Source organism: Hyperoodon ampullatus (assembly GCF_949752795.1).
Source record: "Hyperoodon ampullatus genome assembly, chromosome: 4".
NCBI classification, from domain to species: domain Eukaryota; kingdom Metazoa; phylum Chordata; class Mammalia; order Artiodactyla; family Ziphiidae; genus Hyperoodon; species Hyperoodon ampullatus.
This window is the reverse complement of record NC_136917.1, coordinates 32,187,466-32,294,343: the sequence shown is the minus strand read 5'-3', so window position 1 is coordinate 32,294,343 and position 106,878 is coordinate 32,187,466. Positions and strand designations below refer to the sequence as shown.

Genomic DNA, 106,878 nt, shown 5'->3' with positions numbered 1-106,878 from the left:
CTTAGTTGCTCCGCAGCATGTGGGATCTTCCTGGACCAGGGCTCGAACCCGTGCCCCCTGCATTGGCAGGTGGATTCTTAACCACGGCACCACCAGGGAAGTCCCATCGGCATGCGAAGTCTTAGTTGCAGGGAACTGTGAACCCTGTGAACATGTCGAACCCTGGCCCCCTGCATTGGGAGCATGTTGTCTTAGCCAGGACCACCAGGGAAGACCCAGAATTTCACTTTTTTTTTTTTACATACCCCCCCGCCACTTTCCCCTCTTGGTGTCCATACGTTTGTTCTCTACATCTGTGTCTCAATTTCTGCCCTGCAAACCGGTTCGTCTGTACCATTTTTCTAGGTTACACATATATGTGCTAATATACGATATTTGTTTTTCTCTTTCTGACTTACTTCACTCTGTATGATGGTCTCTAGACCCATCCACATCTCTACAAATGACCCAATTTCATTCCTTTTTATGGTTGAGGAATATTCCATTGTATATACGTACCACATCTTTATCCATTCGTCTGTCGATGGGCATTTAGGTTGCTTCCATGTCCTGGCTATTGTAAATAGTGCTGCAATGAACATTGGGGTACATGTGTCTTGTTGAATTATGGTTTTCTCTGGGTATATGCCCAGTAGTGGGATTGCTGGGTCATATGGCAATTCTATTTTTAGTTTTTTAAGGAACCTCCATACTGTTCTCCATAGTGGCTGTATCAATTTACATTCCCACAAACAGTGCAAGAGGGTTCCCTTTTCTCCACACCCTCTCCAGCATTTGTTGTTTGTAGATTTTCTGATGATGCCCATTCTAACTGGTGTGAGGTGATACCTCATTGTAGTTTTGATTTGCATTTCTCTAATAATTAGTGGTGTTGAGCAGCTTTTCATGTGCTTCTTGGCCATCTGTATGTCTTCTTTGAAGAAATGTCTATTTAGGTCTTCTGCCCATTTTTGGAATGGGTTGTTTGTTTTTTAATATTGAGCTGCATGAGCGTTTATATATTTTGGAATTAATCCTTTGTCCGTTGATTCATTTGCAAATATTTTCTCCCATTCTGAGGGTTGTCTTTTCGTCTTCTTTGTAGTTTCCTTTGCTTTTCAAAAGCTTTGAAGTTTCATTAGGTCCCATTTGTTTATTTTTGTTTTTATTTCCATTACTCTAAGAGGTGGATCAAAAACGATCTTGCTGTGATTTATGTCAAAGAGTGTTCTTCCTATGTTTTCCTCTAAGAGTTTTATAGTGTCTGGTCTTACATTTAGGTCTCTAATCCATTTTGAGTTTATTTTTGTGTATGGTGTTAGGGAGTGTTCTAATTTCATTCTCTTACATGTAGCTGTCCAGTTTTCCCAGCACCACTTATTGAAGAGACTGTCTTCTCTCCATTGTATATCGTTGCCTCCTTTGTCATAGATTAGCTGACCATAGGTGCGTGGGTTTATCTCTGGGCTTTCTATCCTGTTCCATTGATCCATATTTCTCTTTTTGTGCCAGTACCATATTGTCTTGATTACTGTAGCTTTGTAGTATAGTCTGAAGTCAGGGAGTCTGATTCCTCCAGCTCCATTTTTTTCCCTCAAGACCGCTTTGGCTATTCGGGGTCTTTTGTGTCTCCATACAAATTTTAGGATTTTTTGTTCTAGTTCCATAAAAATTGCCATTGGTAATTTGATAGGGATTGCATTGAATCTGTAGATTGCTTTGGGTAGTATAGTCATTTTCACAGTACTGCTTCTTCCAGTCCAAGAGCATGGTATATCTCTCCATCTGCTTGTGTCATCTTCAATTTCTTTCAACAGTGTCATAGTTTTCTGAATACAGGTCTTTTGTCTCCCTAGGTAGGTTTATTCTTAGGTATTTTATTCTTTTTGTTGCAATGGTAAATGGGAGTGTTTCCTTAATTTCTCTTTCAGATTTTTCATCATTAGTGTTTAGGAATGCAAGAGATTTCTGTGCATTAATTTTGTATCCTGCAACTTTACCAAATTCATTGATTAGCTCTAGTAGTTTTCTGGTAGCATCTTTAGGATTCTCTCTGTATAGTATCATGTCATCTGCAAACAGTGACAGTTTTACTTCTTCTTTTCCAATTTGGATTCCTTTTATTTCTTTTTCTTCTCTGATTGCCATGGCTAGGACTTCCAAAACTATGTTGAATAATAGTGGTGAGAGTGGACATCCTTGTCTTGTTCCTGATCTTAGAGGAAATGCTTTCAGTTTTTCACCATTGAGAATGATGTTTGCTGTGGGTTTGTCGTATATGGCCTCTATTATGTTGAGGTAGGTTCCCTCTATGCCCACGTTCTGGAGAGTTTTTATCATAAATGGGTGTTGAATTTTGTCAAAAGCTTTTTCTGCATCTATTGAGATGATCATATGGTTTTTCTTCTTCAATTTGTTAATATGGTGTATCACATTGATTGATTTGCATATATTGAAAAATCCTTGCATCTCTGGGATAAATCCCCCTTGATCATGGTGGGATTTTAATATGTTGTTGGATTCTGTTTGCGAGTATTTTGTTGAGGATTTTTGCATCTATATTCATCAGTGTTATCGGTCTGTAATTTTCTTTTTTGTAGTATCTTTGTCTGGTTTTGGTATCAGGGTGATGGTGGCCTCATAGAATGAGTTTGGGAGTGTTCCTTCCTCTGCAGTTTTTAGGAAGAGTTTGAGAAGGATGGGTGTTAGCTCTTCTCTAAATATTTGAAAGAATTCACCTCTGAAGCCATCTGGTCCTGGACTTCAGTTTGTTGGAAGATTTTTAATCACAGCTTCAATTTCATTAGTTGTGATTGGTCTGTTCATATTTTCTATTTCTTCCTGGTTCAGTCTTGGAAGGTTGTACGTTTCTAAGAATTTGTCCATTTCTTCCAGGTTGTCCATTTTATTGGCATAGAGTTGCTTGTAGTAGTCTCCTAGGATGCTTTGTATTTCTGCAGTGTCTGTTGTAACTTCTTTTTCATTTCTAATTTTATTGATTTGAGTCCTCTCCCTCTTTTTCTTGATGAGTCTGGCTAATGGTTTATCAATTTTATCTTCTCAAAGAACCAGCTTTTAGTTTTATTGATCTTTGCTATTGTGTTCTTTGTTTCTATTTCATTTATTTCTGCTCTCATCTTTATGATTTCTTTCCTTCTACTAACTTTGGGTTTTGTTTGTTCTTCTTTCTCTAGGTCCTTTAGGTGTAAGCTTAGGTTGTTTATTTGAGATGTTTGTTGTTTCTTGAGGTAGGATTGTATTGCTATAAACTTCCCTCTTAGAACTGCTTTTGCTGCATCCCATAGGTTTTGGATTGTCCTGTTTTCATTGTCAATTGTCTCTAGGTATTTTTTAATTTCCCCTTTGATTTCTTCAGTGATCTCTTGGCTATTTAGTAATGTATTGTTTGGCCTCCATGTGTTTGTGTTGTTTACGTTTTTTCCCCTGTAATTGATTTCTAGTCTCATAGCATTGTGGTCAGAAAAGATGCTTGATATGATTTCAATTTTCTTAAATTTACTGAGGCTTGATTTGTGACACAAGATGTGATCTATCCTGGAGAATGTTTTGTGCGCACTTGAGAAGAAAGTGTAATCTGCTGTTTTTGGATGGAATATCTTATAAATAACAATTAAATCTATCTGGTCTATTGTGTCATTTAAAGCTTGTGTTTCTTTATTAATTTTCTGTTTGGATGATCTGTCCATTGATGTAAGTGAGGTGTTAAATTCCCCCACTATTATTGTGTTACTGTCGATTTCCTCTTTTATAGCTGTTAGCAGTTGCCTTATGTATTGAGGTGCTCCTATGTTGGGTGCATATATATATTTATAATTGTTATATCTTCTTCTTGGATTGATCCCTTTATCATTATGTAGTGTCCTTCCTTGTCTCTTGTAACATTCTTTATTTTAACGTCTATTTTACCTGATGTGAGTATTGCTACTCCAGCTTTCTTTTGATTTCCATTTGCATGGAATATCTTTTTCCATCCCCTCACTTTCAGTCTGTATGTGTCCCTAGGTCTGAAGTGGGTCTCTTGTAGACAGCATATATATGGGTCTTGTTTTTGTATCCATTCAGCGAGCCTGTGTCTTTTGGTTGGAGCATTTAATCCATTCACGTTTAAGGTAATCATCGATATGTATGTTCCTATTACCATTTTCTTAATTGTTCTGGGTTTGTTTTTGTAGGTCCTTTTCTTCTCTTGTGTTTCCCACTTAGAGAAGTTCCTTTAGCATTTGTTGTAGAGCTGGTTTGGTGGTGCTGAATTCTCTTAACTTTTGCCTATCTGTAAAGCTTTTGATTTCTCCATCAAATCTGAATGAGATCCTTGCCAGGTAGAGTAATCTTGGTTGTAGGTTCTTCCCTTTCATCACTTTAAATATGTCATGCCACTCCCTTCTGGCTTATAGAGTTTCTGCTGAGAAATCAGCTGTCAACCTTATGGGAGTTCCCTTGTATGTTATTTGTCATTTTTCCCTTGTTGTTTTCAATAATTTTTCTTTGTCTTTAATTTTTGCCAATTTGATTACTATGTGTCTTGGCGTATTCTCCTTGGGTTTATCCTGTATGGGACTCTCTGTGCTTCCTGGACTTGGACTATTTCTTTTCCCATGTTAGGGAAGTTTTCAACTATAATCTCTTCAAATATTTTCTCTGGTCTTTTCTCTCTCTCTTCTTCTTCTGGGACCCCTATAATGCGAATGTTGTTGCGTTTAATGTTGTCCCAGAGGTCTCTTAGGCTGTCTTCATTTCTTCTCATTCTTTTTTCTTTATTCTGTTCCACAGCAGTGAATTCCACCATTCTGCCTTCCAGGTCACTTATCCATTCTTCTGCCTCAGTTATTCTGCTACTGATTCCTTCTAGTGTATTTTTCATTTCAGTTATTGTATTGTTCATCTCTGTTTGTTCTTTAATTCTTCTAGGTCTTTGTTAAACATTTCTTGCATCTTCTCGATCTTTGCCTCCATTGTTTTTCCGAGGTCCTGGATCATCTTCACTATCGTTATTCTGAATTATTTTTCTGGAAGGTTGCCTATCTCCACTTCATTTAGTTGTTTTTCTGGGGTTTTATCTTGTTCCTTCATAGTTCCTGGTACATAGCCCTCTGCCTTTTCATCTTGTCTATCTTTCTGTGAATGTGGTTTTTGCTCCACAGGCTGCAGGATTGTAGTTCTTCTTGCTTCTGCTGTCTGCCCTCTGGTGGATCTTCACTTATTTTTAGTGAATAGGCTGCATAATATTCCACTGTGTGGATACACCACATTTTGTTTACCCATTCTTCTGTCGATGGACATCATTTAGTTTGCTTCCACATTTTGGCTAGTATGAATAATGCTGCTGTGAACATTGGTGTGCAAGTATCTGTTTGAATCCTCACTTTCAGTTCTTGTGGTTATATATCTAGGAGTGGAACTGTTGAATCATTTAATTCTATGTTTAACTTTTTGAGGAACCACCAAACTCTTTTTCCACAGTGTTGGCATCGTTTTGTATTCCTGACAGCAGTGTATGAGGGTTCCAGTTTCATCACATCCTCGCCAATACTTGCTATTTTCTGTTTTGTTTTGTGTTTTTGATAGTAGCCAACCTAATAGGTGTAAGTGCTATGTCGTGGTGGTTTTTAAAAAATATTTATTTCGTTTTATTTATCTATTTGGTTGCACGGGGTCTTAGTTGCGGCAGGCAGGCTCCTTTAGTTAGTTATGGCACACGGGCTCCTTAGTTGTGGCATGTGAACTCTGGGTTGTGGCATGCATGCATGTGGGATATAGTTCCCTGACCAGGGATCGAACCCAGGCCCCCTGCATTGGGAGCACGGAGTCTTAACCCCTGGACCACCAGGGAAGACTCTTGCTGTGGCATTGACTTGCATTTCCCTAGTGGTTCATGATGTTGAACTTCTTTTCATTTGTTTATTGGCCATTTGTATAGCTTCTTTGGAGAAATGTCTACTTCAGTCCTTTGCCCATTTTTGAATTGGGTTTGTTCTTGAGTTGTAGGAATTCTTTATAATCTGGGTATTAATACCTTATCTGATATATTATTTACAAATACTTTTGATTTGGGTTTTAGTTGCTCTTTGGGCACCATGTGCGAAACGGATTTTTGGGAGGCGGGGCAGGCGAGGAGAGACCTCATTGGGAAGGGTACTCCAGGTGAGAGAGGAGGGGGTGTGGCCTTAGGGATGGGGAGAGTGGATGAATGCTGAGTGCCATCAAGATCTTCAACAAAGTCCCTCTCTAGAGCTCAGATCAGAGGCACAGGAGGCAGGTCAGAGGCCTGAGAGATGGAACTGATGGAGGTGGGAGTCCCCACCTGAAACCCTTCCCCGCCCCGCCAAGTCCCTGCGCTTGGGATAAAGTGACCAGCCACCTGGAGAAGAAGGGCAAGGGGGGAGGGGGACAGGGGTCAGAGCCGGTTACAAGTAGCACCTTGGCAGACGGTGGCTCAGCATCTAGCTGTCCCCCAAACACTCCACCTCCGCACTGCACACAGGGAACGGGGGACCCCACCCACAAGGTCTTCAAAGATAAGGGGCCCTATAAAAGCCACCCAGGCAGCCAACACAAGTCCCCAATAAATGTGGGCTCTGTTCATTTACATGGCTTCACTCATCTTAGGAGTCCCTCAATATCACCCCCCAAATCTCTTATTTGCCCCCCAGGAATGTTGGGATCTCGCGCTAACTGCACGAAGCCCTGCCTAGAAGTCCACCCATTGTTGTTGCCTCCTTGAAATGTTGCCTTGAAATCCCACCCTATCCCTTCAAGGAAAGCGTCTGAATATCCCCCGTTAACTTCCTCTCTGGGGACAGAACACCCCCCCTTCACCTAAGTTCAACAGGAAGGAGGTATCTCACCACCTCCACACCCTCCCCCCTGCAGGCTTTCCCGTGCTAAAAACAAAGGAAGAAGACTGCATTAGTACTTCCTGTGGGTTCATCTGGGGGCCGGGGGTGTGGGGAGGGGCGGTGACTGAGGTCGGCCCTACCTGAGACTCCCTGGAGACTGGCCAGCGCCCTCCACCTCCCTGGGCCCCCCACTCTGGAGCCCTGGGGCCGTGCAATATCCCCCTGCCCCTCCCTAGGCCTGGGCAAGGTGTAGCCCTTGGACTTCTGCATTCTTAACTGCGGTGGCTGTGCTTCCTTCCCCTGGGTGGCCCGCCTGCTCTCTGGCGCCCAGCGCCTCATTAAGGCAACTTCCTCCTACAGGCTGGCCACCATGATGCCCTCAGGGCCGCTGCCCAGGGCCTGCTGGACTTCGTTCATCTCTCTGCTTCTAGTCTGCTGTCTGCTGCCCCCAGGTGAGGCCCGGCAAGCTGGGGAGGGCTGGAGTTGCGGGATTGGTGGCGGAGGGGAAGGAGAACAGAGCGCCTCACACCCTGCTGCCCGGGCTGTGCCAATAACACTTCTTAAACTCAGATTGGCCAGGGGGCTCCCCAGTGTCCTCGGGAGAAAGTGGTGGCCTCTTAACACAGCCATCAGGGCTCCCGGAGAGACACAGTCCCTGCATTTGACTTGTTCTTCGCCCCCTGCACAACACACGCACACACACCCGCACACTTAAGCACACACACACACCCAAGCACACATGCATGCACACATTCCCTCCCTGGTCCATCTGGACCCTCGACCTCTGCGTATGCTCTTCAGTCTGCCAGGATCACTCTTCCCTTTCACTTGGCTAATGCCTCCTTGACACTTTAAAACTGACCATAGTGGTCCCCTCCTCCAGGAAGCCTTCCCTGACTCACTTCCTCCTAGAGGCTTGATCAGGGCTTCCCCTGGCCTCCCTCCCAGCTCTCCTTGGTTCCTGATCCATCATCTGTCTTCCTCACTAAACTGAAGCACCATGAAGGCAGAGACCATCATATGGTCATATGAGGAAGTTTTGAATGGTGGAGCCTGCAAATGGGTGAGTTGCGGGGGGCACTGGAACCCCCAGGAGAGCTTCCTTCTGTTCCCGCAGGTACCCAAGGGCAGGAGTTCCAGCTGCGAGTGGAGCCACAGAACCCAGTGGTGCCTGCCGGAGAGTCCCTCTTGGTAAATTGCAGTATAGATTGTCCCAGCGCTGAACTCATCTCCCTGGAGACGTCCCTACTCAAGGAGTCGGTGGGCAGTGGCCTGGGCTGGGCAGCCTTCCGTCTCAGCAATGTGACTGGTGACACCCAGCTCCTCTGCTCTAGCTTCTGCAATGGCTCCCAGATGATCGGCTTCTCTAACGTCACAGTGTACCGTGAGTGGCTGTGCCTGGAGGTGGAGCTGGCTTCGGGCAGCAGTGGGGCTAGATAACCAGTGGTGCAGGGGAGCGGGGCGGGCATGGGGGCCCTGAGTTTGCAGGAATCGACCTGGGCTCTGACCCAGAGCTCAGACCTGAATGTGTGTGTGTGGGTGTGTGGGACAGAGACAGAGACAGAGAGATGCATCTCGACCACATGCCAGGGCAGCAGTTGTGAATTAATTTATTTGGGTCCCAATAAGCATTTTAAAAATATCTGAGGAATTCCCTGGCAGTGCAGTGGTTAAGACTCCGTGCTTTCACTGCCGAGGGCCTGAATTCAATCCGTGGTCAGGGAACTAAGATCCCACAAGCCATGCAGTGTGGCCAAAAAAAAAAAAAAAAAAAAAATACAATAGACTAGAAAGTAGCAGAGTACATCACTCATGGTGCCTACTGTTTTGTGAAGCCATAGAAAAGTGTAGTGTACATGTGTAACTGTGTGTATGCTCCTCCTGTGTGCACCAGTGTCTGTATTCGTGTTTGTGTACGTTTGTGTGTGTCTGTGAGCTTCTGTATCTGTCATTATCTCTGTGAGACAGTGTGAATGTACTTGTGTGTCTATATATGTCTGTCTGTATGTTTGTGTGTGCCTGTGTCTCTGGATTTGTGTATATCTCTATGTGTGAATGTCTGTATATGTCTGTATGTCGGTATCTGTGTCTGTGTATCTGTGTATCTCTGTGTGTCAGCATGTGTGGATGTGTGTCAGTACATGTCTGTGTATGTCTTTGTGCGTATTTCTGTTGTAACATGTACATCTGCGTGCGTATATCTGTTTGCCTATGTGTGTATCTGGGTGTCCCCATCTGTGTGACCGTGAGATGCTTCTGTCCAGTGCTGTGCAGGAGTCTGTTGGTCCTGGCTCATGAGAGCCCATGGCGCTCGTCTCTTCCCAGCTCATTGAGTAGCTGATTTCAAGCTACTCAATGTGTCATGCTGAGTAGCTTGAAATCAGCCAAAGTATTTACACCACAGAAATTGGCAAATGCTCCATGTTGGGGCTCCCTCATCTCACCCCAGAGAGCCCAAGCATAATCAGCATTGGCCAGCATACCACTGTCCCTTAACCAGAGGTTAAGATGGGGGCCTCCTTGTTAAATATTCTAAAATTATAGTTAGATGTTAAATATTTTCCATAGCAGCCAGTCCGTAGGCCTGTGTGTGACAGCTTGAGATCCAGGCTTGAGAGATGCTCCCCCAAAGGAGGCCCAGGGTTTGGTATGTGTACCTGTGAGGGCCACTGCAGCTGCAGCTGGGAGAGGACCCAGCCTGGGGCTGTTGAGTCCCCCAGGACTGTGCAGAGCACCCTCAGAGGCTGCCCTAGGCCTTGAGCCGCTGGGACTGACTGGGGAGGGCTGGACCAAGCTCTGGGAAAGGCCAAGGCCAGAGTCCAGGCCAGAAGCTGGGAGGAGGGGTCAGGGGAGTTCCTAGACCTGATATCAAGGAGGCAGGTGGACACACAGGTCTGGAGTTTGGGAAAACCCCTGTCTAACCCTGGCTCTGCCCTTTCCTGGCTGTGCGTCCTTGGGCAGATCACCTCATCCTCACCTCTCTGGGCCTCAGTTTCTCTATCCATAAAAGGGAAGAATAATAGAAGAGATTTCACTTGGTTGTTGTGTGAATGAAGGTGGATGACATCTGGAAAGTCTAAGGAAAACTCAAAATAAACAGGAAATTTTATGATTACTATTAACATCATAAGTGGCCATAAACTTTAGTCCCCTTCCTTCCTTTTTTTTCCCCTTAACGGTGAGGTCCTTGGGAACAGAAAATCTGACTTTTATTTCAATGCCTAGCAAGTGTCCGACAAAACAGGAAATAATCATGATGCTAATGATAATAGCAAACACTTATACTAGCACATTTCTAAGCCCTGGAGGTTTATTAACTCAAAGTTCACAGTTCTGCACTGGGCCACCCTTGACTCCTCGCCACTCCCTAGTGTGGAGGCTGCCAGGCTGGCTGATAAGTTCTACTCTCCCCTTCATACCCCCCACTCAGGGTTCCCGGAACGCGTGGAGCTGGCCCCCCTGCCCCGCTGGCAGCCCGTGGGCAAGCACTTCATCCTGCGCTGCATGGTGTCCGGTGGGGCCCCCCGGGACCACCTCACCGTGGTGCTGCTTCGTGAGGAGAAGGTGCTGGGCTGGCAGCCAGCGGGAAAGGGGGAGACTGCCGAGGTCACGGTCACGGTGCTGGCGTGCAGAGATGACCATGGCGCCAATTTCTCTTGCCGCACGGAGCTGGACCTGCGGTCCCAAGGGCTGGGACTGTTCCAGAACAACTCGGCCCCCAGGAAGCTCCGAACCTTTGGTGAGGGAAGGGACTGCAGACGGTGGGCGATGAGCGGAGCCAGAGTAAGGGTGCCCTGGCCGCGGGATTCCTGAAAAGGGGGTGGCCTGGACCTCAAGGGCTTTTGGGAAAACATGCCTTTAGCCATGGGTAGCCTCATATGGGAGGCTCGCAGCCATGGGACCTTTGGAGAAGGCTGTGAGTGTGTGTCCTGGGAAGGGGGTGACCCAGGCCGCAAGGTATCCTGGGAAAGAAGGACCCTGGTTTGTGGGGATGAGTGTCATGGGAAAAGGGGCCTCCACGGCTGTGAGACCTCCTCCCGCTCACTCCCACCCTTCTTTCAAGCCATGCCTATGACCCCCCCGCGCCTCGTTGTCCCCCGGTTCTCGGAGGTGGAAACGTCGTGGCCCGTTAACTGCACCCTGGATGGGCTGTTCCCAGCATCGGAGGCCCAGGTGCAACTGGCGCTGGGGGACCAGATGCTGAATGCCACAGTCGTGAGCCACGGTGACACACTCACGGCCACAGCCACAGCGAAAGCAGAGCAGGAGAGCACTCAGGAGATCGTCTGCAACGTGACCTTGGGGGGCGAGAGCCGCGAGACGCGGGAGAACGTGAAGGCCTATAGTAAGAGGGGGTGGAGCCAAAATAGCTCAGGAGGCAAGGGGCGGGGCCTCCATAGCCCAAGTGGGCGTGGCATTGGGCGGAGACTAAACCGGAGAGGAGCGGGACCTAAGTGACCCGAGAAGAAGAGCCTGAGCGCCCCAAACTGGGCGGAGGCTGCAGAGTAGATGAAGGCGTAGCCTGGATACCCCGAGGGGAAGGAAGCGGGTGGGGGCGGGGCTTGACCCAAGGGAGGTGTGTAGTCATCAAACTCCTGGGCAATGCTCCGCCTTTAGGCTTCCAGGGGCCCAACCTGACCCTGAGAGAGCCTAACGCCACCGAGGGGGCCACAGTAACTGTGACTTGCGCGGCCGGACCCCGAGTCCTGGTCACGCTGGACGGAGTTCCAGCCGCGGCACCGGGACAGCCTGCCCACCTTCAGCTAAACGCCACTGCGAAGGACGACAGGCGCACCTTCTTCTGCAATGCCACCCTCGAGGTGCATGGGGTGATCTTGCACCGTAACAAGAGCGTCCAGTTGCGTGTCCTGTGTGCGTAGGTCATTCTGACCTTTAATCCCTTGCTTCCTTGATTTGGGAAGACTTGTCTCTCCCTTGTCCCATTGTGCCTCGGGTGTGTCGGGTGTATCTGATCATTTGGTGGTCCCACAGACGGCCCCAAGATTGACCGAGCTAAATGTCCCCAGCGCTTGACGTGGAAAGACAGGACTATGCATATCCTGCAGTGCCAGGCCCGGGGCAACCCGAACCCCAAACTACAGTGTCTGCAGGAAGGCTCCATGTTCAAGGTGCCCGTCGGCACCCCATTCCTCGTCAGGTTAAACTATAGTGGCACCTACTATTGCCAAGCGGCAAGCTCACGGGGCACGGACATTCTGGCAGTGATGATGGACGTTCAGGGTGAGCCTAGGCGGGGCGTATTTATTCTAGACGGGCAAGCTTAGGAGGGGCCGAGACGCATGTATTTATTCCTCGCTTTTCTGCACAGGTCGGAACCCCATCGCCATCACCATTGTCCTGGGGGTGTTAACGATCTTGGGCGTGGTGATCCTCCTTGCGGCCTTAGTGTACGTCTTTGGGGTGCAGAAGCGGCGTGACATCTACCATGTGAGGCAAAGCAGCACCCAGTTGCCCCTCGCGCCTGAACAGCCCGACGAGGCTGTGGAAGTGTAGTTATCCTGAGCATCAGAGTGCCATGATACGGAGGTTTGGCTGCATCCCCGAATTCCGCACTAATAAAGGCTTTAAAATCCGCACACTGTGGCTTGCCATCCCACTGCTCCGCGCGTCCTTTGAGTGACACCTTGATAGCGGAAAAGGGCGGAGCCTGTAGCGCCCAGACGCGGCTTGAACTCTGAGAGGAGGGCGGGGCCTTACCCAATGGGCTGAGGAGTCGGGAAGGAGGCGGGGCTTCTCTCGGCCAATCGGCGGACGCGCCCTCGTTGCCGCTCTATGCCGCTCCGCCTCGGCTCGCTGGTCCCAGAAGGCGCCGGGTTTCCCAAGATGGCGGCCGACGTGTCCGTTACTCACCGGCCCCCGCTGAGCCCGGAGGCTGGGGCCGAGGTTGAGGCTGATGATGTCGCGGAGCGCCGGGCGCCTGAAGAACTGCCGCCGCTAGATCCCGAGGAGATCCGGAAACGCCTGGAACACACCGAGCGCCAGTTCCGTAACCGCCGCAAGATACTGATCCGGGGCCTCCCGGGGGACGTGACCAACCAGGTGTGGGGGGGGCCCTGTGGGAGCGTGGCGGGAAATACCACCGTGCGCGTGCGCGGGGGGCACCGGGCGACACCAACGCTCTGGCCGGGGGGCGTAGGCAGAGTCCAAGCGCGGGATCCACGCGGGGTCGGGAGAGACCAAGAGCGGGATGTGGGGGGTCGGAGATGGAGGGTGAAACCAACTTGATTGAGGGGACGTTGCTAGGGGCGACCACAGGCTTGGACGAAACCAAGTGATTGAAGGGGGCGGTGAGTGGAAGGGGGCGGGCAGCTTTGGCCACGTTGGGGGATTGTGAATGGGCAGCCAGATTGGGACTGTGGAAACTGGGACGCCAGTTGCTTCCTGCTCTACCATGGAGTGGTGGGACCTCATATCCATAAGTTTCATGGTTGACTAGACTATGCCTGTTCCTAGCAAGCGTTTATTAACTCCTTTTAGAGGTAGATCCGGAAGTTGTAGCAGCTTCTGGGGTCTTTTTTCCCCAATAGCCTCGGGATTAATTTGGAAAAATGGAGTCTCCCCCTGTCCCCATGCCACAGACCTGCAGAAAAGTGGGGGGGGGGGGGCGTTGTTCCACGTAGCCCCACCTTGGCTGATCTGGCCAAGGGTGCTCTTCTGTTGGGGCCAAATGGGGCAGGACTTCCCAGTGCTCTTTGAACCCAGGAAGATTGCATCTGGTCTGCCCTGCCCATCAGCGATGGAATGGGTTCTTTGTCCCTGCTGTGGAGAATCTCTGGTCTCTGGCCCACCAACACACCTGCCATTGGCTCTCTCTGCCCATGGGTGGTCACATGGCTGGTGGGGCCCTAGGAATGTCGGGAGGAGTGTGACTTGGGGACAGGCCTGGGGCAGGCGCCCCTAAGCATAGTCTGGTTTGTTTCTAGAGTCAGCCATCCTTCTAGTGCCCACCATCTCTCAGCTGGAACACGCTGTCTCTCCTGCAGGGTGCACAGCATGTCTGGCACAAGCAGGCCCCAGAGCCTCGCCCCCATAGCTGGCTTTCAAGAAGGCAGCCTTGCCAGTAGGAGGGAACGGGGAGGCACGTGAAGCCACACAATGTGGGCTTATTAAGTACACAGGGTCCCCAGTCAGGTACCCATGGGTGGCATTCCCACTGCTGCCCTGACCAACTGCATGACCTGTGACAATTTTCTTCACCTTTCTGAGCCTCAGTTTCCACATGTACAAAATGGATTTGTTAATACTTGATTTGCAAGGTTGTTGGAAAGAGTCAGTCTTGAAAGCCGAGGTTCAGATGGGTTAAACAACTTCCCTGTGGGTGTATGCAGAGCTGGGACTTGAACTCAGACACACCTGACTCTCTAATAAGAGTGTATTGTGTTGGTTAAAAGCATGGGATCTGCAGCTAAGCTCTGAATCCCAGCTCTGCCAGGTATGGCCTCAATGGCCTTGGGCAAGTAGCTGCTCTGAGACTCAGTTTCCTCCTTTGTAAAATGGGGATAGTAATTGACCTGCCCTCATAGCTGGTCCACGTGAAGGTGGCACTGGGTTGCTCCCTTCAGCCTTTGGTGATTCCCTGTCCTTTGGCTTCTGTCTCCACAGGAGGTGCATGACCTGCTCGGCGACTATGAACTCAAGTATTGCTTTGTGGACAAATACAAAGGGACAGGTTTGTGGGACTGTGGGGTGGGCTAGGGGTGGGGGATGACAGCCCCTGAAGCTGGGAGAATATTGGCCCAGTGTCTCATGAACTTCAGGCCCAACATTCAGCAGCGATGGAGGGGATGTGGACCAGAAGGAAGCCAAGAGAATGGAGGGGCACCAGTTGTTCTGGAGGAGTTGAAGGAGAACACCAGACAGGCGTGGGTGACTGGCCGGCTGGGGGGATGGCTTGGGAATGGGTACCCAGTGCCCAGGTATCTGCTGGGTAGCCTGGAAGAGGAACATCAAGGATGCCCCACGATGGGCGCCCAAGATGAGGGACAGATTGGGGCAACAGTCTGTCCTGCGCTGGACCTAGGGTACATCTCTGCCAAAATGGCAGCCTCCCTCTGGCCTCTCTGCCTCCACGATTTTACTCCCCTGCTTGCCTTCCCCCAGACCTCCAGCTCTGATCTGACTGCAAATCTGATCATACCTGGTCCTAACCCTGATCATTCTTCTCTCTCCTCAAAACCTGTCTGAGGCTTCTCCTGATACTACCTTGCAAGGATGTGCCTCAGCCTCACCATCTCCTCAGGTGCCTAAGCTTCCAGGCTGTTCCCTCTGCCACTGTTCTTAGCTGTCTCCTCTTCCGTCCAGCTGGCATCAGGCAGCTCCTCACAATGCCCTAAGCGCACCCTCCCCCACCCATCATAGCACCGACCACCCTAGGCTGTCGCTGCCAGCCTACTCACCTGCCTCCTGCATGGGGTGGTCAGTTCTATGAGAACAGGGACAGGTCTTGTCAGCCGTGGCCCCCTACATGGGAGGCTCTCGGTGGGTGTCTGTGCCCACAAGGCATTGTGCCAGGTGTTAAAGCAGCCAGGGCCTTTGCCTGTGAACTATAACATGGGTGAGAAGGAACTGAGGACTGGTGACCCCTCGAGACCTAGCTGGTGGGCTGGAGTACTGCTTAAGGTCTTGGGCCCTGGAGGCAAATGGACCTGGGTTCTAGTCCTGGTCTGTCCTCACTCTATGGCCGTAGGCAAATGATTTACCCTCCTCAGCTTCGGTTTTCTTACCAGCAAATTGGACATGAGCTGTTGGAGTTGGCCGTGAAGCCAAACGTATTAAAACACCTGAAAAACTGGGTGCCTGGGAGCCGGCCTGCCTGGGTTCAAGTCCAGGCACTTGGGCAGGGCACTGCTCTGGGCCCATTTCATTGCTGGAAAAATAGTGTTTGTGAGGAGTAAGTTACTCCCGTTTGACAGACGAGGAAATAGACCTCAAAGCCACTCGGGGGCTAGAGTTGAAACCCAGGCTCCAGTGACCACATGCTTAACCACTACCCTGTGTGTCACCCGAGTTACACATGTAGTTCTTAGGACGGGGCCAGACTCCCAGTAGGTGAGTGTCACCGTGGGTTGCAAGGAGGCGCTGGCTATTGTTGCTCAAGGCTGGCGACTGTTGCGTTCAGCTGGTGCCTGCGATGTCCTGGCTGTTCGGTGTTCTGAGGTCACATGTGGTTTGGAGGGGGGTCGGTGCGGGCGACCATGGGGTGGAGGGGCAGGCCCTCCGGGGCCCCACTGACCCACACTCCCTCCCGCCGCAGCTTTCGTGACCCTGCTGAACGGGGAGCAGGCCGAGGCCGCCATCAGCGCCTTCCACCAGAGCCGCCTGCGGGAGCGCGAGCTGTCAGTGCAGCTGCAGCCCACGGACGCCCTGCTGTGCGTGGCCAACCTGCCCCCCAGCCTCACGCAGCAGCAGTTCGAGGAGCTGGTGCGGCCCTTTGGCAGCCTGGAGCGCTGCTTCCTGGTCTACAGCGAGCGCACCGGCCACTCCAAGGGCTATGGCTTCGCCGAGTACATGAAGAAGGACTCGGCCGCCCGCGCCAAGTCGGACCTGCTGGGCAAGCCACTGGGCCCACGCACCCTCTACGTGCACTGGACAGACGCCGGGCAGCTGACGCCCTCCCTGCTCCACTCCCGCTGCCTCTGTGTCGACCGCCTGCCACCCGGCTTCAGTGATGTGGATGCCCTGCGCCGGGCGCTCTCGGCCGTCCACACACCCACCTTCTGCCAGGTGAGCCCTGTGCCCAGTGCGGGGATCTCGGGGAGCAGATGCGAAGCCCAGAGCACCTCAGGGAGCCCTTTGAGTCACGTGTTCTCTCCAGTCTCCTGGGTCCCATTTCAGTAAGGCAGCAGCGATGCCACTTTGAAGGGGCTTCTTGTTAGGAAGGCCACGTGGTGCAGTGCATGACAGCCCACCTAGGAGCCAGGTGGCTGGGCTTCAAAAAAAATGGCTGTGAGGCCTGCTCACTCTGTGTTCACATCCACTTCTGTGCTCACGCCTCCTGGGTCCCAGGCCCCGGGCCCAGCATCAAGGAGGCTACTCTGGAGGAGCCCATAGTCCATTTAAGCCTTGAGGTCAGGAAGTTGGACGTGGCCAGATCCCAGCCCTGCTCTGTGGCAACTCACTCACTCTCTGAGTCTTGGTTTCCCTCCTCTGTAAGAAGGGGTTCAATACTCATGCGTTGGTTTAGCAAAACAATCCCTGGTTCATTCCAGTCTCACTTTTTGGGCCCTTCTGTGAGGGTGTCTAGCCCCGTGACAGGCACGGTGGGGCGAGAACAGGCCAGACCCAGCTCTCGGAGAGCTCCCAGGTGGTCGTGCCCACAGACCCCCAGGGTGGACATTCCTTCAGCACTCACTGGGCTTACCTGCAATCCCTCCATCCTGTAACAGCCTGGAGAGGCAGGTGTCATCCGCGTCTTCAGGTGGGGACACTGAGGCATGGAAAGGTCAGTTGACATGCCTCAGGACATACAGCCAGGGTGTGGCAGAGCCAGCATTGGAACCCCAGGCCACCCTGGAGGAGGCTGGTACTGGGCTCAGACCCCAGCTCTGTGGCCTTGGGTGTTGGTGCTGGGGAATTGGCGTTGGTAGGAGCCCCTCTCTTTGCTCAATGCTGCCTCTGCCGCACACCTACTGTGTGCCAGGCCCTGTTTGGGACTCAGGACACAGATGACATATACATATAGCTTAGCAGCCACCTCCTCTCGTGTGGAGATTGTAGGGCTGTGGCCAACTACAGGTTCTCTCTCTGGGCCTTGCTTTCCCCATCTCAAAATGGGTCTGGCCGTGCTCTGTGACTAGGTTATTGCAAACGGCTACTCACGCATTCCTCTACTTACGCATTCACCAGATGTCTACTGAGCACCTGCTGAGTCCCAGGCCTTGAGGTGACCGCCTCTGAGGAGCCCAGTCATGCTGGGCATCCTGGTTGAATGGAGGTTGGGCTTGGGAGTCAGGCAGGTTGAAGTGTGAGCCTCGGTCCCCCTATTTAGGAGCCTTGTGGCCTTGGTTGCTCTTTGACCCCTTTCTCTATTTGTCTGATGAGACGAGCGTGACTGTGAGAAGAAGTACATCCAGGCCTTGGTGCCGGGCCTGGCCAGAGGCGAAGGTGAAGTGCTCTCTAGAGGTGGGCTGAAGGCCCGAGCCTGCTCTTCCTGGGTACTCAGAGTGGGCGCTGGGCCCATGCCCACAGCCTCCCCGCCCCTGCTGAGCACACTGTTGAATCCCCACCGCTACCTTGCCAGGTGGGTCTAGTGGCTGGGCCCATCTTACAGATGAGGAAACTGAGGGCCATGGACGGGCGGGCACGTGCAGTGGCCTCCGCAGGCTGGCCTGCCAGTAAGCGGTGGGCTGGGAGCCAAGATCAGGCAGCTGACCCTGGGGCCCCTGCTCTCAACTGGGTGCCCCTGCCTCCCACGATGGGAGTTTGCTGCCCATGTGGGGGGTGTTTTATTTTTGACATAATCAAGAGGAGATCGTGAAGGAAAGCCCACAGCGACCCAGTCCAGTTCACTTTGCCAGTTATCCACAGCCCAATTGATATATCTTTTTTTATATGTATATATAATTTTTATTTATGTATTTACTGCCGTGCGGCATGTGGGATCCTAGTTCCCTGACCAGGGATCAAATCTGTGCCCCCTGGAGAGGAAGCACGGAGCCGCAACTGTTGGACCACAGGGAAGTCCCTATGTATCTTAATTGCTTCATTTTATTGCGAAGTTGCTTTAAAATGTTTGAATGCTATGGATGTGTATAAAGCAGGTGTCCCAAGACCCTGGGGTGTTATAAAAAGCCTTTTCAACTTGATTCGTTTTTATGAATGGGCAGTCCAGGCCCATTTCGAAATTTAGCATGTCCACAAGGGCCCTGCGGTGAAGACTCCCTCCTGGCTCCTCAGGGTCTTTTCCTACAGCCCCTTCTCAGGGCAGTTTGTGTGTGTCCTTCCAGTGAGATTTTATTACGCATTTCAAATGGATACGTATATATGTTCCTGCATTCCCCTTTTCTTGACTCAAATATTGCCATGCCTGCATTGGTTTGACTTTATCTTGGGCGTCTTTCCATGTTCAGAAATGAGAGCTTTCTCATTTCTCCTGTAGCTGCGCCATATTCCATTTTATGAACTCTGTGCTATGTCCTACTGGCGGGCAGTGCATTGCTCCAAACCACACTGCAGTCATCCATGCGACATTCTGGACCCAAGAGGAACAGCACTGGTTCTCAGGACAGCCATTGCCACGCCAAGGTGCCCAGTCCTGTTGAGGGCTTCTGCCTGGCCTTGTCTGATCCCAGCTCCAGCTCTGTGGCCTGGGCAAGGGACTGCCCCTCTCTGAGCCTCAGTTACTTCACCTGCAAAGTGGGTGTGCTGAAGTAGCGCCTGTGGCATCTGGCCCATGGGCGCGCAGGGCCCAGCTGAGTGCTCTCACAGTATCTGCTCGCCCTGGGACAGCCCCGGCCCACAATTCCAGCACCTACAACACCCTGAAAACCAAGAGTTTTGTTCCGAGTTGGGCAGGCTCACTGGGCAGCAAAGCCTGAGTTGAACTGATGTGGGGGTGTCTGTGGCCTTTGTCTTTGCATCTTGCTGCTGGGCTATTCACGAGCTTGATTTCCAGGGCGCCTCAGAACCCACTGGGAGTGACTGATACATAATACAGGGTGTGTGCGGCACCCTCCTTTCTCATCTCCCAAACAGCCTCAATCCTGGAACATATCTGGCCCCAGGGTCTGGAGAGGGGGCTGTGGGCCGAAAGTATCAAATGACTGCATCAAGGGGGGTGAAGGGGCCTCTCTGGCCTGCTCGTGACCACATCCCTGTTCCCACCACTCACTGGCTGTGTGACTCCACCCTCCAGCCCAGCACCACCAGCCTCAAACCCGAGCTTGGTGGCCACCTGCCTCACCACCAGGCTGTGTGCCCTTCCCAGCCCCACCTGCATCCTCGGGCTGAGGTTTGTGGCAGGGCTGCACTTCCAAACCTGCTTCTCCCGCTGGCCCCTCCTCTTTGAGCCCTGCAGCATGTACTCGGGAATCCCAGGCAAAGTCCCAAAGTGGCACTGGTGCAAGGCCTGGGGGAGTTGACTCGTGTGGAATGGGTCCTGTCTCTGCCCTCCCACCAACCAGTGTGACCTTGGGCATGCTGACCTCTCTGAGCCTCAGTTGCCCCCTCTGAAAAATGGGCAGAATGTAGCATCCTGGGGCCATTCAGAAGATTCGACGAGCTAACACTGAAACCAGGCACAGGACAGTGCAGGGCCCTGAGTCCATTCTCTCTGGGGGTCACTGTCATCAGGATCCTCATCTGGTCACCGTTGTCACTTCATGTGATGGTGGTCACTGCCACCCAGGTGCTTATGACTGCCTCTGCCCCCACCCCCAGCTGGCGTACGGCCAGGACGGGCAGCTGAAGGGCTTCGCCGTGCTGGAGTACGAGACGGCGGAGATGGCGGAAGAGGCACAGCAGCGGGCAGACGGCCTGGCCCTGGGGGGCAGCCACCTGCGCGTCTCCTTCTGCGCTCCTGGGCCCCCAGGCCGCAGCATGCTGGCTGCGCTCATTGCTGCCCAGGCCACGGTGAGCACGTGCCAGAGGGAGGGTGCCCCAGAGGGTGGAGATGGGGGGGCCAGGGGACCGGGCGGGCACCCTCTGTGGCCAGGCAGGGCCCTGAGCTGCTTCTCTATTCCTTTCTGCAGGCACTCAATCGGGGCAAAGGGCTCCTGCCTGAGCCCAACATCCTGCAGCTGCTCAACAACCTGGGGCCCTCCGCTTCCCTCCAGCTGCTGCTCAACCCTCTGCTCCACGGTGGCGCGGGTGGCAAGCAGGGTAAGGCAAGCAGGGGCCAAGCGCTCTCAGAACCAGGCACCTCCCGCAACCATTCCCACCTGAGCTTCAAGTGACATGAGCCCATGAGCAGGGGCTGGGATGAGAGTGATGCTCCCCCGAGGGAGCTGGTGCCCTGAGCCCCTTGCAGGGGGAGCAGGGCAGCCTGCAGGGAGGCAGGGTGGTGGGGGGAGGGACCGTCCCCTCCTGGGGGGACTCAACTCCCAGGCCCTTTTCTTTGGTTGTCAGTTACCCTCTGGCAGCTTCAGTTTCCTGCTCTCCACAGGCCTGGACTGTGTTTAATTGATGGGGGGTTCCACCCAGGGCCTGCCTCCCATTTTCTGGGTCTCCCCCTAGGCCTCCTGGGGGCACCCCCGGCCATGCCGCTGCTCAATGGGCCCGCCCTGTCCACAGCGCTGCTGCAGCTCGCCCTGCAGACCCAGAGTCAGAAGGTAACAGCAGGCCGTGGGCCACGGGCTCCCTCCCCACTCACATCCCACAGCCCCTCGTCATTCCGTTTCCAACACCACTTGTACCCACCAACGGGTGGTTCACCATCAGTGGGGTTGCGGACCATCAGGCTGTGTCCCTGGGGCCCATTATGGGGCCTGGCCTGTCGCAGGTGCTCAGGACTCAGGAAGTGACTCAGTCAAAGCTGAGGCCGCACAGGGGAGTAGAGGGGCCCCTCATCCCCGCCCCCTCAACACACACACACACACACACACACACACTCACTCACTCACTCACTCACTCACTCACTCACTCCCCTGTCTGGTTTGATTCACTGGGGCCAAGTCAGTGGTGCAGATGTGTCTGATGGTAACTGACAGAAGGTAACGTTGTGGGCTTGGGCCCTGTGTGGCTAAGAGTGACTGAATCCATATGTGGCTGTCACATGCTGTGTGCCTGAAGTCCATGTGGTGTTGTGCGTGTTAAGACGCTGTGCTTCCGAGATAATCAGCAAGGGGGCTGGGTGTGAGATGGTGGGTGCCAAAGGAGGACTGTCACAGTGTGGATGTTTCACAGTAATTGACAGTGTGGGTGACAGGCTCTGACCCGCTGCGCATGGTCCGTGTTCCCTGGGTCTCCCCAGCACCTCGGGCAGGCCCTGGCATGCAGGAGGCCTCGGTCACTATCGGCTGGGTGGGTGATGGCCAGGCTATCACAGACATTGGGAGACACCCTGTGTGTCTGTCTGTGATTGGCCGTGGGCTGGAGTCTCGGTGTGCTGGGCGTTGTGACCCACTGCCCTCGTCTCCAGCTGATTGTGCTCTGTCCCTAGAAACCCGGGATCCTGGGAGACTCTCCCCTAGGCACCCTCCAGCCCGGGGCCCAGCCGGCCAGCCCCCTCCTCGGGGAGCTGTCTGCAGGTAATGCAGACCCTGCTCCTCCCCATCTCTGTGGGCCCCACTCCACTTCCCCTTCCTGGGCCCCTTTCCTCACTGGGCGTGGTAAATTCCCAGCTGTGCAGCTTTGGGCAAGTGACCTAAGCCCTCTGGGTCTCAGTGTCCTCACCTGTCAGTTGAGTGCGTGGGTGCGCACCTCCCTGGGGAGCCATGAACATCTGGGAGTTGATGCACTTTGAGGGCCCTGCTCAGTGTCCAGCACATAGTTGCCCCCCGGCTGCTGGCCCTGGTCCAAGCGGAGGCTGTAGGGCCCTGTGAGGAGGGGGCCTGTGTGGTCGGGCTGCTGACACCCACCTCCTCTCTGTAGGAGGGGGCCTGCCCCCGGAGCTGCCGCCCCGGCGAGGGAAGCCACCACCCCTGCTGCCGCCACTGCTTGGCCCCTCTGGGGGTGACCGGGAACCCATGGGCCTGGGTCCCCCAGCACCCCAACTCACTCCACCCCCTGCTCCTGTGGGGCTTCGAGGCACTGGTCTCAGAGGCCTGCAGAAGGACAGTGGGCCTTTGCCAACGCCCACTGGGGTAAGGCCCCGCCTGCACCCAGCACCATTCCAGCCCCCTGCCTTGTGAGGGTCCCCCTGCCAGGGGCCCTCGTGAGCCTGGTCCTCCTGCCACAGGTCTCGCTGCTGGGGGAGCCTCCCAAGGACTTCCGGATCCCCCTGAATCCCTACCTGAACCTACACAGCCTGCTCCCAGCCAGCAATCTGGCGGGTAAGGAGGCCCGGGGCTGGGGAGGCGCTGGGAGAAGCCGCCGCCCAGCTGAGGGCCCCCTGCCTAACCCCCCAGCCCCTGGAGGTGGTGGCAGCAGCAAAGCTTTCCAGCTCAAGTCTCGCCTGCTCAGCCCCCTCACCAGCGCCCGCCTGCCCCCCGATCCAGGGCTGCCTGACAGCTATGGCTTCGACTACCCCTCAGTAAGTACCTGGCTGCCCTGTGGGCAGCCCTCCCAAAGGCCGGCTGCTGTGGCCCTTTGTCCCTTGGGAGCAAGTCACTCTCCAAACCGACATTTCCCTAGTACCGATTGTGCCAGGCCAAGCGTTAGGGAGACAGCGGGGAACGTGCTGGACACAGTCCCTGCCCTTAAGTCTCTTGTCTGTTTGTCTCTGCACATCATCAAACCCTGCTTCCTGTCAGTCAGTTTTTCTCTCCCGAGAGGCCTGCAGCCACACTTCTGCTTCTCCTTAGAGACAGGGCTCAGCCTCCTCTCTGTCTCTCTGTCCTTCTCCCCTTCCTCCCCTCTGCGATTCATGTCTCTGTCCCTGGAGAGCTGCTCCTTCTATGATTCCAACTTCCTCTAGGCCAGACGTTGCAGGCTGGCCACCTGTGTTGTGTTTGGCCCACGGTGGGTTTTTAAAAAAATAACTGAAATAAATGCCAGTGCCAACATAAAAAAACCACAGGAGTTCACACAACCTGGATGCCCTGCTTGCCTTGAAAACTCCAAACCCCTGGCCCCACTGGGGCCACACACTCTCACAGCCCTCTGGGGTCCAGGTACAGTCACCCCCCTGGAACTGGGTACCTATTCTGTCTCATTGCCCCACCCTTCTGGCTGAGTTTGCCCTCATACACTAGAGTTTGCCCTCTCCTGGAGGGGGCTGACTTCCCCGGTGACAGCTGTGCCATGGAATTGAATCAAGGGTGAGGTTGGTTACAGACCCCAACCCAATGTGCTTCTCCCACTTTCATTCAGGATGTGGGACCCCGGCGGCTCTTCTCCCACCCACGGGAGCCAACCCTCGGGCCTCATGGACCCAGCCGACACAAAGTAAGAGCTGCCTTGTCCACCCTACCTCCTGGGTGTATCAGTTAGCTTTTGCTGCATAACAAGCAATTCCACCACTTTGTGACTTAGAACAGCAAATATTTTATTATTTCTCACCATTCTGTGGGGTGGTGGGTGGGCAGTTCTTTGCAGTCAGTAGGCTGGGGAAGAGCCTCAGCTGTAGTGATTTATCTGCTCCACATGGAGCTTATCCTCCAGCAGGCCCCCCTGTGCTCATGCATGTGGTTCCCTGGAGGAGGGTTCCCCGGAGGAGGAAGGGAGGGCAGGCCCCTCTGATGGCATTGTCACACCACTGTCGTATTGGCCAAAGCCCAGAGTTGTTTGGGGGACAGAAGGGGTGATACTGCACTGATGCGTCTTACTCAGCCAGCCCCCTCTCTGCAGATGTCCCCCCCACCCAGTGGCTTTGGCGAGCGGGGTGGCGGAGGTGGCGGTGGGCCCCTCTCCCACTTCTATTCGGGCTCACCCACTTCCTACTTCACCAGCGGCCTGCAGGCTGGTCTCAAGCAGAGCCACCTTAACAAGGTGAGGAGCCTCCCTGACCGAGCACAGGTCCCCAGGGACAGCCAGGATGCACGGGGCCCTGTGACCTTCAGCGCCAAGGCCAGGGTGGTGGCAGGGGTCAGTTTTGCTCAGGGCCGAACTGAAACAAGCCATTCTCCCTGAGCCTGTGTGTCTTATACCCAGTATTGCCCAGGCTTCTTGGCCTCTCACTTCCTCCCCCGGCAGCCCAGGGTGTGGGTGGTATAGCCTCAATCCACAGATGAAGAAACTGAGGCCCAGAGAGATGAAGTAATCTGACCCCAGTCTCATAGCTAGTAAGTGGCAGCAGCAAGATTTGAACCTGACACCCTTGCCTCTGCTCTGGGGGCTGCTTGCTTTCCCATCCCACATCTCTCCCATTTCTCCCAGGTGGTCGGCTCCTCCCCACTGGGCTCTGGAGAAGGGCTCCTGGGCCTCGGCCCTGGGCCCAATGGCCACAGCCACTTGCTGAAGGTACGGGCAAGGGGTGGGGACACTCGGCTGGGGATTGGTGGCCCCTGGGTGGCCCCTGACCCGCTACCCCTTCCCCTCTGTCTCCAGACCCCACTGGGTGGCCAGAAACGCAGCTTCGCCCACCTGCTGCCCTCGCCCGAGCCTAGCCCAGAAGGCAGCTACGTGGGCCAGCACTCCCAGGGCCTTGGAGGCCACTACGCAGATTCCTACCTGAAGCGCAAGAGGATTTTCTAAGGGGCCAGTGCTGGAGATGCTCAAGGGCCTGCACCAAATCGCTTTTGGGTTTTCTGGTGTTTTGTCTTGTGTTATTTTTCTTTTTTTTTTTTTCCTTTCGGTAATAGAAATATTTCTGAAAGACTTTGCTGACCAACCAGCAGGAGCCCAAGGAATGTAGGGGCGTCTGGGAGCCACTTTGCACCTCTGGCCTGCTCCCAGTGTGGAAACCCTGCAGCCTTAAGAGGGAGAGGCCATGGCCTGCTCTCTCTCCCCACCCCTGTGTCCGCCTGTGTTCGTCTCTCTGGGAGTTCTCTCCTGCCTCGTCGCTTCTGTATCTTGGCCTTTCGAGTGCCTTGGAGGTTTCCCTGACCTCCCGTGAGGATCAGAGACTGTCCCCCTTTTTTAACTTTGACAGCTGACTTTGGTTTCCTTTTCTAATTTTTATTATTTTTTAAACAATCCAGGACGACCCCCCAGCTCTGATTCCTTCATGGCCCAGCGTGTCTGGGCCTCCATTCCACACTTTTCGGTTTGAAATGGCTCAGCCCTTTTTTCTGTTTCTCACAACTGCTGCAGGCATGGCTGTCTCCTGCCCCTGCCTGCCCTCTCTGAGCTGTACTCCAGGTCCGGGTCCCCCACCCCCTACCACAGCCCCCTCGCCTTCTGATGCCTTAAAAGCCAGGCTCCAGGCCCCAGGCCCCGCTGGCCAGAGCCTCTCAGATGCTGAGCTCCGGAAGCTTGACTCAGGACCAAATGGCTCTGGCCTGGGGATTGGGCCTCTCTACCCGCGGTCCCCCATCGTGGGGACAGCAGAAGGCCAAAGCCTTGGTCTTGGCAAACCAGTCCCACCAGTCCTCCTGCTCAGGCTTAGGTGCAGGGATGGGCTTTCTCTGCCAGCTTAAATTGGTCCCCCTGCTGTCTGTCTGTCAGGCATTGTGCATCTCACTGAGCCTCTGCTGTCTCCTCCATGTTGAAGATAGCTCCGCCTCTTCATCCCCAGGCCAGATCACCCGGAGCTGGCCTCCCTTTGGCCCAGTGCTAGAAAATTCAACAACATGCCAATAAGCTCTGCCCCTGCCCACCAGCAGGACATGTCAGCCTGAGGTGACCCTGGGCCCTGGTCCTGGCCGGCTGGGCCACCAGCTTCCCTCCCCTGACTCTGGGGGTCCACATCCACTCCGGGCGGGGGGGGGATGTCCTCTCCCCAGTCTTCTCACACAGACCTTTGCTGAATTAAAGTTTGTAAGTAAATGGTTTTAAAGAAAGCAGACCCGTCTGGTTCTTGGGATAACAGTGGGCCTGGTGGGAGGTCTGGGAAAGCCCTGCAGGTCTTGGTGCAGCCGAGCCTGCCCGGCTCCTCACTCTGGCAGCCTCCTCCTGGACTCACCTCTGTCGCACGCCCCCACGCAAAAATGTCAGCGCTTATATTCGGGCAATTAGGGGCCCTTCCCTCTCGTGTGAGCCACGGCGCATGCTTAGTCTCCGCGTCACATGATGCCTGTCATGGCCGCCTCCGTGGCCTGGGGAGGCGTGAATGCTGGGTTCCTGCTGCGGGCTGCCAGGGGTGCCTGGTGGTGCCGACCCGGGGGCTTTTGGGGGTCCTGGGAGGCGGCGGCGCCTGCGATAGCCAAGAAGTTCCGGGCGACAGGTACCTGGGGCGCTTCGGGCGGGCAGCGTTAACCCATTGGACGCCGGCCGGGCGCGGCATGGCTGCTCACCCAACCGTGTTTTCTAGGCTCGCGCCCGGCGGGGGAGGAAGAAGCTGGCGGCCCCGAGCGGCCCGGGGACGTGTGAGTGTGGGAGCCAGGTCCCCTATTACTAATTTCACGAGGTTTCTCCGGTCCCCACCTTGCCCTACAGCCTCATCCCTGGGTCCCCCTTCTGTATCACCCTATTCCCCTGTCCATCGAGCCCCAAACTCGACTCCCTAATCCTAGATTCCACCTGGTCCCTGTGCCCATCATCCAGTTCGTCATCTGCACCCCGATCTGTCCCCAGGGTGAACGTGGTGTTCGTAGACCGGTCAGGCCAACGGATTCCGGTGAGCGGCAGAGTCGGGGACAATGTTCTCTACCTGGCCCAGCGCCATGGGGTGGATCTGGAAGGTGGGAGCCGGGCACAGGGAACTGGGGAGGCCCTTATTCATTCGTTTAAAAAAAACCATAAGTCAGATATGATTCTCCACTACTTAACCCTGCATGGCTTCCCACCAAACATGGTAAACTTCAGACTCCTCACCACAGTCTCACTCCCTGCCTTTTAACCTTCATTCATTCAGCAGTTATTTATTGAGCATTTGCTAAAGGTTACTAAAACTCCTGCCCTCCAGGAGCTTGTATTCTCTTCCTTTTTCCTCCCTCTCTTCTAGCCACACTGGCTTCTTGCTCTTCTTCAAACAGCCCAGTTCATGCCTGCCTCAAGGCCTTCGCATTTGCCGTTCCATCAGAAGTGCTTTCCCACCAGATCTTCTGGCTCCTTCTCATCCTTCAGGTCCTGATGTAAATGTCATCTTCCTGACAGTCTTATCCCCCTCGGTCCAACTAAAGTCCCCATGCCCCGATAACTGTCATCTCAGTGTGTTTTATTCTCTGCATAGCACTTCTCATTGTTTTGTTTCCTTCTTTGCCATCTCTCCCCAGAATCAGATCAGAAACCCTGTTTGCCTTGTTCACACTTATCTGTTGCCTGTCATTGTATTTAGATGTAACAGGTATTAAATCAGTATTTGTTAGAGGAAATACAATAATAGCAGACATTACTTTAAGCCTGTTAACACATATTAACTGATTGAATCTATTCCATGAAAACTTTATGCAGTAGGGGAGAATATTATCCTATCTTATAGGTGAGGAAACTGAGCCCCAGGTTGAGCAGACCTGGTCCAAGTTCAGGTAAGTGGCAAAACTAGATTCAAGCAAACCCAGACTATTTTAGCCACTAATCTGTGCTGCTCTTCTATGAATATTGAACACTTACTGTGTGCCAGGTAGCAATGTAAAAAACAGATAAGGCCCGTGTCATTTCACACCAGTTTCAACCTGATAGGGACAATAATCCCATGCATAAACATGTAATTATATCATGAGCAACTGGGAAGAGCAGTCTTTTAAAAAGTGTACAGAGCTAGCTGTTGGGTGTATGTAAGAAGGAGCTGATTTAATCATTAGACGGGGAGAGTTGTAGGAATGTGGGGGGGTGGCGTGGGGGTCATAGCAAACCTACCTCAAGTTCTGTTCTGGAATCCAGTGATTGGCAGTTCATGACAGAGATTAGAACATGAATTTTCAAGGCAAGTGGCCTGTGTTCAGATTTTGCTGTTGCCAACTGTGTGACCCTGAGCAAGGTCCTTAGCATCTCTCGGCCTCATCTATAAAATTGGATAATTTAGTTCCTATCTCACCAGGTTGCTGTGAGGATTAAACAGATCTCATGTGTAGTTTGTAGTACCTGGCATATAGTTGGTGTGCAGTGAGTAGTTGAGACGATTACATTAGACAATCTCTGTCTCATGGGGTAAGGACGTTAATGAGTTGGGAAAGAGGGCTGAGGAAGAGATGCCTGGGAAATACTGGCAGTTTCGAGGCCCAGACAGTTTCTTCCCCAGAGACTGGAAGGGTGGGCAAATTAGTCGCCATAGCCCACAGGGATGGTCTGCTGGCTCAGGAGGCTGCCTTGCAGCACCACCCTTATTGTCCGACATGTCTGGAAGAGAAAAGAGAATTCTGTCCCGTTCACTTATAACAAGTATCTCTCGAGCATCTACAACCTGCCAGGCTCAGTGCTGAGTACAGAGAGAAGAGGACAGGTTGGCAGAGCACAGGTAAACCCAGAAATTATGATGGTAATTTCACACTGTGATAAATACTGTCCAGAAATTATTAAAGAGATAACAAGGGTCAGGGGAAGGACAAGAAATGGGGCACTTGGAGGACAGTTCAGTCCCCAAAGACAACAAGGACGTAGCCATGGAAAGAGTGGAGAGAAGAGCATTCCAGATCAAGAGTATGGAAGATGCAGAGGTCCTGTGGTAGGGATGAGCTTGGCATGGAGGAGTTGAGTGAGGGGGCCGGTGTGGCTGAAGTGGGTGAGTGCGGGGGTGGAAGCAGCTCAAGGACTGAGTGGAGGAGTTTGGATTTTATTCTAGCTATAAAAACCCTTTAGAAGGCTTTAGGCCAGGAGGAACATTATTCCAGAGCACAGTTCCCAGTGATCAATCAGAAGGTTGGGAATGTGTCCAGGGGCAAGCAGGAAATCCCAGACTCTCCATCTTCCAACCCTTATTCCCTAACCCCTTCCCCTGCTGCAGCATTAGATGCTGAGTGAGCCGGTCCCTCCTTCAGCAGCAGCAGGGAAGCCCAGCACAGTGGCAGGGTCGCAGCAAGGTCCCACAGGCTACAGGAAACCTGCCTGGCCTGTCCCCTCTCAGCTACACTGAAGTCAGGTCCACGCTCACTAACGGTTCCAGGTATCCAGCCTGGTCCTCAGCCTGCTGGAGAGTTTGGGGGAAACCCCGGGCATCCTTTTGCAAAAACTATGTGCAGGTCGGGAACAGCCAGCTAAGTCAATGACAGGGTGGAGGGTGCCCACAGTGGGCCTGCAGGCCCGGGAGGGAGAAATGAGGGTCGAGTGGTAAAACGAAGGGATTCTTGGGAATTCCCTGGTGATCCAGCGGTTTAGACTTGGCTCTCACTGCCGTGGACCTGGGTTTGATCCCTGGTCGGGGAAATAAGATTCCCAAGCCATGTGGTGTGGCCAAAAATAATAATAATAATAATAATAATAAAGAAACAAGGGGATTCTCCTTTATGTCCTTCACTGAATGGCACCTGCCTGACCACTCCCCTTACCAATGCTCCCTCACTTGCTGCCCCCAGGGGCCTGTGAAGCCTCCCTGGCGTGCTCCACCTGCCACGTGTATGTGAGCGAGGACCACCTGGACCTTCTGCCTCCTCCTGACGAGAGGTGAGCAGGGTGGCCCCTCCCAGCTCTGAGCTGCAGGGCTTGGTTGCTGAGCCTTTGCATTCCGGGTGTCCAGAGTTCCACCCCGGCAGCAGCAGAGGGCAGCCCCAGCTTTTCTCCCTGCTGCTGGCAGGAGAGCTTCCTTTCTGGCCACTACCCCGGACCCATTAATAATCGCTGCCCCCCTTTGCCCCAGGGAGGACGACATGCTGGACATGGCCCCCCTCCTCCAAGAGAACTCCCGGCTGGGCTGCCAGATTGTGCTGACACCTGAGCTGGAAGGGGCTGAATTCACCCTGCCCAAGATCACCAGGAACTTCTACGTGGATGGCCACGTCCCCAAGCCCCACTGACACAGGCAGCTGGATGGTCCCAGACACTCACGGCCCCAGGGCCAGGACTGGAGGAATAGCCAAGTTGCCAGCCCCGCCCAGAGCACGGGACGGGCCCGGGAAAGATGGCGGAAGCAACCGGAAGGCCAGAACCCCCGCTTCAGAGAGATCCCACGTCCAGGCTCTGGTGGGGACAGGGCCCCTGTTGGGGCAGCCTCCCCCAAACCCCTGAGAATGGGGGTGTGGATAGGGGTGGAATCTAACCGGAGAGATAATAAAACCGTCTCACAGACTTCTAGCATCTTGAGTGTCCTTGCCGGGGGGTGCGGGTGGGAGTACAGGCCCTGGGGTCTACAACTGCAACTTCCAGGCCTCCAGCTTTCCGTTCCCACGATGGTGATGAGCCAGCGGGAAACTGAGAAAGAGGCCTCATAGTGAGGGTCCGCGAGCCTGAGGATCAGCGTGGCAAGGCCCCGCCCCTCAGCCGCGGATTGATTTGGAGGGGTCCAGGCTGCTCTTGGCCGCAAGGGGTGATCAGGCCACCTGAGCAGAGTCGGAAGGGAGAGAGGGACGGAGGCTGGCCTGAGGGTGGAGGCTTCGAAGCCGGTACCCAATATTGCCGGCCAGAGGCGCCGGATCCCACGGCCCCGCCCTCCTCAGGTGGAGCTCCTTGCACCCAGGGCCAGAAGCGCCCCCGCCCCAAGCAGGTGGGGCTCATCGGGTGGGCCTGGCGTGGGCGGGGCCGGGCGAGATTTGGGAAGTGGGTAAGGGCTGGGGAATGGAGGCCGAGCCAGACCCGGACTTGACGCTGCTTCGAGAGCTGCTGGCGCCGCCCTGTCTGGACCCCGAACCGCCCCCGGAACTCGCCACCCAGCAGGCACCAAGGACCCCAGGATGCCTCAGACCCAGTGGCAGGTGCGTTAAGGAGCGGCCCTTCCCCCAACCTGGCCCAGTGGTCAAGGGATCATGACCTCTGGTTCCTGGGGTTACTCAGGGGTCAAAATGTTAGTTACTGGTACTTACAAGGAAGAGGTCCTGGTCCCCAGGGATACTTGGAGTCATATGGGGGCCAGAGGCTATACAGTTCTCCTTGCCCCCTGTGCCTGAGACTCATGTAGGTGCCGCCCAGGGAGTGGGGTGACCACACTGCCCCTTGTCCCCAGGTCCTTCTGGCCTGCACGCCAGGACTCGGTCACCGCCCTGCACTTCCCCCAGGAGACAGCAGAGGGGCTGGCCCAGCCCGTCACCTGGGACACCCAGGCCCTAGGGCCCTGCTGGGAGCCGAAGGCCCTGGAGACTCTGGGAGCCCTACCTCTGGCCAAGGATGCCAAGAACATGCTGACCCCAATCAGCCAGCAGAGCCCCAGCCTGTGGCCCCGAGTGGCTCCCCCGGCCTCTTCAGCCCAGCCACAGAGGAGACCCCGGAAGCAGTCGAACCCCCAGCGGGGCGCCGAGAAAGTGGACCCCCGGTTCGAGGGGGTGACCCTGAAGTTTCAGATAAAGCCAGATTCCAGCCTACAGATCATACCCACCTACAGGTAGGGGCTGGCCTGGGCAAGGGCACCCTTTATGCAAGTAATAGTGGTAACAGTGCAGAGGCCCGGGGGCAGGTGCTCCCAGGAATGCCGTCATGGACTCCCACCTCAGCCCTGTCTTACAAATGGCCCCATCTCTGAGCGAGACCTCAGGCTGGTGTCAGTCCCTGTCCCTGCTGCTATGAGCCGGTCACATCCAGGTCTGAGCCCGGGTCTCCTCTTAAGAGGCCTGACCATGCCCGGGGCTGCTGCTTCTGTTAGTTTTCCAAGCAATGATAGTAGCTACCGTTTGTCAGACATGACAACAGTAATAGAGGTAACAGGTAGCACTTGGTGTGTATGGGCTTGCTGAACCCTGTGAGGCACACTTTACAGATGCAGAAACTGAGGCACAGAGGATGAGATCTCTTGTCCTTGGTCACACGGCAAGGATGTGGGAGAGCTGAGCTTTCAACCTGGCAGGCTGGGGAATTCCCTGGCGGTCCAGTGGTTAAGACGTGGACTTTCACTGCCATGGGCCCGGGTTCAATCCATGGTCGGGGAACTAAATTCCCACAAGCCGCTTGTGGCAGCCAAAAAAAAAAAAGAGCAAAACAAAACAAAAACAAACCTGGCAGCCTGGCCCCAGGCTTACTGTCTTTTCAAATGATTATGTCTGTGATATTAATGAGGTGCAAGGCCAGGCCTTTCAGACATCAGATGCCTCCCCTTGGGGGTTGCCTGATCGTAAATCTTCAATTGGGGGCTGTCTGGTACAGCATACAGACAGACCCTCGGTGCTAACACCTTGTCTACTCCCCAGCCTGGCCTGCAGCACCCGCTCTCAGGGTCCCCCGCCAGGCCCTGCCAGAGGCCCAGAGGCCAACGCAGGCGGCAGCGAGGCTCTGGGTGAGTCCTGGAGACTTGAGAGCTATAAATACTTGGGGGTTTCATTTCTTCCTTGTCTTTCTCCCCATCCCGCTTCCCTATTTAGACCCATCCAGGAGGAGTCTCAGCATCCCCCTCCACTCAGGCTGAGTCACCCACACCCCCGGCTTCTTCCTCTGCTGAGCTTTGCCATCTGTCTCCCTTCTTGGCTTTCCCTCTGTCTTAGATCTGGCAACACCGGGGCTGGCCCGGAGCTGGGTGGGGCCTTCACAGAGACCCCACCTACCCCCAAAATGCTCACCCCACACAGGCCTCCTGAGCTCGGACTCTTGGCCTCTGACCCTTGCCCTTTGGCCTCTTCCCTTTCAGGGCCCCGACGCTGTGCTTCCTGTAGGACCCAGAGGACCCCGCTCTGGAGAGATGCCGAAGATGGGACCCCCCTCTGCAATGCCTGTGGTATCAGGTCCTCAAAATGGAGGAGGGATTTGGGGTGGGGTCCTCACATCAGTCCATGCTTAGCCAGTGTGGGGTTTTGGGAAGAGAAAACACCCACCCCTTGGGGAACGTGGCTCACTCGTGGTGATTTCTGGGCCCCTGCTGCCTGCTGAATGTTGGTTTCTTGCACCCCCATCCCAGGTACAAGAAATATGGCACCCGGTGCTCCAGCTGCTGGCTGGTGCCCAGGAAAAGTGTCCAGCCCAAGAGGTTGTGTGGCAGATGTGGGGTGTCGCTGGGTCCCCACCCAGTCCCAACTCAGGAAGGGTAAGCCCTTCCTCACCCAGCCGAGCCTGTCCTGCCTCAGTTTCTCCAGGGGAAGAATGGGCTGAAGGCCTCCTAGGGGAAAGAGCTTGAGTCTTGAGGGGTCCAGCCTGCCTCCTCTCTGCCCCCTCCCCATTCAGAGACCCCAGGTGGAAGACCCAGGCCTCAGGCCCCAGAGCTCCTGGCTCAGGGGGTCACTGGCCCCCTCCTTGGCCCCTGCTTCAGCCAGGCTTGTCTGAGCACCTCACCCCCTCCGGAAATGCTCATGGCTGTGAAACTCATACTGTGAATAGCAGTGAAAATAAAGAGCAGAACTACTCAGATAAGGGGCCCTGTGACTTCCAGATCCCACCTTGCGCACCGTCACCCGCCTCTCCCCGCCCCCCCCGCCCCCGGCCCAGGAATGTGGGGGAGGAGTTTTCTCAGTGGGGTTCTGAGGGACACACACAGTCATGTACACAGGCACCACCTGGGAATTAGCCACATTCATTACAGCACCCCATACAGGGCGACAGCCACCACATGCAGAGACAGACCACACGTTCAGAAAGATACACACAGTGGGCCTTCCCCGGGGGTCCAGTGGTTAAGACTCCGCGCTTCCACTGCAGGGGGCACAGGTTCAATCCCTGGTCAGGGAACTAAGATCCCACATGCCTCGCGGCACAGCCAGAGATGCATCAGCAGACACATATGTGCCGACAATCACGAGACACACAGACCACACACAAGACAGCAAGACATTGACAGACGCACATCCACCGATAGACACACGAGTTGATATACACACAGGACACATACACATGCACGATACAGACACACATGCAAGACACATAGGTGGCACAAGTTGGCCCATGGTGATACACACACAAGTGGGCCCTTCATCTGGCAGCTCCACCCTTGCCTACAGAATGTCCCCGTCCTGCATCCTTCCACACACCAGTCCCTACTGTGTCCCCCCTCTAACCCCACCAAAGTGTGTCCCCAACCTGAAGCCAAAAGCCACATGGGAGACGCTGAGCTCTACCCCTGTTGCTGGGACACAGAGGCTACCACTACTCACTGTTGGGGGGGGGCATCAAGGATGGGTGAGATGCAGAGTGGGCAGGGGTGGTCCCTGCTGTGAGGGGTGAGTGAGGCCTGCAGGTCCACTGGCCCTGGGAAGGCGAGCCCCTCTGAGACCCCCTTTGACTCTCCTGAGTGAGCCTGTGGGGAAGGCTTGGGTCCAGATTCCTCAGCCCTTGGATCCCTGACACATTCAGTTCCCCCCCTTGCTTGGCCTCAGAACACCCTCCCCCAGGTCTCCTGTAGCTGCTGCCTTTGCATCACTGGAGTGGGGATGGGCTCTGCCCCAACACCACATCTTCAGAGACCCCTTCCTTGACCACCCAGCCTAAAATGGACACCCCCCCTCCCACCCCACGTCAGGCTCTAGTTCAGCTCTTTGCTCATCTCTCTCTTAGAACCTACCAGAAGTTTCACCTCTGTACTGGTCCAGGGTTATTTCATTCACATTCATATCCCCTACTGGACCATGACTTCAGAGGTCCAAGGTCACCACCTCTCTGTTCTTGACCGTGATACGCCCTGTCCCCCCCACACCACCACAAGTGCCCAGCATGGAGAAGCTCTTTGGGGAGAGACACAGCACACGAGGATCTCAGACTGTGTGTCTACAAACCCCTGGCTGTTTTTATTGACGTGGTCAACATTTATTGAGCAACTACTATGTGCCAGGTCCCAATGAGGCACTCAGTTATGAATAGAACAAAGATCCCTAGCAAAGCCAATATTCGAGAGTGACAGTAAACAGATATTCAATAAGTATCTAATAGAATGTCAAGTAGTGATCATGCTACAGAGAAAATAAAGTATGTTAGGAGGTGAGGAGTTGGGCTGCTACCATGTTCTCAGGGAAAGCCTCTCTGAGCAGGTGTGACCTTTGTGTAGAGACCTGACAATAAGGAACTAGCTGGGAATTCCCTGGCGGTCCAGGGGTTAGGAATCCGCGCTTCCACTGCAGGGGGCACGGGTTCCGATCCCTGGTCAGGGAACTAAGATCCCACATGCTGGCAGTGCGGCCAGAAAAAAAAAAAAGGAACTAGCTATGGGACTATTTGAAGTGAGGACACCTGGGGCAGAGGTAACGGCAAGAGCAAAGGCCCTGTGGCAGGCGGGACTTTGGGATTCACGGAACCTCAAGGATGCGGTGGGCAAGGAGAGAGGTGATGGGGGCTGGACAGCGGGGGCTGCACCACGTTTGGGCCTTGTGGCCTTTTGTACCTGGCACCCGGCACTGGCTTAGCCTCTAGTGCCCCAGTTTCCTGCTCTCACTTTTGCTCCCGAAATGTTTGTGGGGGGCAGCCGGTGGAGCTGGAGCAGTCCAGGCCCGCTTCCTTCTGGCAGCTCTGTGTTCCTGCTTTTGAGGGAGGAGGAAACGGGGGGTGGAGGAGGCCCAGCTGTTCTCTCCTTCTGCTGTGGGGGGTGAGGGGGATGACTGGTGGTGGGCAGGGGGCGGGGATGCGGCTGATACCCTATGTGTCTCTTCTGAATCGTGATGGGCTAAGTCGAAAGGCAGCTTGCGGGTAAACTGAGGCCCCGCGGATGGACACAGGATGGAGGAGGCCTTGAGGGTGGGGCAGGGGTGCACCCTGTAATAGGAAGGGCAACGCAGCGGCTGACACTCGGAGCTGCAGCTTCGTTTACCCATCCCTGCAAGGCCTCAGGGCTGGGGCGATGCCCAGACCCCTGGGAAAGGGCCTCCACCCATCCAGGGAAGGCAGCCTCAGCTCCTCCTGGAAGCAGGCCTGGGGGAAGCACCCAGCTCCCACCCCCAACATTAGCCGGATTAGAGGGCAGCGCTGGGCGGAAGAGATAAGCATTAGAGAGGGAGGAAGGAGCCAGGTCCCCACCCCCGCCCAAGGGTCCAGGGAGAGCACAAAACAGGTCACGGAGAGCGCAAACTCCCGGTCACATCGCGAAATGGCGGCCTGGACCGTGCCTGACACATAGTAGGCCCTCAAAAGCAAAAAGGGTTTTTTGAATAAATAACCCACAGGGTTGGGATACGAGCCCTGCGTTGCTTCTGCATCGCAGACTGAAACAGATGGAGCCGAAGTCCTTTATAAAAACTTTATTGGGTAAGGGGGTTAGAAAATGGGGGGTGACGCCCCTGGAATTGAATAGAATAAAATAAATAAATAAATAAAACAATAAAACAATAAATAAGCCCCCGTGTGAGTCTGGGGGGCGTCCCCCGGCCCGCGGGGAGAGGGGAGCGGGCTCACGCTGACGTCAGCTGGATGGCAAAGACCTCGCCCCCCGCCGGCGCCTCTGCGGTGCCCGAAGCTTCAGTTGCACCTTCGGCGCCCCCGCCCCCACTGGCGCCGGCACCCGCGCCGTTGAGACACACGGCCTCACCCGAGCTCTCGGCCTCCTGCACATTATATTCGCCCTTCTTGCAGGCGGTGGACTGCACGTAGAAGGCCAGGCCGGCCCCCGCGGCCAGCAGCGCCGCGCCCCCAGCCGCGCCGCTCACAGCGACCCATAGCCACGGACCTGCGGGGTGCAGACGCTCAAAGAAGGTGGTCGAGCTCCCCCCACCCGTCCAACACGCCAAGCCCGGGCCACTTCTGCCCCTCCCCACAGGCATGAGGTCAGTTCTCACGCGCCTGGCAGGGAGCCCCAGGGAACCCAGACTTGGAGGAAAGGAGAGACCCCAGTAAGGCCACCCCCAGCTCGGGTGAGACCCTAGACCCATTTTATGGGCCACCCCATCACAGGGAGGATTTAAGACCCTAGCCCCAGAGATACCCAGGAAGTCAAGCAACTCTCCCCACCCTCAAAAGGATGGTGGGGCAGGGGGAACCCAGTCATTCATCCACCCCAGAAAGACCCCGGCCCCAGAGATACGCGAAGCAGCAGCAGGATCCTGCTGGGCCCCCACCACTATCCTCTGCCTCTGTCCCTCTCCAGACCCCCTTCTCCACAGCCGCACGCTGGAAGGTGAATTGGATCAAGCCTTCACCACGCAGAACCCACCCCAAGTTAAGTCCCTCCTCACAGACCCGAAGGTTCCCTTCCCTTGGGCTCCAGTCAGCTCCCTCTCCTTCCACTTGCCACCCCCACTGCGCCATCAAAGCCCCACCCACCAGGGCGCCCCTAATTTCCACCCTGGCTCACTTCTGTCTCATCTGTGGGGACTGAGAGGGAGGCAGGGACGGGTTCAAGAGTCCCAAGGCGCAGGTCGCAGCCCCCTGTAGATCCCTCGCCCAGGCCCCCCCCACCCAGCTGCTACTTACCAGCCACGCGCACGGTGATGCGCCGGGTGTGGCGCCCATGCGCGTTGGTGGCTGCGCACTCATACTCGCCGCCGTGGCTGCCCATAGCGCCCGCCACGCTCAGCGTGCTGTTGTTGCTTGACAGACCGATATTGAGCGCCCCCGGGGGCGCACGCCAGCTGATCTGGGCTGGGGGCCAAGCCTCGGCTCGGCAGGTCAGCGTGAAGTTCCCGCCTGGCCGCACGCCTCCTGGAGGCGAGGCAGCCAGCTCGGCCACGACGGGGCGGTCTACAGGGGACAGGAGGTTGAAGGGGCCAGCCGCTGACCGAGCGCCCCCTTCTGAGACCGCCCCTCCTGAGATGAGCAGGCGAAGATCCTGCCTCGCTTCAGGGCCCCCTCCCACTACAACTGGACTGCTGTCGGGACTAAAATCCTGAGCCCTGCTTCACTGAATGGAAGGAGGTGGGGACCCACGCCAGGGCCCTTCAGACCCAGAACTTGAGGGGGCGGGGGCGGGCTCGAGCTCTTGTTCCCTAGAGTTTTCATTACCCTTAACATTTCACGTTAAGGCCAGGATTCCTTGTCCCCAGAAATGGGACTGGGGAGGTGCCCTTGAACTCCCCCGGGGAATCCCACCTCTTTTAGTCGCTGTTCTAGAGACCGGATGCCCTCTATCTGGTGCTGCCCGCAACTCACATTCCACGCCCACGGTGACGATCCGGGCGTCAGTGCCGTGCGCGTTGGTGGCCAGGCAGCGGTAGATGCCTGCATCCTGTCGGGACACGCGCAGCCGCTGCGGCCGGGGCGCGCCCTCCCGGGAGCAATGCACTTGTGGGGAGGGGCGACCCCGGGCGGAGCAGGCCAGCGCAGCAGCGTCGGCACCTTCCAGCCACGTCTGGTGACTTGGGCAGGTAGATTCATCCATTTGCGGTGGCGCTGCAAAACAGCCATGGGGTGGGGGCGGGGGGGCTCGTTGTTCAGGGAGAAGCCGGGACCTGGAACACCCCCTACTCCCCGCCCGCCTGGGCCTCGCTCACACTCAGCGCTCACGGTGACCATCTTGACCATGGAACCGTGCTGATTGGTGGCGTTGCAGATGTAGGTTCCGGGTGCCAGTTCTCTAGGGATTTGAGGGGCTCTGGGACCAGGGTCTGGGGGTGCCAGCGGCAGCAGCACCCCCTCACTGGTGCCTCCGGAGCCAACGCACTCCACGCTTGGCTCTGGCTTCCCATCCACCTCACAGGAAAACAGTCGCCCAGATCCTTCCACCCATGTCCAATTGCTAGGGCAGCTCACCTCCTCAAAACTGGGGCCATCTGGGGGGCAGAGGGACTGGAAGTCAGGACAGGGTTATTCTGACGTACCCCATCTTGCCCTGTGTTGTCCCCACTCACATTCCACTGTGACAGCTACATTTTTGGCTGCAGACCCTCGAGCATTAGTGGCTTCGCAGCGGTAGGTGCCCGCGTGCTCCCGGACCACACGCAGTAGGCCCTCGACGACCCTGGCTTCCCCAGAGCGCACACAGTTCACGTTGGGTGGCGGGACCCCATGGGCCACACAGCTCAGGGAGGCCTCTGTTCCTTCCAGCCAGGTAATGCGTTCAGGGCAGCCCACACTGTCCAGCGCTGGTGCGTCTAGAGAGGAGAGTGTTGTTGAGTTTTGGGGTTTAGGGACTGGTCTAATATCCCTAGACCCTTTTTCCCATCCCAGGCGGGTAGGCTACGCTCTGCAAAGGGACACCAAAGCAAAGGAGTTTCTCTCCAGTCAAGCCGTGCACTGTTTTGGGACTTCCTGAGCCCTGAAGTGTGCTTTTTTCCTGATTCCTACAAAGTGCCCACAGGACCCTCCCCAGTCTTTAGCTTAAAAATTGTTAGCCAGTTTGGAGCACCGACGTTTCCAAGACTCAGCTCAAACGCCAGGCCCCAGGCCCCAGGCCCCTGTGGACATGTCCACCCCTTCCCCTCCATCCTTCTCTAAGATCTTCCCCCAATCCGGCTCACCAGCCTCTTGCCTTTCTCAAAATCCTGCTCAAAGGCACGCCTCAGACCCTGTTTCCACCTTCCTCTGTAGTCAGGCCACCCCTTGACCCTGAGAACCAGACAGAGGTGCGCCCTATGCACCTCCACTCACACTCCACCGTCAGAGTCACGTCCTTGACCGCCTGGCCCTGGACGTTGGTCGCGGTGCAGTGGTAAGTTCCAGCGAGCGCGCGAGTGACCGGACCCAGCAGGCCCAGGGCCAGCACCGCCCCGCCGTCGGGCCGCACACAGTGCACCGAGGGCTCTGGGTTTCCACGGGCCTCGCAGCGCAGCGTCTGCTCTGGTCCCTCCGGCCACGTCCAGCTCCTGGGACAGTCCGAATCATCCAGCCGGGGGGCGTCTGCGGGCAGGGGCATGGGATACAAGAGGCTAGACGTGGACCGTGGGGAAATCCTCCACTTCCATGACACGGCCAGAGACCAGGCAGGCGGAGGTAGGCGAGAGGTTAAAGGCCAACTCACATAGGACGCGCAGCTCGGCGCTCTCGTTCTTGCTCAGGGTCTCCCCGTCAACTTCGAGGGTGGCATCGCAGAAGAAGCCACGCCCGTCGTCGTTCTCGGTGGCGTTTAGCTGGAGCTGGGCAGGCTGTCCCGGGACCGCGGCTGGAATTCCGTCTAGTGTGACTAGGGCTCGGGCCCCGGCTGCGCAGGTTACTGTCACCATCTTCCCCTCGGGGGCGTTGGGCTCGCTCAGGGTCAGGAGGGGTTCCGGGAAGCCTGGGGGCGGGGCATTGGCCGGGAGACCACTGACCATGCCCCTCCTGCGGTTCAAGGCTGCCCCTTATCAGCCCGAACCTTCCCCACTTCAGCCAAACCGTGGGTACCGTGCCCTGCCCCTCGGGCTGTTCAGGCTCCTCTCCCTTCTCACCCCGCCCCCTTGAGGTGGTCAGGCCACATCTCTAGGGATCCTCGTCGGGTTTGCGAGCTTCCCCTTTGGGCAGCTCAGACTCCGCCTCTCCAGCTACTACTGAGTCTTCCATCTGCCCCGCCCCTTCGGGACTCTCGGGCCACGCCTATTCCGATACCAGGGGCCCCACCCACTATTTGCCCCGCCTTCACCTTCCTCTGGCTCCACCCCCGAGCCGCCGAAGCCCCACTTCACTCGCTCTTACTGTAGACAGTCACGTTCTCTTGGGTCTCTCGACTCTCGCCCCCCAGGGTCACGTTGCAGACCAGCTGCCTGGCGCCCTCCTGCTCTGCGCTAGCTGTAGCTGTGGCAGTGGCCATGAGGGCGTCCCCCTCGAGGGTGACATCGGGACTCAGCCTCTGGTCCCCCAGCGCCAGGTAGACCTCAGCCTCCGAGGCTGGAAACAGCCCGTCCATGGCGCAGCTTACAGGTCCTTCTGAGCCCACTTCCAAGAGCCGGGGGGCAGCGAGGCGAGGGGGTTCCGGAGGCAGAGCTGGGAGTAGAAGAACAGAGCTTGAACTTATGTATTGAACGCTCAATATGTTCTAAGCACTTTACAGGCACTCTATTATGGTATTATCCTCAAGGCACAGAGGGGAAAATAACTTTCAGCTGGTGAGTGTTAGAGTAAGAATTAGAATTCAGATTTCTCTGCCTCCAAGCCTCTTAAACATCGGCCCGACCCCCCTTGGTCCCCTTCTCACACCCACTCACCGAAGGTTCGGAGCTCTCTGGGGGCTGAGCTGTTTTCAAACAGCCCCAGGCCATGCGGCCGAAGGTCCAGCTCCGCACGGCACGAGAAATTGGCCCCATAGTCCTCCCTCCGAGCCAGTACCGTGGCTGTGAGCACCGCACCCCGCGCTCGGGGTGGCTCCCCGGAGAAGCTGCGGCGGATCAGCTCCTGGGCGCCCCGCAACAGGGTCAATGTGAGACTCCCACGAGGCCCAGCGCCGGGGACCCTACAGCTCAGGGTGAAGTTCTCGCCCACTGGCTGCCAGGCAGGCAGCGGCACCAGTTCTACACGATCCGGCCGTTCTGCAACGGGGAACCACGGCTGTTGGAAATGCCAGGGCTCAGCACGACGTGGCTTGGAACCCAGGGGCCAAGAGGGGGAGGGCGTGCTGATCCAGAGGGTGGGGCCTGTAGGAGAGGACCCCATGACCCAGGGGGCGGGGCCTGGAAGGGGGGGAAAGTAGCTTGGCCTCTGAGAACTCACGAAAAGTGCGAATGAGCCCACGCGCCTGCAGTGTGCGTCGCGCGCAGCGGAAGAAGCAGACGGGCTGGGTCTCCGGCTCTCGGATGTCCACCAACTGCCGCGCCAGCCAACGCAAACCCCTCTGGGTCCCATTCCGGCGCAGCGAGGTCTCCAGGCCACCGCGCTCGGGCCGTGGGCAGTTGGTGCTGCAATTCAGCCACAGCGATCCCCCGCGCTCCACGAGCGCCACGCGGGGCTGTAGGTCCGCCCAGAAAGGCTCTTGCGCGACCACTGTCCGGAGAAACGCGAGCTCAGCCTGGGAGCCACCTCCCTGGGATCTAAGAGCCCCTATGCAGACCCAGGATTCCCAGGGAATGAGCAGAGGCCACAGCCAGGAGTCCCAAGTCCTGCCCAGGTCTCAGGTTTACAAGCGCGCTCCCACGGTCCAGACCTCGAGGGTGTCTCTGGTACATTGCAACGGAGAGCCCTTCTCTCCAAGGTGCGGATGGAGTGACGGGGAAGAATGGGGGGGAGGGGGAGATGAGAGGAAACATGGGGTTTTCAACGCACACAGCAATGCTGGGAAGAGGGGACCCCGGGTGGGGGAAGGGAAGCGGACTGGTTCTCACGGTTCTCGGCAGGAGAGGGGGAGACTGGTTGAAGCGAGGGCAAAAGAGAGATGAGGCTGAGTCAAGCAAGGCTAAGGGAGGAATCCAAACCCGGGTGAAGAGTACGGAAAGAGGACGCGGGGCTGGACTCATGAAAGGAACCGCGGGAACAGCCGATGGACTCTGTTGCCAGGGCTCCGGGTGGAGCGGGAACAGCGCCTCGGAGTCACGGCAGTTGGTGAGATTGGGTCTTCGTGGATTTCGAGTGGTGAAGATGCCAGTCCGTGGACCATGGTGCATAACAGAGCGTGAGGAGGTACCCCGGGAGGGGACAGAGGAGATAATGGAGTCTCCAGAGCTCGAGGCTGGGTGCAGAAGAGCACCCAGGATCTCGAAGAAGGTAGGGTAGAGACCTGAGTGAGCGAGGAGTCCGGAAGCTTGGTCTCCAGTGTGTGTTGGGGGGAAAGAGGGATAGAGAAGAAGGCCCTGGGCTCAAGGTGGGGTCAGAAGCCTGGGAGCGAGGCGAGGGAGGAGCGGGGAGGGGCTTGTGGCCACTTCTCAGGTCCAGAAACTACGACCCCGCCCTGTCCATCCTGAGCCGGACCGGGTCTTACCTGAGAGACCGAAGAGCCCCAGGCCCAGGGCAGCCCAGAGGCCGAGCAGCGCCCGGTGCAGCCCTGGCGAGGGTCCTGGCATCGCCGCCGCGGGGGAAGCGCAGGAGGCGAGGGGAGCGCGAGCGCTGAGCTGGGCTAGAGGACTGCGCGGCGCGGCGGGTGGGGTGTGGAGGAGGCTGAGTTGCGCTTGGGGATTGGTTTAACGTTGGTAACTTGGTTTCCAAGGAGGGGGCGGCAGCAGAGGCGGCGCGGGGAGGACGGGAAGGCGAGCGTGCACCAGGCTACCGGCCTTGATGAAGGCGTGCTGGCAGGAGCGAGCGACCCCCAGGGTCTACATGGAGGCCGGCCCCATTGCCCGGAGCCTTCTGGGGGCGGCTGCGCACTCCAGCGTCGTCCCCGGCGGAGACGCTGAGGTGGTGGGGATGCAGGGTTGCCCTTCTCAAACCCCCACCCCACCCCTTGCTTAGATGCTATGATAATGAGCTGGACTCCGAGCTCCGCCTCCACATTTAGCCCCTCCCACCAGCCCCCCCTTGGAGCGGAGATGGGTTGGGGGCTAGGAGAGATTTGAGACGCGCAGGCTGGGGATGAGAAGGCTCTAGGGGAGGATGTGGGGATGCCTCCCTCACTGATCCTTCCCCTTTTAACCCCTGGGAACTGAGGGTTACAGCTACGCCTCTAGTCTTTCTCTGGCTCCGCCCCCGCACGCGACAGAAGGGGCGGGCACGAAAGTGACAGCGAGTTGGGAACACGTGTGCTTGCGCGCAGCGTTCTCGGGCGTCTAAATTAGGGTCGGCTCGGCTCTGGGTCTGTATTTACCCAGAGTGCAGCGGGCACGTGTCTACGCGACTTGTGTGAGCAGGAGCTGCCAAAGAGCACTTCTGAATCCGCTTTCTGCTCGGCGGGCGGGGCCCTGGACCACGCGGGCCTTGCCAGGCATCCACTGCAGGCCCCGATTCTGCGTCCACGCGAGATCAAGAGACCAACTGTGATACTTTTGACCCCGCATCTGGGTTCCAGGTTTGGACACCCTCCATTTGCTCACCAGGCCCGGTGACTATCAGGACGTTTCCAGGATGCGAATCTGTGACATACACCACCACGCCCCCCACCCCACCATCTGGTTGCTCCTTCCCCGCAGTCAACACATGGGTATCTTTTCTGCGTATCCACGTCCCTCACAAAGTACATTTGACCCAGCCCACCTGTGCTCTCACTCCCAGAGCTAATGGTGAACTATGGGGATTAGTTCTCTCCCCACCCCTGCCCTCCAGGAAAATGCAGGGTCTAAAGGGCGGGGGGGCGGGGGTAGGAAACTTAACATCCAATCAGAGCTGCTACGTGGCAGCGCTGGAGCCAATCAGGAGAAGCCATACCATGAACCAGCCTTCCCACAGCCTAAAGCCCCCCTGGGCCCATGCCTTGCCCCTCTGCACCGCACTGATAATGCCTGCGAGAGAAGTTTTTACTACATCGGCTGGGAATGCAGAGGGAATGGGGCTCCGGTATGGGAGCCCAGAGTGAAAAACCTCAGGTGCCCTCAGGGAGACAGGAATTTGGAGAAAATGCTAGAGGCAAGGCCAAAAAAGAAGACCACTTCAGTCAGAGGAGGTGCACTAATGGGGGACCTTTATGCCCAGGGGCAGAAGCTGGCTGAGGAAGGCTTTATTGATCCAGGCAAGCTTCCCCCAAATGTTCCAGATTCCTTTTTCCTCCAGCTCAGCCAGCATGGACCACTGCCTCTATGCCCGAGACTTCATCGAGAGGTACTTTCTCAGGCAGAGGGCCCCCACTACAAGAAGGATCCCCACAAGGGCTGCGATGGAGGTGGAGGCCAAGGCTTTGGACGCAGGGCTCCAAGCTGGAGACAAGAGGGGAGAATTAGGAACAGAGCCCTTGGAGGGGTGACAACCTGCATGGACATGCTCTGGCTTGGCCCACATAACCCTTCCCCACTCTTCCCAGCGTTATAAGGGTGCCTTACCGAGGACTGGCAGCGTCATGGGTGCCGAGCTACTGAGGACCACTAGGCCATCGAGATTGAGGCGGGCGTGGCAGGTAACGGGCTGCCCGAAGTCACTGGGCCTGGCGCGTAACGCGTAAGTCAGCGTCACGTTGGCCAGATCCCGGCCGGTGAAGCGCTCCAGGCTCTCGGAGTAGATGACCCGGCCACTGCGCCTCAGAATCACCACCAGGAAGCCCACGGGGAACACGTGCGTCACATGGCAGCGCAGAGTGTACTCACTGCCCAGTAAGACCGGAGGCTCCAGGATCACGCTGTGTGGCTGTTCTAAAGCAAGAGGGGGCCGCTGGGCAAGGTCCGAGGGCTCCCCCTGGCGCGACTGTCAGTTACCCCCGCTCCGTCCTCCTCCCCTCACCCCAGCCAGGCCTGAGCCCCTGTCCCTCACTGTAGGCGGTAATCCTGGCGGTGGTCCCCCGCGTTTCTCCCGCGCAGGTGACGAAGCAGTGCACATCGGAGCTCCAGGCCCTCACATCCAGCAGCTGGTAGGATACCCAACCGGGCCCACTGAGCGTGTCGCCTCGCCGCAGCTCGGTGCGGAGGCTGGAACCCTCCGGTAGGGGGCAGCTGCTGCTGCAGTTGAGCCACACTGAGCCCCCCGGCGGCACGGCCTTGAACTCGGGGCTTATGCGCACCCAGAAGGGTGCTGAGGTCTCCGGGGGCGCGGGAGAGGGGCCTCCCGGGCCTTGCGTCCGCGCACCCCGGCGCCTCCGCGCGCTCCCGCCTCGCGGGTAGGAGGGCGACAGCAAAAGCAGCAACAAGAGGAGGAGCAGAGACCCCATGGCAAAAAGCCCGGACTGAGGGGCCCCGCGCCAGGGAGCCAAGGCTGGCTCTGGAGATAAGGAGGCCCGCAGCACCGCCTCTTCAGCCCCACCCCGGGGAGAGAGAGACAGATGCTCCGGGGGGGCCCCCGGAGCCCTGCGGTATACACCCCACTTCCACAGCTTAAGAATGGGATTCTCCACCCCATTGTAAACCAAATGTCATCATGTTTTTCTGGAGAGGGAACTTTAATTTTCACTAAAGGCTCAAAAGGCCCTAATAAACCCCAGATTTGGATTAGAGCCTGAGGGCTGGGCCTTGAACTGGCAGCCTTCTCTTGGGGCAGGAAGTGGGAGGACAGGCTAGAAAAGGCTCTAGCTGGACATGACACCTCCCCTCAACTCACACAAGGCTGGAAGGATGAAATAGCTTTATTAGCACAAGGGAGAGGCTTCCGCAGTTGGGAGGGGGTTCTCCCAGGCCTCTCCTCCCCACTGCCTGCCGGACCCTCATCACTGCAGGAATTTGGAGCTGCAGACTGTTCTGTTCTTGCATGGTCCCACTGAGATGGAAACAGGTAGGACAAGGCAGGGACACACAGGGGTTGGGCACAGTTTCATGGGACTCCATGGTTTAGCTATCAGGGAGTGAACACCCACGTTTAGGCATGCCACCAAGTGTCACTGTGAGCACTAGCAGACATGGGTATAGGTGGAGAGGTGGATTATCAGAGGTCAGTGCCAGTGCTGGGGTGTAAGGGCTCAGTGGGTCATCTCTGGGCATGTCACCAGCTATACCTTGTCACCGTTACTAATCCCTTTCTGGGAGAAAGCAGCTTGGCCAGTGGAGTGGGAAATTCTAGCCCCACTTAATCTTTTTGCCAGGCACTCTTGTGCAGTGCACAGTCAGTACAACTGTAGCTGGCGACCCTGAATGAGATTAGACTGAGAGCTCCCTGAGGGCGGGAATCAATGTTCTTCTTGTTTACCATTCTAGCCCACATAAAAGGCACTCAATAAATAGCTAGTAAGAGAACAAATGAATAAATATGTCATCATCGAGAGTTGGGAACAGTCTGTGGACAGCAATGCTGGAGCTGCCTTCTGTCAGAGGACGTGTGGGGATTTTTGTTTCAGTGCTGCATGTGTCTGTGCAGGGCCACTTCTCTCTCAGGACTGTAAGGCCTCAGCACACGCAGTAGGGGGTGAGTTTCAATGTTTCCCAGTTGGGTGTCCCCATGCTGGAGGTCAGGGTCTCCATCATACGCCCTCCGGCCAGGTCAGACTTTGACATCCCTCACATTCATGCCCTGAGCCTTGGCCCCTTCTTTTGTCTCAGTCCTGTGGCTCCACATCAGGGGTGAGGCCTGGGGGTTATAAGTGTGCAGGGGCCATGACCCCAGATGCTGTCTGTATCCTGACTGAGGCCTCTCTCCTGTCCTCTGGCACCCTGGGAAGGTGGGTATAGCTGAATGGCATATGTCCACCATTGTTTGATGCAGCCCTGCTTGTCACAGTTTGGGGGCTGAGGAGGTCCTGTCCGGAGGGGGTAGGCTCAGGACGGCGTGGCTGGTGTGTTCAGTTTCATGGCAGCCTCTTCCTGGGCCTTCCGGGCCTTCTGTAGCTCATATTTCTGTATCTTCCTCTGGCAGTTATAGATGTAAGCGGCTATGCCCACAGCGCCCAAGATGATCACAGATGCCACCGGAATGATGATGGCCATGTTATCCTGGTGGTCTGTGGGGAGGACACAGGGGGCAGTGAGGGTTGAGCTGCCCTCACTGCCCCTGCCCTGCCCAGCCCTGAACTCCAGCACTTACAGATCACATTGATGCAAACTTCACGGGTAACCTCACCGCGAGTGCTGGTGGCCCGACACTGGTAGGTGCCTGCCACCTCCCGCTTGACGGGCCTCAGGTCCCCAATGGGTAGCAAAGCCCCATCCTCTTTCCGGCTACAGTTCAGCTTGGGGATTGGGTTCCCCCAGGCCTGGCACCTCAGGGTCTGCTGGGAGCCTTCCTGCCATGTCCAGTTTCCCAGGCAATCCCTCTCGTTTAGTCGGGGGCCATCTGAAGAAACACAGCAAGATGAGGGATGGGGTCGGGGACCAGGATATCACTCACCATCTAGGTCTAGGTAAGAAGACTTAGGTAGGAATCTGGGGAAGGGGCTCACCAGGGTGGGGGTGGGAGTGGGCCTTGGTGGAGGCAGGAGTTCTTGGGGTCTTAGGGGTTGGGCCTTGGAGGTAAGGGATCATTGTCTAGCAGCCCCACTCACACAGGACATGGAGCTTCCGGGTCTGGTTCTTGTGTACCACCTGCTCAGCCACCGCCAGGGCAGCAGAGCAGAAGAAGCTGCGCCCGTTGTCCTCGGCGCTGGCATTCAGCTGCAATTGGGCCCTCGGGCCCGGAGGCCTGGCTGGGGCCCCGTTCAGCGTCACCACAGCTCCAGCCTGAGCCTCACACTCCACGTTCACCGTAGTCCATTCCGAGACCTCGGGCTGGCTCAGGGTCAGGTTGGGAGCCGGGAAGCCTGCAGGTGGGGTGCACAGTGAGCCCCGCCCCTGGCATTAGCCCCACCCCTTCAGAAGCCCCACCTGGGTTTCTACTTACTATAGATGGTCACGTTCTCCCGAGACCTCCGGCTCTGTCCTCCCAGATTCACCACACACGTCAAGTACTGGACGCCTTCTTCCTCCACCTTTCCCTCGACCGAGGCTTTGGCCGAGAGTGAGTCATCATTGTACGTGATTGTGGTTTGCAGCCTCGTGTTCCCCAGCGCCAGGTGGACCTCCGCCTCCGAGACTGGGAACAGTCCACCCAGGGTGCAGCTCACCAGGCATCGTGTGCCCACTTCCAGTACTGAGTGGGTAGCAAGGTGCGGGTCGGTCGTTGGTAGGACTGGCGAGAGACAGTGGGTGTAAACAGAGAGGAGACAGACATCCTGAAGCCCTTTCCTGGGGCATTTTCATTCCCCCACCTGGAACACCCTCTTCCCGGGAAACTGTGGCCTGGGTCACCCTTGTCCCAGGACACATGTACCACTTGCCCTGGGTCACAGCCTTCTCAGAGGATCCTGCAGTCCAGGCACCGCATCCCAGAACACTCCACCTCAGTGGCCAAGAAGATGCTCTTCCCAGAAGCCTTTGCAATCAAGGTTGCCAACTTCTCAATGCCCCCACGGCCAGGGGCCTCTCCTTCCCAGAGACCCTGCACCCCAATCAGGAAATCCCTGTCATCCCATCCTCTCTGTCTCCCCAGTGCCTCACCAAAGGTTCGGAGCTTCCTGGGAGCCGAGCTGTTCTGGAACAGTCCCAGCCCTTGGGACCGCAGGTCCAGCTCCGTGCGGCAAGAGAAACTGGTGTCATGGTCATCTTTGCTCACCAGCACCGTGACCGTGACCTCGGCAGGCTCCCCATTTCCCGCTGGCTGCCGGCCCAGCTCCTTCTCCTCACGAAGCAGCACCACGGTGAGGTGGTCCCGGGGGGCCCCACCAGACACCATGCAGCGCAGGATGAGGTGCTCGCCCACGGGCTGCCAGCGGGGCAGGGGGGCCAGCTCCACGCGTTCCGGGAACCCTGGAGGGGAGGGGAGTGTAGTTTGAACTGGCTGGCCGCCTGCCCACAGGAACGTTGGCGCCCTGGCTACACCTGCTCAGGAAGTCTCACCACCCTCTTCCCAGAACACACCCCAAACCACCTAAGCTAGAGAGGAATGTTAAGAGCTTCAGGATAACCCAGTGAGAAGTCCCCAGGTGGTTGTGAAGGAGGCAAAATAATTTTTATTCACTGAAGCATCTGAGAGTGAAAAGTGGGAAAGAATTTCGAAGTCTATTGCCAGGAGTCCTGGCAAATGAATACAGTCCATTTAAGCTGTCCAGTCTCTAGATGTTGTTGTAAAAAGACTCCTGTTCTTCATTCTCCTCTTTTTGGCCTTAGCATTTTTCTCCATAGCATCCCTCACCTCTGAGGTACAAGATCATCTACTCAGTTAATTTGCTTTTCCACTATTCCTGCCATGGAATGTCAGCCCAGGAGGGCAGGGATCTTTGTCTGTTTTGTTCCCTATTTTATCCTTGACACCCGATAAGCACTCTATTTTTTTTTTTTTTTTGGCCACGTCCTGCGGCTTGCGGGATCTTAGCTCCCCAACCAGGGATCGAACCCACGCCCTTGGCAGTGGAAGCGCAGAGTCTTAACCACTGGACCACCAGGGAAGTCCCTTAGGCACTCTATGTTTGTAGAAAGAATAAGGTTGAGTCACCCACACCAATTCGAGGCCTTTCAGGAGCTTGCTTTTAAGGGTTCCCGAATGAACCGTGTCATCCCCTGAAATGTTAAAAATCTAAGAACAACCCACAGACCCTCAAAACGAAACCCTGAATATCCCCTGAAAACACCACAAGCGGGCTTGGTTGACAGGGTCTCCATTCTGCATGAGGTAACAGAATTCCAAGCCTGGATCGCCAGTGGAAATTGCCAGCAGAGCCCCGGTGAGCTGTGGCTTAGCCTGAGACTCACCGCCCCCCCACCCCAGGCTCCCTAGGGAAGGGTCTTGAAGCCTCCCACTTTTAGTCCCTTCTCAAGAGGCCCTGAAATGTCACTTAAACAGTAGTGATGTTGGGAGTTGATTTCTGGACATGAGTCCACCTTCTCCCCAGGTTGCCAGCCTCCTGAATAAAGCAACCTTTCCTTTTCCAACCTAAGGGAAAAAAAAAGCAGTGATGTTAAAATGTCAGGAGCCTGAAGTTGATTCCTAGCTTTGCTGGTTCTTTGCTCTGGCCTGTGGGGGAGTGACTTTGCACACTGGAACAGTCCCAGCCCTCGGGGCTACAGAAACGCCTCAGTTTTCTAAGCTGTAACCTGGGGCTAATGAAGGTAGGACTATTATTATCGTTATTATTATTATTAGGACTATTATTAATCCACTTCAGAAGTTGAGAGTGACTGTAAATGGGCATGAGGTTACTTTTTTTGACTTTTGATTAAATGTTTATTCATTTTAATTTTGCCTTTTTAAAAATTTTGAAGCCAATATATTGTGTTTTCCACATCTGAAAAATTTTTTTGTGTGGTTACTTTTTAAGGTGAGAGATATGTTCTTAAACTAGACTGTGGCTGTACAACACTATAAATGCTCCAAACTTCATTGCAGTGTATGCTAAAAGCTGTTAAAAAAATAAAAAAGATTGAGAAAACCCTCAGACATCCAACTCTTACCTCTGACCATCTGTTGCAAACTCCAACTTGCAAAGCTGACGGCCCCCTCAAACCACAGCCTCCAAATGGAACTCACATCTTGGAGCCCAGATCCTTGCCCTGAAGGCCAGACTGGGGAAGGAGGTCTGTTCTGCCCATACCTCTCCTTGACTCCCCATCTTTAGTCCCTCACTAAGTCCTGGTCACTCCATCTTTCAAATATTTGTCTGCCCCTCCCTTCTTGTATGCGAAACTGCCCTCAACATGCACGACCTGGACTGGCTCCACGGGCAGCTGCTCTCTGGCTTCCTGTAAGGTCAGCCCTCTGCTCTGGATCCCTGGCCTGCTCACACACCCTCCATGGCTCCCTGTCACCCTAAGAAGAAAGTCTCAGCTCCTTGGCCTGGCATTCAAGGTCCTGCCAAACTCAGCTCCAGCCACACCGATCTGTTGATATTCAATCCCTCTTGCCTCCCCAACCCCAGGTCAGCATGTTTCCGCACTCCAAATCTTTGCCCAGGCTATTCCCTCTGTCTAGAATGCCTGTCTTTACCAACTCCTACGCATCCTTCAAGGCCCAGTTAGGGGTGACTTCCTGCAGGAATTACAACTCTTTCTAGAGAAAGCTCAGCCACCCAGGGATGCTCCCTCATCTTCACACTGGCAGTGGGGCAGGACCAAGCTAGAGTCTCTCCTAGGTGACCCCTTGCTACTGTGTGCAGCCGTCTGTTCCAATTCACAGAGGTGAAAACTAAGGCAAAGTCTGGCACCCAAAGAGGGAAAAATATATCAGGGCCAGGACTCAAACCTGGAAGATTGGGCTTTCAACTCTCAGGGTGAGATGCAGAAGGTCCTGTGAAGAGGTTTTCTGGGGGTTTTCAGAGGCCACCGGGAATGTCTGGGGACTTCCCTCACTTGGCCAGCAGCTGCTCAGACATCCTCCAAATCAGAAACAAAGCTGATGTTTGCCCCAAAGCTTCTTTTACGCAGGCACTGTGAAGGCGGAATGTCCTCCAGGCCTCACTGCATCATTAGAACCTTCCAAGGAGGTCTCGTGTGAAAATCAACCAGGAAGCCACGTATTCCCCCCTCCCCCCTCCCCACATCAGAGTCACCCAGTTACTGAGGCCCATGCTGGGCCTAGAACCCAAGGCTGTCTGATCCCAAGGCCAGTTGGCCAGTTCTCTTTCTTTCTTCCTTTTTTATTTTGTTTTGTTTTCATTTGAATTTCATTTACCTATTTATTGCTTACAGTCAGGCCAACTCACTGTCACACTTCAAAATGCCCAAAGTAAAAAAAAAGGCACATGGAGAAAACTCGCCCCCTGCACTCTCCCGGAGCCCTGCACCTTCTCTCCTCGCGGCCAGCTAATATTGTCATTTGTTGTATTTCCTTTCAGGGCTCTTTAATGCAGGAACACAGCCTCCCTAACCCCGCGCCCATGGCTCCCTAACACTGTGGGTAGCATGCCACTCATTCTGGACATACCTTACTTTTGAATTTGACAATACATCTCAGAGCGGCTGTCTCATTCTTTTACACGGTTGCATACTATTCCATGGGATGACTGAACCACAGTTTCTCTCCCAAGCCCTCTACATTTGAGTGCCTTGCACACTTTTGCCCTTTCAGCTCAAGCCACAGTGAATAACCCCACATTCCCTCAGTACCCTGGTGGGTGGGGACACCTATAGGCCCAGTTCCCAGGAGTGAGTCTTCTGTGTCCAAGGACCCACGCATGTGACATTTTGAGGACTGAGTCCATACTTGGAAGTCACCCCCAAGGAAGTTCACGGAAGGGCTCTAGATGACAATGAGACTTTCTGAAGATGGGCCCCCTTGTCCTTCAGTGAGACCCTGCCGCCCCCACCCCCAAGTAACAGAGGCTGTTCCAACCTGCTGGGGACTCCCCTGTCCACCTCCCCAACCCAGTCTGCCTAGTCCAGCCCCTGGGCCCAGCCACTCACAGTATACGGTGAGGTCCATTGAAGCTAATGACTGGTTATCGGAACAGCTTGAGTAGCATATTGGTACGCTGTCGTTTTGCACGTCACTCAGTTCAAAAATCTTCCAGTTGTTCCCATGGTCTACTTCCCTCTTGGCCAGCTGAGTCTCTAGGCCCAAGAATGTGTGTTGGTCACAGGAGGTACTGCAGTTCACCATTATGGAGCCTCCTCGGGGTATGATGGCGTTTGGAGGCTGCACTGATGTTTGGGCACCTCCAGGCCCTGGAACCAAAAGATGTGGAGGGGTCAGGCATGACAAATCAGGCTCATCAACATTACTGCATCCAGCCTGTTCTGGGTGCTGGGGACACAGCCTTGAACAAGACAAAACTCTGCTTTCAGTGTGGGAGACAGAAAAATTCATGAGCACACAACATAATTAATAACTGATGCTGACAAGAGCTTTGGCAAAAACAAAATGGGATGATAGAACAGACAGTGCCTTGGTGACAGGGTAATGTGTGAGCAGAGATCTGGATGATGAGCAGGGGCTGGCCATCTAGAGAAAAGGGAAATGAGTTCCAGGCAAAAGGAGCAGCAAGTGCAAAGGTCCTGAGGCAGGGTGGCGGGAGCAGAGTCACAGGGATGAGTTGGGGGGAAATGAGGTCAGGAAGATCAGGCAAGCAGTGTTAAGCCATGCCAAGGAAGTGTTCTTCATTGCGGGACAATGGGCAGCCATGGAGGATTTTAGCAAAAGAGGGGCATGAAGTCAGTGTTCTTTCCCCCCCCCAAGAGGTCAGGTGGAGGGAGTCAGTCCTCCGGGGATGAAGGGGTTCCAGTCAGGCTGGTTCCTTACCCACTTGGACAACTGGTTTCCCCTCTCAGGACCTCACTTTCCCCATCTGTAAAGTGGGTGAATATAGTCACTCCAACCCCCTGCTGAAGCAAGTAACTCCTAGCACAGGGCAGGTAGCGAGTGGCTGCAGGTGAGAAGGAGGGGGCTTGTTGGGATTAGCTCCCGCAGACTGTGGTGTATCCAAAGCTAAAAAACAAAGTCTGTCTGAGCCCACCCATCTGAAAGCCACCCACCCCCGCACCCGCCAAAGATCTCTGCCTTCAGCTCTGGGTCTACTCCATCTGGGATGGAGGCGTGTGGAAACAGCAGCTCCATGAATTCTCAAGGGTGATTCTGGGGTCGCTTCCATTTCACAGAGGGAAATGGTGAGACCTGAAGGGAGGTCACTCAGCTAGAAAGTGGTAGAGTCCAGATTAGAGTCCGGATTAGAACGCTTCATTGAGCTGGTAACCGCGGTGTGGTCTGCTCCTGAATTTTTCACTCTCCTGCTTCCCGACACTGACCACCATTTGAGACCAACTGTCCCTCTTGTCCCCTCCCTCCTAGCTGGAGTTGGTGAAGGGCTGCTGGGGCATCCCATTCCTTAGCCTCCGCTCCCTTGGCAAGTCAGCCCTGGAATTCCCCTGAGCAGAGTCCTGGACTTCCCCCAAGGGCACGGGATGAGGAACAGAATGTCTGTGTGTGTGGGGGGGTGGGGGGTGGGTCCCAGTCTACCTAAGCTTGGCACGGGGCCACATCTCTACACGGTCTGACCACCTCCTGGGGCCAGGACACAACCACTGCGAGGTGAACGCTATTAACTTCTCCATTTTACAGCTGAAAAACTGAAGCTCCTCTGCGAGGGGCAGCCCATAGTCCGAAGGCACACAGCAAGCCATGATGTAGGGTCTGGATTTGAACCCATGGTTGTTGACTTTCAATCGATGGCTCTAGCCCCAACTTCCCATAAACAGCTACCTAAGTACCAGTGTCCCCAGCCGGTGGGGAGCCGGTCCTCCTACCGCTCCCAGGGCGCAGCCCAGATCCCAAGAGCTAGCCCGACGGCAGCCCCCCCACCCCTGACTCACCTGGGAGCAGAGCCCCGAGCAGGGCCAGGAACGCAAGCAGCGCGGGATGGGCAGCGCCCGGAACCATCGCAGGAGGAGGCAGGGCGGACGAGGTGGTGCAGAGGCGTGGGCGCGGACTGTGGAGCTGAGGACCTTGTGGGTCCTTTTATAGCGGCCAGCCAAGGGGGGCCGAGGGGGCGGTGCTGCTTTCCCGGAAACCTCGCGCTTTCCTCTCCGGAACGAGGGCTCTGGCATTTCCGGATTGAGAGGGTGCCGGGGCCGAGCAGGGTTGTCCCCTCTCGCTGGCTGCTCTCGCACCGGAATTTCCGAATTGAAGTAGTGAGGGCTGCCTGGCGGCAGCGGCCAGAAAACAACCCGGAGACTGCTCCCGGCGCTAGGGGTCCCGTCCCCGCGCTCGGTTACCCTTGATTCTGCGTTTACACAGTGCTTTATTGGATACTGCCAACCACCCTGGACGGTAGGGACTGTTATTGTGTCCATTCCACAGAGGGGTAAACTGAGGCTCCAAGCTGCGAGGTCATTCGAACTCAAGTCTGACTCCCCAGCGCAAGCAGGCCTCTTTAACCGAGTGGACGGTCCCTCGTTTCGGTGGGGCCCCAGGAATCCTCCTGGGACGCTCTCGATCAAGGGTGCCCCTCCCCAAAGGGGCATGTCCCCGCCCAGCTGACACCGAGATTTCCTGAGAAGCGGCCGCAGAAAGCCCAGGCACTTTCAGGCGCCTGTGAACCCTGGGGGAGAGGACGTAAGGCGCATCACGTCCGGGGCTCCGCGTCCCGCACCGACGGGCGCTCCCACTCCCCCGCGGCCTCGCTTCCCCTTTCGGCCTCCAGCGCGGGGGCGTCTTTACAGCTTCCAGAAAAAGGAAGGAAGCCGCGCGGTCCTGACGTGCCGAGCCCCTCCGTTGCAGTCCCCAGGCTCCGCGGGGAAACTGAGGCCGCAGACCTTGACGGGGAAGGAGAGAGGGGGCGCTCGAATGCTTGCCTTCTGCAGGGAAACTGAGGCAGCTCCCAGGCCCCGGAATGGGGAGGGGAGAGGGGGCGCTCAAACCCCTGTCCTCTGCTCGCAGCTCCCGGAACTCGAACGCCGGGCGCCAGCACTAAATCTGTGCGGGTGTTTGCCCCGGCTTGTTCCATTAGGGTGTTTTGGGGACATTGTGAGGTCCCGCGCCGCGTCTATAGGCCGTCCCACGCCACCGCCTCCCCCCAAGCCACGCCTGCGCGTGTGACCGCCCAAGACTCGGCATCCACCACGTCAAGGCTGGGGATCCTGGAGTCTCCGAGCGCGCAACCCCGCCGCCTAAGGCTTCCTGTTGTGGCGCGCGCGCCGCGTCGCCAGGGAGACCTCAGAAGGGCCAAGGAGGTCGCGCAGCGGACGGGGAAGGAAGGGGGCTTCAAGGACGCTCGACCCCTTCCTTCCGGGGAAGGGGCTGCGAATTACTCGCCAGCTAGAAAAGAGTCCCTCGCTCCGCCCTGATTGTTCCTAAGGAATTTCCACGGGGATCTTCTTGGAGGGTGGAGGGTGTTGAATTCCCGCCCCAAACGGACTGGGCAGAGGCGCAGAGCGGGGGCCGGGGACGTCCCTGGGAGGGTCTGGGAAAATCCTCCGCTGGGGGGTCATTTTCCGGAGGATTTTTACCAGGTTCAGATCACTACTTACTTTGGCCTCTGTCCCAAGTGCGCGGGCGGCGAGCTCCCCCGCGCGGCTCTGGTCCCCCTTACAGCGGTAAAATCGTGCTGCTTCCTTCTGTCTCTCAACACTTGCTACGCAGCGTTGATTGAGAGCCTGCTGTGTGCCAGGCACTGTTCCAGGTGCTGGGGACGCAGCAATGAACAGAATAGACCAAAATCCCTACCATCATGCAGAGATCGTCTTAGTCCGGACGACAGAAACAAAAATAAGATATATGGAGACATAGCTTGTGATTAGTGCTAAGAGAAAGTAAAGCAGGGAAGGGAGTAGGAAATGTGAAGGTTAATAAACCTTTAAATAGAGTATTCTGGGAAAGACTGAGAAGGTGACATTTGAGCAAAGAGCAGAGAGTCCTGACAATATCAGGGAAGGAATGTACCAAGCAGAGAGCACTGAATGTGCCAAGGCCCTGAGGTAGGAAGGAACTGCCTTAAGGAACAGCCAGGAGGCTAGTGTTGCTGAAATGCAGTAAGGGAGGGAGGGAATTGGAGGAAGAGGAGGGCAGGGAGGGAATGGGGTAGAGCATGGCCTGGGGAGGACTTCGGCCTTTCCTCTCAGTGAGGTGGGAGCCATGGAGGGTTCTGAGCAGAGCAGGGACACGCCCTGACTCAGGCCTTTACAGGCACCCTCCTAAGACAGCAGGAGCTAGAGTCAGGTGGTGGGGAGGACAGGGTAGAAGGAAGCCAGGAGACTGGAGAGGAGGTGACTGCTCCAGTGCAGGGGAGCAACGATGGAGCCTGGAGTGGGCAATGGCACTGGGGAGATACGGTCCAATTTGGCATTTATTTTGGCAGCAGGTCCAACTGTGTTTGCTGGATGTGGGGGCAGGCAGAGTCAAGGTCAACTCCTTGGTCCTGATCTGAGGTCCTAGGAGGGTGGAGGGCCATTTCCTGAGATGAGAATGGGGTGATAATAGGGGGCAGTTTAGCGGAAGAAGCACGCACCCCCTAGTCTACGTTCCCTTTGTGCTTTCTTGAAAGAAAGGGAAGCAGATGTTCCCCATCCCTTTGCTGCAGCCACCAGGAAGGGCAGGGCTTCCTCCAGGGTGCCAGGCAGTCTCAGAAAGGTCAGGGAATGGCCCCACTGCAGACCAGAGGCTGTGGACCCAGGGCAGAAGTAGCCAAACCCCACTCCATGGCATCATGCCTGCTCGCCCCTCATTCTGAGGTCTGGCGTGACCACCTTGCAGTTCCCTTGACCTGGAATGCTCTTCTGCTTGTCCCTGATATGGCCAGCGCTTTCTTGTGTCCTGAGCCTCTTCCTAAAAGCTTTCCCGTATGCTCCCTGACTCCCTGACTCCTTCCATCCTGGGCCACACCCTAAACATTCCCTGTCACTCGCTCTAATGGTTTCATTACTGAAACTTCATTCACTTGCTGAAATTCTTTTGATTGACTTTTGTCACCTCCATTTGCGTGAGCTCCAGAACGCCAGGGACCCTCTCAGCCCCAGCAACTGAATCAATGTCTGGTCATTATAGGCAGATGGTCAATACATATGTGTTGAATGAATGAACTTCTCTTATTCTCTGAACATTCTGCACATGCTGTTCCTCCAGCCCAGGATTCCCTTCCTACTGCTTTTACAAAAGGTTACCAGAGGATTTCATCTACCAGGTTGTAACAGGGCTAGGAGCACAAGGTCCAGATATCTTTTTTTTCTTTCTTTTTTTTTTTTTTTCCCCACACAGCTTGTGGGATCTTAGTTCCCCAACCAGGGATTGAACCTGGCCCCTGCAGTGAAAGTGCCAAGTCCTAACCACTGGACCGCCAGGGAATTCCCAGATGTCTTTTCAAGAGAACAACTTTGTTTCCTTCAGATAAATACCCAGAAGTGGAATTCCTGGATCATATGGTAGTTCTATTTTTATTTTTTGTTTTTAAAAATTTTTTGTTGAAATATAGTTGATTTATAATGTTATAGGTAGTTCTATTTTTAATTTTCTGAGGAACTGCCATACTGTTCAGGCCATAGTCTGAGTAATATTCCATTGTAAGGCTATATCAGTTTGTTTATCCATTCATCAATGGATAGACATTTGGGTTGTTTCCACATTTTGGCTCTTATGAATAATGCTGCCATGAGCATTCAGGTACAAGTTGTTGTATGAACATGCTCTCATTTCTTTTGGGTGTATACCTTGGAGTGGAGTTGTTGAGTCCCATGGTAATTCCATGTTCAACTTTTTGAGGAATTGTCAGACTGTTTTCCATGGCAGCTGCACCTTTTTTTTTTTTTTTTTTTTGCAGTACATGGGCCTCTCACTGTTGTGGCCTCTCCCGTTGTGGAGCACAGGCTCCAGACGCACAGGCCCAGCAGCCATGGCTCACGGGCCCAGCCGCTCCGCGGCATGTGGGATCTTCCCAGACCGGGGCACGAACCCATGTCCCCTGCATCGGCAGGCGGACTCTCAACCATTGCGCCACCAGGGAAGCCCAGCTGCACCATTTTATCAATACATTCCCACCAGCAATGTACAAAGGTTCCAGGTTTCCAATTTCTCCACATCCTTGCCAATATTTATTTTGTTTTATTATTATGGTGATTGCCATCCTAATGTGTGGAAAGTGGTATCTCATTGTGGCTCCCCAGTCCTTCTGATCTGTCCAGTGGACAAGTCAAGCACAATCCTGCAGCAAAGGCAACTGGGGGTGTGCATGGACCAGCAAGTACCAAGGGGATGTGGCCAAAGTGCACCTGCCACCAGCTGTGACCTTGAGCAAGCCACTTCCCCTGGTGGTACCTAGATGGCTTCAGCTGTAGAAAGGGATGGTAATGCATCCCTCAAAGGGTGGGTCTAAGATTTTTCTTCTTTTTTTTAACATTATTTACTTACTTTGGTTGCACCAGTTCTTAGTTGCATCAGGTGGGCTCCTTAGTTGTGACTCGCAGGCTCCTTAGTTATGGCATGTGAACTCTTAGTTGTGGCATGCATGTGGGATCTAGTTCCCCGACCACAGATCGAACCCAGGCCCCCTGCACTGGGAGGGCAGAGTCTTATCCACTGCCTCACCAGGGAAGTCCCGAGATTTCAGTAAGACCATTCGTGTGCAGGGAGAACAGATAACAGGAGTTACAAGTTGTCTGTTTCCATAGGACCCAGCTCTGAGAATCCCCCCTCAAACTTCCTAGGCAGACATACAGACTTCCTCCTCTGTTCCCACAGGTTAGTTCATTCTAGCATCACAGTTCCTCATCAGAGCCCCAGGGTGTAAAGCAAAAATGCATGACGTTTGGATGTTGATCAAAACATAACTTTACCTTCTCCTTTCACTCTTTGAAAGTTTATTCTGTGGTGGACTCTGCCTTGCCTCTGGCTGAGAATCCTGCCCCGGACTCAGGCCCTGATCAGCATCACGTTTAAATCTTGGGACTTGGTGTTGGATGGGAGCCCCAGGTCAGGCTTCTCCAGGCTGGAAGCCTTGGTAGAGAAGAAGGGCCTGGTCCCCCTGCTGTTGACCCTCTTTCTGTCCCCTCACCTCCTCTCACCAGCCTGTGGGTCCCTCCTGCCCAGGTGCAAGGAGGAAGGGACAGGGCATTTCCTCCTTGGCTGGTGGCTTTGCCCCTTTTGGGTACCCCAGCAGTGTGTTAAAGTGTTCTGGGGGGGCTCTTTGAGGCCTCCTCTTCCTGGAGACCCCTTCACTGGCATGGAGGCATCTTTGATATGGGTTGTGGCTCTTCCCTCAGCCCTTGGGGTCTGGTCCTACCCTCTCATCTCTCCTGGTGGGCCTCCATGCTTACCACCAAGAAGCAGACACCCTGACTCCACCATGAGAACCGCCTACCTCTTGCCCCCTGGATCTCCTGGGGGTCAGATCCCAGCCCCGTTGACACACTTGAGCTTTCTTAAGCCAGGGTCAGGCTGAGTCTTTGGTGTCCTGCCTTCAGGGATATTTTTCAGAGGCTGTGAAGTCACCTTCCTCCCTCTCTAGACTCTGAGTTAACCCATGTCCCAGGAGGGTGTGATAGGGCTTTTTTGTTTGTTTTGGCCGTGTCGCGCAGCATGTGGGATCTTATTTCCCCGAACAGGGATGGATGTGCCGGTAGCAACAGCTCCCCTGAAAAAATGTCGTCACCCATCTCTGTCTTTCTCAAAAAAAAAAAAAAATTATACAGAATTTCAAAATAGACATCAGCAAAGAGGACATGTGATGAAGCCACATGTGCCAACTTCCACAGTCCTCATGGCCAATCTTTTTCCTTCCTTCCCCTTACACCCTGTCATGGGTTCAACTACCTCTCTTCCCCAGGGTAAAAAAAAAAGTGCTAACCCCCAGATTGTGATCTTATTTAGAAATAGGGTCTGTGCAGATGATCAAATTCAGGTGAGGTCATTGGGGTGGGCCCTCACCCAACATGACTGTTGCTCTTATAAAAAGGGGAAATTTGAACACAGACACACACACACACACACACACACACACACACACACACACACAGGGACAATGCCATTTGAAGATGAGGACAGAGATCAGGGTGACGTATCAAGCCAAGAAATACCAAGGATGCCAGCAAACCACCAGAATCTCGGGGAGAGGGATGGGACAGAGCCTGCCTCACAGCCTCAGAAGGAATGACATCTTGATCTTGGTCTTCTGGTTCCAAGAACCATGAGACAGTACTCTTCTGTAGTTGAAGCCCTAGTCTGTGGTACTTTGTTAAGGTGGCCTAGGAAACTAATACACATACTATGCCCTGATTATTAGCACATTCTAGACCCCGGATCATTTTTTTCTTATGTCTTTTTCCATCCTTGATCTGGCAGAGGGATCCCAGTGTCAGCAACAGGTTCTGACCTCTTCCTTCACCCTATTTCCTGACGGCTGCAGTGTGGACAACTGAGCCTGATTATGCATAGCTACGACTAGGCTGGTCACTGTCAGGACAACAGATGGGTCTTACTTGGGGCCTCAGTGTCCCTGCGGGGCTGGTGAGAGGCACAGGGAGAGGTAGGTAATGGTTTGGGTTTAGCCCAGCATTTCCCACCCAGCCTCTGCACCCCTTTTTTAAAAAAATAAATTTATTTATTTAGGCTGCATTGGGTCTTCGTTGCTGCGTGCGGGCTTTCTCTAGTTGTGGCGAGCGGGGGCTACTCTTCGTTGCGGTGCATGGACTTCTCATTATGGTGGCTTCTCTTGTTGCAGAGCACGCGCTCTAGGCGCGCGGGCTTCAGTAGTTGTAGCTCATGGGCTCTAGAGCGCAGGCTCAGTAGTTGTGGTGCACGGGCTTAGTTGCTCCGCGGCATGTGGGATCTTCCCGGACCAGGGCTCGAACCCATGTCTTCTGCATTGGCAGGTGGGTTCTTAACCACTGAGCCACCAGGGAAGTCCCTGCACCCCCTTTTTACTACTGGTTCCAAATAGCTTTTTCTTCTTTTAATTAATTAATTATTTATGCTGCGCTGGGTGGGTCTTAGTTGCCGCACGCAGGATCTTCACCGCGGCATGCGGGACCTAGTTCCCCGACCAGGGATTGAACCCGGGTCCCCTGCATTGGGAGTGCAGAGTCTTACCCACTGGACCACCAGGGAAGTCCTAGCTTTTTCTTTTTTACTCAGTCAAATCTGATGCTTTAAGGATCACAATTTATGTTCATAGAGGACTTTCAAAGAACGTGTTGTAAGCTCTGAAGGGACTCCCAGGACATTCCAGAGATGTTTTCAGCGAGGAGCAGCCCAGTCGATGGGTCACTGTGGCTGCCTGGTTGGGCCTGCATACCAAATGGCAGTTCTGGCTTTTTTTTTTTTTTTTTTGCATTCATACTTTTATTTTTTAAGATTTTAAAAATAAATTTTATTTATTTTTGGCTGCGTTTGGTCTTCGTTGCTGCCCGCGGGCTTTCTCTAGTTGCGGTGAGCGGGGGCTACTCTTCGTTGCGGTGCGCGGGCTTCTCGTTGCAGTGGCTTCTCTTGTTGCGGAGCACGGGCTCTAGGCACGCAGGCTTCAGTAGTGGCACATGGGCTCAGTAGCCGTGGCGCATGGGCTTTGTTGCTCCGTGGCGTGTGGGATCTTCCCGGACCAGGGCTCAAACCTGTGTCCCCTGCATTGGCTGCCAGATTCCTAACCACTGAACCAGCAAGGAAGCCCCTGGCTGACTTTAAAGAAACTGACCACGTTACTTTATAGTCTGTATTGTGACAATTAGTAACAACTTGGGGCAAATAACACCAGCAGACTCAAGGATCAGGATACCGGTTTGGTGTTTTTAAAAAATGTTTATTCACTCATTTACTGACCACGTTGATACTGACTCTGTGCTTAGGGGAAATCACTGTGATGAAAGCTCAGGTTTCCACACTGTACCCACGTGGGGAATCAGGTCCACACTTGGACTGAAGGACCATAATAAATGGGACCACAAGCCCCGTCAGGGATGCAAGCGCTTGGTGAGAGTGCTTGGGATTGGGAGACACCACGAGTGGGTTCCTAGCGACGGCTGGTTCTCTGCGTGCTCCGAGGCTGAAAAGTTGATGGTGGGTCATTTCTATAAACAGTGCCTTGAGGCAGCCGGGTACCCAGCTGTGCCCCGCACCGGGGAGAGAGCCTAACTCGCCAAATGGAATTATTCACAAAATGGCAATGAGCTGTTGTTGTGTTTCTCCTCTTTGATTAGAAAGTAAAATTTATCTTACACAAAAGAGACTTGGGGCAGAAGCTGCCCCAAGCTCCTGTCAGCGGCCCCTTCCCGGTAGTGACGCCTGCTTGGCTGCTCTGCGAGTGGCCTCAGCTTCCCACCGGGATGAGGGGTTCTGGCCGCCCTTGCAGGGTGAGCGGGAGGCTCCCAAGCCCACCAGGGGCTCGGCCTAGCTCGGAGCAGGCGCACCGCATGGACAGCGAGCAAGGAGGAGGGTGGCCGATGGGCCCTGGGGGGTGCAGCGTGGGGTTCAGGGGAAGTCGCGGTAGGGCAGGCGGAAGGGGTAGAGGGGCGTGTAGCGCGAGTCGTGCCAGAGCAGCTTCTCCTCCAGCAAGGCGACGGTCGGCAGGGTCAGGACCAGGGTCTGGTGCTTGAGCATGCTGTGCACGTTCAGGCCTGGGGGGCGGGGTGGAGGCACAGTCAGGGCGGGTCCCCCCTGCCCCCCACAGAAACACAAGGGAAACACCAGGGTCTGGTGTAGGGTCCTGAGCCCCGTAGCCTGGGTTCAAACCCTGGCTCAGTCGCTCATCCCCAGCAAGACCCTGGGCAAGAGACTGCCCTTAGCTCATCAACTTCCAACCGAGAGCGTCCTGAGTACCCAACTCTGCCCTGCGCTTGGGCACGGTTCCCACCTCACACCCCGGTGGGGGAGGCTGACGATAAACAGAGCAGATAAACACGATGTACTGAGGGAGGCCCATGGGGCTGCAGTGAGTGATGAGGGGAAGGAAGGGGAGGGCGGGGCAGGGCAGGGCATGCAGGGTCTGTGGTCCTCCGGGGAAGACTTGGGCTTTTACCCCGAGTGACGAGGGAGCCCTGGAGGGTGGTGGGCAGAGGGACAGGACCTGACTCAGGTGCTCAGGCGCCCTCTGGTGGCCGTAATGGGAGCGGGGGTGGGGGGACGGGAGTGCAGGACAGACTGTGGGGAGGAGTCGGTCAGCAGGAGCCTGGGACCAGGGCAGAGGCCACTGTGCCCTAACTGTGCCGGTCCAGGCAGATGGTGGGAGCTGGCCCAGGGCGGTGAAAAGCGGTTGGATTGTGGATGTTTAGAGACAGCGCTGACAGGGTGAGCTAACAGGCTGGAGTGGAGGGGGACAGTGTGGTTTGGGGCCGGAGCTGCTGGGAGGAAGGTCTCGTGTGCCAGGATGACTAGCAGACCCCATGTGCCGCTGTCCAGGAGGCAGCCGGGCACACAAACAGGAGACCAGGAGAGAGCCCTGGGCATTAGTCACCACAGCCACTGGTGTGACGTACTCAGGACAGCCCTGATCCTGTGTCTCCGAGCAAGGAGCCGGGTGGGGACAGCCAGTGGGCCCTCAAACTCACTCCACGCCTGGCCCTGTGGCCCAAGCTTGGACAGGTGTGACCTCAGAGTGTTTTGTGTTTTTTGGCTGCACCGTGCTGCTTGTGGGATCTTAGTTCCCAGACCAGGGATCGAACCCGGGCCACGGCAGTGAAAGCGTGGAGTCCTAACTACTGGACCACCAGGGAATTCCCCTCAGAAGTTTTCTTTAAGAAACACATCATTCTCCCAATGCTCCGTCTGGGCAAACTGAGGGTTGAGTGGGGGAGGGTGGTCACTGCCCAAGGCCACTCTGTGACCAGGTTGCAGATACAGGATGTGAGCTGGCCCATGCTGCACTCTCCGGGGGTCTGAGAGACAGAGCGGGGCCCTTGGCTCACCAACAGCAGGGATTAGGTTGAAGGTCTTCAGCCCAGCGGCAGCTGCCACAATGTTCTGGGGCATGTCCTCGTGTTCTCTGAAACAGAGGCCAAGAGGTGAGCCCCTGCCGAGGACGGACCGCCCACCCTGCCCCCCTGCCCCAGCCGCCCCTGCTCTGCCCGGCACCCTCACAAGTCCACAAGGAGGACTGAGTCGCCCCAGCGGCGGTAGCGGGCCAGCTCCATCAGGTACTGGGGGTCTGCGGTCGGCAGCTCCAGGGAGTCCACGATGTGCAGGTCGTCCTGGTGGGAGGAAAGGACAGTCTGAGCCCACCCTGCACCCACAGCCCACACCCCAGGACTCCCGTGGCTCCCGGCAGGACTACTGCTGTACCTGGGCCAGCTTGACGGTCAGCGCCACCTTGAGGCCCTGCACCCGCACTTTCATGGGCAACATGTAGTAGTAGCTTGTGGGGCCCCGGGGGCCATGGGCAATGCCTCCTGCGGGGGCAGAGGTACGTAAATAGGTGAAGGCCCCAGCTGGGCTTGGAGGTCAGAAATCTGCCCCAGTGGCTGGCACAGGGGAGGTAGGAGGGAGGCTGCCCGCGGCCAGGCAGAATCCCAGCGAAGAGGGCAGGGCCTCAGGTAGGGATGGAGAGGGGAGGTTGCATCAGGCATCACCTGGGACAGGTAAATTCACCTCACTGGGGCTTGGTGTCTTCAGCTGTCAAACCTGGGGTGAGGACGGGTCTACCAGTGTGTCCTCCCTCTGCTGGGCGCTGGAAGTGCAGCAGGGAACATGCGGGAGAGGATCCCTGCCCCCACACCATTCATATTCAGCCAGAGACTTGATGCCAGAGGGAACCAGGGCCGTGCTAGGCAGCACAGGGGGTTGCAGGGGGTGGGGAGACTCAAAGAGGGTCAGGGAGGGCTTCCTGGAGGAGGCATGGCCCAAACACATCAGAAGGATGAGAGGGATTGGCCAGACAAATGGGAGATGACTCTGAGTCAGCTGTTTGGTCAGAGAGGGTGTGCAAGGGACAAGGGGGTGCGGTCTGCAGCCACCAGGGCCTGGAAGGCCAAGACGAGGGGCTCAGACTTCACGCAAAGGCTGCAGGAGCTGGGAGGTTTAGGAAGAGCCCTCTGGGTGCTGTGTGAAGTGTGGGCCAGGAGAGGTGAGATGGGAAGTGGAGCAAAAGGGGCTGTGGCCATGGCCTGATGAGAGGCCAAGGCCAGAACTGCGGGGAAATGGGGCGAAGTGGACGGACTCTCCAACCTCTGACCGCACGTGGGCAGACCTGCTTACCTCCTCGCCAGATTGGGGAGCGGATGCTGCCATGCCTGGCGCGCCCACTGCCTTTCTGTGGCCAGGGCTTCCGGCCACCGCCTCGCACCTCGGCCCTGGTCTTGGTCTTGGCATAGCTCTGTGGGCGCAGAGTGAGGAAAGAGTCAGGTTCACAAGGGAGGTGCCATTGCAGATGAAAGGTGCCAGGCCCAGGAACACAGCAGTGAGCTGGGCGGACCGGCCTGCCGCTGGGGAGCCGGACAGGAGACACAGAGACTGGGGCTCCATCGGGACAAGCACGGAGTGCTCTGGGAGGAAGGGAGGGAGGGATAAAGGAATCAAGAGTTCCCTCCTGCACTCCAGAACGTCAGCCTCAGAGAGGCAGGGGCTCTGCTGCCTGACACACAGTAGGTACTTAGTATTTTTTGAATGATTTCCATGTGGTTGTAACTAAAAGGAAGCTAGGGGAATTCCCTGGCGGTCCAGTGGTTAGGACTCTGAGCTTCCACTGCATGGCGCAGGGGTTCGATCCCTTGATCCCTGGTCAGCGAACTAAGATCCTGCAAGCCGCGTGGCCACAAATAAATAAATTAAATTAAATTAAAAAATAAAAGGAAGGTGGGGCATGGGGAAAGACGCGGGGGTTAGGGAGAATCACGGAGAGGTGCAGGGTAGGGGATCATGCAAGGCTTCCAATGCCAGGCTGATGACTTCATTTCCAAGGCCACGGCGAGCCAGGGAGGGGAGGACTCGCCAGACTTGAGGTGGGCAGATGGAAGGCGGGGACTCTGATTGATAACAGCGTCATCAATGCTCTTGGCTTAAGGTCCAAACACCTCCCGTTGCCCCTGCTGACCTCCATGGCCACACTGGGCCCCTTCTGATCCCTGCCACAGAGGATGTGCCTGTGTTGCTCCGACGCCCTCCACCCCAGCCCCACTGCCCGCTTCACCTGGTTAGCGCCTGTCACGCACCTGAGGTTAAACGCCCCTTTCTCTGAGACAACTTCCCTAATTATACATTCACAGGCATGACTACTTGATTCATGTTCTCCTCACCAACTAGACTGGCAGCTTCAAAAAGACAGGGACCTTGCCTGTCTTGTCCCCCAGCACAATGTGCAGGGCACAGTGGCAGTTCACAAAATGCCTGGCAAATGGCCCATCGGTGAATGGGTCAGGAGAGAGAAGATGGGGCCTGAGCCCCACAGTCCAGAGAAGACACAGCAGGGGCATCCTCTGCCCCCCTCCCCCCACCCCACTCTGGGCACTCACAATTCTCTTGAAGTTCTTCTGCCAGATGGCAACCTGGTGCAGGATATCCAGCCTGTGGAGGAAGGAGACACGACAGGCTCACTTCCACTTAAAACCCTCTCCGCCCGACTAGATGAAAACTCCAGGGCTTCCCTGGTGGCGCAGTGCTTGAGAGTCCGCCTGCCGATGCAGGGGACACGGGTTCGTGCCCCGGTCCGGGAAGATCCCACATGCTGCGGAGCGGCTGGGCCCGTGAGCCATGGCCGCTGAGCCTGCGCGTCCGGAGCCTGTGCTCCGCAACAGAAGAGGCCACAGCAGTGAGAGGCCCGCGTACCACAAAAACAAAACAAAACAAAAAAAACTCCGGCTCGTCCCCATCCACTTCCGGGGCCCTGTGTGACCTGCCCCGGTCCCTCTCTCAGCCCATCTTGCACCACCTCCAGCTCCACTCTGTGTCCGTTCTGTGGAGTCCAGCCTCCAAGCACCTGCACTTGCCGTTCCCTCTGCCTGAAATGCTCTTCCCATGGCTGGTTCCTTTTCTGCCTACCAGTCTTAGCCCAAATGGTATCTCCAAGAGGAATCCCCTTGCTACAGAGGGCTTTACCTTACTCCTTTCCTACCATTACCACTTCCTCACTGCCACTTCTTTACAGACTGGTTTGCCTCTCTACCCCTGTGCTGTTCCATACAGTAGACACTGGCCACATGTGTGGCTACTAAACCCCTGAAAGGTGGCCAGTGCCACATGCTGAAATGACAAGATTTTAGATTTATCAGGCTAAACGAAATATATTATTGAAATCAATCTCATTTGTTTCTCACTATTTGAAAGAAAACTTGGCTATTGGAAGAATTTCAATTACATGTGTGGCTCGCATTGGACAGCGCTGCCAGGCTGGTTTGCCAGGGGTTGGCAAACTATGGCTAGTAAGGCCAAATCTGGCCTGCTGCCTGTTCTTGTAAATGTGTTTTACTGGAACACAGCCACGCTCATTCACTTACACACTGCCTATGGCTGCTTTTGTACTACATCAACAAAGATGAGTAGTTGCCATGGAGACGTTACAGCCTGCAAAGCCCAAAACATTTACTCTCTGGCTCTTTACAGAAAAAGTTTGCTGATCCCGGCTTAGACTGGGAGCAACATCAGCAACCTCGGTGCTCATTCACTGCTGTATCCCTGACACCTAGAATGGAATCTGGCACATAGTAAGTGCTTCATAAGTATTTACAGAATAAACAAAATATGTCGTTTTTATCTTTTTTTGTCACCATCTAGCAGACTGGGACTCTGTAAAGACGGAGAGCAAACCATACAAATAAGTAATAGTAATAGATTAATAGCACTTATGTGCCAGACACATACACGTAAGAGACATCACACACCTTGGCAAGCGAAAACTTGGTCCTGGGAGTTGGCCCATATAGGGTTGAGATCTGGCTCTAAAGTTTATAAGCTGTGTGACCTTGGGCAAATTTCTTAACTTGTCTGTGCTCAGTTTCCTTACCTACGAAACAAGAATAATAGAATCCATTCCTAGGGTTGCTATGAGGATCTAGTTAACTAAACTGCAAGTAGGGTGACTTTCCTGGTGGTCCAGTGGCTAAGACTGTGATCCCAACGCAGGGGGCCCGGGTTTGATCCCTGGTCAGGGAACTAGACCTCACATGCCGCAACTAAAAAGGTTCTGCATGCCGCAACTAAGGATCCTGCATGCTGCAACGAAGATCCCCCACGCGGCAACGAAGATCCTGCGTGCAGCAACTAAGACCCGACGCGACTAAATAAATATATATTTTTTAAATGCAAATACGCCCCCCCCCCGAAAAAAAGGGAATTCCCTGGCAGTCCAGTGGTTAGGACTCTGTGCTTTCACTGCTGAGGGCTGAGGTTCAATCCCTGGTCGGGGAACTAAGATCCTGCAAGCCACGTGGCCAAAAATAAAATAAAATAAAATACAAATAGACTGTCCCAGGCACACAGTAAGGACTTAACCACAGTTAATGCTCATTTTTGCAAAAACCAATAACAGCAACAATAACCAACATTTCTACAGACCATATTATGGGCCAGAATTATCTCATTTAATCGTTTGAGGTTTGACAGAATAGAGACACTGAAGCTCAAGGAGGAAGGCAGGATTTGAATCCAGTCACTCGGGTTCCAGAGCTCTGCGTCCCTAACCCTCAAAGGATGTTACCTCTCGGCCCTCACCTTCACACAACTCTGCAGCAAGAAAAACCATCATTCTCTCTCTTTTTTTTTTCATCACTCTCTTCTAACAGGTGGAGAAACTGAGGCTCCAGTCCAGGTCATCCTGATTCCTAAATCCCCGCTCCTCGTCCCTCTGCCACCCAGTTCACCATTTCGGCTCCCACTTACCTGGGCGTCGCGGAGAAAACGTCTGGGTGCAGCTCGGTCAGACCCAAGCGCTCCTGCTCGTAACCCCGCAGGGACTCGACCCAGGCCTGCACGGGACGCCGGTGCGCGAGTACCGGGAGCTCGCACCTGCGCAGCACGGGCAGCCGGGAACCTGGAGTGATTGAGAGGTCAGGGGTCAGGAGCAAGGGTCAGAGTTTCCGGTTGCCACCCCTCCTGGGGCAACCCCAGCAACCTCACCCGCGCTCGCCACCGGTTCTGGTTTCTCCGCCGGCTGCACTGCCTCTTCTGCCAGCGCCTTCAGGCCCTGTAAACGGTGAGCAAGAGTGAGAGACGATCCCCGGACCCTCCAACCTTTGTCCTCCGACCCCGCCCTCAGTCCCCGGCCTCACCCGGCAGCCCTTGGGCCGAAGCCAGGCCCGCGCCCCAGCCCGGACTAGCTGCAGCATTGTCGCGCAGCTCCCCACGCTTAGAGAGGTCAAGGCTTCCTCTACTGGACTCTCTCGACGCCTCGCGATGACGTCACGCCCGCGATGACGTCACGCCCGCGACGCCGCCGGCCGGGCTTGTATTCGGCGTTAGAAAGCTGGGCGAGCAAGAGCAAAGACGGCGGGGCCCGCTAACGTCGTCCCCACCTCCGCCCCAAGACTAACCCCAGAAGCTAATTTTCACTGCTGACCTAAAGAACCCTCTGCAACACCTGGGAGCGCGACCCCACAGCAAGAAACCCCGCCCCCTCTTCGGTCCCGCCCCCAAAGAGCTGGTGCGGTAATCCAGCCAATGAAACCTCCCTCCTCAAAGGGCACGCTCCTTGTTCAGCCAATGAGCTCGTTCAGTCTGGAAAAGTGGCTGGGCGGTGCTAGGGCGGGCACCTAAGGGAATATGGCCAATAACAGTTACGCTTTTTTGTCAGCCACGTCCCCAGGGCCCGCCCGCTTTGGGCCTCCAAAACCCTAGCCGTTGGTTTCTCCAGGAACGTGGTTTTGTTTGCTTGTTTGTTTAAATGCAGGGCGTTATCTCTCACAGAAAGCCCTCAGGGTAGGGCCTGGCGGATCGTGCTTCTCCTCTTAAATTCCCCCAGGGCACGTCCCCCTCAAATGCGTCAGGTTAGGAGATGTGTCTCCCCCCATCTCCTAGACCAAGGTCCTGTCGCATCTCAGACTGCCAGGGCTCTCCGAGAGCAAACTGGGGAGTCCACAGGTCCTGCGTTGCCTCCCTCGTCCACTCTCACCAACAGAAATCCCAACGCTCATTTTTTAGGTTCTTTGCTGCGTTCCCCGTCAGGCCTCCAGGCGGCGCCACGAGCCCATAGCAGCCTGCCCTGGCGGGCCAGACCTGAGCACTGGATTGCCAGTGAGAAATGGACCGAGTTTAGCCGCGGAGAACGTGGCCTGGGAGCCAACCTCAGTGTCCTCATCTGGAAAATGGGGAGGTGTGAGATTCGATGAAATGATGGAGGCAAAGCATGCCATGTGTAGAACATACGTAGCTTTATTATTATTATTATTACTTTTATTTTGAAGGTGAGTTTTATCATCAAAGCAAGGCAAGAGCCAAGGTGGGGGACTTCCCTGGTGGTCCAGTTGTTAGGAATCCGCCTTCCAATGCAGGGGACGGGAGTTAGATCCCTGGTGGGGGGAACTAAGATCCCACATGCTGCGGTGCAAGTAAGCCCGGGCGCTGCAACTGGAAAGAAGACTGCATGCTGCAATGAAGAGCCTGCGTGCCACAACTAAGACCCAATGCAGCCAAATAAAAATAAATAATAAAAGGTCAAAAAGGAAAAAAAAAAAAAAAGCCAAGGCAGGGATGGGGGTGGACCGTGGAAGACTTGAAGGCTTTTGTTTTGTTTTTTTGCATCTGATATATAACATATGGATATTTTTGTGAAGTATTAATGAAAACTTATAATGTATTTCATTGTTCATTCTATCCTTGCAAGAACTGTGGATATGTGTTTCAAACTCCACACACTTTGCAATTTTAAAAAGTCTTTTAATTTTGTACAATTTTGTTTATTCATTTTATGTTTGCATAAGTAATTCACACACCTAGTAAAGAAAATTCCAAAAGCTACAAAAAGAAAGCTAGAGTGAAAAGTCTGTCTCCACCCTCTGTTCCCTGCCCTGCCCCACCCACCTCTTTCCCTTCCCAGAAGCCACCACCACAACCAGCTGTGTGTCTTCTCCCAGAACCAGTTTATTATTTTACAGACAGATTTACATGTCTGTCCTGTGCAAGAGAATTTAGATTTTATGTGGTGAAGGATGGAACAGCACTTAGCTGCTTAATGATTTATTGGGCACCTACTGTGTACTGCTGGGGTAAATCCAGCAGACACCCTTGAGATACTCACAGCCCAGTGCAGAAGGTTGAAAGATCAGAATGGGGGAGGGGAGGTCTACAGGGTCTGTGGGAGCACAGGGAAAGAACTGCTAACCTGTGGCGGTGGGGGTCTCAGAGGCAACTTTTCTGAAGCTGCAACTAGAGAGCTAAGGCTTGAGGGTCCATCAGGAGTTTGTCCAAAGGAAAAAATGTGATCCAGGCTGAGGAAACAGCAGTTGCAAAAGCCAGAAGTGGGGACTGGAGGAGGGGGTGACTGGACTTTCCTGATGGCCACAAGCTTTGTTCATTGACTCAGTCATTTATGTTGAACCCACCTCTGGGCCTTTAGTACTGTTGTTCCTTCTGCCTGGATCATACTTTTCCCAGAGCTACACATGGCTTGATCCCTCATCTCCAATTCTTTGCTCAAATGTCACCTCCTCCCGAGAAGCCTGTCCTGACCACCCTATTTCAAATTGCAATCCCCACCCTTGGCCCTTCTGACCGCCTTATCCCGCCCTATTTTTTTCCATCAGTACTTATCTTCTAACATCCTATGTAATTTCCTGGGTGTTTTTTTTTTAAGGATCTTTATCTTTTTAAAAATATTTATTTATTTATTTGGCTGCATCGGGTCTTAGTTGTGGTGTATGGGCTTCTCTAATTGCGGCACTCGGGCTTCTCTCTAGTTGTGGCACGTGGGCTCTAGAGCGTGGGGTCTCAGTAGTTGCGGCATGCGGGCTTAGTTGCCCCGCGGCATTTGGGCTCTTAGTTCCCCGACCAGGGATCCAAGGCAGGCATTGGAAGGCAGATTTTTTTTTTTTTTCCTTTTGAAAAATTTTATTAAAGAAAAAAATCAGCCAATGTGAGGTTGACTCAACTTTCACTCTAGGGAAAGTCACTAGGATAGCCTGCTTCAACTCGTTGGTTTTGTTCCTCATGCTATTTTGCCAAATTACTGCCATGGTCCCTTTATATTTCTTTTTTTTTTTTTTTTAGTTTCTGCTTTATAACAAAGTGAATCAGCTATACATATACATCTGTTCCCATATCCCTTCCCTCTTGCGTCTCCCTTCCTCCCACCCTCCCTATCCCACCCCTCCAGGCGGTCACAAAGCACCGAGCTGATCTCCCTGTGCTATGCGGCTGCTTCCCACTAGCTATCTACCTTACGTTTGGTAGTGTATATATGTCCATGCCTCTCTCTCGCTTTGTCACAGCTTACTGAAGGCAAATTCTTAACCACTGGACCACCAGGGAAGTCCCTCCTCGGTTTTTTTTTAATGCTTTTTGTCTGTCTCCCTTACTAGAGGAGAAATTCTGTCTCGCCCTCTTGGCAGAAATTTTGCTCTGTCTTGTTCCCTGCAGCCAGCACAGTGCCTGTAACACAGTGGGTGATCAATACATGTTTCTTGAGTGAATTCCTTTGTTCATCATCCTAATGCAGGGGTATTACCAGAAACAGAGCCCCCCTCTCTGTCTCTTGGGTCTCAAGATCTGTAACCCCCTGAGGTCACAGGCACATAAGGTACCCAGTGAATGATTATTTACCCAATGGCACTGGAGTCACATGGACAGGTTCAAATCCAGGGGCTGCTGCTAATTGGTTGGGTGTTCCCTGGGCAAGTGGTTAGCACTTTCAGAGTTTGGCCCTAGTGGGTAGGTGGGACACACACAAACTCTCCCCTACTGAGCTGTGTGGAGGATGAGTTCTCTTTCCTTCCATCCTCAATCTCCACAGTGTTTCCCTCCACCCCCACAAAGGGAGCCTGTAAATATCTGAGTCAGATCCATCCCTTCTCTGCTCAGAACCCTCCATGACTCCTACAGCAAAAGCCAAAGTCCTTAGAAAAAAAGCCGAAGTCCTCACTGCAGCCCACAATGCCCTGCAGGACCTGTCCTCACTTCCTCTCACTGTCCCCCTCTGTCTCTCTGTGGTTTCCGCCACACTGGTCTTCTCACCAGAACCTGTCAATCTCACACCAGCCTCAGGGCCTTTGCACTGGCTGTCCCTTCTATGTGGACCACTCTCCCCTAAATATCTGCATGGTTCACTCCCTCATCTCCTTCAGGTCCTTACTCAAATGTCACCTTCTCAGGTGACACTGGGTCTAAAAATCACAGTCCCTTCCTACCCCACATATCTAATCTGCATTCCCAGTATCATTGTTTCCAGAACTTACACCACATTCTAACAGATGACATCATGTTCTTATTTATCCTGCTTCTTGTCTTTCTCCTCCACTAGAACATCAACGCCTGGAGGACAGAGATCTTTGTTTCTTTCACTGCTGGGCCCCCATGCTAAGAAGGAGAAGGGTGCCAGGCACCCAGAAGGTTCTCAATACATAGTAATCAAACAAATGGAATGTAGAGAAAGCAGTTTGCACACGGTTCCCCCACTGGCATTATTGATTGTGAGCCTTAATGAAAGGGAGGTAATGACCTCGAGACCTTCACACTGCGAGGCTCAAAGTTTGACCGTTTTGGCCCAAGCCTGGGTGGAGTCAAAGGTCGAGGTGCCCAGCCCATTCCTGTGGATCAAAGGCTCAGTTGTAGGTGACCTCTGTCCCCAGTGGGCCAGCATCAGCCTTGCAGCCCGGCGAGGGTCTTTGCTGGCCACGGGCATGATAGCAATTTAGGGAGCATATATTGGAAGCTGGAGGGCCCCCCAACATCTGGCCATTCCTAGCCCCCCATCACTATGCCAGGGTTTTCAAAGGCCAGAGTCAAGGCTGGAATACTGGGGGGCAACCTTCAGATAGAAGATGCAGGGTATGAGTGCAGGATAGATAGGGGAGCGGTCTGACCTCTTTGGGGGAGCTGTTTAAAGTACATCCCCATCAACTGCCAAAACATCTGCTGTGTTTGTCTGCAGCTCAGTTTGTGGGTAACTGCCAAGCGTGTGAGGAGGAGGAGGAGTCCCCATTGAGGCATTCTCCCCCAACCCCTAGGGATGGGCCTGATTTGCATAGATGTTTCCATTCCCTTCAGTTCAGCGTCAAAGCGGGTGCATGGAGCAGAAAAAAAGGCGCAGAAACAGCCCCCTGGGTTTTGGCAGAGAGTCAGACCCCCTCAGGGCTTGAACCCCTGGGTAGGTCACATGAGCTCTCTGGGCCTCAGTCTCCCCCTCTGTAAAATGGGGGTATAATCACCCCTTCCTCATATGTTTTGTGTCAGCCTTGCACCTGTGTACCCTCAGGTCACCCATTCCCTGCTCTGTCCCTGCCCCATGGCTAAGGGCTGACCCCTGCACAGGATAGCCCCCTTGTTCTCTGCCTTCTGTGCCCAGATTTAGCCAATGGCAGGCACTGAGGGTAGATTGGAGGGCGAGAAGATGGGAGAAGCCAGGGTAGTTCTCCTCATCTGCTTCTGACAGCATCTCCCACTGGACATGGCCTCCCTATTTGTTAATTTGCAAGTTGTCTCACCTGCCCCCCCCTTCCTTTGGTTTCTCATCTAGGTCACCAACCCCTGTATTAAAACCCCTCTGTTTGAGATATGTCTATTTTCCTAAGTGGACTTTTACTGATGGAAGGCAGTTGTGAGGGGTTTTTGTTTAAGATACAATTAAAAATAAATAAAGTCTTCCCTTTTCAGTGTACAGTTCCACAAGTTTCCGCAAACATATACAGTCATATAAACACCACCACAATCAAGATATAGAATTGTTCCATCACCGAAAAATTCCCCCACGCCTTTTTGTAGTCAACCCCTCCCTCCACCCTCAGGCCCTACGAATCACTGGTTGCTCACTGTCCCTATAGTTTGCCTTTTCTAGAATGGCATAGAAATTGAATCATATAGTATATAGCTTTTTGTGTCTGCCTTCTTTCCCTCATCATAATGCATGTGAGATTCATCCATGTTGTTCTATATCGCTTGTTCTTTCAGAACTCGAGGTTTCAAATATGCCTGAGTGGTCTTCCATGTGAAGATAAACTGCAGTGTGTCTATTCAACCTTTAGTTAAAGGAGCTGTTGTGAGGGCTTCCCTGGTGGTGCAGTGGTTGTGTCTGCCTGCCGATGGAGGGGACACGGGTTCGTGCCCCAGTCCGGGAAGATCCCACATGCCGCAGAACGGCTGGGCCCGTGAGCCATGGCCGCTGAGCCTGCTCATCCGGAGCCTGTGCTCCGCAATGGGAGAAGCTACAACAGTGAGAGGCCCGCGTACCGCAAAAAAAAAAAAAAAAAAAAAAGGATCTGTTGTGAGCTTTTGATGGGCTGATATTTGCAAAGAGCTTAGGACAGTAACTGGCACATGATATATGTGTCAGCTGTTATTATTATGCTGGAGGGGGGCTGAAGTGGGCCTTTGGGGTTCCTCTCTCCCCTAACTATGTATGTCTCCCTCATCTGGAAGAGACAGCCCACCCTTCCCAGGCTCAAGGGGCTAAAACTGCATCTGGTGCAGACGTGGCAGGGACTGGCCTCCACTGGCAGCCTCCCCACCCCATTCCTGAAGCTGAAAGTGGGCCTCAAGCCCATGGATGGATGAAACAAGGCCGCTGCAGCTCCGCTGCCTGCCAAGATCAGCATCTGGAAAGCTTCTCTGAAGCTGGGCCCCTCCCCCGAGCCCTGGGGTGTTGTTGAGAAAGTTGGGACCTGTCTCAGACACTTCTCCTCGTGCAGTTCCTCCTGCCAAAACCCGAGAGCTGGGGGTGGGGGGAGAGTGGAGGCCCACAGTGGATGGAGGACAGTCCCAGACCTCATCAACTGGGGGGAGTTCACAAAGTTTGGGGGGGGTGTGGGATCAGAGGTCAGAGGGTTTCCTTCACCTCTGGACTACAGAGAAGAACATTCTACATCTCACCAATGACCGACGTGGTCCTCAGTGATAACCACTTCCCTTCTATTCCAAATCAATGGGGGAGGAATGGGGACGGGCGTCACTACAGCCGGACTGGGTCTGGGACTTGGGATGAAAAAGGGGGCAGAGAGCTCTAGTTCAAATCCTACCACGACTGTGTGCCTCACTTTCCTCATCTTTATTTTTTTATTTTTATTTTTGGGGTACGCGGGCCTCTCACTGTTGTGGCCTCTCCCGCTGCGGAGCACAGGCTCCGGACGCACAGGCTCAGCGGCCATGGCTCACGGGCCCAGCCACTCCGCGGCATGTGGGATCTTCCTGGACTGGGGCACGAAGCCGTGTCCCCTGCATCGGCAGGCGGACCCTCAAGCACTGCGCCACCAGGGAAGCCTCATTTTCCTCATCTTTAAAATGGGGTGAGGAAAAGGCAAAACTATGGGGACAGAAAAAGATCAATGACTGCCAATGATTAAGGACGGGTGTGGGGGGGTAATGAATAGGCAGAGCACAGAGGCTTTCTGGGCCAGCGAAACTACTCTGTATGATACTATTGATGTAATGGTGGATATGTGTCATTATACATTTTTCCAAACCCACAGACTGTACAACACCAAGAGTGAACCCTCATGTAAACCATGGACTTGGGGTGATAATGTGTCCGTGTAGGTTCATCAATAGTAAAAAAAATGTGGGCTTCCCTGGTGGCGCAGTGGTTAAGAATCTGCCTGCCAATGAAGGGGACACGGGTTCGAGCCCTGGTCCGGGAAGATCCCACATGCCACGGAGCAACTAAGCCCGTGCGCCACAACCACTGAAGCCTGCGTGCCTAGAGCCCGTGCTCCGCAACAAGAGAAGCCACGAAAATGAGAAGGCCGCGCACTGCAACGAAGACTGGCCCCTGCTCACTGCAACTAGAGAAAACCCGTGTGCAGCAACGAAGACCCAATGCAGCCAATAAATAAATAAATTAATCAATTAATTAAAAAAAAAAAAGGTAACAAATGTGCCACTCTGGTAGGGGCTGTTGATGGTGGGGAGGCTATGTGTGTGGGGGGCAAGGGACATATGTGACATCTCTGTACTTTCTGCTCAATTTTGTTTTGGGGTTTTTTTGCTTTTCTCTTCTTTTTCGTTTTCTTTTTTTGGCCATGCCGCGCGGCATGCAGGATCTTAGTTCCCCGACCAGGGATTGAACCTGTGCCCCTGCAGTGGAAGCATGGGATCCTAACCACTGGACCACCAGGGAATTAGCTCTGCTCAGTTTTGCTGTGATCTTGAAACTGTTCTAAAAAATAATGTCTATTTAAAAAAATGGGATGATGATGATAATCATAATACCCACCTCCTAGGGTTGGAGGATTCATAGGACAGCACAGTCTGTCCGTGTGAGTGTTAGCCATTATTGTCAGCGGCCCTGTAATTAGTGGAGGCTGCTCCAAGCCTCTTCCTTTTCTTCTTTTTCCCCTGCTTGGGAGCTCCCCAAGGAAAGGGCCCCATTTCCTTCCTCTTCTGCTGTTCTCTCACTCAGGGATCCCCCCCTAGGGAGGGTTCACCTTTCCCCTTGACCCCCTGGACCATCAGGGCATCTATGCCAGTGTTTCCCAATTCTCTAGCCCATTCCCTCAGCTGACCTAGTGGAGATCTCATGTTACCCCAGAAGTGGGAGGTGAGGGGGGAGGCAGAAGTGGCTTGCTGGTGTATCTGTGTATCCCTGGGGACATCACCTTTGTCTAGGAGCCATGGTCCCCCTAACAGACGGCCGGATATGTCTGCAGCCTTGATAGTACCCCCCCACCCACAGGTCCCTGAGGGGATAGCAAACTGCTGAGCCAGCCAAGGCAAGCTGGGGGGGGCCACTTCCTCCCCAGCTCTCAGATCCTCACAGAGGGCTTAGATTTCCGCTCTGATAGCTCTCCGGCGAGGAGAGGACCCAGTTTTTTTAGTACTTTATCCTCTGTGGGTTGAACACCTGGTTTCTAGAGGTTGTACAGCCGCACTTCATTTGGGCAGAGGATTCGGTAAGCTTGTGCTGAGGTCTGAGTGGAACCCAAGATCTGGCCCGGAGCTGAGTGGACACTGAAATCTGGCTCAGGAAAAGGAGTGAATTCACTCTCTGGCTTTTCTTACCTTCCCATCAAAGCCCTGCTACCGTGTGTTAGAATGGTCTGGTTTCTTCGGTCTCCTCCATTGGACTGTCAGTTTTGGATGGCAGAAACCAGCGAGGTATCACCAGAGCTGGCACAGAGCATTCTATGTTGCATTATATAAATATATATGCTGTATACCTGTATGTAACATTAATATATTGATTCTTAATATTCATTTCCTTATTCATAACTTAAATATGTTTATTCTTTTTTTTTGCAGTACGCGGGCCTCTCACTGTTGTGGCCTCTCCCGTGGCGGAGCACAGGTTCCGGACACGCAGGCTCAGTGGCCATGGCTCACGGGCCCAGCCGCTCCGCGGCATGTGGGATCTTCCCGGACCGGGGCACGAACCCGTGTCCACTGCATCGGCAGGCGGGCTCTCAACCACTGCGCCACCAGGGAAGCCCAATATGTTTCTTCTTAATATAAATTTATTTCATAGCGACACGTTGAATAATAGCATAGATGTTTATTAACAATGTTATTGTTTATTTATATTATTGATACTATTTGTTATTATTACAGGAACAATTTTACATTAGAAGTCTGGTGATTTGTTACCTTCGATTTGATTTTTCATGTCTTTGTAAATTTTTTGAATTGGTAATATGAGCTACAAATTCCAGACAGTCCCCCCCCACCCCCAGGGTACACCACGAAAAGCCTGATCCCCTCTCACCTGTTCCCCTGCCCCCCCGTCCCCCTCCCTGGGGGTAACCGCTGTGACGATGTCTTGTGCCCTTCTCCTGGAGATGGCCTGTATGTCCACAGGCAAATGTGTGTGTATTTATACAGCCCTTATAAATATACCCAGAAATGCAGGCAGGCAAGCAAGCAACTGGTTTACATTGTGCTTTTTTCATCTTAACGTGTTGAATACTGTTTCATATCAAGACTACTCCAATTTTACTTGTAATAGGCATAAACGGATCAACTTTAATTTCCTTTTTCAAAGTTTTGCTTTTCAACACTGCTTATGGAGTATAATATGCATACAGAAGGGTGTGCTGAACTTTTCCCTTTTTTTAAATTGGTTGCATTGTCTGAGATTTAAGCATCCACAATTTTTTTAAATTTTCAGCTTTTCTGAGGTATCCCTGACATGTAAAATTGTAAGATATTTCAAGTGTACATCCAGGTGATTGGATATATGTATACATTGTGAAAGGATTCCCCCCATCTAGTTAATGTACACATCCTTCACCTCACATATTTACCTTTTTATTGTGGATGTGAGAGCATTTAAGTTCTAGTCTCTCAGAAGTTCCAATTGTTTGATACAGTATTACCAACTGTAGTCACCATGCTGTAAATTAGATCCCCAGACCTCATTATAACTGAAAGTTTGCACCCTTTTACTAATCTCTCCCTATTTCCCACCCCCCCCACAGCCCCAGCAACCACTTTTCCTACTCTCTGTTTCTGTAAGTTTGACTTTTTCTTTTTTAATTCCACATAAAAGTGATACCATGTGGTATTTGTTTTTCTCTGTCTGGCTCTTTTCACTTAGCATAAGGCCTTCAAGTTTCATCCATGTTGTTGAAAATGACAGGACTTCCTTTCTCATGGCTGAATAATATTTCATTGTGTGTGTGTATATGTATATATATATATATATATCACATCTTGATCCATTCATCTGTTTACAGACACTTAGGTTCCATACCTTGGCTATTGTGAATAATGCTGCAATGAACATGGCAGTGCAGATACACTTTTTTGTCATTTTGCTTTTCAACACTCTTTACTGAAGTATCATATACATATAGGGAATTCCCTGGTGGTCCAGTGGTTAGGACTCCACGCTGAGGGCCTGGGTTCAATCCCTGGTTGGGGAACTAAGATCCCACAAGCCACGTGGTGCCACACACACACACACAAAAATAGATAGATAGAGAGAAGATAGATAATACCCTCTCCCTCCTTTTTCTTGCACTGTCTAGGTATCAAGCAGTCTAACTTTCAATTTAATTTATTGTTGGAATAGGGCACATGTTACAAAAGTCAAAAGGTACAAAAGGATTCACAGAGTGAAAGTTACCTCCCTCCTGTCCCCTGTCCCCTATCTTTCAGTTCCTCGCCCAGGAAATTTATCAGTTTCTTCTTCTTGCAATATCCTGGATATTCTGAGCATATACAGTAGAACATCAACTCCATTGGAACAGGGAGTTTTATCTGTTTTGTTTCCTGATCTATCTCCAGCCTTTCAGTATGGTATCTGGCACATAGCAGGTGCTTACTGTATGTGGTAAGTAAACATATAAGCAGATTATGTATTCATCTTCACAAATAGTACCCTCCTGAACATAAGTTCTATGAAGGCAAGGGCTTTTTTTCCTGCTCTGTTCACCGCTGTGCCCAGCATGTACACCAAAAACATTTGTTGAAGGAGTGAGGGGCATATTGTCTAGTCACTGATTTCACACACACGCATCAGTAAATGAAGGTGTGCTTCATCTCTGCAGCCAGGCACCCAGATATGCCCAGGAAAAGCTGAATGAGGAAAAGAGGGAAACTAAAGAACTGGATAGGACTTCCCTGGCGGTCCAGTGATTAAGACTCCACGCTTCCATTTCAGGGGGCACGGTTTCCATCCCAGTCGGGGAACTAAGATCCCTCGTGCCACGGCAAAAAAAAAAAAAAAGGAGTGGATAGAAGATTGGGCCTCAAAACTTGAAAGGCAGGACTCAACCTGCCTAGCAATCGATTGACAGAGGCAGTGGAAGCTTCCGGGTGCTCCCAGTCTTCTAGGGCAGAGGGGCCAGCGCCTGAATTCTGGGGCCTTATCAAGGCAAAAACCAATCCATTCTTTGAGGCAGGGCCTGGCACATAGTAGGAACTTTCTTATTTGTTGGATGAACACACAGTGGGCACTTAATGCCTATTTGTTGTGTTGACACTTAGTAGGTGCTTCGTGGCTCCTCGCTGAGTAAATAAAGGGGATTCCACGCGCTTCTCCAGTTCCAGGCTCCCAGGGATGGGCCAAGAGTACATCTGCAATCCAAGACAGTCGTTTCAGGTTGAGGTCACCTGGCCAGGAGCGACTGGACAGCACGGGGCTGCGTGACGTCATGCGCCGACCGCTTCTCACGGGTGGGGGCTGGGAGGGGCAGGGCTGGAGGTGGGGGTGCGGACAAAGGGACCCCGCGCGCCTCCTCCCCGCCCGCCCTCGCGCGCGCCCCGCTGGGCAGGCCACATCTGGAATTCATTGCTGCTGCCGCCGGAAAGGAGGCGGAGATAGGGCGGGGCAAGTGGGGGCCGAGGCGGCGCCTCTCCCGGTCCCCCTCCGTCCCCGGTCCCCAGCCCCGGGACGCAGAGGAGCCCGGCGGGCAGTCCCAGCCCTAGCCGCGGCCGTCCCGGGGACGCAGACGCCAAAGCCCCTCCGGCCAGGGCAAGGACCCGCGTCGGCCTAGCCAGGTGAGCGTGCGTGGCGAGGGGGAAGCAGAAAGGGCGGGCCCTGGTCCCCGGAGGTCGCGGGATCGGAGCTAGGGGCGCCGGCCAGGGGTCGGGGGCGTCGCGGGCGCGCACGCGCCGCCCGTGCTCCTGCTGCACCGAGGGAGTGGTCATCGTGCGCCCTCTCCACGACCCCAGGAGGCCCCACTGCCTCAGCCGCGAACCCCCAGACTGAGCTCCCCGCCTTCTCCAGCGGCAGGAAGTTGGCCCCGAGGAGAAGGCGGAATCCGAGCGCTTTCGGCCGGAGACTGGGAGGCTGGATGGTGTGCCCCCGGACCGGGGGTTTGGGGAGTGTGTATGGGGGAGGGGAGGACTCCCCTCTTTGCTGACTCCGGCTGGGTGAAGGCGAAAGGTGCCGCGCGCCGCAGTACCTCCAGGCCAAGGGGCGGAGCCCCAGAGGAAGGCAGTTGCCCACCTCCTCCACATCTGGTCCTCTGCCTCAGTTTCCCCGAGTGGTTGGTCTCTTCCAGTCCCCCCGCGGGGTCGTGGCTTTGTTCTGGAAGGAAAGTGAACCTGACTGCGTGGCTCCGGCGTCTCTTCTTTCCCTTGGGACCCGGGGATGGGGCGTGGGTGACGGCACCCGTGGCGCGGACCCCGCATGGTTCCGGGCCCAGCCAAGCGTGGGAAGCTCGCCCACTCCTCTGGCACGAGTTGACTCACCCGGGGATTTCCATCCCCTCTCCCGACTGTGCCCTAATCGGACGCTCCGGGCGCCACGCGCTGAGCCCACGGTCCCCCTCGTGGTGCGACACGCGTGCGGCATTCACGGTGCAGTTGCTGCTGGGATGTCTCCCCACCTCTCCCCAGTCCTCTGGGAATATCGAGGCTGGGACCCTGGCTGGACGCAGAGGAGCCCCCCACCCCCACTTGGAGATGTGTGGGTCACCCGCGTGTGGCTGTCGCGGGAGAGAGGAGGCGCGGCCCCAGAGGCAGCGAGTGTGGATACCGTGCATTCCACCGCCAGATAAGGAGGCCGAGACTGCAGCCCGAGGGCGGGGGCGGGTCGTGGTGCCGTCTCCAAGGAGACGCCCAGCTGGGCTTCGCCTGGTGGGGGTGGCCTCCCAGCGGACCAGGGGCGTCTCCAACCTCCCTTGCTGTTGTTTGGGCCTGGGCTGAGTTTAGGAGCCTCCGCCCTCGGGGGCCCACTGGGGCCTCGTTCGTTTGGTCATCCATCCACCCATCCATCCGTCCATCCATCCATCCATCCATCCTACACGTTTTCTGAGCGCTTTCTGTATGCCAGGCATCATTCCAGGGAGTGAAAACAGACTTAGTTGCTGTCCTCTGACACACATTCTACCCTGGAAACAGACAGAAAACAAGAAATACAATCATTATTGCTGAAATTGGCAAGTGCTGTGAATATAATAAAAAGATGCTGTGGTAGAAAGGGCCTAGGGAAGGTGGCTAGGATGCCTGGTGGTTAGAGGAGGCCACCAAACAGAAACCTGAAAGATGGGGAGACAGTCATTCAGGGCTTTGTGGGAAGGCCATGCCAGGTGGAGAAACAGCAGAGGCCAAAGCTCTGAGGTAAGAACGGGGCTGACACGTCGGAGGCCAGTGTGGTTGGAGTGGACTGACCCAGGGGGAGAGTGGGAGGAGGGGAGGTGGGCTAGGGGCCAGGCCATTTTAGGTAGTGGGGAGCCATGGAAGAATCTGGAGCTGAGGAGTGACATATTGGAGCTATAAATTTAAAAGCTCCCCCTGGATGCTGCATGGAGAATGCCAGTGTAGAGGGCAACTGAGGGGAAACCAAGCCTAGGGGGCTGCCCTAGGGCATAGGGCATGGGACCAGTGAGTGCCCAGGGGAACAGTAACCACAGGGCCTGCCTCCATGGAACTTGGGGGAGGGGCTCCTGGAAGCCACTGAGGCTTCCTCTTGCCTTTTACTCTCCTAATCTCCCCCTGAACAGTCTTGGTCTGTCTCGCTTCCCTTCCCTCCAAACCCTGTCACTTGTCCCTCTTGCTCCATTTCAGGCCTGGCCATTCCCCAGTGCTGAGCCCAGGGATGTCTTACTGAGCATCTGGGAGGGAGTCAGGCCCTATGTTAGCCAGGCCTGGGAGCCTGACACAGGGAGGGGAAGCAGGAAAGGCCTGGGGGTGACTATGCCAGCCCCAACCTCCAGACCCTGCTTCCTCTTTCTGGGAAGCATGAACCTGCCTTAAGCAAGGTCCTAGTGGAGAAGACGGAGGCATTGTGGGCCTCAGATTCCCCTTCTCTAATGAACCCCCCACCCCGAGGCTGCCCGAAGTGAGGATCTTCCCCTCAGGGAAGAAGACAGACATTTTGGTCAGTCCCTGGGGTACGAGGACTGAAACCATTTCTTTCTTTCTTTTTTTTTTTTTTAAATAAATTTATTTATTTATTTAATTTTTGGCTGCGTTGGGTCTTCGTTGCTGCACGCGGGCTTTCTCTAGTTGCGGCGAGCGGGGCTACTCTTCGCTGCGGTGCGCAGGCTTCTCATTGTGGTGGCTTCTCTTGTTGGGGAGCACGGGCTCTAGGCGCACGGGCTTCAGTAGTTGTGGCACACGGGCTCAGTAGTTGTGGCTCGCGGGCTCTAGAGTGCAGGCTCAGTAGTTGCTCCGCGGCATGTGGGATCTTCCTGGACCAGGGCTCAAACCTGTGTCCCCTGCATTGGCAGGCGGATTCTTAACCACTGTGCCACCAGGGAAGTCCTGAAACCACTTCTTATTTCCCTAGGAAGCGGCCATAAATCTTTCTCTTGGCTGCCAGACAAGAGAGGGGTCTGAGCGGCGGTGGAGGGGGCGGCCTTGGGACACACCCTGGGCTTCTAGCCTACCAGGAAGTGTGCTTCCCAGACCTGCGATGGGTCCTTGATTCTCAATTATGATCCCCAGGAGGGGCAGTAGGCCAGGGCAGCCTGGGGGCGTCTGGTCGGGGTGACCCAGCGGTCAGGCCGTGGTTCAAACCCTCCCCGGGGACATCCACACAGTCTTAATAATGTCCTGGAAAGAAGTGAGCTCCAACCGCCTGTAAAGGACCAGATCAGTAGTGCTAGCCATAGAGCGCCCCCAACTGGGCCAATCGAATGTCGAAGATGGAAAGCTCAGGCCAATAGGCGAATTGCTCAATGCCCTGGAATTGAAAATGAGCCAATCAGGGCGCGGGCTGTTTCTGGCCCGACGGCCGGTCTGGTAAGGCCCAGACCTGGGCCAAGCCGGCTGCAACGGGCAGAGGGCATCGGGGCGACCGGGGCCCGTCCGGCCGGGGAACAAGGAGCCTCTGTGTGGCGATCTGGGCGGGGCGACAGCCCCTGGGGATGTGCACAAGCCTTTCTCTGTTCCCAAACTAGGACGGATGTCCCTTCGCCCAGGGGGAGCAGCTGTCTCTATCGGGCCAGGAGCCAGGGCACCCCCTCTGAGGGGGTGTCCGGGACTGAGATGGCTGGACGACCCCGGAAGCCCCTCATCACTCCCAGGCTCACTGGGAACCGGCCTAACCAGCCTTTTCTGGAACGGTGCTCCTGGCACTCCTGGCGTGCACGTGGTCCTTGCTAGGCGTGTTTCCAGGGACCTGGGGAGGTCTCTTCCCACGGCCTCCCCCATTGAACTAAAGGCTGGTCTGGAGCTTCCTCCTGGCTCCCCTGTGCCCCTCGTGAAAGGCGGACACTGCACCAGCTCCTCTGAGACCCCGCCCCCCAACTACCAAGCTGGGGGGAGGCCATGAAGTCGGCCTCTCACCCTCTCTGCCCACGTGCATCTTCCCGCCCCTTCCCCCTACGGCTCAGTTTTCCTTGAGAGAGGGGTGACTCAGGCTTTCATGAAAGCGAATACCGTTCCCCCCTCCCCGCGGGGCTTCACGCCCCCTCACCACTCACATGGCTTCACACAGCTGCCCCATCCTCCCAGCCAGGACCTCCCAGACGGGTCTCCTGTGGCTCCCCCACCCCATCACCCCCTCCCAGCCTCCCTGCACCGGATGTGACTGGGGAGCCGGGACTCAACCCTGTTTGTTCCAAGGGCCTCACATCTGGATTTCATCTTGGCTGGGGAGGGGGTGGTGCCAGCGCCCTGCCCACCCTGCTAGGACCCTCTGTCCCAGGGCAGGGCTAGATGGTGCTGATGAAAACAGGCTGTTGGGAATCTTGCCTGGCTGGCTCACTCAACATCCCTTACCAAAAGATTGGGAGGAGAACACCTAGTCCCTAGCTGTGGGTGTGGCAGGAAGAGGGAAGCTAATAATATTCGCTAATATTTATTGAGTGCCTGCTGTATGCTAAGGGTGCCTCGTGTATCGTTCAACGGGATTTTCCCATCACCCCTCTGAAGTGGGCTTTCTTCTCCCCACTGCACAGATGAGGCCATTGAGACTTAGAGGCCAAGTGTTGAGTGACTTGGCACAATATCCCACAGCGTGTCAGAGGTGGAGTGGGGTTGAACCTTGGATTGCCTGCAAGGTCTGAGTCCTTGAAAATGACGTGACCTCTGTGATGCTCAAACTTGAGGTGTCTCCCCAAGACCTTATCTTGGGAACACATATGGCCTCTAGGCTTAGACCCAGCCTGAAATCCAGGGCAGTGGGTGGTAATGAGCAGAGGATGCTGCTATTGGCGAGAGCATCTCACTGACCCAGGTTGGCAGGCGGCATGAGACCCGAGGCTCCAGTGTTTTCAAGAAATGAGACAATCCCTCCAGGTCCTGGCTAAGACTCCCTCTCTGGGTAGGTGGGTAGGGCTTCCGGAAGTCCGTTTTGTGTCTTTCATGCCCAACCTTTGGGGGAGCTTCTGTTTCTTTGAAAGACACTGTAGCCTAGAGGTTATAGAGGCTTTGGAGTGGGTCTTTGAGGCTCTTGCCACTGACTAGCTTTGAGGCTTTGGGAAAGTGAATTGGGTGCTCCGGTTTCCCATTTGTAAAGCAGAGATGATGATCATTCTGACTTCATGTGACAGAGTTGGGACTTGAACCACAGCCGTCCAGAGTCAGCCCAGGCAGCAGCCACGGCACTGACCTGTCTATCTGTCTTTTCTCTCTGCAGCTCTGACAGCCCCATGGCCCCAGCCGGCTACTAAGCCCCACCATGGGCAACGTGTACTCAGAGTACCTAAGCTCCAGCAAGGTCAAGGAACACTATAATTACACCAAGGAGAATCTGGACACGAAGGAGACGCCCTCCCGCCAGGTGGCCTCAGCCCTCATCATCATCCTCTGTTGCGCCATCGTGGTGGAAAACCTGCTGGTGCTCATCGCGGTTGCCCGCAACAGCAAGTTCCACTCTGCCATGTACCTGTTCCTGGGCAATCTGGCTGCCTCAGACCTGCTGGCAGGCGTGGCCTTCATAGCCAATACTTTGCTCTCGGGCTCTGTTACGCTGGGGCTGACACCCGTGCAATGGTTCGCCCGTGAGGGTTCTGCCTTCATCACGCTCTCCGCCTCTGTCTTCAGCCTCCTGGCCATAGCCATCGAGCGGCACGTGGCCATTGCCAAGGTCAAGCTCTACGGCAGCGACAAGAGCTGCCGCATGCTGCTGCTCATTGCGGCCTCATGGCTCATCTCGCTGGTTCTCGGCGGCCTGCCCATCCTTGGCTGGAACTGCCTGGGCCACCTGGAGGCCTGCTCCACCGTCCTGCCGCTCTACGCCAAGCCCTACGTCCTCTGCGTGGTGACCATCTTCTCGGTCATCTTATCAGCCATCGTAGCCCTGTACATCCGCATCTACTGTGTGGTCCGCTCCAGCCAGGCCGATGTGGCTGGCCCGCAGACACTGGCCCTGCTCAAGACAGTCACCATCGTGCTGGGCGTCTTCATCTTCTGCTGGCTGCCCGCCTTTAGCATCCTCCTCCTGGACTATGCCTGTCCTGTCCGGGCCTGCCCTGTCCTCTACCAGGCCCATTACTTCTTTGCCTTTGCCACCCTCAACTCACTGCTCAACCCTGTCATCTACACATGGCGCAGCCGGGACCTGAGGCGGGAGGTGTTACGGCCGCTGCAGTGCTGGCGGCGGGCAGCAGGGGTGCAAGGGGGGCGGGATGGGACCCCGGGCCACCGCCTCCTGCCTCTCCGCAGCTCCAGCTCCTTGGAGAGGGGCACACACATGCCCACATCGCCCACGTTTCTGGAGGGCAACACAGTGGTCTGAGGGGCAAGTGGGCTGACAACCAGGCCACCACAGCAGAGGGCTCCATGGAGAGGCACCGGGTGCCCTGGGACAGAGACATGGGGCTGCCAAGCAAGATGCCCCCATTCCACAGACCTGGGTGATGCTGAAGATATTTCACACCTGGGCTGGCTGACTGAGGCACTGACCAGTTGGATGGCACAACTGCAGCCGGGTCCTGGAGGCCAGCGAGGTGGCTGGAGTGACCTCTTCGGAACTGGATCGTGGGGAGGGCCGGGTGGGGGGCAGACCTGGAAAGAGCCCAGGTGACAGCAGGCAGGTGCTCGAGAGGAGCACAGCGCAGGGGCAGTCTGAGCCTCCGCCCTGTGCCTGACTCCCTTCTCTGAATTTAGCCCCCTTGCCACCTTCTCTTGTGGTTCCACTTCCCTAGAACCACTGTCCTGAGGGGCTGGAGACCTCCTCCCTGACCGTACTGGGTGGCCCTGGCTAACAGTTCCCGGGCTCAAATCCACAGCTTCCCCAAATTTCACCAGCTGCCACTTTGGCAACTGCTTCCCTTTCTTCTGACTCTGTGAGTGAGATGCCAGGAAAGCACATGGCGGTGGGGAACTAACGCCCATTCTCAGACCTCATTGGCCAATTGCACTATTTGGGGCACAGAGGAATCACCCAGGGCTGGAAAAACCAGTCTGGGGGCCTGAAGAGGGCTCTGGGCCTCCCAGTGGGGCAGGGTGGAATTGGAGAAAGTTCTAGGGGAGCTGTTGGTACAGGGCCCCAACCCCCGAAAAACAACCACCCCCAAACTCTCTCACCTCCAGACCCAGCTGAGGTACCAGATCTCATAAGGCAGGGCAGCCTTGAGCCCGCTGTGCCTCCTTTCAGGTTGTATTGAACGGAGCATGGGGGTAGGGGTGCCAGGAACAATTATGGGATGCCCTCCTATTGCCCGCTTCAGCAGGACTTTGCTAAATTCTGTGGACAGATGGAAGGGACATTGCGGTACAAATGTATATTTATGTGTGTCTGTCAGTGTCTGTGTGTGTCTGTGTGTGTGATGTCTGTGATCCCTTCTGCTCACCCTGTTTCCCCAGAATGGATGCTATTTTGTCTCCTCACGCCTGTGTTGAAGCTGCCAAAGAGGGGTCTGGTCCCCGCACAGACTCCTTCGTAATTCCTTGCTTATATCCCCACTTGAGAGCTGGGGTGCAGCTCACCTGGGGGAAGGAAACTTCACACCTCAAAGTGATTTCTCATGACTGCAAAGGCTAGGAGAGCGGATCTCTGGGGGGGGCAAGGAGCCAGTTGGGGGCTTGTCTCCCCTCATACAGCTCCCCGGATGCCCCTCATGCCTGAGACCCAGGCCCAGGCCAATAAACGGTTCAATGTCTCTTTCTGGTGGTTGTTGTCTTTTTAGGCTTAAGGTGTCAGTTCCCCCATTAGCATCCTGTGGCTGGGGGTGGATGGGACAGGGGAGGGTGGTTACTGCTCAGACAATTCATCCTTTGCCAGCCTTTCCTCGGTGCCCCCAGCCCTGGCCCAGCCAGAGACAGGATTGCAGAGAAAACAGGGTCAACACTGACTTTCTCCCTAGGGCAGTTATCTGGCCCCTCCCAGTGATTAATTAGGCCCAGGACCTCCATGCTATCCTTCAAAGGGAGAGCCTGGCGGTCGGTGGGGGCCCCCCTTCTTCATCCCCAGTACACATCCCTCCTGGGGAGCTGGAGAGATGGTCTTGGGAGACACGGGCCCAGACACCCCTCTGAAGCACAGTGTTCCCAAAAGGAATGGCCCATCTTCTTCAAGCACTTTCCAGGCAGGAAGACAGAATCCTCAGGAGGCTGGAGTTACTATAAACTGCTTTTATGGAGATGTGGGTTCAGAGAAGTTAAGTGAGCTGCTCAGGGTCACACAGCCGGTTGGGGCAGTGCCTGTCTGAATTTGAACTCAGGCGGGCTGACTCTAGATCCTGCCAGCTCCACCACTGGGTCAGAGAAAAGATCCTCAAGCCCCTCTTTGCCATGGAAGGAGTGAGGAGTGTGGGCTGCCAGCCTCCACCAGCATCAGCAGGATCCAGGATATGCCCAGCTGGGAAGCAGCTGAAAGGTGGGTCCCTAGCTCGCCACCAGAGTGACACTCCCTCCTTTGCCCACAGGCACAGGGCCCAGCGGCTCCTTTGAAGATAGATCTGGAGCTTTGATGGGGAACCCAGGCCCTCAAGCTGAAGCTCCGCCCAGCAACACCAGCGCAAAGCTAGGGCAGCCAGCTGAAGCGAGGAGTGGGGCAGACGGTGGCCAGAAGCTGAGACCCACACCCCCCATCGGAATTCCCCTTCCTCCAGCAATTCAAAGACAACCTCTGGAAACCTGAGCCCTCGCTGGGATTGGGAGGAGGAAGAAGCACAGGCCAGGCCAGAGTCAATAAATTTCCCCCAAATACCCACATGCTTCCTTCACCTGCTCCTTCAGGCATCTGCTCAAATGCCATCTCCTCAGAGAAGCCTGCCCTGACCACCTTCTTCCCTCTATCTAGCCCCTCACCTTCTTACCACCTGGCGGTGTAATATACATCGGTCTACTTCTCCCTAATTAAAATATTTACTTTTTTTTTTTTGGCTGCACCACACAACATGTGGGGTCTTAGTTCCCCGACCAGGGATTGAACCTGCGTCCCCTGCATTGGAAGCACAGTCTTAACCACTGGACCGTCAGGGAAGTCCCTTTTTTATTTAATTTTTTTCTTAATTAAAATATGAACACCTTGCAGATAGGACTGCATCCTATTCACCACCGTCTCTAGCATCTTTCATAGTACTTGACACGTTCCCACCAAAGGACCTTAGCACCTGCTGTTCCTTCTGCTGGGAATGATCTTCCTGCAGACATCTTTGTGACTCTTCTCTCCTCCTTCAAGTCTGTATTCAAATATCACACCCTGGGTGAGGCCTCTGGCCATGAACACAATTTTTTTTTTATCCTATCTACCTCCCTTGCTACTCGCTAATATGCAACACATTTCGCTTCTTTATTTTATTCATTTTATTATTATTATTATTATTATTATTATATTTTTGGCCATGCTGCACGGCATGTGGAACCTTAGTTCCCCAACCAGGGATCAAACGCGTGCCCCCTGCATTGGAAACGCAGAGTCTTAACCACTGGACCGCCAGGGAAGTACCTGTCTTGTTTATTTTCTATTTCCCCTTTAGAATGCCAGTCCCATTCTAAATGCCAGACAGCAGGAGTTTTTGTCTATCTTGCTCACTGAATGGCCTCAGTGCTCAGAACAGTGGCCAGCTCACAGTAGGTGCTCAATAAATGTTGAATGAATGAAAGCCAAAGCGAATGGGTGAATGTTAAGTGCTGTGAAGAAAATAAAATAGGAGAAGCAACAATTTTGGGGTACTGTATTCTGCAGGGAAGGCATTATTATAGGCACTCTGACCGAGAAAGAAACTGAGGCACAGAGAGGTCAAGTAATGTGCCCAAGGTCACGGAGCATGTGAGTGAAGGGGTCTGGATTTGAACCCAGGCAGTCCTTTTATTTGGCTGCACCACCCAGCTTGTGGATCTTAGTTCCCCAACCAGAGATTGAACCTGGGCCCCCTGCAGTGGTAGCATGGAGTCCTAACCACTGGACCACCAGGGAATTCCCCCCCCCCTTTTTTTTCTTTTTCTTTTTTTCAGGCAGTCCTTGATTGAATACCAAATCACATCTCATTCTCCTCAGTATGGCGGTCTGAAGAACTGATTTGCTAATATCTCTCAAATCTCAGAGCCTAGAATGGAATGGACCAACCTGTAGGGATGCAAGGTGACTTTCACCTCCTTTTTCCCTACAGAGGCTGTTGGCTATTAGGGAGCATTAGAATCACCTGGAAGAACCTGTTAACATGCAGATTCTTACGCTCCCCAGTCAGAGATTCTGATTAAATAGGTCTGGAGTGACCCTAGTGATGCATGTTTTTCATTAAGCCCTGCCAGTGATTAGAAAAAGCATCATCTTGGGACTTCCCTGGTGGTCCAGTGGGTAAGACTCCGAGCTCCCAATGCAGGGAGCCCGAGTTCGATCCCTGGTTGGGGAACTGGATCCCACATGCATGCCGCAACCAAAAGATCCTGCATGCCACAGCGAAGATCCCATGTGCTGCAACTAAGACCTGGCACAGCCAAAATGAATAATAAATAAATATTAAAAAAAAAGAAAAAGCATCACCTTGAGACCATATTCTGAGAAACATCCTAGACTCCTTAATCTAGAGCAGTGCTGTCTAGTAGAACTTTCTGTGGCCATTTAGCACGTGAAATGTGGCCAGTGTGAAGCTGAATTTTAACTTTAATTAATTTCAGTGTAGTTGGCCACATGTAGCCATTGGCTACAGTACTGACTGCACAATTCTAGATTCCATATCTGTAGTTTCTGCAGCATCTGAGCAGCTGAACTCACTTAGCGTGATGCTGCCATTTCAACAAAAATCCCCGTCTTCCACTACTATCATTGTGAATGACATTGTAGCTTCCATACATCACTTTATGATTTTTGGACTATTTCTTCTAATAATGATATCAATGATATTCTGCTGCTAATGACAGAAAACACAAAATATTCGTAACTTAAGTAAGAGAAATTAATTTCTCTCTCATATATAAGCGTTTCAGAGAAAATTGATCCTGGGTAAGAAGGATGATGCCCACTTACCCGCAGTCCAGGCTCCTGTCTGTCTGTTTATCTATCTATCTATCTATCTATCTATCTATTCACACATACATCTACCTAAATACTTCACTGTGTTTCCTAAGGAGAAGGCATTCTCTAACATAACCTCAGTAAAATTATCATAATCAGCAAATCTACAAACCTTAATCAGATTTCACCAATTGTCCCATTACCAACCTTTATAGCAGAAGAAAATCCCAGCTCACTTTTTGCATTCAGTTGTCTTTTTAGTTTCCTTCAATCAGAACAGTTTCTGAACCTTTCTTTGTCTTTCATGACCTTGACATTTTGGAAGAATATAGGTCAGTAATTTGGTAGAATGTCCTTCAACATGGATTTGTCTGATGTTTCCTCATGATTAAATTCAGGTTATGCAATTTTGGCAGAAATGCCAAAGAAGTGATGCGTCTTTCTCAATTAGTTCCATCACTAGCAATGTTAACTGATCCCTTGGAAGTACCTGCCAAGTTTCTCCACTTTATTTTTTTTAATTAATTAATTAATTAATTTTTGGCTGCGCTGGGTCTTCGTTGCTGTGCGCAGCCTTCTCATTGCGGTAGCTTCTTTTGTTGCGGAGCACGGGCTCTAGGTGCACGGGCTTCAGTAGTTGTGGCACATGGGCTTCAGTAGTTGTGGCTCGCAGGCTCTAGACCACAGGCTCAGTAGTTGTGGTGCACGGGCTTAGTTGCTCCTCAGCATGTGGGATCTTCCTTGACCAGCGTTCAAACCCGTGTCCCCTGCATTGGCACACGGATTCTCAACCACTGCGCCACCAGGGAAGCCCTTTTTTAAAATAATTAATTAATTAATTAATTTTTGGCTGCGTTGGGTCTTCATTGTTGTGCAAGGGCTTTCTCTAGTTGCAGTGAGTGGGGGCTACTCTTCGTTGTGGTGCGCGGGCTTCTCATTGTCGTGGCTTCTCTTGTTGGCGGAGCATGGGCTCTAGGCGCGCAGGCTTCAGTATTTGTGGCTCACGGGCTCAGTAGTTGTGGCTCGCGGGCTCTAGAGCGCAGGCTCAGTAGTTGCGGTGCATGGGCTTAGTTGCTGCGTGGCATGTGGGATCTTCCTGGACCAGGGCTCGAACCTGTGTCCCCTTCATTGGCAGGTGGATTCTTAACCACTGTGCCACCAGGGCAGCCCATATTTGTTACTATTGATGAACCTGCATGGACACACTGCAGTTTCCCATAATTTGGTACTGGCTGATGGCATCCCCTTATGTCATTTAACATGTTCCTTTGTCCCCAAATTCAATAATTGAAAGATATTCAATTCTTTCTAGGTGGTGTTGGAAACTCACCAGGAGGACATGATGTCTGGCTGTCTCTCTCTTTTACTGAGGACTAAGACCGATCAAGGGGTTCACGTGCCATCAGCCTGATCCTGTGTTTGTAAATTCCCCATCCGACTGTCCCCTGATGGTTTGATCACCTGTGGACTGTCGCTTGGACCTATCATTTCCTTAGTCATCTTCAAAGGTTTTCTAATCCATCTCCCCATCCTCACATTCTAGCCATCTTTCTCATTTGTCTACAAAGCAAATGTACTTCCCCGAAGTCAGACATCCGACATCCACCACCTTTCCCTAAATGTCTTGTCCGAGAATAGTTAAATCTGTCACGAAAGGGAAGTGAATTTGGGTAGGTATGACTCATTGTCAGCGGCATTTGTGGTGTTAGTTTCAAGAGTGCATACTCTAAAGTTAAAAAAAAACCGAAAGGGCTTCCCTGGTGGCACAGTGGTTAAGAATCTGCCTGCCAATGCAGGGGACACGGGTTAGAGCCCTGGTCTGGGAAGATCCCATATGCCGCGGAGCAACTAAGCCCATGTGCCACAACTACCGAGCCTGAGCTCTAGAGCCCATGAGCCACAACTACTGAAGCCTGCACACCTAGAGCTCATGCTCCACAACAAGAGAAGCCATTGCAATGAGAAGCCTGCGCACCGCAACGAAGAGTAGCCCCCACTTGCCGCAGCTAGAGAAAGCCTGCGTGCAGCAACGAAGACCCAATGCAGCCAAAAATTTTAAAAATAAGTCAATAAATTTATATTTTAAAAAAATCCAAAACAATAAACAGATTTGAATCTCAAATCCAACACTTGACAACCCAAGTAGACTTTTGGCAAATCACCTGACAAGTCTAAGCTGGTTTCATCATCTGTAAAATGGTATGTTCATAATCCCAACCTCAAATGCAAAATGGCACTGCCACTTTGGAAAACAGTTTGGCAGTTTCTTAGAAAGCCAAACATAAACTTACCATGCGACCTAGAAATTGACTATAGGTATCTACCCAAGAGAAATGAACACGTATGTCCACACAGAGACTTGTCTGTGAATACTCATAGCAACATTTTTCATAATAGTCCCAAAGTGGAAACAGCTCAAATGTCCATCAACTTATGAATGGATCAACAAAATGTGGTTCATCCATATGATGGAATATAACTCAACAATAAAAATGAACGAAATACTGACACACATAATAACATGATGAAACTCAAAATAATTATGCTGGGCTTCCCCGGTGGCGCAGTGGTTGAGAGTCCGCCTGCCGATGCAGGGGACGCGGGTTTGTGCCCTGGTCCGGGAAGATCCCACGTGCCGCGGAGCGGCTGGGCCCGTGAACCATGGCTGCTGAGCCTGTGCGTCTGGAGCCTGTGCTCCGCCACGGGAGAGGCCACAACAGTGAGAGGCCCGCATACCGAAAAAAAAAATTATGCTAAGTGAAAGAAGTCAGACACAAAATATCATAAATTGTATGGTCCATTATATGAAATGTCCATAAGAGGCAAGTCTATAGAGACAGAAAGTAGATTGGTAGTTGCCTGGGGTTGAAGGTAGGAATGGGGATTAACTGGAAACAGGCATGAGGATTCTTATTGGAGTGACAGAAATATTCTAAAACTGGATTGTGATGATAATTGCACAACTTGGCAAATTTACTAAGAAAACATTGATTTCTACATTTTAAAATGGGTCAAAATTTTGTGATATATAAATTTTACTTCAATAAGCTTACTAAAAAATAATTCCAACCTCTCAAAATACTTATTGAACACTCTATTTTTTTTTTTTTTTTTTTTTTTTTTTTTTTGTGGTATGCGGGCCTCTCACTGTTGTGGCCTCTCCCATTGCGGAGCACAGGCTCCGGATGCGCAGGCTCAGCAGCCATGGCTCACGGGCCCAGCCGCTCCGCGGCATATGGGATCCTCCCAGACCGGGGCACGAACCCGTATCCCCTGCATCGGCAGGCGGACTCTCAACCACTGCGCCACCAGGGAGGCCCTGAACACTCTATTTTTTTCCTACCCTCAGAGATCTTACATCCTAGTGGGGGAGACAGGCCATAAAAGTAAATATATAATACAATGTTAGGAAGTTTCCATTATGGAAAACAGTATGGAGGTTCCTCAAAGGATTAAAAATAAAACTATCATATGATCCATCAATCCCACTTCTGGGTGTATATCCAAAGGAAATGAAATCAGTATCCTAAAGAATATCTGCACTCCCATGTTTACTGCATCATTACTCACAGTAGGCAAGATATGGAAACAACCTAAGTGTTTGTCAATGGATGAATGAATAAAGAAAACATGGTACACACATACACATATACACACAGGGAATATTATTCGGCCATAAAAAAGGAAATCCTGCCACTTGCAACAATATGGATGAGCCTGGAGGACATCATGCTAATTGAAGTAAGCCAGAAACAGGAAGACAAATACTGTGTGATTTCATTTACATGTAAAATCTAAAAAAATCAAACTCACAGAAGCAGAGAGTAGGATGGTGGTTCCCTGGGGCTGGGGGATGAGGGAAAGGAGGAAATGTTGCTCAAAAGATTCAAACTTTCAATTATAAGATGAATAAGTTTTGAGAATCTAAAGTACAGCATAGTGATTATAGTTAATAAAATTGTATTGTACTTTTGAAATTTGCTAAGACAGTAATGTTCTCACTACACACAAAAAATGGTAACTAACTGAGGTGATGGATGTGTTAATTAGCTTAATTGTAGCAATCATTTCACAATGTATACATAAGTCAAATCATCTCATTGTACACCTTAAATATATGCAATTTTTATTTGTCAATTATACCTTAATAATGCTGGGGGGAAATGCTTCTTAAACTTCCCAAGTGGGGAGGGTGTGAAAAAAAATACAGCTACCTGGGCCCTACCAGGGCCTGGAGAATCTGACTCCAGGGCCCAGGACTCTGCATTTTTTTTTCTGGTACGCGGGCCTCTCACTGCTGTGGCCTCTCCCGTTGCGGAGCACAGGCTCCAGACGCGCAGGCTCAGCGGCCATGGCTCACGGGCCTAGCCGCTCCGCAGCATGTGGGATCTTCCTGGACCAGGGCACGAACCCGCGTCCCCTGCATCAGCAGGCAGACTCTCAACCACTGCACCACCAGGGAAGCCCCGGACTCTGCATTTTTATACTGTACCCCTCCTGATGTGAACCATCCTTGACTTACAGTTTTCAAAATGCTGATTTGGGGCTGGTTTTAGGCTGTAAGATATTGCCCAGAGGAAATATGGCTGGGACGAGACCACTGCTTTGTCACTTCCATGGGTCTAAATCAGTCCTTCTCATCCAGGGTGATTCCACGCACCCAGGGGACCTTTGGCAATGTCTGGAGACATTTTTTTTTGTTTTTTTTTTTTTTTTTTAGATGTTGGGGGTAGGAGTTTATTAATTAATTTATTTATTTTTGCTGTGTTGGGTCTTCGTTTCTGTGCGAGGGCTTCCCCTAGTTGTGGCAAGCGGGGACCACTCTTCATCGCGGTGCGCGGGCCTCTCACTATCGCGGCCTCTCGTGTTGCGGAGCACAGGCTCCAGACGCGCAGGCTCAGTAGTTGTGGCTCACGGGTCCAGTTGCTCCGCGGCATGTGGGATCTTCCCAGACCAGGGCTCGAACCCGTGTCCCCTGCACCGGCAGGCAGACTCTCAACCACTGCGCCACCAGGGAAGCCCTGGAGACATTTTTGATGGTCCTGCCTGGGGGTAGGGGTGCTACTGGCATCTAGTGGGTAGAGGTCAGGGATGTCACTAATAATCCTGCAATGCACAAGACAGTCTCACATGACAAAGGCTCATTTGGCTCCAAGTATCCTAAAGTGGTGTCCAGGCAGTGGTGCCTGTCCTTCCGGGTCCTTCCAGCTGGTCAGCTGGTTCACCTGGGAGAGTGGAGATGCCCTGACTGGAGTCTCTCTTTGCCAGATAGTTGTAATAACTTGGTGATTGCTTTTGGAGAGGCAGTTTTGGCTAGTTAGCGGTCATTTCTGGGAAGGGGGGGTTTCATGTGAAGTTCTTCGATTCAATGGCTAGGGCAGGCCCCATTCTCATCCCTGCTTAGTGTGGTGAGGACGATTTTCTTGGTAGCTCAGGAGTGGACACGGTGTGTTTTCACTTCGTGTGCCAGGAGGTGAGTGATGCCTGGAGGGCTGACCACTGTTTTTCTCTAGGGACAGGTGGCTGCAAATGGGCAGTGGCCATGGGACCCAGGCCAGTTGAAGATGGCTGGGGTGGGCTGAGGGAGGCAAGGTGGGACCTATGTGTCTTAGAAGGAAGAAAGGAACGAGGCCCAAGCTTGAAGTGGGTGACAGAACTGGGGAGAAGTACCCTGGACCAAAGCACTCATTCCAGGAGTGGAATTACTGGGTCAGAGGGCAGGAATACATTTAGCCTTAGTAGATATTGCCAAATCATTTTCCAAAGTGGCTGTACCATTTGGGGCTCTTCCAGCAACACAGGAGAGTTCTGGTCTTACTAAAACTTGTGAGCATTTCTTCTTTCATTTTAGTCATCCTGGCTTGGATGGGTGTATGTGGGAGCTGTTAATCAAATTGAGGTTTCATTTTGCATTTCCCTGATGACTGATGAAATTGAGCAGCTTCCCATTTGAGTCTTGGCCATTCGGATATCCTCTTTTATGAAGTGCCTGTTCAACTCTTTTGTCTATTTAATATAAAAGAGATTGCCTGTCTTTTTCTTATTGAACTCTCTGTGTATTGTAGATACAAGTCCTTGGTTGGCAGACATATGTCTGTGGCTTGTCTTTTAGTGGTATCTTTTGATGAACAAATTCATTTTAATACAGCCTGGCATATTTTCCTTTATGATTAAAGTGCTTTGTGTCCTGTTGAAGAAACACTCACCTACTCCAAAGTCACAAAGAAGTTCTATGTCTTATTTGAAAAGCTTTCTTGACTTTGCTTTCCCATTTAGATCTGCAAGATCTGGAATTGAGTTTTGTATGTGGTGTGAGGTAGGGATCAGAGTTCGCTTTCTTCCATAGGGCCATCCAGTGGGTCCAGCACCATTTACCAAAAAGACCATCCATTCACCAATGCTTTGCCAGTTGTTTTTGTTTGACATAAATAATATAGCCACATGGTCCAGCATTCCAAAAGGGCAAAAAGATTCAGAAAAATTCCTTTGCCAATAGATTTAACCCTGCTAATTAACATTCCTTATCTCCAGGAATTTATCCATTTCTTGTTTCTTTCCCAAGATTTTATGTGTAAATAAGTAAATATACATAATTCCTTCCATCCCTCCCTTTTTTACATAAACAGTAGCACACTATGCATTCCGTCCTACGTCTTTTTTTACACCCACTTACAGATAGGAAACAAGCTCTAGGATATTATATAGAAAAATATCCTTTTATTTTTTGTTGTTGTGGAGTTTGTCACCATATGAATGGTAAACAATTCCTTAATCTAATCCCCACTGATGGGGAACTAGGTTCTTCTCAGTATTTTGCTACAGACAAGGTTCAGTGAATGGCTGTGTCCTCTTCTCTCTCTCTCTCTTTTTTTTTTGGCCACACTTAGTCCCCCGACCAGGGATTAAACCCCAGGCCCTGGCAGTGAAAGGGCTGAGTCCTAACCACTGGACCACCATGTGCAGTCCTAACCACTGCACGTGTTTGTGAGTACATCTTAGGGGCAATTCCCGGAAGTAGAATAGCTGAATAAAAGGGTGTGTGCATTTGTTGTTTTGATGGATGCTTGCAGACTGAGCATTTTATGTGGGGGAAGAGGCATCACACGCTCACTCATGCAGGGCTACATGAGTCTTTGCTGTGTGCCAACTACATCGTAGGTACTTTGCTAGGTGCTGGCATAAAGTTATCACCTCAAAATGTGTGATCACCAGCTGAGGCAAAGGCTCTAAAAGAAAGATCTGTGGTTTTAAGAGCCTACCGAGACAAGTGATAGTGTTGGGGGAGGTCAGAAAAGGCTCCTTGAAGGAGGTGATGGGTGAGCTAAAATAGGAAGAATGACTAGCGACTCTCCAAGTAGGAGAAGTAGACATATGGAGCAGCAGGGCTTTCCAGTTTAAAGGAACAGCAAGTGCTAAAACCTTGCAATAATTATTTATGGCTGAATAACAAAAAGCCCCACAGTCTAGTGGCTTAGAACACTACCACCCATGTATTCTGCAAGATGCTATGGAAAAACCCAAACGAACTTTTTGGCCAACCCAACATTATCATTCAGTGGTTTCTATAGGCTGGGAAATGGGGAGCAGCAAAGTGAGCAGTTCCAGCTTGAGAGGTCTCATGAGGTTACAGTCAGATATAGGCTGGGGCTACAGTCATCTGAAGGCTTGACTGGAGCTGGAGGAAACACTTCCAAAGCAGCTCACTCACATGGCTGACAAAATGGTTCCTCTTCCCATGGGCATCCCCATGGGGCTCCTTGAGCATCCTTACAACATGGTGGCTGGCTTCCCCCATGAGAACAAGGTGGTGCTGTGATGGCTTTTATGGCCTAGCCTCAGAAGTCCTGCACCTTTACTTCCACCATATTCTCTTGGCCACAGAGACTGGCCCTGATTCACTGTTGGAGAGGACTCCACAAAGGCATGAATACTGAGGCAAGGAATGTTGGAGGCACCCTAGTAGGCTGGCTTCCACAGCCCTGAGGCAGGAAGCAGTAGGGAGTGTCCAGGATGTAGCTCAGCTGGGGTGAGCCAAGGGATGAGTGGCAAAAGCTGATGTGGGCAGAGCTAGGGGTTGGCTGCAGGGGTAGGGGTTGGCTTTACCCTAAGAGCACTGAGAAGCCATTCAGGTACTTTCAGTGGGGCAGGGAGGAGGTGATACGGTCAGATCTGGATTCTAAGAAGATCCTTCCCAGTTCCTTGCAGAGAATAGGTGGTGAGAGGACTGAGTGACAGCCCAGGAAGGAGGCCGGACAGGCATCCAGGACAGAGGGGAGGATGACCTGAGCTGGGGTGGTAGCCCTGGAGGGGCAGATCAGCTAATGGACTCAAGGGCTGTTTGAAGGAAAACCCCTCCAGGCTTGGCAGTAAGCCTCCTTTGATCCCAAACAGAAAGCCCTTCGCCCGCTCAAGGGCCCTGCAAAGGAGCAGGCGGGTTTGCCCAGCATACTCCAGAGTTGGTTTCCCCAGATCCGCTTTCCGGTCACTTGAGCCTGGAGAGAGAGCTTGCGAGGCCTGCCCTGGTGGTCTTCCTGCCTGGCCGCCTGCCTGGAGTGAGAGTGGCAAAGTGTTCCTGTTGAACCCTTGAGTGCTGCTGTCACCGCCCGGGGCCTCTGCTGGGCTGGCACCAAGTGAGAGCTCAGACTAATTCCCCAGCATGTGGCGTGACTCAGCTTCGGCCTTCTGACTGACTGTGGCTCAGGACACGTGACCATCCCTCCACCAGCCCTCTGGGCTGCCTGGACCTTGGTTGTGCTGACCCCTGGTCTTTCCTGGCCTCTTGAGTATGGCCCTCTAGCTAGAGGCAGGAACGTGGCCTGGGAAGCAGGGAGCTGGGGCAGATCTTCTGAGGGGTTTGTGAACACTACCGAGAGATGGGGTCAGAGTGAATGCCCACAGGAGCTGAATCTAACTTTCTGGAAGTTCCAGTTGCTTCTCTCAAGGGATGAGCCCATTTCTAGGTGGGGAAGGAGTCTCTGGTGGTCCAGCCAGTCACTCTGGAGCCTCCTGGAAGCCATCAATATCCCTTCCCCATGACCTTGACTGATATTTTACTGGTCAGGTGAGTCAAGTGAGGCAGGTGATTCAGGGATTAAAGACAGAACCTGGGTTTGCAACTGAGCTGATTTGGGCCTCAGTCTCCCTGTTTGTGAACTGGAAATCATTTTGTTGTGGGGCAGAAAACGGCTCTATACCTACCAACATTTGCATCAGGCGCCTCCCAGGTGCGATCTCCCATGTCCTATATATTTATTTAACTGATATTTGGATTCCTACTGAGTGAGCCTTTAGAGGTCAGCTGTGAACGAGGCAGACCACCAAGTCCTTGCCCTCTGGAGCTCAGTCTTTGTAGGGGTCGGCACACTAAGGCCCATGGTCTAAATCTAGCCAGCCAAGTTTTTTTTTTTTTTGTCTGTGCCACACAGTTTGCAGGATCTTAGTTTCCCCACCAGGGATTGAACCTGGGCCCACGGCAGTGAAAGCACCGAGTCCTAATCACTGGACAACCAGAGAATTCCTTGGCCTGTCAAGTTTTTATAAATAAAGTCTTATTGGAATACAGCCATACCTATTCATTTGTGTATTGTCCATGGCTGTTTTTATGCTACAAGGGCAGCACTGAGTAGTTAAAACCGAACGTGTGGCCCACAAAACCTAAAATATTTACTATCTGATCCTTCACAGAAAAACTGCTGACCTCTGCTCTACTCTAGTGGAACAGAAGGACTATAACAGACAGAAATGAGTCTGTGACAGAGGTAAGTGCTATGAAGCAACAGGATAATAGGAGAGAGAGACTGGGGGTGAGGGGTTGCTTCCAGGTGGGCAGGGGGAAGCCTCTGGGTAGTAGCAATCTTTGAACTGTGAATCTCCCAGAAAAGTGGCCTGGGCAGAATTGACAGCAAAGGCAAAGCCCTGTGGCACTTAAGAGCTTGAAAGACTGAAAGTGGGTCAACGAAGCTGGAGCTCAATGAGAGGGAAATGAGCTGCATCCAGGCAGGACCCTGTAAATGGAGTTAAAGACTTACATTTTATTTCAAGGGCATTAAATTTTTTTAAATTAATTAAGTTATTTTTGGCTGCATTGGGTTTTCGTTGCTGCGCATGGGCTTTCTCTAGTTGCAGCGAGAGGGGGCTACTCTACGTTGCGGTGCGCAGGCTTTTCATTGCGGTGGCTTCTCCTGTTGCAGAGCACGGGCTCTAGGCATGCGGGTTTCAGTAGTTGTGGCACGTGGGCTCAGTAGTTGTGGTGCATGGGCTTAGTTGCTCCGCGGCACGTGAGATCTTCCTGGACCAGGACTTGAACCAATGTCCCGTGCATTGGCAGGCAGATTCTTAACCACTCTGCCACCAGGGAAGTCCCACATTTTTTTTTAAATGCCCTCTGGATGCAGTGGTCTGGGAGACTGGGGAAGAGGCTGTTAAAATAGTCCAGGTGAGAGATGATGGCAGTCTGGGTTGGAGCGGCAGCCCAGTCAAAAAGCAGAAAGACCTGGGTGTATTTCAGAGGAAGAACAAACAAAGATTGCCCACCTCCTGCATGTGAGGGAAGGAGAGGAATTAGAGGTGGCGCCTGGCTTTTTGTGTCTGAGCAACTTGAGAGCAGAGCAGCTGGGCTGGAAGCCCAGCTTTGGCACCAACTTGCTGGGGGCCCTTAGGCAAATCTTTTTCCCTGAGCTCTTGCCCCATCTGTAAAATGGGTCAAATCATCCCTTGGCAAAGGGATTAAAAAGAGAACCTACCTGAGAGGGAGGCTCCAGTAAGTGCAGCTGCTCTCCTGTGAGTTGAGGCCCCTGAAGAGCAGGTCAGCTCATCTATCTCCTCTTCCTTCCCTGTCCTGTGAGCGCCCCCTTTCCTAAGGTGGGTTAGGAACCCACATGCTGGCTTCTGACAGGTCTACAGGGCTTAACAGCTGGGTCACTGTTTTACATTCAGGCTCTGGAACTAAAAGCACCTGGATTCATTGTCCCTGCTGCTTACTGAGCCTGTGATCTTGGGTAAGCAGCTTCCTTTGTGACAAATATCCTAGGCCATGGGAAATGGGGGTCCTGATGTCTCCCTTTATGGCGGTTAAGGATTAAATTGAATAACTCCTAAAGATTCTGGTACAGTAAGTACAGAAGTGTTGATTAAATATTAAATTAATAGCTATTAGTTCTTTTCCTAATATTTCAGTCCTCCTGGATCCTGCCCTGTGTGGGTAATGCATGGCAACCAGAGGGTCTGATGTCCACTTCTAGAAGCTCTCCACCAGCTGTTGGAGGAACCTAGTTTGTGTGTGTTTACAAACATGTTCACTTGTAAATCTTAATACAAAAATGTAAATATATGCCATAACTTCTAACTCCATTCTGATGCTTTTCTTGTTGTTGTGGCAGTTAAATACTTTTTTTTTTCAACTCAACCCTATCCTATTAATGGTTTATTTCTTCTTTATTGTGGTAAAAAACACATAGCATTTACATCTTAACCTTTAAGTGTATAGTACAGTAGTGTTAACTACATGCACATTATTTTGCAGCAGATCTCTGAAACTTTCATCTTGTAAAACTGAAACTCCATTCCCATTGAACAAACCCCCTTCCTCCCCCCACCCCACCCCCAGCCCCTGGTAACAACCATTGTTCTTTCTCTGTCTACAAGGCGACTAAATTAGATACCTCAAATAAGTGGAATCATGCAGTGTGTCTTTTGATGACTGGTTTATTGCACTTAGCATAATGACCTCAAGGTTAATCCAGGTTGTCGCAAAAGGGCAGGATTTGCTGAATAATCCACTGTATGTATATGCCACATTTTCTTTATCCATTCATCTATCCAAAGACATTTGGGTTGCTTCCACCTCTTGGCTATTGTGAATAGTGCTGCTATGAAGGTGGGTGTGCAAGTATCTCTTTGAGATACTGTTTTCTATTCTTTTGAATATATATCCAGAAGTGGGATTGCTGTATCATATGATAATTCTATTTTTAATTTTTTGAGGAACCTCCACACTTTTTTCTTTCTTTTTTTTAACTTTTGGCTGTGCTGAGCGGCATGCGGGTTCTTAGCTCCCTGACCAGGGATCAAACTCGTGCCACCTGAAGTGGAAGCACAGAGTCTTAGCCACTGGACCGCCAGGGAAGTCCCTACACTTTTCTATAGCAGCTGCACTATTCTAAATCCCTACCAACAGTGTACGTGGGTCCTAATCTCCGTGTTCTCCCCCATACTTTTTGTTCTGATGGTGGCCATCCTAATGCCTGTGAAGTGATCTCATTGTGTTTTGTTTTGTTTTTTTAAATAATTAATTAATTGGCTGCGTTGGGTCTTTGTTGCTGCAAGCGGGCTTTCTCTAGTTGCAGCGAGCAGGGGCTACTCTTCGTTGTGGTGCACGGGCTTCTCATTGCGGTAGTTTTTCTTGTTGCGGAGCACAAGCTCTAGAGTGCAGCCTCAGTAGTTGTGGCGCACGGGCTTAGTTGCTCCGCGGCATGTGGGATCTTCCCGGACCAGGGAACCCCCGTCGAACCCGTATTCCCTGCATTGGCAGGCGGATTCTCAACCACTGTGCTACCAGGGAAGTCTCCTCATTGTGGTTTTGATTTGCATTTCCCCGATTGGTCATGTTGAACTTTTCATATGCTTGTTGTCCATTTGTACCTACTTTATGGAACTGTCTATTCAAATCCCCTGCCTGTTTTTTAATTGAGTTGTCTTTGCATTGTAGGAATTCTTTATACGTTCTGGATATTAAGTCCTTATCAGATATACGATTTGCAAACATTTTTCTCCCATTCTATTGGTTTCCTTTTCACTTTGATTCTTTTGCTGTGCATGAGTTGGGGTTAGGATTATTTTAATGTAGTCCCATTTGTCTATTCTAGCTTCTGTGACCTGTGCTTTTGGTGTCATATTCAAGAAATCATTGCCAAGTCCAATGTTGCGAAGCTTCCCCCCCCCCCCCCACATTTTCTTCTAGGAGTGCCATAGTATTAGGTTTAGGTTTAGGTCTTTAATCCATTTTGAGTTAACTTGTATATACAGTGTAAGGTAAGGGTCCAATTTCATTCTTTTGCATGTAGATATCCGGTTTTCTCAGCACCATGTGTTGAAGAGATTATCCTTGCTCAAGTTCTGCTGTTTTTTAAAGCACACAGACTGTGGAAGTGGCCCAGGTCTCCCTACCAGTGAGATCTTTGGTGCTACCTGCGTATTTTGTGCATCCTCAACATTTTCTGGAGTAAGTGCTATTAGCCCCTTTTCACAGATGAGGAAACTAAAGCTGGGTCCAATTGACCTGCCCAGGGTCGACATGGTGAGCAAATAGGTGTAGGTGGAATTGGAACTGAGGACTTGAACTCTAGTGCCCACACCCTGGAACACCCTGAGGATCTTCCCCATTTTATCCCTAGCATGCGGGGAAAGAATGAATGAATGAATGTCGCAGGCAAAGCTCCCAGCAAACGGAGGAGCTTGGACAAGCCC

The 106,878-nt window shown here is 53.6% G+C and overlaps 9 protein-coding genes across 12 annotated transcripts; 5 read left to right on the top strand and 4 right to left on the bottom strand.

Annotated features, from left to right (window-relative positions):
• Positions 1-7,206: 7,206 nt before the first annotated feature.
• ICAM3 (intercellular adhesion molecule 3) lies at positions 7,207-12,350 on the top strand (the record flags this gene model as incomplete). The annotated part of the gene is made up of 7 exons (XM_079701488.1): positions 7,207-7,288; positions 7,954-8,220; positions 10,267-10,575; positions 10,900-11,181; positions 11,454-11,708; positions 11,829-12,077; positions 12,166-12,350. 7 exons carry the CDS (start codon positions 7,207-7,209, stop codon positions 12,348-12,350), a joined length of 1,629 nt encoding a protein of 542 aa, XP_079557614.1.
• A 315-nt stretch (positions 12,351-12,665) lies between these two features.
• Positions 12,666-25,088, top strand: RAVER1 (ribonucleoprotein, PTB binding 1; the record flags this gene model as incomplete). Of its 2 annotated transcripts, XM_079702060.1 has the most annotated exons (14): positions 12,681-12,896; positions 14,460-14,526; positions 16,111-16,580; positions 20,235-20,426; positions 20,546-20,675; positions 21,030-21,124; positions 21,955-22,042; positions 22,386-22,597; positions 22,693-22,786; positions 22,862-22,986; positions 23,766-23,840; positions 24,243-24,383; positions 24,771-24,854; positions 24,942-25,088. In XM_079702060.1, the coding sequence occupies 14 exons, from the start codon at positions 12,681-12,683 to the stop codon at positions 25,086-25,088; spliced, it is 2,136 nt and encodes a 711-aa protein (XP_079558186.1). The 2 variants fall into 2 exon arrangements, with proteins under 2 accessions (XP_079558185.1, XP_079558186.1); XM_079702059.1 differs by having other exon boundaries at positions 12,666-12,896; positions 22,693-22,986.
• A 1,473-nt stretch (positions 25,089-26,561) lies between these two features.
• On the top strand, positions 26,562-30,659 carry FDX2 (ferredoxin 2; the record flags this gene model as incomplete). Of its 3 annotated transcripts, XM_079703851.1 has the most annotated exons (6): positions 26,565-26,718; positions 26,806-26,860; positions 27,069-27,111; positions 27,916-27,961; positions 29,945-30,032; positions 30,226-30,659. In XM_079703851.1, the coding sequence occupies 6 exons, from the start codon at positions 26,565-26,567 to the stop codon at positions 30,380-30,382; spliced, it is 543 nt and encodes a 180-aa protein (XP_079559977.1). In that variant the 3' UTR covers positions 30,383-30,659. The 3 variants fall into 3 exon arrangements, with proteins under 3 accessions (XP_079559975.1, XP_079559977.1, XP_079559976.1); XM_079703849.1 differs by lacking the exon at positions 27,916-27,961 and having other exon boundaries at positions 26,562-26,718; positions 27,069-27,175; XM_079703850.1 differs by lacking the exon at positions 27,916-27,961 and having other exon boundaries at positions 27,008-27,111.
• A 480-nt stretch (positions 30,660-31,139) lies between these two features.
• Positions 31,140-33,529, top strand: ZGLP1 (zinc finger GATA like protein 1; the record flags this gene model as incomplete). Its single annotated transcript, XM_079702298.1, has 5 exons — positions 31,140-31,276; positions 31,525-31,899; positions 32,699-32,784; positions 33,133-33,226; positions 33,400-33,529. 5 exons carry the CDS (start codon positions 31,140-31,142, stop codon positions 33,527-33,529), a joined length of 822 nt encoding a protein of 273 aa, XP_079558424.1.
• A 3,276-nt stretch (positions 33,530-36,805) lies between these two features.
• Positions 36,806-43,249, bottom strand: ICAM5 (intercellular adhesion molecule 5; the record flags this gene model as incomplete). Its single annotated transcript, XM_079702011.1, has 11 exons — positions 36,806-37,080; positions 37,824-38,090; positions 38,499-38,738; positions 38,840-39,118; positions 39,197-39,439; positions 39,936-40,184; positions 40,306-40,560; positions 40,956-41,243; positions 41,465-41,785; positions 41,967-42,236; positions 43,168-43,249. 11 exons carry the CDS (start codon positions 43,247-43,249, stop codon positions 36,806-36,808), a joined length of 2,769 nt encoding a protein of 922 aa, XP_079558137.1.
• Positions 43,250-44,909: 1,660 nt separating this feature from the next.
• Positions 44,910-45,969, bottom strand: ICAM4 (intercellular adhesion molecule 4 (Landsteiner-Wiener blood group); the record flags this gene model as incomplete). The annotated part of the gene is made up of 3 exons (XM_079702012.1): positions 44,910-45,028; positions 45,152-45,457; positions 45,576-45,969. The coding sequence occupies 3 exons, from the start codon at positions 45,967-45,969 to the stop codon at positions 44,910-44,912; spliced, it is 819 nt and encodes a 272-aa protein (XP_079558138.1).
• Positions 45,970-47,503: 1,534 nt separating this feature from the next.
• Positions 47,504-55,082, bottom strand: ICAM1 (intercellular adhesion molecule 1; the record flags this gene model as incomplete). Its single annotated transcript, XM_079701487.1, has 7 exons — positions 47,504-47,685; positions 47,769-48,017; positions 48,226-48,480; positions 48,561-48,848; positions 49,217-49,525; positions 53,114-53,374; positions 55,016-55,082. The coding sequence occupies 7 exons, from the start codon at positions 55,080-55,082 to the stop codon at positions 47,504-47,506; spliced, it is 1,611 nt and encodes a 536-aa protein (XP_079557613.1).
• Positions 55,083-63,461: 8,379 nt separating this feature from the next.
• On the bottom strand, positions 63,462-70,366 carry MRPL4 (mitochondrial ribosomal protein L4; the record flags this gene model as incomplete). Its single annotated transcript, XM_079701843.1, has 9 exons — positions 63,462-63,733; positions 65,021-65,097; positions 65,193-65,302; positions 65,394-65,500; positions 66,306-66,423; positions 67,559-67,610; positions 69,921-70,071; positions 70,158-70,224; positions 70,310-70,366. The coding sequence occupies 9 exons, from the start codon at positions 70,364-70,366 to the stop codon at positions 63,588-63,590; spliced, it is 885 nt and encodes a 294-aa protein (XP_079557969.1). The 3' UTR covers positions 63,462-63,587.
• Positions 70,367-87,690: 17,324 nt separating this feature from the next.
• Positions 87,691-88,749, top strand: S1PR2 (sphingosine-1-phosphate receptor 2; the record flags this gene model as incomplete). The annotated part of the gene is made up of 1 exon (XM_079704103.1): positions 87,691-88,749. One exon carries the CDS (start codon positions 87,691-87,693, stop codon positions 88,747-88,749), a length of 1,059 nt encoding a protein of 352 aa, XP_079560229.1.
• Positions 88,750-106,878: the final 18,129 nt, after the last annotated feature.